Source organism: Erithacus rubecula (assembly GCF_903797595.1).
Source record: "Erithacus rubecula genome assembly, chromosome: 1".
Classification (NCBI taxonomy): Eukaryota; Metazoa; Chordata; class Aves; order Passeriformes; family Muscicapidae; genus Erithacus; species Erithacus rubecula.
The window spans coordinates 79,045,302-79,188,547 of NC_136658.1; the positions used below are offsets into that span (position 1 = coordinate 79,045,302).

General features: G+C 38.2%; 7 protein-coding genes across 14 annotated transcripts in view; 4 read left to right on the forward strand and 3 right to left on the reverse strand.

Moving 5' to 3' along the window:
- The window catches only part of ASMTL (acetylserotonin O-methyltransferase like), a 23,850-nt gene extending 13,773 nt beyond the window's left edge, over positions 1-10,077 (forward strand). The window contains exons 9-13 of one of the 2 annotated variants that reach the window (XM_079332820.1): positions 1,652-1,836; positions 3,524-3,653; positions 4,604-4,747; positions 5,244-5,366; positions 9,447-10,077. In XM_079332820.1, coding sequence (XP_079188946.1) covers positions 1,652-1,836; positions 3,524-3,653; positions 4,604-4,747; positions 5,244-5,366; positions 9,447-9,661 — 797 coding nt within the window. In that variant the 3' untranslated portion in view covers positions 9,662-10,077. Of the gene's footprint in view, positions 1-1,651; positions 1,837-3,523; positions 3,654-4,603; positions 4,748-5,243; positions 5,367-6,350; positions 7,383-9,446 lie in introns of those variants that run through there. The other variant, XM_079332819.1, reaches the window with a different exon arrangement.
- Positions 10,078-13,047: 2,970 nt separating this feature from the next.
- On the forward strand, positions 13,048-16,703 carry SLC25A6 (solute carrier family 25 member 6). Its single transcript, XM_079301194.1, has 4 exons — positions 13,048-13,227; positions 14,361-14,847; positions 15,517-15,657; positions 16,059-16,703. The coding sequence occupies exons 1-4, from the start codon at positions 13,117-13,119 to the stop codon at positions 16,214-16,216; spliced, it is 897 nt and encodes a 298-aa protein (XP_079157320.1). The 5' UTR covers positions 13,048-13,116; the 3' UTR covers positions 16,217-16,703.
- A 143-nt stretch (positions 16,704-16,846) lies between these two features.
- LOC306799735 (granulocyte-macrophage colony-stimulating factor receptor subunit alpha-like) lies at positions 16,847-34,224 on the reverse strand. Of its 2 annotated transcripts, none has more exons than XM_079301174.1 (12): positions 33,980-34,224; positions 29,687-29,804; positions 29,380-29,513; positions 28,309-28,429; positions 26,960-27,089; positions 26,697-26,872; positions 25,715-25,854; positions 24,317-24,349; positions 23,279-23,408; positions 22,559-22,652; positions 21,833-21,914; positions 16,847-19,406 (listed from the first exon to the last, which is right to left on the reverse strand). In XM_079301174.1, exons 2-12 carry the CDS (start codon positions 29,772-29,774, stop codon positions 19,344-19,346), a joined length of 1,191 nt encoding a protein of 396 aa, XP_079157300.1. In that variant the 5' UTR covers positions 29,775-29,804; positions 33,980-34,224; the 3' UTR covers positions 16,847-19,343. The 2 variants fall into 2 exon arrangements, with proteins under 2 accessions (XP_079157300.1, XP_079157299.1); XM_079301173.1 differs by having other exon boundaries at positions 29,380-29,516; positions 33,980-34,221.
- A 1,894-nt stretch (positions 34,225-36,118) lies between these two features.
- On the reverse strand, positions 36,119-46,603 carry LOC306805863 (granulocyte-macrophage colony-stimulating factor receptor subunit alpha-like). Of its 3 annotated transcripts, XM_079314103.1 has the most exons (9): positions 45,868-46,603; positions 44,751-44,880; positions 44,488-44,663; positions 42,993-43,132; positions 39,908-39,946; positions 38,829-38,958; positions 38,171-38,261; positions 37,607-37,688; positions 36,119-37,279 (listed from the first exon to the last, which is right to left on the reverse strand). In XM_079314103.1, the coding sequence occupies exons 2-9, from the start codon at positions 44,876-44,878 to the stop codon at positions 37,205-37,207; spliced, it is 861 nt and encodes a 286-aa protein (XP_079170229.1). In that variant the 5' UTR covers positions 44,879-44,880; positions 45,868-46,603; the 3' UTR covers positions 36,119-37,204. The 3 variants fall into 3 exon arrangements, with proteins under 3 accessions (XP_079170229.1, XP_079170228.1, XP_079170230.1); XM_079314102.1 differs by lacking the exon at positions 45,868-46,603 and having other exon boundaries at positions 44,751-45,851; XM_079314104.1 differs by lacking the exons at positions 39,908-39,946; positions 45,868-46,603 and having other exon boundaries at positions 44,751-45,851.
- Positions 46,604-49,523: 2,920 nt separating this feature from the next.
- Positions 49,524-59,543, reverse strand: LOC306803011 (granulocyte-macrophage colony-stimulating factor receptor subunit alpha-like). Its single transcript, XM_079307843.1, has 9 exons — positions 59,435-59,543; positions 54,770-54,898; positions 54,505-54,677; positions 53,631-53,770; positions 52,951-52,989; positions 52,084-52,225; positions 51,469-51,559; positions 50,816-50,897; positions 49,524-49,931 (listed from the first exon to the last, which is right to left on the reverse strand). The coding sequence occupies exons 2-9, from the start codon at positions 54,895-54,897 to the stop codon at positions 49,854-49,856; spliced, it is 873 nt and encodes a 290-aa protein (XP_079163969.1). The 5' UTR covers position 54,898; positions 59,435-59,543; the 3' UTR covers positions 49,524-49,853.
- A 5,583-nt stretch (positions 59,544-65,126) lies between these two features.
- On the forward strand, positions 65,127-89,505 carry LOC306800848 (interleukin-5 receptor subunit alpha-like). 2 transcript variants are annotated; one of them, XM_079303255.1, is made up of 11 exons: positions 65,127-65,613; positions 75,084-75,283; positions 75,600-75,754; positions 75,889-76,036; positions 76,585-76,693; positions 76,777-76,964; positions 78,745-78,881; positions 80,348-80,492; positions 84,197-84,284; positions 85,395-85,482; positions 87,653-89,505. In XM_079303255.1, exons 2-11 carry the CDS (start codon positions 75,181-75,183, stop codon positions 87,773-87,775), a joined length of 1,284 nt encoding a protein of 427 aa, XP_079159381.1. In that variant the 5' UTR covers positions 65,127-65,613; positions 75,084-75,180; the 3' UTR covers positions 87,776-89,505. The 2 variants fall into 2 exon arrangements, with proteins under 2 accessions (XP_079159381.1, XP_079159380.1); XM_079303254.1 differs by lacking the exon at positions 65,127-65,613 and adding an exon at positions 73,404-73,521.
- Positions 89,506-113,454: 23,949 nt separating this feature from the next.
- Positions 113,455-129,219, forward strand: CRLF2 (cytokine receptor like factor 2). 3 transcript variants are annotated; one of them, XM_079317845.1, is made up of 9 exons: positions 113,455-113,570; positions 114,404-114,499; positions 120,097-120,208; positions 120,910-121,082; positions 122,617-122,756; positions 123,499-123,661; positions 125,635-125,749; positions 126,752-126,836; positions 128,047-129,219. In XM_079317845.1, exons 2-9 carry the CDS (start codon positions 114,424-114,426, stop codon positions 128,317-128,319), a joined length of 1,137 nt encoding a protein of 378 aa, XP_079173971.1. In that variant the 5' UTR covers positions 113,455-113,570; positions 114,404-114,423; the 3' UTR covers positions 128,320-129,219. The 3 variants fall into 3 exon arrangements, with proteins under 3 accessions (XP_079173971.1, XP_079173970.1, XP_079173969.1); XM_079317844.1 differs by having other exon boundaries at positions 113,493-113,570; positions 114,320-114,499; XM_079317843.1 differs by lacking the exon at positions 113,455-113,570 and having other exon boundaries at positions 114,047-114,499.
- The last annotated feature ends 14,027 nt before the right edge of the window (positions 129,220-143,246 follow it).

Consider the following 143,246-nt stretch of genomic DNA (forward strand, 5'->3'; position numbering starts at 1 on the left):
TTGATATTGTGGGTAAATTGGATTTGGGGCAGAGGGGGATGGATTATTATTCCTTTGCTTTCATTATTAGTAGCTGGAATAATTTCATGTGGGGGAAAGCTTTATGTAATGAACACATTCAAGTCTCCTGTATGGAAACTTTAGATTGTTTTTGCTCTCTGAACATAATACTGTCCAAATTTCTAAGAAAAGGTTGCATGGACCATCCCAGGAAACAGTGTAATGGCTGAGATGTGTCATCTGTACTTCAGTCACAACAACCCCATGCAGCATTACAGGCTGGGGGAAGAGTGGCTGGAAAGCCACCCAGTGGAAAAGGACCTGGTGGTGTTTAAGAGCAGCTGAACATGAGCCGTGTGTGCCCAGGTGGCCAGGAAGGCCAATGACATCCTGGCCTGTATCAGCAATAGTGTGGCCAGCAGGAGCAGGGCAGTGACTGTGCCCCCTGTGCTCAGCACTGGTGAGGCCACAGCTTGAATCCTGTGGTCAGTTTTGAGCCCCTCATGACAAGAAAGAGGTGCTGCAGCATGTCCAGAAAAGGGTAATGGAGCTGGTGAAGAGTCTGGAGCACAGGTCTGATGAGGAGTGGCTGAGGGAGCTGGGGGTGCTAAACCTGAAGGTCAGAAGAGACGTCATTGTTCTCTACAGCTATGTGTAAGGATGTTGTAGCCAGGTGGGAGATGGTCTCTCCTTACAAGTAACAAACAGCAGGATAAGAGGAAACAGCCAGGGGAGATGTAGTTTGAATATTAGGAAAAGTTTCTTCCCTGAACGGTTTGCCAAGCATTGGAACAGGCTGCCCAGGGAAATGGCTGAGTGTTCCTGGAGGTATTTAAAAGGTGTGTAGGTGTGGTACTTGGGAACCTGGTTAAGTGGTGGACTTACCAGTCCCAAGTTAAAGGCTGTACTTGATAACCTTAGAAGGCTTTTCCATTGAAGCGATTCTGTGTTTCTATCTAAAATGATTGTCAAATTCCATTTTCTGCTGCAGCAGTGCTGTCAGTCTTCAGCAGAAGATCAGGCTTTTTATAGGGGAGAGTTCTGCAATGTGTCTCCTCTTTGTGCTCCTAACTGGAGCAGTCCTTGAAGGTGTATGTAAATGGGGAAATCAGTATTAGGATTAACTTTCAGTCCACACTGTGTAATTGCAAGTTTCCATGTGCATCATTTATATAGTAAGATTTGAAAAGATTAGGTGTGAAGAAAAGAAAAAAAGTAGTCTTTTTAACTCTGGATATGACAAATAAAAAAGACCTAAAGACACAACGGAATGGAGAATGCTTATTCCCTGAATTCAAGCTACCATAATCTAAATAAAAATATACAGTCAAGAATGAGGAACTTCTAATAGTGTGCCTTGAATATTAGGTATCTAACTGAAGCAATCTGGTTTAAAATAATAATAATAATTCTAAAAATCAGTATGTATCTATATTTTCCAGCATCTAAATTCTTTTTTGACATTAAAGTACTTGCTCCTTTAAGAATGACAAGACTGGCAGAATTAATTATTTTTGTGCGAAATTTTTAGTAATAGATCATTAGATCAGGATTTACTAGTTATTTATGCAGGGAAACAAGCCTTCAGATTTTAAATAACAGCTGCAAAGTACTGAAACAAAGCAGGTTACAACTGTGTTCTTCCCATAAGGTTACAGTAATACAGACTCAGCAAATACCTACTTGACCTCAGATGGTAAATACTCACTTCATGGCTACATTATCCATTCTAATGATCACCTTTGGCCTCTCTTCACCAACTTGGAGTCTGCTGTCAAAGAAGGGAGCAGGCAGAATCATCGAGCCTTTGGAAAGAAAGCAGATGATCTATTTAAGGTAATATAAACTCTTATTAGTATCAAAATTAGCTTGAGGAGCCCAGAACTGATCTAGAGGCAGATGGAGACAGAGCTGTCTGAAGAAAGTTTGTCATTCTCAGAAATGGTAGAAACACAGTGCAACTCACCAGTCTCAGATTTCTGTTCCCTTCAACTTTAGGCTGTGAAGTAGTGAAGCAATCATAGAATTTGGTGGGAAATTCAAAATGTCAAAAATTGTCCAGAGGAAGTGTTGCTCATCCCACTGACACACTCTCAGAATAACCTCTGGGCCTGTTTAATTTACATTTGTGTATTTTTTATAACACAGGTAGTACCTTACTACACATGTACTCCTTCCATATTGGATGCCAGTCAGTTGATATTGATGTACATCCAGTTTAGGCTGTGCTGTGTAGTCAAAGCTGGTTTGTGTTCATGTAGTGGAGAAGGGATCTAATCTCCTTTATGAAGTTTTAGTTTTGTATAAGCTTCAGGCTGATACCTATTACTGATAAAATTGTAATCCTTCTGCCATCTGCTTCAATCTGTGGCATTCCTTTCCCAATGCTAGCCCAGGTGGATGAGATCAGACTGGAGAATCATTTAGGATTGTAACTAGCCTAACTTGTCAATTACCCATCTGGTGAAGCAGGTTGAGAGGCATAAATATTTGTGCCTGTGTAAGCAGAGAGCTGGTAGTGTGAGCAGGAGAATGTCTTTGACAGCACTGCTGGCTTAAATTGTACTTCAGACTACATCCTGAGGTCTTTAATTTGTATTCAACTTCAAGCTGGTGATGAAGGTTCTGAAGGAGATGTCTACATCCCTCATGGAACAAAATAAGGACTTCTGGAGACTTAAAAGCTCTACTAGCCTCATGTTAGCACTTAAGTAACTGGAGGACAGGAGATCCATTGGAAATCATTCAAAGGGTCTTTAAAGGGAATTAAGATATTTTGCTTTAGGATAGCTGTTACAGTAGATGCCTAAATTTATATACAAATTAAGTAGTTTAATGTATGTAAACTGGAGCTCATCCTTAAACATCTGGGTTATCAACTTTGCTTGGCTGGTGCTTGTGTCCAGTTTAGACCTGGGCTCCATATAGGTGCAGGATGGTATGTCTGAGCAGAGTCTATGGGCTGCCTATGGCACTGTGCACACAATAGCCTGGAGATATTTCCATTTCATGGTAGTAGCAAAACCAGCCATAACTGGTGAAATCTGTATAAAAGTAAAAGAGATTTGTGTGTATGTGTCCTTGAAAAGGTAAAGGCATGCGGTTCTGCTACTGAATGCTTGATTCTTCCCTAATCAAAAAAAGCAGAATCATCTTTAACATTTCTGATTTATGATATGATCCAATTATCTAGTTATTTTCTCATCATGGAAGAGTAAATGTTTGAGTGATATGAAAGCAATTTGTCAGGATATCAAGAAGGAGCACTAGAATTTTTCTTTCAGTCTCCTAAATATGTCCTTTCAAGATGTCTGTGTGATCAGAATTCTTGAGGGAATGCAAAATCTCCTTATCACTACAGCAGAGGATTTGGATGAGCAAATAGTCAGTGGCACTTTTAATGGACCTTTTCATTTTGGGAATTCTGATGTTTGAGAATTCTCACATTCACCTACTGCCTTGGTTGTACGTAGTTTAACTAATGAAAATAAACTTTAATTACACTACTTTCCCCCCTTTTTAGGACTATTATCACAACCAGGAGGTAAAGCAACGTTTTATGGCTGCTATGCACAGCATTGCTCACCTGACAGCAAGAGATGTGGCTACAGCGTTTGATCTTTCACGGTTTAAATCTGCTTGTGATTTAGGAGGTATTGCTTCTAATTGAACTTGTATACAAATTAAAGGGAAAAGCTTGATTTCAGTTCTGTGTTTTATTACTTAAAAGATAAGTATATTTTTTACTAGAACTGAGTAATATTATCTACTGTTATTTTTCTGATATTGCAAGGTCAGGATAAAAGAACAGTGCAGCTAATTGAAAGCAGAGTTAACTAAATGGTATATGAATAGTTTAAGATAAGTGAAGGTGTGTCTCAATCAGTGGCACAATTCAAGGCAAAAAAGAAGATCATTGCTCAGGTGATACAGCATTGGGCTGGGACTGCCATTTTCAGGAGCGTTGTTGCTCTCCTTAGGCACATCCAAGATTTTCAAAAGTGATGAAAGTAGTGAGCCATCACTACTGGGGTGTCAAACTTCAAACACTGCACTGCTAAAACAAAAGTTTTTATTAGTTTCTAATGGGTTTGTTTTGTGTATTATTGTAGTTATTAATATCTAAGATATCCACCAAAATGTTGAAGACCAATGATATACCTGAAGAAACACTGCTTTTTAGTGTTCCTTTTTTTTTTTTACTCTGTGCATGGAGCTGCACAGAGGAAGTGTTACTACAAAGGGAAAGATCCACTAAAGGAAGAATACTTTATTTAGTGCCTGGGGAGGTGGGCAGCATCTCATAACCCGGTAGTGATACAACCGTTGCAACTTGTGCAGAGACTCCAAAACTTCACAGTCTTTACTATTCTGGAGAGTATTTGTCAAATTTCATGTATCAGTGGTTTGTAATGCCTGCATTCCACAAGCTTTAAAGCCTTGCTCTGTATCAACCAGGAAGTCCTGTTGCCCACGTTAACTGTTGAGCTGTCTGGTTCTGACTGGATGTCTCTATTTTAATGTTATATACAGCCTTGTTTTTAAAAATGGCTGCAAATTCTGGGAGAAAATACCTGATTTGACTTCTTTAAACTTTTAATAGGTTGCACCGGAGCTCTGGCTCATGAATTAGTACAAGTATACCCAAATCTCAAGGTCACAGTATTTGACCTTCCAGAAGTTATTGCGAACACCTCTTCCTTTCAGCCTTCAGGACAACACGCTGCTACAGTGACATTTGTGTCAGGTAAATGTAGCACATGATCTTTTGTCTGATTTCTGTTATCCTTGTTCACAGAACATGCTCTTTTGCTACTGTTACAACCTCAAACATATCTCAATACCAGGCAATGTAGGTTCACCCATGCTAAATGGGGACATTGTATTTTTCAAGACTGTGGGGATAAAAGAATGGTTGGAGAATATGGCTATGAATTAGTAATTTTTTTAATACCACTGGAAGCAGAGGCTGCATGTGCTTGTCTGAGGTATTTCATTTCTAGACAGGATCAGTATGGTGACTACAAAGACCTTTGTCTCCTTCCTTCCTTTAGATTTGCTCTCTATTTTTTTGTTACTGAATTCTTGCCTATGATCTGCTCTTTAATTGCACTTTCCTTATCTGCAAATCAGGGCATACCTGTACCTGTTCATTCTTGTTGCTTTTGTACTCTGCTGAAGCGCCTTGGTCTTGCAGTACTCTGTGGTTTCTGTAGGAATGTACTAACTCTGTTTTCCAACAGGTGACTTCTTCAAGGATAATCTTCCAGAAGCAGATCTTTACATCCTTTCTCGTGTTCTTCATGACTGGCCTGATGAGAAGATACATGTGCTGTTAAGCAAGATATCGGCTGTTTGCAGACCAGGTATGTTTTTTTCATCTTGTGAGCCTAAATATGCATGTTAATGTACCTTTAATGAGCACTGACTTTTCCTGATATGCAAACTAAACCTTCCCTGACCCAGCTTCATGCTATTTCCTTGAGTCCTGCCACTGGTCACAAGACTGAAGAGCTCAGTACTTGCACCTCCACTACCCCGTGTAAGGATGCTTAAGACCACAATGAGGTCTTCCCTGAATCTCCTCCAGGCTGAACAAATGAAATGACTTCAGCTGCCCCTTATAAGGCTCTCCTTGAGACCCTTCACCAGCTTTGTGGCCCTCCTTTGGATGGTCTCTAATAGCCTAATATGTTTTTTTTAATATTGTGGTGCCCAAAACTGCACACGGTACTCATGGCAAGGCTGTACCAGCACAAAGTAGAATGAGACAATCACCTGTGTAGCAATTTACTATCCTGTACTTGATGCACCCCAGAACCTGGTTGTTCCTTTGGACTGCCAGGGCACACTGCTGACTCATATTCAGGCAGTATTAAAGATAAAGAAGACCAGAAGCCTGACCACTAAGTTCATTTGATTCTTTAATGCAGCTGTTGGTCTGAAGTTTGTTTCAAAGGAGAACATGTAAAATAAGACCTAGCCCATAAACTATAATCCTGATGATAAATTATGAAAGAATATTTTGGGTGACTGTCTTAATCTTATGCAAAGTTTGGGTTATGACAGATATTTACAGGAGTTGTCTGGTTCAAATGAAAAAAAGACTGAGTTCAAGAGCATAAGCAGGAAGTGATCTGAACTTCTAGAGGCAGTGCTCTGTCTCCCTGCTTTTTAAATAGTTTCTTCCACAAAGAGATCACTGAAAGTAAATTCCTTTCACTGATTTGCTCTGAAGACCAGTTGAAAAATCAGTCTGAGGGGACCTCTGTAGCTGGCTCTGAAAAAAACACTTAAGTTGAAGCTAAAAGTACTTACACAGAATCACTTTGGTTGTTTTGGAAATGCAGGAAGTGCCTTGCTAGTGGCAGAAACTGTGCTTGATGAACAGAAGATTCACCCTTCTGTAGCTGTGCTACAATCCCTCAGTATGACTGAAGGCAAGCAGAGAAGTGGCTCAGAATATAAACAGCTACTGGAGAAATATGGATTCACAGATGTACAAATTAAGATCACAGGGAACTTATTAGATGCTGTTCTGTGCTTCAAGAAGAGTCTGTCACTGTAGAGTTGCCAGAAGCAATCTGGGATGCTGAATTTTCACCCCTTGTGCAATATACCCATCATCAACCAGCTCGTATTGGCAGCTGAGAATCATTGTGGCCCTTTCTCTGAAGCATAGTTGTTACAGGCCTTGGATACAAGTTGGAGTGCAGCTTCTGCCAGAGTGAATTCTGTACATTTTAAAAAGTGTCTGGGACAGGCTGAAACTCCTGCATGTGAAATACTTTAATGTCCAGCTCTTCTGCAAGACTCTATTAAGCTTAGGCTTGGCATAGCTGTGTATAGCAGGTCAAGTTAAAACTGCAAGCTTATACTGAGCTGCATTAATACCTTTGTTTTCTTGGACCTTAAAATTAAAGACAAATCTCCCACTGCAGTGTATTCAGTGATTACTACTAATTTTTATCAGAAATTAAAAGTTAGTATTTTACCATCTGCCTGAATTTGGGGATGTTAGTCCTCTTTTTCACTGCTGTGTGGGACTTTACTGAAAGACATCCCATATATAGTCTTTTCAAGCACTTTTTCTACAAGCAGAAATGAAAACATAACAAACATTAAACTTGTTCCTACAACAGCTGTAACATCACAGAGGAAGGAACTTCAGCAGCCTCTGGCCTCCAGCCACAGGATGTACCTGCACAGGCTGCAGCTGAAAGCTGTTCATATTGTTTACTATCACTTCAGGGGTTTTCTGAATATGATTGAATGTTCATATATGCTTTTTGTCTCATTAATTGAGAGGAGTTTTAGGATTTATGTATAAAACCTTGTATGAACACTTTAAAATAAAACTTTCTTCATGCTTCAGTCCTTAATTGGAGAAGTGCATGCTGTATCCAGTCTCTTCAAGTAATTTGTCACTAATATTACCTCTCCTAATGTTTACTTCTTTCCCAATACTTCATTGATATTTATTTTTTTATTTTTAAAGTGTGGTGGAAGCCTCTCTGGAATTATACTTTCAAACAAGCTTTCTTTTCTGTCAGTTGTGAGTTTCTTGCATGTCACTTGTACAGCAATAGTCCCAATAAAACAGTGTGCAAGAGGCTGTACCAATACTGATTCACCAACCTCAGCAAATGAGAGAGGGTTAATGAGAAAAGTTGAGTTGCATCTGCCTGGATGTTACTTAATCAGGAGTTACTTTGCTCCTTGACCAATGGGTAAAAGGCCACAGTGACTCAACTCACTCAAGGAGACTCAAGGAGAAACAAGCTGCTTGCAGAGCATTTCAGGTGCACAAAAGCTAGGAAATGTCAGACTTTACCACACTGGGGTTTTTAATTCTTAGCAGGTTTCTATGCATTGTTCTATAAATGGAATTTTGACTGATCTATCTGTAAAAATATTTAAAATAAATAAGGTCAAATGAATAAATTTAAAATGTTTCTTTTCCACATTAACATGAAGCTTGCTCTTAACTTAAAAGTTTTGTATGTTGAGAGAGACTTGTTCTGGCAATCAAATGTGTCTCATCTCGTGGTTATTCATGAAGTTCATAATGCTGTTCTTTAAGCTGCTCTAAGATGTTTGAGTTAGAAACAATCATATCCTAAAACTGGCACACCTGTAACTGTCACAGACTTTAAAACTGTGCCCCTAAGTACTATGTCTCTGACTGTAAAATTTGAATAGAATGTGTTTGGCTATCACTCAGCCTTCATCTACTCTGTGATTAAGGCACAACACTAAGCATTAGCACTTTGGGCATGGTGTCTGTGGTTATGTGCCACAGCTTTGCACTCTCAGGATAATTAAATGTTGGAGCGGGCACTCCAAGGAGGTTGTGGAATGTCTGTCCTTGGAGGCTTTTGTGTGTGAAGCCAGCCCTGAAGAAGCTGAGCTGATTGCAGAGCTGCCCTGCTCTGAGTAGGAGGCTGGACTGGAGATCTGTTTCAGGCTCAGTGTTCTGCAATCCCTTGATGCAGCCCAGTCATCTGAGGAATTATAAACTCATTTTACTAATATACAAAATGAGGTTTTCCGTTTCTTTGAATATCTTTTGCTGACTGGTAGAAGGAATGGATTTAATAGTCTAACACTGAAAAGATTTTCTAAGCAATATGCATAACTGAGAAAAATTTTCCTGGCATGAAGAATGAGGGTGGTTAAATTTTAAAACTTTTTTATGATTATTGAATGTCTGAGCTGTACAAGTTGGAATGGCTCTGAAGAAATTGTCTTAAAAGTCAGAAAGATATGTATGTCATGCTGCACTTAATAATAAAATCACTATGAACTGCTGCTGTTTTGATCTGAGTTAGTAAGGCTAAAAGGCAAGTATGTATGACAATGCTTTTATCAGTAGCCTTCTCTTGGGTTCCCTTTCCCCTCACAGGCCTGAATATGGAGAAGACAACTCTGTAAATCAGATCATTTAAGTTCTGCTTCATCCTTAGGTCAGTCCCACCACAAAGAATTTGAGTCCTACAGAAATAACGTACAGAATGTATTGAACACAAACATTGACTTCTCTGCTTCTGTAATGCTTGCCATCCACTCTTCTCTCTGCTTGGCATCATTTCAATATGAATGTGAAGCAGCAGTATATCCCAAAAAGATACAACTCTATTCCTGTCTTACTGTTTCTATAGTGCTCATGCCAAGTCTACAGAAGTCATCCCCTTTTCCCCTGAAAACAGAGACATGACTTGACTTGTGAGTGTTTGATCACTCCATACTGGGAAAGGGAATTTCCTGGGCTTTGTGAGAGGAGTGGATTATTCATTTAATAGTGGATTGGTCACTTAATAGCAGAGAAAATCCATAAATTATAAAGGAAATCATCCAAGGTCTTGTAGTTTGCAACCCTCTATATGCAGAAATTTTCTTTTCTGATAATGGATTAGAACTGTTGCATGCATTTGTTTTTAAATTAGGCTGTGCCATTTTGCTGGCTGAAATGGTGTTGGATGATGAAAAGAAGAACAGGAGCACAGCTCTGTTGCAGTCCTTGAACATGCTTGTGCAGACAGAGGGAAAGGAGAGAAGTGGCTGTGAATATCAAGCCTTGCTGGAACAACATGGATTCACAAATGTCAAAATCAGAATAACGGGAAATTTGTTAGACGTCATTCTCTGTGTTAAGACATAGAAAAAATGTATTAGTCTGGATGTCTTATACTTGTGTTTGATGTTTTGCAATTCCCATCAATACCATAAACAAGAAATGTAACAAGAAATGTCAGTTTTGTGGTGTTGCTTTTAAAAAGGGGGAAAGATTGCATTTATTTTAGACTTCAGTAGAATGATGCCAGGAGATTCTGTGGCTGCACAACACATGTAGGACACAAATGGTGTCATCAGCCCAACAGCAGTATTCATGCTGCTGAGAAATCACTGTTTCTTTATACTTGGGAAAATTAGAATAGTAGAGTTTTTAGACCAGCACACATTGCTTTGCCTGTTCCAGGAGGTTAATGTTGGTATAATTCCAATGCTCCATCACCGTCCATTTTAATATAATTTTATGTTACACCCTGTACTGTAAATAAACACGCCCTAATCAAGTCTGGAAACTGCTACTGCAATGGTGTAAGACTGGAAACAAGAACTGGAGCAGCAGTTTCCTGAGAGAGTCAAGACAGACTGCTTTGAGAGAGGCATCCAAAAAAAGGCAGTTATATAAAAGCACAAGTTTTCTCTATGTCGCAGGTTTTGGCATTGGCTAAATCATCAGTGCAGCCACTATGGTTATTTACTCATTTCCTGCTGTGAGATAGGATTAGGAGGAAGGCAAAACAGGGCCAAACTTTAAAAGGTACAAAGAAAAACTTTATTACTAGAAACTATTAAAAAAAATATAAAGCCCAGAATAAAACTTTTAGAACACTTCTCCTCGCCCCATAACTTATTTTCTTTCCCGCTGACAAGGTACAGAAACAACTCAGTCAGTTTACCACCACAGATTGTAATTTGAGATTAAATGTAAGGGCACTGAGTTTGTTTCAAGAATATCATCCTACACCTTTTTAGCCCTACTTAATTTGTGAGCTCTTACAAAAGTGGGTAGCAGAATAGGAGATAAGAAGGAAAAAAAAGGTGCAAAAACAGAAGAAAAAGCATGGTGATAGAGCAAAGGATTTTCTCCAGTCATATGCAGGTGAGCTCCCAAGGTGAACAGAAGATGACAGCTACAGATGGAACAGTTTCCTGTTACAAGTTATGTGCCTTTTACTTTCATTTTTCACACTGACGATACTCAAGGGTCTTAGAATGTTAAAGTCCTCTTCAAATCAATAGGAAATTGTATGGTGAAAAAAAAATCTCAGTCTTGCAGACAAGGCATTGTGCTGAGAGTATTAACATTCAGTTATGAGCTTTTTTAAAAGGAAAAAATACCACACTAAGTACGGTATGAATGTTCCACCTGAATGAATGTACCACAGCATTTCATAAGTTATGTTCAAAATATGGTCTGGTAACCTCTATGTGTATAACCTCTGTGAGAATGAGTCACTTCAGTCTATCTGTATTATGATTTAGAAGAGTTTAGTTTTGATCTTCTGGTGTGCAAAAAGAAAAGTATAGTGACATATCTTATACTAGAGGAGAGACAAAGGCTGTGCCTGGCACATTTTCTTCTCACAACATGCCCTCTTGAGAGACATGCTCTCATTTTGAAATCGTACAAAGGACTTACATGTGTAAGCAGTGGTTTCTGGCACCTCAGCTACTGTAACTTTGTGGTTCACCAGTCATCTGTTTTAAAAAAAAAGGTTTGGACTTATTTACTTTGGTTGGAAACATATACTAGAAGTGAAAACGGGTGATGTGAACTAATGCCATGCAGCTAGAACAATTTCAATACTTTTAGAAACAACATGTATGATTTCAGACAGAAGTTTGACAGGTTCAAAATATCAATTTCAGTATAGTTAAGATAAGCAGTTACTGATGGAAACAAGGCCTGTCTTGGTAGGGCCAGAGTGCTTGCTCTGACAGCCTGCAGAGGAGGTTTTTCAGCATCTAACTTCGAGTGCCCTTACAAGAAGCTGGAACCACCCCATCCTATTGTCCCTCTATTGTCCCACAGGAAACTGCAGCTAAATCCTTTGGTATTCCATTGTCTTGGATCAGTTCAGTGACATACAGAAAAGCCCCATGATGTGACCCTTGGCACTGGCAGTGCTAAGGTGGAGGTGGGAACTGAACTTGGGAACAAGCATATGCCATGGCTCAGCATTACCCAGAGGGTGATGGGCATGGAGCAAAACCGACTGGTGCCTGGACAGTGCCTGAAATCTGTTCCCTTCCACCTGAGAGCTGCTGGGGACCCCATGCAGAAAGCTGTGTCTCCCTCCCAGACTGGCTTCCAGCAGTTGCTACAGAAGAAGCCTCCCAGTTCAATTGTTTGTGCTGCTCATTGCTGCCTGTGCCCACAGATCCACAGATCCAAAGCCAGTGCTCCACCAGCTCACACTCAGCTTCATAGAATCAGAGTCACAGAATCAGTCACGTAGGAAAAGAAATCTCAGAGCATCAAGTACAACCTCTGACCCAAGACCCCACCAGCAGATCATGGCACCAAGTGCCACATCCACTCTTAGACACACCAAGGGATGCTGACTCCACCTGGACACTCCATCCCAATGTCTCACCACCCCTCCTAATGTTCAAGCTAACCCTCCCCTGGCACAGACTGTGTCTCTGGTCCTGTTGCTGGTTGCCTGGGAGAAGTGGCTGACCCTGACCTGGCTGCAGCCTCCTTCCAGGTGGTTCTAGAGGGAGATAAGGTTACCCTGAGCCTCCTTTTTTCCAGGCTGAACGACCCCAGCTCCCTCAGCCTCTTAGGATTTGTGCTCCAGACCCTTCACCAGCTTCATTCCACTTATCTGGATCCACTCCAACACCTCAGTGTCCTTCCTGGATTAAAGGGCCCAGAATGGGCACAGTACTCGAGGAGTGGCCTCACCAGTGCAGGATTACTGTCCTGGTCCCGATCCAAAGCCGGGATGGCACTGGCTTTCCTGGCCGCCTGGGCACAGCCTGGCTCATTTCCGATGCTGTCCCTTTATACCCGGGGCAGTTTTCCAGCCCGCCTGCCACCAGCCCGTAGCGCTGCATGGGGTTGTTGTGACCCAAGTGGATTTGGCATTTGTTCATGCTGAACCTAACAGCTAGCGCCCATCGATCCAGGTCCCTCTGCGGAGCCTGCGTGCCGGGCGGTGCGGGCGCTACAGGCAGCGGCAGCAAGCGATCGTGGGCAGCGCTTGGAAAAGCGACTGTGGTGAAGACAATTGTGCGAGCAGCGGGCTGCCCCGCAGGCTGGCGGCAGGGGCCGGGCAGGGGCGGCGGCGGGGCGGTGGCGGGCCCGGCCGGGCTGCCCCGGGTGACGCGGCGCTGCGACACTGGCGCCGCAGCGGGGCGGACTGCGAGGGGCGGGGCCCTTTCGCCACAAGCCCCGCCCCCAGAGCGGGCCGGCCAATGGGGCGGCTGAGGGCGTGGCCGGCGCGGCCCGGCATTAAGCCCATGCGCGGGGGCGCTCCCGCCCTTTCGGCTTGAGCGGCAGCAGCGTTTCCCTCCCGGCGGCTCCGGCGCGGCGCGAACATGGCGGACCAGGCCATCTCCTTCCTCAAGGACTTTCTGGCGGGCGGCGTCGCCGCCGCCATCAGCAAGACCGCGGTGGCCCCCATCGAGCGGGTCAAGCTCTTGCTTCAGGTCAGCAGCGCGGGCGAGAGCGGGCAGCGCGGGCGGCGCCCGTCTCTGCCCCAGCGGCGCCGGGCGAGGACAGAGGGACGGGCGGGGGCCGCGGGCAGCGCGGGACAAAGGGCGCGAGCGAGCCGGCGGCGGCGGGCGGGAAGGTCACGTGGGCGGCGGCGGGGAAGCGAAGCCGGTTCCGCCGAGCGGGGCGGGGAGCGGAGAGAAGGCCGGGCCGGGCCGAGAGGGGCGGCCGCCGCTGGTGTCACTTCCTGCCGCCGCCGCTCCCGGCGCCGAGGGCACGGCGGGGAGGGGAGGGCGCCGCTCTCCGCCGCCATCTTGGCGGCCTTCACGTGACGCGCGCGCGGGCCGCGATTGGGCGGCGGGCGGGGCGGGGTCGGGGCGCCGGCGGCGCGCGGGGCCCGGCGTGACCCGGCGCGCCCCAAGGTGACTCGAGTGACCTTCGCGGGGCTCCGCGCCCGGCCCGGGCTGGCGGCTCCTCCTCGCACCCTGCCCCTGCCCCTCGGCTGCAGCTCTGTCGGCCCAACGCGGCTCTCAGGAGAGTCCCGTCCGTCAGTAAAGGCTCTCGCCTCTTTGTAGGCCCGATGTATTTGTCGTGGTGTATGTCTTACGCTTGAGCTTGTACCTCACAGAATCAGTTAGCTTGGTAAAGACCTCAGAGAGATCATAAAGCCCAGCCTAATGTCACCATTTAAACTGGTCTGTGGTGCTAAGTGCCACGTCCACTCTTGGACGCATCCAGGGACAGCTGCTTCACTGCCTCCCTGGGCAGTTGATTACAACCTCTAATCACTTTTTGCCTGAAGAATTTCCTCCCCTAGTTAGCCCTAAACCTTCTTTGGCACAGCTTGAGGCTGTGTTCTCTTGTGCTGTTGCTAGTTGCCTGGGAGAAGAGGCTGGCCGCTGCCTTGCTACATTTTCCCTTCAGGTATTTGTAGAGGAATTGCTCACAGCTGCCTGTTCTTGTTTTGGCAAGTCTCGATTTCCAAGAAAGCTTGGAAACAATTTTAAGGCTTTTTTTTAATAATACCAACAGTGACCATAGGGGATTAACAGTTTATAGTAGATGTAGGTTTAAGCTCAGCTGCAGCATAAACCTGGCAAGTGATCAATACTTGTATTTTTGTTTGCAGGTGCAACATGCGAGCAAACAGATTGCTGCTGACAAGCAGTACAAGGGTATCATCGATTGTGTAGTGCGTATTCCAAAGGAACAAGGAGTGCTGTCCTTCTGGAGAGGAAATTTGGCAAATGTCATCAGATACTTCCCAACTCAAGCTCTTAATTTTGCCTTCAAGGATAAGTATAAGCAGGTGTTTTTGGGAGGTGTAGACAAGCACACTCAGTTCTGGAGGTATTTTGCTGGTAACCTGGCATCTGGTGGTGCAGCTGGAGCCACTTCCCTCTGCTTTGTCTACCCCTTGGATTTTGCAAGAACCCGTTTGGCTGCTGATGTTGGAAAAGCTGGCGCAGACAGAGAATTCTCTGGTCTTGGGGACTGTCTAGTCAAAATCACCAAGTCTGATGGTGTGCGTGGCTTGTACCAGGGATTCAATGTCTCTGTCCAAGGCATCATCATCTATAGAGCTGCCTACTTTGGGATCTATGATACAGCAAAAGGTAATATTTCAGAGGGGACCTGAAAAACCTGTGTTTAGAACTGCACTGTTTGATTTTGAATAGGTGAAGTGCCACATTTGTGGCACTGCTGTATACAAGGGAAAACTTGTGCACGAGTTGATGGCAGCAGCCTGTTTGCAAGTACTGATTTTGTACTTCGGACAGTTGCTCCTAAGGCCAGGGGAGTATGTTGGTGACCAGACATAATTAGAATAATTTCTTTTTTGTTCAGTCCACACTTTGTCCAGTCCAAGTGTGTTTAGCAGAATGGGATTAAGCAGTGCTTTTGCAAAGTAATTTTTAAGCTTGATGTTTGGGCGAATGAGCCATTGATGCTAGTTTGTGGTGTAATGTTATCCACATGTACAGTGACTTAGTTTAATTACATTTTTTTAGTAAAAGTGTAGTGAATAGTTAGGTCTTCTAATGCCAGTCTAAAAAGAATGCTTGTGCTCAAGTGGTAATGTATTTTGATTACTGAGAAGAAAGTCTTCTAGATACGGCTTCCATATATTTAAAGTTTGTGAAGTGTTTTGCTGCAATTTTATTTAGAGTAAGGTCTACAATGTTTCATATGAATTCACCTAGTAAAATAGCTGTCATGCAGTCAGTGAGCCAGAGGAGGATTTGAAAGGTAAAAAGCTAATTGCCTTTTTTGTTTCATTGCAGGCATGCTCCCAGATCCCAGGAATACTCACATTGTTATCAGCTGGATGATTGCCCAGACAGTGACTGCTGTGGCTGGCGTGGTTTCCTATCCTTTTGATACGGTGCGGCGTAGAATGATGATGCAGTCAGGACGCAAAGGAGGTAGGCTGTAAATCCACGGAGCTGTTAATGCTGTTAGAACAGCATTAGCAAGATGGAGTTCTTCTTTAATAATAGCCATCCTCACAGTTACTTTCTGTTGTTTCATAAATCTGATTTATTGCATTGTACTCAAATGAGGAAATGCAATAAGGCTTAACTTCAAATTGTCAGGATTTATGTTAAGGGCTTTTCATTATGGGACATGAAATTTAAAAAAAAAAAATGTTTGCATTATCAGATTTAAAAGGTATTAGAAGACAGAATACTTCTAGTAAGTATTGTGTTACAGTCTTAAATTGTAGTTTGAGACATCACAAAGCAGTTAAGTGAAACAGGGCAGTTTTTAAAATTATCTGAGATAAAATAGAAATTAAAAATAACTCTTTGCTCTTTCCCTGCAGCTGATATCATGTACTCTGGAACAATTGACTGCTGGCGGAAGATTGCAAGGGATGAAGGAGGAAAGGCCTTCTTCAAGGGTGCATGGTCCAATGTTCTCAGAGGCATGGGGGGTGCTTTCGTGCTTGTGCTGTATGATGAATTCAAGAAAGTAATTTAAACAGCCTAAATAGAATTGGAAATCAAGTTGAGCAGATCATGTAGAATAACTACCATTATGGACCATTGACCTTCAAGAAATTCCTGTGAGTCTTATTTATCGGAGCCAGATGATACTTCTAGATGGGGCTAGAAACTGACATAGAGGACTGATCCACTTCTCTCTAACATGCATGAAGACACTGAATCTGGCAATTCAGTGTGGCAATTTTTCTTTACAGCAGTAAGGAATGAGTGGTGTTGGTTCTGGGTCCAAAGTTGTTAGGTCCAATATAGGCAGAAAAACATCATTTGCCTATGGATCAGTCTCCAGTTTCAAGTCCTATCTTCTAGGACCATAAAATTGTATTTGAAAGCATTTGCTAACAAATCATGTTCTTTTCCACTTGTACTGAAGCACTATGTACCATTTTGCACAGCTGAACATCTAGCAATTTTGTTCTTAAATTGGGGCATTCTGCTGTAAAACAATAAACATACTTACTCGGTCTGTGTTGAAATTATTACATAAATCTTTGGGAAAGCCTCTTGTATTTGGAAACTTGTTTCAGATAATGGGTCCTCTGATACCCTTACACTGCATTCTGTAACAAAATAAGCTTTTTTTAAAAAATTAATTAAATGTGAGATCTTTAGGAGGAGGGGTGGGGAAGCATGGATTATACTAATAGAAACCACTCCCATTCTTTGTGCCTGATAGTGTATGATAGGCTGCTGCAAGTGGCTTTTTGCATGATTCTTAGAAATTGATTTAATGCTTCTGTGATTTAAAATGGGTGGGGGAAAGAACTGTTCAATTGTAGTGCTAGGAAAACCCAAAGTACCAAGAACTGTCAAAAAGTAATATTCTTGCCCTTGGTAAAACAGCCTAAAAAATTTTTTTTTTTTTTGTTAAATTGATATGGAAAGCATCATGGCATCCATGCAAAAACCCAAGAACCCAGTAAATGCCTTCAACTTCTGAGTGACCTATGTATTGTGTTGTTGCTGCTGGTTGGGAACGTTGATTGTGCCATTCAGGTTACTGTTTGGCCTCAGCTGTAGCAGAGGTCAGGAGCTCTGTGGAAGGTTGAATCTAATCTGAAATGAGTTGCAGCCTAATAGGTGAAGTTGAAGGGGTGTGGGGGAAGGGATGTGTGTGCTTCTGTGTAGCTGTAAAATAATAGATCAAAGTAGGTCAGCCTTCAGTATTAACTGGTTGATGTTTAGGGTCAATCTGGTCAGAAGACCAGACTGAGTAATTTCTCTTAACTGCTCTTTGAGATAATGTAATACCTATGTGCCGTTCTTCATATGTATATAATCTTTTGTACTCTGTAATCTGCAAAGACATGGTAGAAGGGCCAGTAGAGGAAAACAAGGTGTTAATCTTCATGTTTTAAGAACTCCCTAGATCTTGAGAAAGGAAAAGTGTGTCATTGTGTGACTCAGTGAAGGCTGACTGAGCTGTCTTGAGTTCTTCTGTGCCTTTTGAGATTGCTGTTCAAGATGAAGTATTTAAATTACCTGCTTGGCTTTAGCTGGTAATTACCTTCCTCTGGAGTGTACTTTACCTTCTTCCTTTCACTGTTGCACAAGCACTGCTTTCAACATCTGTATGTGAATGTAAGGACATTACACAGCTACTTTGTACACAGGCTAATGGCAACTTAGTATACCTACTGCGAGTGGTTCTTACATCCTGTGTGGAAGTGGCAGCTCCTGATGGTGTAGGCAGATCATTTGGTGTAGACCCTGCCAATCAATTTGCTGGGGAGCAGGGAAAGACATTTTGTCTATGTAAACACATTAATCAGGTTTTTTTGTATCAGTGCCTTGCAAGGGTAGAGATGATGGGATACCTCCCTGTGAGTATATGGCTCAAGCTTTGGGAAAGAAACCAAACATGATAGTTAATTCAGCAGCCCCTGACAGGGACAGGATTTACACACCCAATCTCCCCTTCAGGACAAGGTTTAACCAAAAGAAATAGGAAAAGAAACAAATGCAAGTGTAGGTGTTTAAGTGGAACTGCAATTTCCCTATGCTGTACCTTCATTATGAACTAATTTGTGATGTTCAGGTTTTTATTTTTTTTTTTAAATATACAGCTTCCCTTAGTTATGCAGCAGTGATTTCCAATGTGATGCAGTTTAGGGATGTAAGAGGCAAACAATAAATGAGACTTTTAAAAAACCCTATTTGTTCTGTCTTATTGAAGCACTCTGAAATTCATTCATTTTGAAAAGTATGGACAGGAAAACATCTGCGTTTGTAAAAGAAAATATTGGCATCTAAAGCTTATATTATTTTTAAAAGGCATTGGAAATAACATTTGCACCCTTTGAAGGGAGGAACTAAATTACATTTGTAAGGAAATTTTCCATTTAAGATCTAGCTCTTAAATGTTAGATTTAATTTTGTTTCTCACAACTATTAGATTTTTTTGAAGGTTTTAGGTGGTATTTGTGTGCATTAAGTACATAACACTGCACAGGATCACAGTGTTGCAGAGGTCTATTTACAGTAGCAGTACTGAGCTCATGAAATGGTTGATTGACAGACCATATTAGTAGTTATAATTTACAATTCTGATTTTATTTTCCATTTTTGTCTTGCATAAGGTTAATTGCCTATATTGGGATAGTTTGGTGTTACTGATTGGAAGATCAAAGATCCAATTTAAACACATTCTCAATAGCTGGTTTGTGGGCATATAGAAATTACAATAACGTAACTGGGCCTATAAAAATTACAGTAAAATTACAGTGGCATTATACAAGAACCCTGACAGCCTACAGGAAATTATTATAATGAAAGGAAAGAAGTTCCATATTTATGACAAGAAGTTACAGCTTTATTCTGGATAAGAGGGCTTGTCTGCCATTGTGAAGAACCTCTTAGCAAGGTTTAAGCACTTCAAATTAGGTGCTTGCAGAAAAGCTTAGTTGCCAGGCATTGTGGGTTTGAACAAAGGGAAAAGAACAAATTTTATTGATTTTTCTCTTTTTTTTCATCTGCTCCATTCTAAGTGGGTTTTAAGAGGACAATTTTATAGGTGATTGTATTTTCTTACAGGCTGATTTAAAGTACTTGTCAGCAGGATCCATAATTTTCTTTTTGGAAATTTTTCTTTTTGGAAAGCTGGGTCATTCTTCAATTGTAGTTATTTCCTCAGCATGACGTTTTGTTGGTAGATTTACATATTCTGTCTAAAGAGAAAGAAAATTCTGTGCCATGCAGTAAGCTGCAAGTTGCTGTTGGTATTAGTTTCAGCAGTACCAGAGGCGTCCCATCTTGGTTCTTTAATACTTAATAAATGATTACAAGGCAAGAGAAAACAATTTAAAGGACAGTAAAGGAATGTTTCAATATGTTTGATCAGTACTAGCTGCCAGCAGGAGGAAGAACAGATGCTGATTTAGACACTGGACAACCTAATCTAAGAAAATAGAAAGAATTTAGTCAGTATTGCCTAAATTTTTCATATATAAGCATTAGATTAAAAAAAAAATAAAAGGATAGTACTGGTGAAGTGGGATAAAAAAGCAAGCTTTCTGTCATACTGAGGGGACTTTTTTTTCTCTAGGAAAGCTGAAGCATGGGTAAAGCACTGCAGGGCTTTGTGGTCATGGTGTTTTGGGCTGCTTTACTGTTCTCCAAGAAAAACACAGAGAGTGTGTCTTGCAAGTTGTTGGGATATATTTAACTCCAGGCAAGAGTGATAAAACTCAGTATTGGTGAGAAGAGCATATGGGGGGAGAATGAAAGTCATTGATCTGTAGTAAGATAAGCAAAATAAAATGGAATAGAGGAGTGCAAGTTGTCTGATGCACTAAATTATTTGGTTGGTAGGATCTTAAATAAAATGGGGAGTTCTTTAACATGGGTGTTTTAAGAATGCAGTGCAGAAAGTTAATTTTTTAAATCATGAGCTTTTCCAGCAATCTAGGGAAAGTGTTGTGAAATAGGAGAAAAGGATGAGAAAATGTGAAAGGTTGCTGAGTAAATAGAGGCAAAATGAGGTGATGTAAGCTTTAAAAAGGTGTGATTACCAAAGGATATTGCAGGTTTCAAAACAGCTAACAAATCCATTAGCTCTAAATGTCAGGGAGATTGTTTGGTCTTCAGTGGAGGAGAGCTTTTGGAAATGTACTTTTTGTACTTTGTTATTGTTTTAATAACTTTGAAGGATTACAACATTGAATCAGTGTCAAAAGTACTGAGTTTGGAGAGAAGAGGTAAAATAAAATTAGGTTTCAAGAGTAGATCAAACATGTCAGAATCATGAGAATTATCTTCACAGTGCTGGTTGGCAAGTGTGAGGTAACAACATGAGGGCTTCACTTAACCCTGGAAGCTGCTGCTGCATTGCTCCCTGCATGGAATTGTCTGTGCCACAGCGTACAGACCTCACCCAAAAAAGCCTCTGGGTTGCAGTGGAGTGGTTACGCTGTGTTTGGTACTACACACAAAAATTTGGAAGCCACTCAAGTTTAGGAAAAGCAAGCAATCAGCGTGCAGTTTTCCAAAAACTGCTTGTTGTTTTCCTAGAAATTATTATTTAATGTGATGGACTGTGGACTGCTGCTGCTCTGCAGCCCAGTAGGTAGTGACATACCAGGTGTTTATGACTTAAGGTGTATGAGGAAACCTAAGTCACATCCTACCTGCTCTCTATGAAAGCCAAAGGGGCTAGGACCAAAGATAAATTAATCAGGGCAACAAGCTCTGATAAATAATTTTGGTATCTAATTGCCAAAAGTAGAGAGTTTTAGTAGTCACAGATTTGGGAATTCTTTGTAAACGATCAAAGGAAAATTTATGTGTCACTTTTGTAATCCTCATTGATATTGCCCTACCCTCTCACTATGGAGCCAGCATACAAACCACTGGTCAAATGGATGGATTTGAGGAGCATGAATGGTTTGAGGCCTGGTGGTCATGGTGTGGGCAGAAAGACAGAAGAGTTGCTTGCTGTTGACAGTGTGCAGGTGTGTGAGATAGTGTAAACAGGAAAGGAATAAGAGTAATGGATTTTAAAAAATAATGGATTCTAAGTACATTAAACCAAGCTATTAAAAAGGCTTTTCTAAAGGAACTCTAAATAAACACACAGAATAGGCTGCACAGGGATGCTACAGTATATTTATACAATTTGCACAAACACTGAAATTGCTAACCCTGTGTTGAAGAAGGGGAAGGTTAGTTTAACTTAAGTCTTTCCAACCCTATTGATTTGCACTGAGTATGCCAGGATTTTTACATGGCTGTAGGTCAGGCTTATGAAATATATGTTCACATTATATTATGACCATTGATGTTTGAAAATGCTAATGGAAAATGCATCCTCAGGTTATTTTTAAAGTATGAACAGCAACCTTACAAAAAAAGCTGGTATACAGAAAAATTATGGGTGAAAAAGTGAAAACTCTGGTCTTAAAATATGTCTGCAAATACCTCCAGGACAATCTTTTGTTTTAGTGTTGGCATAGAGCATTTCAGGTTTCAAAGCAGCATAGCTTGCATGACAAAATCTGTTTCAGACCAAATATTAACTCTTACTTTTATAAGTCTAGTCTTTGGCCTGTTGTGATTTGTATTTAACCGATTTGACTGAATTGAGAAGAAGTCATACCTGGATATCTTCATCAGTTAATGCCTTGAATTTATCTCTTGGTTGTGGTATGGGAGGAAATAGCTTCTTGAAACTGCAGCACCTTTAGAAAAGGTAGAAAGGGTAGAAAAGGGGAATGTGGAGAAATTGAAAATCCTGCTAATATAACTTAAACATTTTGTCTTGTAACTTAAGGACATTTTTTTACTTTCAAGATTGAATATCTGTTGCTCTACAAATTAAATGAGAAATAAAATATTTTCAGTGAAATAACTGATGGGTAACTATTATTACATTTACACTTAGCATTTGGGTTATTAGAATTTATTCTGTGATTAGAATCACAGTAAATATGTTATTAATAAATTACTTTGAGTAAATCATGTGACATAATTTTCACCTCTGAGTGAGAAATTTTATCAAATAACAATACATTAATCTGGATTCCCTCTTGTCTGTACTGTATACAGCCAATGGCTTCAAAGCAACCTGGATGTTAAATGCTTAAAAGTAAGAAGAAATTTTTTGTAGGGTATGGTAGAATCAATCACTTAATAACTTCAACACTTTTCCACTTAGTGATTTTGCATGCCAAAGGGACATCCACACCAATCCTGGTGGTAATTCTTCATGACACTAATAATCAGATTATTTAAATTTGCAGGTAGGAAAGTAGGAGGCTGAAGGAATGTGTTTCATATAGATAATACGCTGTCAGTAGTGTCTACTGTAAAGAGGTTGATTTACCTTTTGAAAAGACAATACAGGAGAATTGTAATCGAGATTGTTCCAAGTGCAATCAGAAATAAAATCACAAAAATAAAATAGTCTTTCCCTTCACCTGAAACAGCCAAGAGAAATATTTTAGCATGGTAGAAAGTTACCTTTGTGCCTATATGATAAAATGAATGTGAATTCACTACATTTTTTTGAATATCCTAAAGGACTTCAACTCAACTTCATTATAGAATTTTACTCAAAAATGCAAATGGTCTTGATACATTTTAAACCTTTTCAAATATTTAAAATTTAAAAAATTAAAATTCAGAGAATTTTTTTTAAAAATCCGGGAAAAGAAGAATAAGCTGTTGCAGAACAATTAATATAGCAAAATTAGTGGGAAATGTGAAAAGAAAGATGCAGAAGGAAGGGGATGATACTCATGGTAAAAACTTAAGAGAACTGAGAGGCAGCCTCATCACAGCAGACCAAAGACAAGAGTGAGTCTGTCTCAGTCTGTTTCTGTAGTCCTGGCATCTGAGTAACTGCTGCCTTCACAATCCCAGCTAATCAAAGGCTCTGTTGCCAGAGTATTGGAGCTACTCCTCCACACCAATAAAATCCAGTTCCTCCCATGTAATTGGGTAAAAATTAAGAATTATTCATTTCTGTGACCGTGAGGAAGAAAGGCAAGCAGACAAGGTAATGCTAACAAAAAAAAAAAAAAAATAAAAGTCATGGTCTTACCAAACTCAATGGGTTCACTCCATTCCCCCCAGTTTGAGCTCAAAAGACAATTGTTTCCACGTGCTCTGATTTTCAGAGTGTATCTTTTTTTCTCATTGTAATCTTGGAATTCATATCTTTCATTACTTACCTAAAAGGAAAATGATCAGACTCTACCTTTCACATCATAGGCAAATATTAAAGTTTGTGAGTAAACTTCCTAGTACTGTTTCTATAAAAAAAAAATATTTGTATGATTTTTTTTTTAGATATGTACTATCTTGCCAGCAAAACTCTCTGGTTTTTGAAGGTTCTTTTTTTTTTTTTTTTTAAAGTTTATTTTGTCTTTGACTTCTTTTATTATGCTTTATGGACACTTTTTTTGTGTGTATGCGTGTCCATGTTTGTGGACAAGGAAGAAAAATCTGAAGAATTCTGAAGAAAAATCTAAAGAAATCTGAAAGAAACAAAGCAGAAATTTGATAATTACCCTGTAAGCTCTCCTTACAACCTACATGGGGATTAAACAGGCATGGATGGTGTCTGTCATTGCTAAAAAGGTTTAACATTCTTGAGATAATGCAATAACAGATATATAATGTACATTATACAAAGTCTGGAATCTGTCAAACCCTTCCAAGGCTTAGAAGACTGCTAATTGTTAGAGGGAAGACTGACAGTATTTATTAAATTCCCCAAGTTTTGAAGATTTTTGAACTTCCTTTACCTAGCTGTCCTGAGCTATCAGTAGTATTATTCCAATGAGAAACAATGTTTCAGATTTTTAGGAAGCAAAACGTCACATCTGTCACGAACAAAATCTATTTGTGCAGTAGAGGGAATGTATGAAGTTTTGTGAAACGCATGGAGAACTTTGCATACCCCATCCAAAAGGGATGTATTAAGTTTATGCTTAAAGATATCACAGCAACATATTTTTCTGAGTTCTTACTGTTACACTGCTACAAAACCTGTAGTTCTAGAAGTGCATTTTCTGCAATGATATTTATATGCTTAACTAGGCAAAAGCACAAATTTGTATGTGACAAGAATACTCACATGAAGAAGCTTTTTCTCTTCTTTGGGCTTATCCTGCAAAACAAAGATAAATCTTCATTTTTATTATTTTCTTATCAATCAAATATTTCTCTATTTTGTTCTCACTTTCTTGGTTTTGAACATAGTAAGTTATTTTAAACTGAAAAATCAGACAGATATTATTCTCCAGTAGTCTCAGAATAACAGCATTTTATTCAGTTTTGTCTTATTTAGCAGTAGATGTGAGAAGCTGTATTTGCCACTAAGGGTATTGCATTATATATATGAGTTCTCATCCATATCCAAATTACACAAGCAATCACATCATCCTACAAACATGGCAGATCTGGAAGCTGTGATTTCACAATAGTTTCATAACCTGGGGCAGAAAATTGATAGCAAATTTGCCCTCCTTCCAGTCAGTCTCTGTTAGACTTATCCATGCCCAGGGGCTTTCTGTGAAGAGCTACTTACACATCCTATGCAACAAAATTTAATTAACTGAAGTCAAACATTGACTTGGATCAAAGAACGCGAAAATTTTGAAGGAAAGAATAGGTTTGAAAATGAGTGAATAAATTCAACAGAGACTTTTAGCAATGATCTCAGAGAGCACTGAAAAGCTGGAGCCCTGGAAACATCTATCGTGTGTAATATCAGGATAGCCAGCATTGTGGAAAAGTCAGAAAGGTGCACGGGAAGGAATGTCTTGTTACAGAAAACACACCCACAGTGTGTCTTGCACTGAAAAGCAGACTGGCATTTCCCCATCACTCATTGTCAGCTGAGTGCTTTCAGCTTAGGACATGATGGAAGTTGTCAGCCTGTGCTGGGAATGAGCAGGGTGTAAATTTTGAGTTGCTTAAACTCTAGATATGTAGTGCTGCTTTAGCTGCCTTACCTCTGTTGGCCCTCCTGGAAGGCGTGGGTTCTATCTGCCATCTCCATGTCAGTGCTTCTGGTACCTGCAGCACCTCAAGGGCTGTGAGGCACCTACTGCTGCACAGCAGGGAGCTCTAATGTGCACTGACCCTTAGATATTTGTGCTCCTGGGCAGACACCTACAATAAGGTGTCAGTCTAGGAGATTCATTTCCTACCCGAATGTAGAAATCTGCACTGAACCCCACCAATTCTGAATGTGGCACAGGAAACAAGAGTTAACATGTATTGTTTTCAAATAAATGTTTTGACAATATTGCTGTGTTGTGATCTATATGTAAAACTTTGTCAGTATTTCACACAAAATCTTACTGTCAAATTATACCAACCAGCTGGAAAGCTGCATGTACTGCAATTACTTCTTGTACCAATAGGTTATGAGAGAAAAATTAACAAATAAAGAAGTCAGAAATTTACCCATTATAGATATGCATAGCACAAGTACAGTACCAAAGGCAAACCAAGAAACTGTTTTTACCTTATTTTGTATGCTAATTTCATACCGAAAACACCCTGGGTCTTCCTGTTGACTTGTAAGGGGTGGATGCCACGTAATTATGCAATCTGCTGAACCTCTGGGACAATCAGCAGTGACATTTAATGGAGCAGTGAGTATTTCTGGGAAAAATTGAATAATTAATATAGACATTCAGTAAACAGCTGCAACTCATGCCTTCACAGCAAAATGCATGTGAAGGTGAAGCAGCTAATGTGCAACTGTGTGCTGCTGGTGCTAACTGAGCTTATCTGGCAAAGAGCAGTAAAATCCCTTACCAAAATTTGAGACTATATCACTCAGGTTTTGGACATCTGAAGTCAAAGAAGTTTGTGTAAAGAAAAGGTAGGAAAGGTTTTGTGTAATTCAGTAGTGCAATTAGCAGGATGCCATTTTCTTCTACATCTGTTTTCCACACATTGACAATGCAAGTTTCCACAGGAAAAAGGAAAGAAGGTTTTAGATGTGTGGTGCTTTCATGATGCTTTCAAGGCATGTGAACTGCAGTGCCTATAATATAGGCAGTGTGACCTGATTTCTCTTGGAGCTTGATCTCCTAGCTCACAGAAGTACCCACATATTTTACTTGCACAGTCCTAATGTGGAAGCTGAGCCCTCACTCTGGTTTTAGGACATGTAGCTCTCATGGCTCTCAGAGAGATTAAAGTATGGTAAAATAAGCCCTTAAGAAAGGTGGCATTGAAAACCTAACCATTGTGTTTCATTAATTGAGATCAATGACTATGTCCACACCTCTTCTCTCAGCAGTTTTTCAGGCTCCTCTGCCTTTGTTGGGTTTAGGCAAGTTTTGGAGCTATATTCTATCAGCTGTTGGAAGCAGTCTGCCCTGCAGTGAAGGGTCCTACAACAGCTACAGACTTTGTTTTAATCTGCTTTTCAGAGAAAAATTCCCCACTTCCTGATTTTATAAAACAGTAATAAAATAAAATGTTCAATTGCTTACCAATTTTATACAGGTCAATGTACTCATCATAGAACTGGATCAGGGAGTCTTTGCTAGACCCATTCACCAGGAAGTAAGCTTCTTCACTCCCTATGCTCACATTTTGGAAGATACATCCCGTATTTCTGAAATTTTCATCTTTAATGTAAAGCTCACATTCCATCTCTTCTTCATCTCTGTATACAGCAAAGTATTTTAGTTAAACATGGGCACTGTGATGTGCTGAATGAGAATTCAGAATTCTCTGGACCAAACAGACTTACCTTGACTCCCGCCAGTAGAGAAAATACTGTGTGTCTGCTGGAGCATCCCTTCCTGCCTGCCACGTGCAGTTCATGAGGAAGATGTTATAAATCACACAGGAAAAGTTTTCAATGGCTGACCCATTCATGCCTGCAAACACAGGAATATCCATGATGAGGAAAAATCATGTGATTCCTCCAAGCTGGAGGATGATGGCACACACTTGGGTATGTTAGATTCCAGCTAGTTATTGCTTGGGTTAGGAATGACAACTGAGAAAAAACTCTACTCTCACTCCACTTTAACTGCCTCTGAACTGTTAAACCTGTCAGCAAGTGGAGCATTCCACATGAGGATGGCACATTGCCTTTTAATACCATCCATGCTGCTACAGACAGAAGTATTGGTCCTTTTGCAATTAACACCCAGCAATCCACTCCTGACATGTTTACACAGAGGATTAAAAAAACTGAGACTTTTAAAATTAAGGTTGGACTTTTTCCTGCTGTTCAGTCAAGCAGGCTCCTCCTTAGATCTTTCCACATTCATGTGGGTGACAGTGACTTGTTCTTTTGCATTTCTGGAGCACATTGAAACAAGAACCTCGTTTCTTTTGAAGGTCCCTCACGGCTGGGCTGTGCAGGCATGCTCTGCTCTCTTCTCTTTCAACCACTGACTCCAGTCCTCTCCAGTGCCCAAGAAAGAGGGCAACCTTATGGAAGAGCAAGGGAATCCTCTGGGGAAGCTGCACACTTGAAAGGTAGGGCCAGCTGAGGGGGGAACACCAAAGTTTCGTGTATCCTGGTTTGTATTTGAGTGTCACCATAGTGTTTCTGCTGTCAAGTGTACAAGAAAAGAAGAGCAGTGAGCATTTTCTCTGCCCAGACATGAGAAAGCTGCTCATCCATCACCTCTGCCATGTCTGAAATACACAGTTACACACAGCTGCTGCAGCGCTGGTGGATGGAGAATTTTAATGGAGAATCTGAACTGAGGAGGAGGCAGAAAATGGGTCAAAACAAACTCACCAACAGCCTGGCAGAAAAGCTTTCAAATAAATAAGTGCTAACATCTTAATCTGTAACATCCAAAAGAGTTATTGAATCCACCCTTAATCCACTGTAGTTTATTGTCATTTTGGAGCCTTAGTATAAAAGAGAACAATGCAATTATGGACACAGTTGTAGCAATACATTTCTTGCTGAGCGATGGACACATTTATTACAGAACAAATAATATTAACAGATCCGAAAATAAAGTTTTTTAATAGAAAATATAGCAGTTATTACTGTGTAATTGTTTTCTAAGGCAATGTTTAACTTCGAAAGATTGCAAATGGATAAAACCTTAGCCTGGCGATATACATTACCTCCAGGGAGAAAGCTGCATTGTTTTGAGATGTTTGTGTTTGGCACTTCAATGTTGAAGAATACTCCTTTGTGCAGAGGCTTTTGTAGCTCCTCTCGAAAGCTGCATAGTGGAGTATATGCCTGAAAAGAGAACATGCTGATATTTTACTGCTCTGCTTTTCCTCTTCTGATGTTAGATGAGTCTGGCTATGGAAGTGCAACTCAGGAATACAATTCCATGTATATGTATGTTTTTGGCTCAAGGGCTATCTCTCTCCTTTAGCACTCAAGGGTGATATAGAATGGAACTGAGGGGTGAAAAACATAACTGCACAAAAAGCTTTGCAGCTCAGGAGTTGGATACTACACTAGTGTGCAACTATTTTAGGAGACTAATAGTATCTCAGTGGCATAACAGAAGATGACTGTTACAATGGGGAGCCACAAAGCAATTTAAACAAAGGATTAAGCAAATAAAAGTCCTCATCTGACCTATCCAGGGGTTAAAAAGCATCTATGGTGTTATATATATAATCTTTAATAAAGATGTGATGTATTTCCTATTTTGCTAGGCTGAATAAGCCATCTCTATCTCTATTGAGCTTCCTATTTTTCTCTTTGGATAATGTGGGTTTGTAACATAACCTGTGCTACAGGCATGATCCACTTTACTAGGAAACAAGTGAAGATCTTCAGATAACCATAATCCATGGCAGTGTTTCTGGGATTTTTTTTTTTTTTTTTTGGGGGGGGTCCTCCTGCTCTGTCTCTTTAAAGTCTCTAGAAATATCACTAAATCTCACTTAATCTCACAGCCCCTTTTTGCAGCAGCTACATCCCTACTCGTGATTCAACATAGCTGCAGTTCAGGCTATCACTTTCTTTCTACTTTGGTGTCAGAATTTCAACTCTTTAGTTTGCATTGGGTGCTTATCTCACAGTAAATGTGCCCTGGCATTGCTGATGGCTTTCCACAGCCCCCAAGAGATCAGGAAAACATGTCAGATGTTATCTGCGACATTCATTTTTTTTCAAAGTAAGTGAAATTGATAAAATTTACAATTATTTGTCCCAATGAAGAGCAGATTTACCTCTATGGGTATACGTTCCATGTCGCTGTCCACAATGGTACATTTGTACTCAGAGAAATTCCTGCTGCTCTCCCAGGACAGCTCCATTTGTCTCCAGTCCACACTCACATTTGTAATTGGTGATTCCTGTGCACCTGCTGAAAGGATTGCAGCATAAATTCAGTAAGGATATGCTATTGCTTTTGTTGAATGCAGAGGGTAGTGTCTGTCAGGCTTAAACAGCAATTTCCAGCTTCATTGCAAGTATCTCTGATAAATGAAGAATTCAACCTTGTTTCTCAGATTATATCTGCAAAAAGATACTTACACTCCATACACTGGAAATCAGCATGCAAGGGATGAAATAGCATCAAATACCACCAAATCATACAAATGAGTCCAAGAGTATCAAACATATTTCCTTCTCTGGAAAGAGATAGTGGAACCTTCAGAAAGAAAAAGGAAAAGATAAGGAAAAAAAAAAAGGAAAGGAAAATCATGTTGACATGTATTTTTGTTTTGCAAAACTTAAATTTTTAAAAATATTCTTTAGAAAAGCCAAGCAGAGGGTGTGTTTCAGGATGTCTGGCAGGCACCTCTTCTTTGAAAGAAATGAATAACCATGATACTGCCTATAGCAAAGTGGTTTGAGATAATGAGGCTGCAGACTCTCATGATGATAAATACACTCAGAGACCATGGTTTACAATTACATTTTCCCACGTATACCATCATATACAGCCTGTGAACATCACAGTGCTGTGCTTTCTATCAGCAGCTAGAATGGTGTTGGTCACACACCACTGTTTTGGCTGTTGCTGAGCAGAGCTGGCACAGCACTGGGGCTGTCTCTCCCACCCCATCCCACCAACCCTGCAGAGGCTTAGGAGCATGGCCAGGACAGCTGACCACCACTGATGGGGACATCCCACATCATATGGTGTCATGTTCAGCAATAAAACCCAGGGGAAGGAAGGATTGGGGTGGGGAGAGGCATTTCTTGTCCAGACATTTGACTTCCAAAGCAACTGCTATGTGTACTGCAGCCCCCTGTCCCAGGGAGTGGCTGGATATTTTCTGCTGAGGGGAAGTAGAAAATAAGGAAGAGGGGGAGTGAGGTAGAAGCTTGGTGGGCAGCTGGTGGCCAGTCATAGTCAGGGCACCACAGTATTTTTTCCTGTTTGCTAACACAACTGGGTCTCCACTTTTCAAACTACATAACTCCCACTGTTAGAGGTTTCCATACATACAGAACAGTCTACTTCAAAGTTTTGCTTGCTTCAGTGTCAGAAGCCAAGGACACTGGCAGATCACTGTAGGCAATTTAAATTACTAGGGAAGTGTGAGTACCTGCAAAGGGCAGGTTCAGTCATGTGGTATGGAGGACTGAGCAAAACTAGTCAAACACTGGCATCAGCCCTTGTCAAATATTTCTCATCTTATGTAAAATTGTCTTTTTCTCCAAGGAGGTTAAAACTCTTTGGAAAAAAATGTCTCTATTCCCTGCTTTTTTTTTTTTTTTTTTTTTTTTTTTCTATATGAAGAAGCAACTCTGATTAAATTTTTGTTTGCTTTAGCATTGCCTTGTTAGCATGTAGCACTAAGCAAAAATCTGAAACTGAATTAAATTCTCACAAACTCCGGAAAAAGAGAAACGTGCTAATATTTTATTGCTAGTCAACCCTTCTAAATTAATTTTATGGTCACTTCAGAACGCTGATTTCAAACTGACTCCACTTGTGGTGAAAGCAAAAACCCACCCTGATGTTCCAAGCAAATCATTCTGTAGTTTGATAATTTCATAAGGCATGTCACATTTCCTGGAAACTGGCTTGATGTGACATACCTATTATGATCCCCAGGATTCCAGCTGGGCCAGGACACCGTGCTGGGGTTGCAATAGAGACAGACTCTTCACTTAACCTGCTTATCTCTCACAGCATCCATATTTGTAAATCATCATTCTACAGTAAGGATGTGGCCAAGGCTGCTGGGAAGTGATACAGAAGAATCTGAAGTACAAACAGTATGGAGAACTGGCTCTGTGAGATATGAAATGCTCTGTGAGATATTGGTCTCAATAGTTATTTCCACTTTCCCATGCTCTCAGGGAACTCCCCAGTAATGCACATGAGAACCTTGAGACCTGTTGTCCTTCTAGTCAGACTCTTAATCATATTTTTACCCATTTTGGCCCTTCTGCTCATTCACTCAATATTTTCCCCTTCCTTTCCTCATCTTATGTTCCTTTTCTAGGCATTTGTTTTCCTATTCTTTGGCAATTGTCTGCTCACCTTTATTTTAATTTCATTTTTCTTGAGATCTCTCTCTCTCTGTTCTGGTTGCTCCCGTGCTTTAAAAATCTCCCTCAGGTTTCCTACATGTGACTGCAGCCCCATAATGCAAGTACCCTTCATGGCTTCTCATGGAAATGCTCATCTGGGACAATGCCACAGGAATCATCCTCAGCCCTGTGTGCTTAGAGAAGTGTTTGCTGGCATCATTGTCTCCCCCCTCTGGGCATTTCATTGGGCATGCAGTGGGAATAGCAGGGCCTGTAAGCATTCACCTTCCTCATAAGAAATGACCATTCCAGCTGAACCCCAACACATAGCCATGCCCTCTGTTTTTCTTTCCCTGCAGGCAGGATGAGTGATAGAGGAGCTGTGATGAGCCCTAAGACATTTAGCTGAGCAATCCAAACCTTCTGCACATGGCCAAACCAGTGGATCCAGCATCGTATTTTTAGGAATTTTCTGCCTCCAGGACCTCCACCCTCTCCCAGACTGGTTTTCTGCAGACAGGTGTGGCAAAGCTCTCTCTGTTCTGAAGACACCTGGGTATTGAAGGTGCCAGAAGGAACATTTATGTCAAAATGATTGTGAGTATCATTTGAAGGATCAGAACAGAAGAACCATACATATTCTGCTGTAAGCAGTATTTCCTCATATTTCACCAAAATAGGAGGTAAAATGCAATCTATTAGGATGAAAGTGCCCAAACTGGATTATTTTTTTCTGCCTTGCTCTTTCCTCTATCTCCCCAGACCAGCCTCAGAAGTGTTCCTCTACCTGCTACATATGACAGAGCCCCAGGGGCACTCAAGCACCTGATTTCCACATCCCTCAACTCTTATTTTACTCCCTAGATTGGTCCAGGACAGTTCATAAGCCAATTTTATCCACCTTATCAATATGTCAGAAGTAAAATACAGTCAGGTAGTCTGTAGTGGTTTCTACAGAAAGCATGCACTAAATACTGACTTAAGCATTACCAATTCTTATCCTCTATTGTCCTTGCTCTTAGGCTGTGAGTGCAGAATGGTACCAGAAAATGTCACCTGAGACCAGTGACTTATTTGCTTCAGGGTCTCTGGAAAAATTACTCCTGCCTATGACACACTTTCAGAAATAAAATTTTGTATTTTACTCATAGGGTAATGTGAGGATAAACTGATACATTAGCTAAGCCTTCCTGGAAGCACTAAAATAGAAAGAGGAACTTTACAATGCATACCAAGCAATGAAATGTTACTATCAAATTGCTGCCTAAATACAATTATTTCAGTTTTTAGATCAGTATTCTGACTCCTGTAGAGGATACAAAACTGGGAGGAGTGGGTGGTATGTGACCATTTTGCTTCAGAGGGAGCTGGGGAAGCTGGAGAAATGAGATTACAGGAATCTTTTGGAATTCAGCACAGGAAGGTGCTGAGTCCTGTGCTTGGGGACTGGCACCTGTCCTGGCTGAGGCTGAGATCCACCTGGAAAGCAATTCTGCAGAGACAGCACAGGCTGACCACGAGCCAACACTGAGCCCTTGCAGAACAGATCAAAGGCATGAGGCAGGAGTGCTGCCAGTGGGTCAAGGGAGGTGTTCCTGAGTGCTGGGTCTTGTTCTGGGATCCCCAGAAAAAGAAAGATGTGGAGCTAGTGGAGGGAGTCCAGCAAAGATGATTAAGGGCTCTGACATATGAGAAGAGGCTGAGAAATCTGGGATTGCTGATCCCACAGAGATGAGGGCTCAGTGGGATGTTATCCTGGTGTGCAAATACCCAACTGTGGGGAATGAGAAAGAGCCAGTGGTGACAGTGACTGGACAAGAAGCAAAGGGCAAAAACTGAAATAATGTAAATTTAATTTAAACACAAGAACACACCTTTTACTGTGAGGTAGTCAACTACTTGAACAAGTTTTCCAGGAAAGCTTTGAAGTCTTCAGTGTTGACTGGACAAAGCCCTGAGAAACCTGCTGTAGCTGACCCTGATCTAAGCAAGGCTTGGGATAGGAAAATTTCCAGAAGTGCCTTCCAGCCTCAACCATCCCATGATTTTTGAAAAATAGATGTCAGATTAAAAATGTCAAAATAGTGCAATAGACATCATAGATATTTCATAATCTTCCTTGGATCTTGCAGAAATCTTTAGAAATTTTGCATATACACATTACTACTTTTAATCAAATAGGCAAAAGAATCCTCAAAACTTTCTCAGGAATTCCTTAAATTCAAAGGACACTAATCCATATTTTGTACATATGCAAGTATGACTGTATCTAACTTAATTCCTGGCAAATATTTGCATCCTGCAAAAAAAATCAACACACAACATAGAGAGACATACCTCCTCTTGAAAAACTCTCCTCTTTTATCTTGTTTGATTTTGGATCACAGCAACAAGGACTCTTTAACGTGCACTTGTAGTCATATGCAGAAATCTGTATGTGTTTTTCTCTGCCAGTTAGCTTTGTTTTACTGCAGGACAGCATTAAGCAACAAGTGCTGCAAGTTAGGAAGCTGCTCAGTTTATCATTTCCCTTGTTGCTTTTGAGCTTCCTTAAGTTTCCTGATTGGCAGATGTTAACAACTTCTCGTGAAGAGATCATGCAACTAACTCTTCCTGTTGTGTCAGATGAGCTAAGCATTAATAGTCACAATATGCAAACACACTACGCAAAAATACATGAATACTCAGCAGAATCAGAGTATATCAACATACTCATAGAATCACCACTCTATAAATGAAAAGATTTTCCTAAATAATATGTTCTGGAGATAACAGTACTGCTGTGTGACTGGTCCTGCACAAGCCCAGGTTCTCCTGTGAGGAAGATCAGTCCTTAGCAGATATATACAAACCGCCAAAAAATTCTGTCTTGTGTATTTGCAGGCAAAGAAATGCTAAGGAAAATACCAGACCCAAATTTTTGAACTTTCTCACTGCCCAACTATAGGTTGTTTTGGTTTGGTTCATCTTAGGCTACAATATCATGTTAGCTGAAAAAAGTGTCTGACTGCAGAAATTAAAAGAAAATGTCCAAAGCATTTCCTGAATAACATAATGTCACATTTGCAAAAATCTTTGCAGTCATGTAAATTTGAGAGGCATAATCCATTTTGTTTGCTTCAACTTCCACCAACTTCAGATGTGGCTCTGACTCTTAGTCACTTTCCCATTTGCTTTACATGACATCTGACATGCAGTTATGTAATCTGCATGTAATGGATTTATTTTTTCTTTTTTTCCTGCCGTTCTTGGATGTTTTCAGCAAGCAAGATTTCAGTTAACCCCTACCTTCCACTCCCAACACAGGCACAGTAGCAGGAAGGTGAATGTGTATGTGCTCAGATCCACCAACTGCTACTTCACAGACTTTAAATTTTAAATGTCTTTGCTTTTCAGTCTACTCTGCTCAGTCTTGTCCAACTTTACCCAGTGATTCTTACTAGAGGGACATGTTAATAGTAATCCTTTTCAAATCATTGGGTGAAAAAACTAGGTAAGTGAAATGAGTAACAGCTTAGTCACAGCACATGTGAGGAAGGGCTCAGCTGCAGAATTTTGTCACTAGAACCACATAGTGGCATTGGCTCAGTCCTTGTCAGTATTTTCAGTACCTTGAGAACAGTGATTTCAAATCTTCTACTCACTAAAGGACTTAATTTTCTTATTCTGTGTAGCCTAAAAGAAACACATCCAATACATGTGTAATCACAGTTCAGTGTGATCTGAAATTGTCTATCCATCAAATAATGCTCTACTTGGGCACCACCACCCACCTCAGTGACCACTGCCACCTTGGATAACTTTTCTGAAGCATCATCTTTCCATGTCACACATATTTGTGATGCAAAGTGTGTGTCAGTGTGCCTGACTGATTTTGATGAGAGGATTTGCCTGCTGTTGTGCTGGCATGACTGGTGAGGTTCTAGGTGATGTGAAGGTGGAAATTACAGTATCACCTGACCAGCATCTTCAGGCTGCCCAAACACTGGCTGAATTAGTTTTAACTGATCCATTTGTAAGTATGAGGAGTGGCTCACCATCCCTGGAAGTGTCCAAGAAATGACTGGATGTGGCACTGAATTGCATGGCTTAGTTGAAGAGATAGTAGTGTTAGGTCAAAGATTGGACTCAATGATTCTTGAGGTATTTTTCAACCTTAATCGTTCTGTGATTCAATGATTTTGAACTGTAACCTGGAGTAATTTATCAGGTTTCTGTCTGTAATACCTTTCCCGTGTCTGTTAAGTATGTTATTCCCTTTGCTGGGAGAAAGCAGGAAACAAATGAGGAGCTTGCTTAGGTTCTATTTAACAAGACCCCAATGCCATCTCTTGAGTGTCTTGATACTGTTTTTATTATCCTTCACTCTTCCCTTCCTCACACTGAGCCACTGAATGGTTGCTCACAGCTCATGGCTAGGTTTTGGTGGACTGTAGCCAAACTATGCCTCACTCTGGTGTTTTTGCCCCAGAGGAGAGTTACTGCACAAGGTTCTATAAACCAGTGCAGTCTGTTACAACCCCATCACTCTTTTAGCAAGTTGTGAGCATTTCCACTCTGACCACTGCTGCATACTGGGAAAAACACAAAAATGGTTTGCAAGTGTGTCCAGCATGAATTCAGCCTCTTTTAGATATTTGCTGTGTTCTGACCTGCTGCAAAAAGCTTCCCAGGTGAGTCTTTGACCAAAAGGTAATCATTAACTGTGTCGAAGGCAGTGGGTGTGCCAAGAGCTGTTTGTGTTCAGCTGTGGTATAAGCTGGGGAAAGTACAGCTCTGGAAGGCTCCCCAGCACTGGAACCTGTCCAGGAACAACTGTTCCCAGCATTAGTTTGGCCAGGATTTACAAGTAATGTCCTGAACAGTTCCTGGACATAGTCCAGAGGTTAGCTCAGGCCAGGGCTAATTTCTAAAGGTAGTTTGCATGTGTCCACCTTATTTAGGAGTTTAAGAAAGTATGTCTGAACTCTTATGTGTAAATTGGCCCCTGTACAAGAAAATAGTCCCAGGAATGTTTAGTCTAATAACTAAACATCTATCAAATATCAACACTCAAATGCCTAGTGTGAAAATTTGGGCAAATCTCATTTTTCTATCTCACTGCCCATGTGTACTTGAAGAGCTCCAGAAAAACTTCTAGTATGAATTGGCCCATTTTTGACAGTAGAACAATGGAATTCAGCCATCAGAATTTTTAAAATTACACTCATCTCAATAAATTAATTATTAATCTTTTTAATATGAAACAGGAAACCAATTATTTTTCCTTAAGATTGAAACATAACTAAAAATTATTGAATAAAATATTTCATTTCATATTTACAAAAGAGAAGATATCCAGTAAGGAGAGCTTATCCAAACAGTTAAAATTAGCCAAAGCTAAAAGCAAATACAATGGCATTCAAAAAGATTGCATGTGAGGTATCATTCTCTCTTGGCTGCATCACTGTTTTTGCAAGAAAAGAAAAGAAATTGAAGAAAGCCTATTATATTATTCAAGGCTTTCCACAGGGATACACAGTTGTCTATGAAATGCACTTTCAGACTCCTGCATTTCCTTGGTTATCTCCCCATGTCAGCAACTAATACTATCTCTTCATTTTCAGACGTTATTGACTGAATTTTGCTCTCCATCAGCTGAAAGGAAAATAAAAACTTCCATCAGTTTTATACAAAATGTTAGGTTAGCCTCTATTTATGCACAATTCTGAGAGTATTTTGCCTGGTTTTGCTGCGTGTGACCACCTGTGTACCCTGAGACTGGAATGGGAGAAACCCCATGGTTCTGGAAGAGCACTGCATTTAATTTCCCTTAAAGAACTCGCTGATTATTGTTTTTTTCTTCAGAATATGGCAAAGAGAAGAATGATCCTTGGTAGTAAGTTCCTTATTATTTAAAAATTTAGCCAGTAGAGTTCTGTGTGTATTTCACACATTTAATATAAAAATAAAAAAAGAATATACCTCTGGATTTGTATCAGCCTGTGTAAGAAAAGCAGGTTTTGGTCCTGGAATCTGTGGAAATGCTGCCTTCCAACAGGCAGTCCTGGAAACCAAAATGTATTGAATACAAAATTAAAATTGAATAACCTAATGTGAAAAACACCCTTGCACCTTTGAAACAGCTCTCATCTTCCTTTTCAGTCTTATACCTAAGACCCAACACAGAATGAACATATGTCAGGAAAACATAAATAATTCGGATGGTAATAGATTCACTTTTGATTAAAGATTTACTAGCAGTAAATTTCCTTCTTTAATACAAAAAGAAAATTGTCCTGCTATGTCACTACAAACAGTGAAAAATGGGGGTAAAAATGTTAACAAGTTAAGAGCTGTATCTTCTCTGAATTACTGTATATTTCTATGCAAAGTGTATCATATAGCAGAATATACTCTTTCTTTCTAATTATTTTTCACTTATATGGTTTATTTTATCTGTCCTACAGAGACATCTTCACCTTATTTGTTTAAAAACCTTAGGTGCTACACACACACAGAAAAAATAAGTGTATAAATTGAGTTTACCTTTTGGAGAAAAAGATTGTGATGGTTGCTAATAAGGGTGTTGCAACCCCAAGTAAAATCCATACAGAAGAAGATATAATTTCCTCATTTCCTGATAAGGAAAAATTCACAAATTAGTAGTAATAGTAGTAGTAGTAGTCATATGAGCAATAGGTCATAGAATTACAGGACATAGAATAGTTTGGGTTGGAAGTGCCCTTTAGAGATCATCTAATTGCAGCCACTCTGGCACAGGCAGGGATGCCTTCCACTAGCAGATTGCTGAGAGCCCCAGCCTGGCTTTGAAGACTTTCAGGGATGGGCCATCCACAACCTCTCTGGGCCACCTGTGCCAGTGCCTCATCACCTCATCAGAATGAATTCTGTTTTTTATCACTTTAGCAGAAATGTCTGATGGGAAGAATTAACATTGATCCTATTTGTTCACTCTCTGCAGTGAGCCCACTACAGCTGCAAAGGTGTAATTTTTCATGTTTCTTCCAGTGTTAGAATGTTAAGAAGTCAATTAAATTTCTGCCTACTCTTCCCTTTAGTGTGGTGTGAAGCAAAATATTTGCTAATCCTTTGTACATGTGTGTGTCTGTAGGTGTGTGACAATGTGTGAGGTGGACAGGACATCACTGGGGAAGAGTAGCCCAGGACACGGATTTGTTCTTACCAAACTCAACAGGTGCACTCCACTCCCCCCAGGCTGGGTTCACGAAGCAGGCACTGCCAGCTGCTCTCATTCTCAAGATATACTTCTTTCTTGTGTTGGATCTTAGATATACATTACTATTTCCCCCTTCCTAAAACATAAAAAAGCCAAAAACACCAAAAAAACCACCCTAAAAAACTGTGTGGCTTTTCTTTGTTCCATGGCTGTGTTGAAAATATGCATGTACAATCAGTGAAACTTTCAAGAGGCTATGAAAGCATTGCTTATAGAAGACTTGAAAGAGAAAAAGAAATCATTATTATTATTTATATAATATACACGCAAATACGTATCTCAAAAATAACCTGACACACATTCAACTTTTTACATTTAGAAGCATTTCATCTTTTTCATAAAAGCATAACCTGTGATATGGTTTGACTTACTGATAATTTCCCTAAGCACATAGAGAGATAGAAAAACCATCTCGTTTTAGTACTGTTAGAACTGAGTGAGTTGAGGAATAAGGTGTCTGTGCACCTGCCTCAGTCTCTGCATTATGAATTTTCAGAAAAAGCATAATTTTTTTGCCAAACCTGCAAAATAAGTAGATGACTGCAGTACTTAGTGCTACCATAATTTACTCTTGCTCTTGGAGACTTTTGCACAGAGGTGGGATGTGCAAGATGCACTGATCAAAAGGAGGTGTAGCATATCTGGATGACAACCTCCATCCCAAAAGGGCTGTTGTGGTCTTTGTTTTCATAAACAAAATTGAATTCCTAGGAGATAGCTTATCTTTTCCCTGCTTTCAAAGTCTGTTCCAAATATTTTAAAAGGAGAGTGGACAATATAATGAAAAATGGGAGACTTTTCAAAATACTTACAGAAAAACAATAAAGTTCTGCCCCTGAAAGTATAATAAATTAAATATGCCACGATGATTTAGCAGCTTGATGCATTCATGAAATCCATAAATAAGGTTCCCATAAAGCATAGGACACTGAGCACATACTGATTTAAAGTTATTTACATACTATATACTTTTCACAGTTGACAATGAAATGAACATGTATTGCTGATTAATAGAACAGACTTACTTGTATAGAAGTATATATGGGTTTTTCTTTAAGATTATCCTGTAAATTGAAAGAAAAAATTAAAGCAACTAATTTTATCATTGCTTGTTTTATGTTTCAATAATATTTAATTTTTATCTATTTAAAATTTTTCTGCATTCTCTTTCTCAGGTACCTCATGGTTTGTTTGGAAGACCTAGTGATTTGTCTAACATTTAGTATCTAATATCTAATTCATCTACAATGCCAAGTTTATATAATTATTAATTCTGCTATGGGAAGATATTTGTTTTCCTTGTCATCACAGCTGAGATACAATTTTATTTCAGATTGAAACAACACAAGGCAAACGACATCTAAATGAAAACTATAAGTTTATTCTTACACACACCAGGAAATTTTAAAAAAATAAAAATAAAAAAAATATATATATAAAGCTGTGAAATAAACTTTTTAATTCACATCTAATGCTTTAATATTACAATAAGTGTCACTATGTAATTGCAAATGTTATGTAAATATTATTTTGTTTTCTTTTAGATGAAAATATTTAGGACTGGCATGGATTCACAGATTAGATAGATAGATAAATAGATAGAATAATTTTTTCTCATCTTATTTGATTAGCCATAATAACTACCACATAATATACTGACCACACACAACTAAGGACTGCAGACTATATAATCTCTTTATACAATTACAATAATTTTTGTAATTATTTTGCAGTACATAATTTTAGACTTATCCACACTTATATTTTCAAACAATTGCAAGCATGCTCATGTAGCATCTGAATATGAAGCTGTTCAGCCTGGAGAAGAAAGGTTCTGGAGAGAGCTTACAGCACCTTCCAAGACCTAAAGGGTCCTACAGGAAGGCTGGAGAGGGATTATTCACAAGGGTATGTATTGATAGCCCATGAGGAATGACCTTAAGATGAAGAAGGGAAGGTTTAGATTAGACATTAGGAAGAAATTCTTTACTGTGCTGGTGGTGAGGCACCACAACTGGTGGAGTCTTGTCCAGTTCTGACAACTGGACTGAACACACAGCCACATATTTTTTGAGCACTTCAAGTGATTCCATCACTTTCCTGAACAGCTTGCTCAAATGCCTGACCACCCTAATATTCCATTTAGACCACCCCTAGTGCAACTTGAGGCCATCTCCTCTTGTCCTGTGGTTTGGCTCTTGGGACAAGAGACTGACTCCCATCTGGCTACAATCCCTTTTCAGGTGGATGTAGAGAGCATTAAGGTATTCCCTGAGTCTTTTTTTGCAGGCTAGGCAGCCCCAGCTCCATCAGACATTCCCCATAAAACTTGTGCTTCAGACCCTTCACCAGCTTAGCTGCTCTTCTCTGGGCACACCTGAAGTCTGGTGCAGAAAATCAGGCAAGTGTTCCAGGTGAGCATGGCAGGACATGAAGATTGAGTCTGAACTCAGAGGCTAAAGGGAATTATACAAAAGGTAGAAGAAGGGATGTGGGAGGAATACAAAGATATCATCTGCACATAGAGGAATGGAGGCAGGAAAGACAGAGCTTAGCTGGAGTCAAGACTAGTGAGGGAGGTGAATACAAGAGAGTTTTTTATAAGTTCATTGACAATAAGAGAGGCTATGGAAAAAGCAGGCCTGTTGCTGAATTGGGTGAACAAAAGACATAAGGGAGGTAGAGGTATTTGGTGTCTTTTTAGCTCAGTTTGCCCTGCTAAGTTTTGCCTTCGGTTCTCTCAGATATCCTGATCTATAAAGCCTTAACAAAAAACATCACTGAAGAAGAAATTTTTTTCAGACATGAAAAAGTGATTGAAATTATGTTGCTCACGGTGTTATCCTCATTTTTTTTTTCTTTTTTTCCTCCCAATGCAAGAGACTTCACTTGTGAAAAGTAAAGTTTAAAGGCTGACTGCAACACTTTTGTTGTCATAGTGTATTGGTAAAAAACCCTCAATTTTGGACCTGTCAGTGATAAAGCAATAAATTTGGCAGAAGAAATTTTTATGGGTAAATCTTCCAAAGATATGATTATAGTTGCATCTTCTAAGTGTCAAAGGAGCCTATACTGCTCAATTGATGGAATAATTGCTATACCTTGACATAATTACCTTGGTGAAAAATGCTTATGATGATGAAAAAAAGTCAAAAAATTCAGAGAAGATGTGAATTGAGTATTCTTTATAAAATAGCATTACATATATTGAAAGTTTTTTAAAAGTATGTATTACTTTACTGCGACAGACTTTTATTTCTATGTCAGATAGTTTTCAATAATGTTACAGCAGCCAAGGGATTCAGAGAATTCAGAAGAAATTCCAAATACCTAAGGAGTGCCTCTCAGCCACTAAGTAGGTGGCCAAATCTGGTTGTAGTTCAGAAAGATTTTTCCTTTGTAGTCTCTGTCTGCCACCCTGTGGCCTTTTAATGCAATTCTGCTGCAGTGTTTTATATCTGCTCTTGCCAAAAGACTTGTGAAATCAAGGTCACCCCACCACTAACCTGTCCTTGGTCACACTGCCTTTCTGCTTCCTCTCACATATATTTTCCTTTTATTTATCATTATAAATCTTCAACTTTTGGACCAACAGGTGTGATGCTTGTATCTGGGTAAGCTATTTGCATTTCATACATGTAAAAAATTTCATTCACTTCTATTAACTCAAAATTGTTAAGTGAATGCACATTTCTCTTTTCACTCTTTAAAGCCCAGCTCTGCCCTTCCACAGAGATCCAGATTCCACTGGAAATACTTCAATTCAGGGGCAACTCCAACAAGTTTTAGTGAAAGAAGTGCCTTTTCTAAGTGCTGTAACAGACAAAGCTGTGGTGTGTTTGAAACTTGATTAACCATGCTTCTCCTCCAGGACTGTCCCAGACATCCACTGAATCCCCAGCAGTGTCTTACTCAAAGAGGCAGGGATTAGAAAATAAAATTGGGGCAGTATGGAATAGCAGGATTTGGTATGGATCTGAAAAGTGCAGTCCCAAAGGAATAAAGTGCTATGTGTGGGGAAGGCTGCATCATAGAAAAGAGACTTATTTTCTTTTCACTCATGTGTAAATGTAAATATATTAATTAAAGCATAAGTGAGGACTTTCTTACCTTATACTTTATATTAATTTCATATTTAAAACACTTGTCTTTGTTAGAATGATTTATTTGGGGTCGTTGCCATTGAATCATGCAAGCATTTTTAATTTCATCACAGTTGACTGTAATATTTGATGGAGGCATGAGCTTTTCTGAAATGATATAACCAAGAGTTCAAATAATTAAAATCACCTGATCTCTTTTTGATTTGATGAAAGAGGGTGAAATTGCAAGTAGAACCTCTGTGAAAAAAGATACTAGTTTGTGCCTATTTTTGTCAGGACCTATTAAAAATAGTTGAAAGACTAAGTTTTAAAAATCATGTACACAGGATCATAGATTAAAAAAAAGGGGCTAAGAGGGAACAAGATATAGCAGCATACAAAGAAACAATCCCCTCCATTTACTTTTCTAGAGGAATAAGGTAGAATACTGCCTTCTTTTTAAGAGAATGTTTATTACTGCAGATGAACAAGCTGCTGCTATCCCTAAAGTAAGAAATTCAAAGATCTTTTTTTTTTCTCTAAGCCCCCTCGTGATGTTTCTGTGACATGAAGGTGGTGCCTTCAACGTCAACTATGCACTTTATTCCCTCCTTGCAAAAGAAATACACATTTAAGGAAGACACTCCATTTTTAATAGTCTAGACAACTTCTTCATGTCTTGCCCCTCACTTCACTGATGTAGGCAAAAGTATGAGGGCCTTTATTTTTATCATTGCCAATGACTTAATAATTGGAACAGCAAAAGACAGTCACTCATGGCAGAAAGGGTGACAAAAGGCTGCTCAAGTTTAATATTAACTAGAATGCTACTTTACATCAGTATTTAGGGACAGCCTGGCCTGTTTGTGATGGGCTATTTGGTCAAAGAACAATCTTGTATCTGCCATGAGTGACATTACTGCTTAATATCTTCTTATAGAATGAAACCTTTTTTGTTCAATCTTTTGGCACAACACCAGGACCAGTGTGACATTTCCAGTGAGACTTTGCTGCAGTAACAGTGACTGCACAGGATGCTTTCAAGCACAGCACCACAGGTGTAAGGTATTTTATATATGTCTCAATTAATTTACTCCAGGGTATGGCGTCCTTTGTGTCATCCCCACTGGCAATGAAAAGCAGAAATCAGTACTCAGATAAACTTCTAGTAAGTCTCTCCTCTATTGAGTGGTATTTGGCCATCACTGAAAGAGCAGCAGGGGAAAGTACAGTTTTTTAAAGTCTTATGGACCTTGCTTGAGAAAAACCTAAAACTCATGAGGGTAGATTGCTAAAGAATCTCAAACAGAACACAGGTATGGAGCTTCCCTGTTTAATTCCCTTCCTTGTCTTTTGCTTGGGGAATAGATTTTCTTGAGGAAGATTCAGTCTCTTGCTCTCAACTCTAGGTGAGACAGGGTACATGGCTCCTTCTCAGGATAAATGCCCTACTATTTTCATACAATAATAAAATTATTTTCATTCAATAATTAAAATAAAGCTGAAATAAATTATTTACTTACCAATTTTATACAGGTCAATGTACTCATCATAGAACTGGATCAGGGAGTCTTTGCTAGACCCATTCACCAGGAAGTAAGCTTTTTCACTCCCTATGCTCACGTTTTGGAAGATACATCCCGTATTTCTGAAATTTTCATCTTTAATGTAAAGCTCACATTCCTTCTGATTATCCTCTCTGCATACAGCAAAGTATTTTAGTTAAACATGGGCACTGTGATGTGCTGAATGAGAATTCAGAATTCTCTGGACCAAACAAACTTACCTTGACTCCTGCCAGTAGAGAAAATACTGTGTGTCTGCTGGAGCATCCCTTCCTGCCTGCCACGTGCAGTTCATGAGGAAGATGTTATAAATCACACAGGAGAAGTTTTCAATGGCTGACCCATTCATGCCTGCAAACACAGGAATATCCATGATGAGGAAAAATCATGTGATTCCTCCAAGCTGGAGGATGATGGCACACACTTGGGTATGTTAGATTCCAGCTAGTTATTGCTTGGGTTTAGGAATGACTTTTTTTTTTTTTTTTTTTTTTTTTTTGCTAACACTGAAAGTTATTTGCCCTGATTGAATGGAAGATTTTTTATGGATAAATCCTCCAAAGATGCAATTATAGCTGCAGCAAAACAATTTATGTGACAAAAAAGCTGGTGCTATCAGGAACACTGCATAAACTTTATAGACATTCATTGAATGACTGCTATTTTAAGGTCTAAAGATTGTTTTTCTATCTGCTGTATAGAAAGTTAAGGATGAACAGATGTCAGGCAAGTGGGTAAATAGCTCCAAGTAAAAAATATCAAAATAGGTCAGAGTAATATCCATCAACTGAAGTTACCTAATGCTGAATGTAGTAAGTTTGCTGAAGGTGTTAGCTCGTGTGTTTTCAAGGATGTAGATTAGATACAAGGAAGAAAACCTTCACTGTGAGGGCAGTGAGGCAATGGAACAGGTTACCCAGAGAAGCTTGGATGCACCATCCTTGGAAGTATTTGAGGCTGGGTTTGTTGGGGCATTGAGCAAACAGGTGTACCTGAGCATGTCCCTGGAGGGGCTGGAACTGAGTGTTCTTCAAGGCCCTCTCCAACTCAAATAATTCTGTGGATATGATTCTATGATTGAGGAACAGTGTTTCACTTCTAAAATTCAGTATCAAACACAGTAAAAAATCAAAATTGTGTCTAGGATCTTTCTTAGCATGCAGAAGGTACTTTATTTGTAAAAAAAAAAAGCTTCATTCAACTTAGTTCCATATATTCCTCTGACAGCTTTTCAGATTTTGTCTGGGACATCCAGACACCACTCTACTCTTGAACTTCCTAAAAATTCAGTAAATACTTCAGTAAACAAAACAGTTGGAAATAAAAAGATGGACCTACCTTTTATTTCAAAATGTCTTTACTTCTTTTATCATTCTATTATGGTCTTCAGGTTCAGAGAAGGTGGAAAGACTGCATCTTAAAAGACTGTATAACTATAAATAGGGCTGTCTCCCTTGGTGCTTGTGTTTTGGGGAACCATCTTAGCATCGGAAGTGTTGTGAAATAAATGTTCATCACTTCCCCCCTGATTCATAGCAAATTCTGTAATTGCCCAACTTAGGATTTCTTATAATATGAACAAGAAGTTAGCTTGCTAAATTTCCCCTTTTGTTGCACCAGAGTATGCTGGTGTTTGGGAATCCAGAAAGTGTATAAAAATATTCATTTTTACAAGTATTTCTCTCTAGCTCTAAAAAATAATGAGAAGTAGAAAGCACCTTTCCTTACAAGCCATCTTTGGGGGATGGAAGGTGGGGGTTCTCCATGTGCTGAAAGGCTTTGTTTCACAGAAGACAATGTAACTTGTTTAATATGGAGATTTAAAATCCATGTAAAGTAATTTCATTTCTTCACATTGAAATGAAGCATCATTAGAAAATATGACATTTTTCAAGCACCAAGATATGCCAACATTTTCCTCTTAAAACCTTGCAGGTCCTTTCTGCTTGAAGTTAAAAATTTGTAGGAAAACTTGCATTCTTCTCCTCAACTCATGTAGTATAAACTGACAGGTGTAGTGAACTCATCATATTGGAAACTTTTTGACTGCAAAATTATTTTCTATCCCCCATCCCCCCCCCACCCCCCCCCAAAAAAAAAAGAAAGAAAGGAAAAATAACTTACCTCACTTCTGTTCACATGCAGTACTAAAAACATAGAGTAAGGGATGGAAAAAGAGCCAATATATTATGTGGCACTCCATGGTTGTGTTCATGCATTTAATCACATATTTTAATAACTTGTTGTTAACTGAGGAAATGGACATACCACTTTGAGCATCCAGAACTTTAAAAACTGCAGTCATCTATGAAATCAAGAACCATGAGAGAACCAAGAGAGCATTGTCTGACATTTTGTGGTTTCAGAGGTAAAGATCCAAGGCTATGTTGGCTCTATAAGGACCAATTCAAGGACATTCACTCTCTTCATATGCTAGTAGAGAATAAAAATGTGACAGTTTTTCTGAAGCATATCTATGAGACAAAGGGTGGGAATGACAACTTACATGTATAGGTGGATATTCTGCCAAAAAACAGATTGAGTCAAATAAGCAGGTCATTTTGGTAAGAATCACTATGACCATAGTGTGACCTCTACCACATTGTAAATGTCAACAGACAAAGCAAATGAAAGCTTGGACATCAGGTCTGAGCCCATGATAGTTATTCAGAGGTAAAAGCAGTCCATTTTTAGAAGTCTCTCTTGTACTTTCAGATTAAATAAATTCAATACATAACCATGTATGTATTTTTTTGAACACTGACTGTCACTGTGAGACCTCACTGTTTATTGTGTCCTCATTTCTAAAAGGAAGCACTCAATTTTGTGGTGGTAACACACTGCATTTCATGGAGAAGGGTAGTGACAAGTACCCAAGGAATAAAATCAGAGCCATAAGAAATGTCAGGGAGAGTCAAATGGGACTTGGAAAATGAGGGAGGTCAGAATTTTCATGCCTGCTTTTCCATGCTCCAACTCTGAAGATCTCTTGAGAAGGCAGCAGATAAGCAGTGTGTTTTGTGTGTTCTCTCAGGCTTTCTATCTCTGAAACACAGTGAGGAAGAGTGGAATTCGAGGTTTTGGGATTTGGCTACTTTGTTTTTGAATTACTGCAGCAGAACAATCCAAACAGCCCAGAAGGACACTGCTGTTTTTTGCAGAAAAGGGAACTTTTCTATCCGGGGGATTTCTTTTCTTGTCTATATTTAGAGCAATTCCTTACCTAAGGCTTTCAAAAGTGAAAACTAATTAAACATATTTCAAAAATTCCCAAGAAACAAGGGTGCTACTGAAGGTGCTACCAAAGTCTGTCATCTTTCAGAGACCAGTGGCCTTGCTATGACCAGGAGCTGGAATTAAAATAAGAGAAAAAGGAAGAGAAAGATAAAATATAATAAAAGAGAGAAGAGAAACCCAGGCAGAGACACTAGGGCTGTTTACAGACTTTTGGCTCTACTGGGAGTGAAATCATTGCAGAAATAGTATCAAACACAACATTTCTTAAAAATCACAGAAACAATTTATTGCTCCAACAAAACCCGAGTGTTCACAAGAACTGTATGGTGTTTTGCTGCACTAGTGTGTTGCAGCTTTTGCAGGTGTCACAAAAATACAGAGTAGACAAGTCCTCTTAATTTTATTCCTTGTAGCAAGAACTTTATAATTTTGAGCACAGAACAGAGGAATAGCCATAGGAAACCAGAATAAAGGATTTGGATGCTGTGAGCATCCAAGGCACTTAGTTAAAAGATTCTAAAGCCTTTCTCACTTATTTTTGGGATCTTTTCCCAGGGATGGGAAAGTGATACCTTAGTCCCACACCTACTGCCACCTCCACTGTTTCATGGATATGATTTATGGTTTTCTCATTAGTTGCTGGTAGTGAAAAAGTTTTCTTAATGACTTTTCTATCTCAGCAGTTTTCACAGAGAAAGCAGTGGGGATGTGAGGGGTGCACCAATGGCCATGATCAACTCTATGTGAAGCAGGATGGAGAGGATCCAGTAGACTGGATGTGTTTAATTGTTCTTAGATTACAGTGAGTGTTGGCTTTAGTTTTCCCATTTAATGCAGGTGCTTTTAGTTTTTGGAAATTATAACTTAAGTAGAAAGATCCTTCTCTGGATCTGTTTAAAAATTGCTTTAAAAATACTTTTTTACATTTAGAAACACAGAACCATAGAAAAATTCTGTTCCAAAGATGGTCTTTTGATAGTACCCTGGTCTAGGGGAATTTTTTTTTAACAGACCAAAAGTCCTCAGCCCATCTCTGAAATATCTCCTGAAGGGCTGTCACCATCTTTGCAGCCCTTCTTTGGACCCTCTCTAATGCCTTTATATCTTTAATATGTTGTGGCACCCCAAACTGCCCCCAGCACTGGAGGTGAGGCTGCCCCAGCTCAGAGCAGAGCAGGACAATCCCCTCCCTTGCCTGGCTGTGATGCTGTCCCTGATGTCCCCAGGACACATTTGGCCCTCCTGGCTGACAGGATAGGACTGATTAATATTCAATTTCACACAAATAGAAGGTCAAAATACATGATTAGCCCCCAGACTGAGGATTTTCTCTCATACCTCCTTATTCATTAGAGGATTCAGGCTTACACTTCTGTTTCATCCAGGTGTTGTAAAAACACAGCACTGGCCTGTGCCATCTGCCATTAGTAAGGGACAGAGTTCTGCTGGAGAGTTCAGATGTTCCATTTCCAACATTTCCCCCTCAATACTTATACACATGTACACCTGCAATCATATATTAAGTAATTTTTTCATCTAACACAGACTGGAAGAGATGAAAAATGAGAGGTAACAAATAGACTTATGGGAAAAATGTATCCTGAGCTCTTTAATAGCATTCACTTTGCATGAGCAAGTGATCTTTCTTAAGATCTTGATCTTGATCTTGATCTTGGCTGTTATTCATACAGCAGGCTTTGACACAGATGCCAAATTTTATTCTTGATCACAATCTCAGTATGGATGGAGATACCAATGGAGATCCTGAATCGACCCTTTAAGTTTGGTTGCTCTTACTTTTTCTTTTGCATGGTGTTGAAAAACAGTATAATAACTTCCAAAGCAATACTGAATTTTTTTTTCTGAAATACTGCAATATTCATTGTAATAAAAAGCAGAAATTGTCCAAACTTAACTGTTCATAGAAAATAAAACCAAATACAAAGAAGCTTTTATAGATAAGTTTTTGGGCAATTGTCTCTACAGTCAATGTTCTTCTCACTGCTTCCAGGAGTGAGAGAATATGAAAAACCTGTTAATTTTTGCCGACAAGATATGTATGCTTGTAAAAAATCAAGTTGCTCATTTCACTTGCATTCCATCACTTCTTCAATATCTATTATTTCTTCAGTTCCTTGTTTTTTTAATAGATTCATATATTCTGTCTATTAAAGGAAGAATATTAGATTTTGTTAGTATTTCATGCATGAGATTAGTCACAAGGTCCTGATTTACAAATCCCCTGTCATTCAGATTTGTTATTTGTGGTATAAAACCTGCAGCAGGGTTCTGTCAATTAGAAGACCAAAGTAGACATGTCTAGATCTTCCTTCCATATGGCTCCCAAAGACAAACGAAGACTTTTAAACTAAAAAGCTGGGAAAAATCATATTTTAAAACATGGAAAAGTTAACATGATGAAGGAAGAGAAAATAAATAGATTTATAAAGACTTGCCAGTAATTCAGTGTGTCCCTGTAGACAAATTTTGTCTTTTAGACCTGCCTGCAGCCAACCTAAAGACTTTGCAAATGGCAGCAAACTGCAACACGCTCTCTGGAAGGGCAGTTCCTGCTGCGTTTGTCTGTTTGCTCCTTCTCACAAGTCATTCCAGCATTCCACACAGTCAGCGCCTCTCAACATTCTGCTCTACTTTCTTGCTTACCATACACTAGAAACTTTTACCTGCTTTAGCATCATTGCCAAATACTAGCATGGCAAAACTCCTGAAGATTTCTTCGTCCCTTCTCTCCCTGACTGATTCTGCATTATTATTGTGCTGAGAAAGTTATGCTCAGCATTATTTTAGTGACACCATATGGCTTATAGGGAGAGCAGGGTGAAACTGTATTTATTCCAATGCTTGCAATTATTTCATATTGGAAAAGATAAAACAGACAAGTTATTTGCATATGAACTTTCTCTGACCATATCCCAAGAACAAGAAAAAGAAAGACAATTGATTTTTTCTTGTGTGCATCTTTCTGACAGTTAGGTCACACCCTTGAGACTAAATTTTTAAATTCCAGGCAAATGGAAAGAAAGCATACCTGGAAATCCACTGGAGAGGGCTCACGGAATGGGTCCCTTGGCTGTGGTACTGTAGCAGATGTGTTTTTCAAATAAGCCCTTCTACAGTGACAAAAAGGTTTGGTGAATAAAAGTCTTACTTTGCAAACACACAAACACAAACTACATAATAATGCTCCTGAGGTAACATCTTATTTCTCTAAGACATAAGTAGTATTCTTCTAATTCAAAAGTGGGTAAAAATTACATAGGCTGAATACAATGTTGTAATTTTGTCATTCTGAATCTGGATGGCAATAATTTATTTTATGACCTACTAAGGCCTCATAGGATGCTGGTTTTTTAAGTATATGAAAAGGAAATGTTGTCAAAATGTGGGAAAACTTTCATATGCCACCAATTTACTTTGCAGGGTCTGATGGCAGGAAAGAGGTACAGATATAAGGCCTTTTGTCAGTACTGGAAATCATTGTGCTATATTAATCAAGTGGACAAGAAAATTAAGAATCAGAAGTATAGAGCACACTTGAAGAACATTCAGCTCCTAGTGTAGCTCAGTGTCAATTTTCTCCCTCCCTTGTCTCCTTTAAAAAGAAGCCATAAATTTTCTGCTGGGGGACGAAGGGTTATTTCAACTACAGAATAAATATTTTGCACAAGAAATAAGGCTTACACTGTCATGCAGAGGAAAAGTGTGAGACCTGCTGTCAGCCCCGGTATCAGATACAGCATATATGATGAAGTGGATGTGACCTGTTGTGTTCCTGAAAATCAAGCAATCATCAAAGTGCTGGTTAGCATCACAGGACATGAAAGATTGCACAGCTATGTGCCATCTGCTTGGTGTCAGAATGTCAAACACATGTGAAGGAATGATTTCTTTAGCTCAGCACCACACTCCCTGTAGCATGAGAAGGAATAGGATGGCTGAGAGCACGTGGGCTGTCCACAGGAGTTTCAGACCTGAGGAACTGAGTCCTACAGAGTATTTAAATATCCAAGGTGACAGAGAGCAACAGCAGGAAAAGCAGTTTATAAAGTCAGGAGCAAAGATGGAAGAAGTAAAACAGCTGGCAACAGACTGAAAAAGGTCAGCTTCCTTCACTACCCCCGTGCAAGAACTGTCTCCCAAGAATGACTGGGGAACTCCCCAGTATTAAGAGACATGGCAATTCTTCAGCTGTCTTTGTCCTAGCAAACTCATGTGAAATTATCAATATGTTAAGCAAGAAGTAACAAATGAGGCAGACAGATAATAACTGAGCAAGGAATGGATTTTTATTCTTACCAAACTCCACAGGTGTACTCCACTCTCCCCAGTTTCGGCTTACTAAACAAAAGCCTGCATCTGCTGCTCTGATTTTGACGCTGTACCTTTTTCCTGAGCTGAAGCTTTCATACAGGTAGGAGTTCTTTTCAATGATTGCTTTCTAAATGCAAAATAAGAGTGACAATAAGCATGATAATTTTTTTTGTATTATTTTTATATAATTATGATTACATTTTCTATTTTGCATTTATATAATCCTTCTGTGGACAGATGAGTGAAATAATGAGTAGAAAAATATCCCTTAGTAAGTTAGATTGTTCATCTTGGTTCCTCTTGTTTGAAATTTTTATTATGGGTTATATGAAGATGAAATTTGCCATATGCTTTCCTGTCTCTTTAGATTCTGCTAAGCAATGGGACTTTAGGAAAAAAAATATTTAAAGATCTGGCACCTTGTTACAGTGGATATTTTCAAAAGTGAAATAGAGTTTGATAGCCAGATTATAGAGAAGTAAAAAGTTGATTTTTTTTTTATATTGGCCTAATCTTTGAGGCAACATTTTCTTGCCTCTTACATCTCAATGCTTTCCATAGGGTATTACAAAAGAAAAATTTCTCCACATTTTTGTGTTACAGAGAATCATGATCCATATTTTTACATATATATGAATCTGCTAGGAAGTAAAAAACTCCACATATGCAGGTGTTTTTGTGCCAGGTTTTATAAACAACAGTTTAAAACTTCAGATTTAGAAAATTTATCAATAATGAGCATGTGTAGTACATTGAAACAGGCAATGTGAAACCAAACCAATTTGGTTGGAAGATGCTCTGATACAGAAGAAATTTCAATATAGCATAAATGTTAGATTAAAACAGACTTACTGTTTCAGAGGCGATTTTGGTGTTTTTCTCAGCATCAGCCTAGTAACAAGAGAAAAGCTTAATTTTTAGGATTATTCTTTTTGTTGCTATGTAGTAAAGGGTCTTCTCTCATGAATGTTTGATTTTCAGAAAGAAAAAAGTGCATGTAATATTTTAAATGCCTTATTTTAAAGACGATGACATTTAAACTGTTCTTCCACTAAGTGGTTTTTCCTCTTCACTGGTGCTCTGAAATATTGTACTACTTAAATCTGATTGCAGGATTGAGTATCAAAGCACTAAACAACAACAACAACAAAAAAAAACAACAAAAAAGAAAAGGCTAAGATTGACAAAATGTTTACATTTTAATTGTTAAAAGAAAGTATCTGAAATTTATAAATAAACTTGGACAATGTCTTTTCCATTGGTTTTTTTTGTCTGCGTATCTTTACATTCTTAAATATTTAATTTAGCTAAGTTATGTCTCCTTTTAATTTTTTAAATTTTTTTACTGTTGGAACAACAAGATCACAAATATTCTGACAAATATTTAGAACTTTATATTTGAAGGATGTGATATCACTTTCCATATTCATCCAAGCTTTCAAAAGGAGGGGATGAGAACAGTGTACGGGTTGTACATGTGTTACATGTGGAAATAGAGACAAAATGCTATCAAATGTCATAATAATTCTTACCTTGTTTTCTATGACAATTTCATATTTGAAACAATTCATTATTTTCACATGACTTGTGCGAGGTGGTTGCCACCAAATGCTGCATCTATGAGAAGCTTCTGTACAATTCACTGTGACATTGAGTGGAGGGGTGAGTTTTTCTACAATAATATAATCAGAAACACTATTGATCAGTAATAGCTCTCTCATTTAAAAATATAGGTAGATCTTCAAGCAACTGATCTAAAAAGATGCAATGCAACTTTAGCTGCAACTTTAGCAGAATTTCTATATTGTCCCCATTTTCTCAAGCAAGACCATCTGATTTAACATTTCAATTGAGGAGCATTGAGCACCAGCTGCAACAATAAGGAAAACTAAAAACACAAACTATTTATTACATTTTACTGAATTCAGCATATGATTTATGAAGGCTTGGTTTTATTTCGTGGCTTTAAGGATTTTTTTATTATTGTATTCAAATTAAACAGAATTTTTTTAACATTCTCCCATTAAAAAAAAAAAGGATTTTTTTGCTCACAGCATTAAGGTAACTGGTTCTTTTCATTATGTGGATGGACAGCATGATGAGATAGGAAGACCAACATCTAGATAATCCCACTCAGCAATCCTTAGCTAGTTAACTCTAAAAGATTACACCTTTCTCTCAGAGAATAAGTATATGATTGAAATGTTCAAAATTTTCTGACTTATGATTCCAGATTGTTTCTGTATTCCTTAGTTTTTGTCCATTCTTATACTTTAGGGCTAAGAAAAAGGGAAAAATACATGTTATGGGGAGCAATATTTTTTAACTCTATGCTTTTTCCCAGGGATGGATTCTTCATTCTTTTATCATATAACTGAAAATCAAATTTAAAAACAAAATGCTTACCAATTTGGAATAGTATTATTTTCTTCTCATATGACTGAATGCTTTTTTCGCTGCTGGACCCATTTACCAGGAAATAAGCACTATTTTCTATTGCCACGTTTTGGAATTGACATCCTGTGTGCCTTCCACAGTTATCTTTGATGTAATTTTGGCATTCTGTGACATCTTCTTTCCTTGACATGAAATATTGCATCAATAAAAAATTGGCAATGTCACACCTCCAACCACAAATCAAAATTCCCAATATTCAAGCAGACCTACTTACTTTGGGGGCCTCCAGTACAGGAAATATTGTGTGTCTTCTGTAGCATTCCTGCCCACATGCCAGGTGCAGTTCATGAAGGAAACATTAAAAATGACACAGACAAAATTTTCAATGGCTGTCCCATTCATGCTGCAAACACAGAAAGAATATACCATGTCCACTGTGCAGAAAGAGTGAATGACTGCTCAAATAACACAGATCTTTGCAAACTCATTTAGCAAGTTTTTGGCTACTTGCTTGGCAAATCCGACTGCAAATTGTTTTGGTCTTGTAGTTTCATCCTTACTTGGAGATAGCAATGATTTTGTGTTGAGCCATGAGGATTATCCATCATTGTTCCAGAAGCCATAGAAGTGATGGGGATTTAACTGAGTCTTTAATCAACTCAAGCACAGGGATTTAGTGGAAGTTAATAATAGAGACAGTTGCTGTGGTGCCCTTTGTTTAGATTCCCTGTTTAGCTGAGCCCCAGTCCACAGTGGAATGTAAATTCTACAGCCACGAGCAAGGTGGCAAAGTTCTCTCTGCTGTGCTTGTCTTAAGTGCTCTCACCCTTTATTATAAAGCACTAATAATTTAAATAAGATATTCATCACTTTCTTCTGTGTGACAGCTGGCTAACCCTGAAGCTGCTTCCTGAAGCTAATCCCTGCAGAAGTGCTGCAATTTTGAAGAAACAATTATATATTTTTCAATTAGGAATCAAAACTGGCTGTTGATCTCTTCCAGTACTTTGGATTCAAGGACAAGGGGAATCTTGTTAGCACTGAACCTTATAGAAACAGGCCTGAATATTTGTATAATTAGTGTAAAATAAAGACAAAGCTGAAACAGAAGTTTATAGCTTGCTTAAGTTAACTCATAACCTGTACTGACAATCTGAATTAATTCCTTCTGTGTTTCTCCCCTATGAAAAGGTGAGAACTCCAACAGGAAATGATGAACATTCAGTACCTCAACAGCTACCACTGTGAATTGAAGGACTGAGCCACAGCTTGCCAAGACTAATTCAACCACTATTCACTGAGTTTAAGCAGCACACACACAACTTTTCATGTACCTCTCTAGTTAGCCCTAAAACTCCAAGATCAAATCAAGATCATCTGATTCTTGCATCTTTGGAAATAAAGAGAAATTTTTAAAGAGATGAGAAAGTTGTCAAAGTACACCTGGATTTCTGGAAATCTTTCTCCCTTCCAAGAGGAAGGTTGAAACTTTTTCAAGAGCTTGGTTCAGCAGCATTTCCTTCAATGGCAGTGTTGGCCTAAGCACTGTCTCTGTTTTCCCATCCTTCATTGATCCTGCCTGATTCCATCCTGGCTGTGCTAATGTCACTTCTTGTGGGGCCCTGTAGTGAGTAGCTTTAAACAAGTGATCATCATTACAAATAATGCTCCTCTCAGCAGCTTTTTTCCTTTTGGTTGTTTTTTTTTTTCATCCTCTGTCAGAATAGTGGAACAAGCTCATCTGAGATGACAGTGTGGGCTAGCAACTGTAGCTGTAATAAATACTGACCCATACTAAGTCACTAGAAGTACCAAAGCTCTCAGCACAGAGTTGTTTGCATCCAATTTTTCTGTAAGTTTACATATATAACAAACTAGAGAGTTCAGTGATTACAGTACTGTGATGAGGTGATGGAGAGCTTGGATCAGTTCTCTGGTCTGCCACTGGCTCACTTAATGACCCAGGACCAACCAAGTCTGTGCACTTCACTTCCTCATTTACAAAACAAATAGAGAAATTGTCTTCCCACAGAGAAATTGCTGGGTAAATGTGGCAGTCTGAAGTAGGATCTCAGGTGCTATGCAAGGGTCTTAGAGAGATGGGCTTCCTCAAGCCTACAGCAATGCTGTAATATAAAGAAAAAAGGGTTATTCTGATTTAAAATCAGTTCACAGCCTGATTCCTGTGTGGGCCAACAAGCTGTCAAAGTGTTCAACAACAAAGGAAATGTTCAGGCATATGCTGCGAATACCTATGAGTCTCTCTATAACTGTTTCTGACTGGATTTGTTTTCCAAAAATTAGGGCATTTATTTTTCATTTTTTATGTATTCATATTTTTGTGGTTATGCCAAAGAAAATCTAGCAAAATATACAAACACCACTACACTTTCTGTAAGGTTTATTTTTGAGCCTAGTCTATTAATCCAACACTGTCAGCATTACCTTTTTATTTTTAGCAACACCTGAAATAGAGCTAAATACTCATGAGACTTTTATCTCACATTATTTCAAAGAGACAGGGATATTTTTGTTCCTCCAGTTTATGCTGAGGACCAGCTGAATTTTTCTAATGTCTTTTTTTGCTTAACCACTCCTACTTGAAATGCCCCATATTTGTCACTTACATATGTTTATTTCCTTAAAAATAGGTAGGACCATATCCTTATTAGTCTGTTCTGCAAGCTGTGATGCCAAAACCAGTTTAGTTCCTCTGTATTGCACTTATTCTTCTGAACTGCCTTCTGTAGTGTTTGATGATAGTAAAATACATATACAAGTATGTTAATAACCTCTGAAGCATCCTTTGCTTCAGACACAAATAACCTATTTTCACATATTTTACTATCTTAGATATATTTGAAATGCTTGACATTCTTTTCATGAAAGAGGCAATTATGATTGCACAAAACTGCATAACAATCCACTGTTTCAAGTACATAGAGTATTTATACTTATTTATTTATTTGTTTATGTCTATTTTTTCAGCTTAGAATATGTCCATCTCTGGGGGAAAACGTCAGAAACAATGTAGGCACCTTACCTTCAGAAAAATATCAGAGACAAGAAAATTTGACTTTCAAATTATTCGTGGTTACCAACATTACTAGCAGGGAAGGACAGGATCTCACCTTTGGGTGTTGAGCCCAATATAATTTTTACTTTTATTCAGCAATTCTTCAATTTAAAAAGTTCATAAACAGTTGACTCTTAGACATAATTAACTTTATAAAAGATGTTAAATAACTTACTTGATATTGGAAATTAAAAAATATTTAAAACCCCAAACAATTAAATTACTTTAACCTCTCAGCTTGACTTTGAAGATGCTGTTGGGTGTGAGGTGGAGTTTGTCTTACCTTAACTTACTGAAAAGCTGCACAGATGCTTATAGGGGACTCAGTAATTCTATGCTATCTTAACAGCCTTGAAAAAAGCCCACCTTGCTTTAGACCAGTTTGTTCAATCTAGTCTAGGACAAGATGAATGAAGGCTTCACCATATTTATTTTTTTCCATTGACCAAAAATATAGCCCAGAGGAATCTCTCTAATTCTGAGCTATCCACCTTTGCCAGCAAAATACAAGAGGATTCATTCCTTTCCTTTCTTATATCACCTGGAATCCACATGTAATTACTAAACAAAAATACTGCCACTATTATATACTCAACAGAAAATTTGTTTTTGAAAATGTCTTTTTCTCCTAATTTTTATACTGGTGTAAGTATCATGGGCTGCTTCTCTTCAGAAAAACTGTGGCAGTAGAACAGTGCTATTTTCCCCAGAGATGCTTCAAACTTCCTTCCACATCTTAAATAAGTCCTGTGCAGATTATTGATGAAAATCTTTAGGAAAATAGAGTATTTCTATGTGAAGTTCTTTCCTTCCTGTACTGTAGTTTATGGAGTTTCTATGAAAATTGGCTACTTTAGACTGTGCTACAGCATAAGTTATTTCTCAGAGAAGCCTGGACCCTAAAACCCTTCCACAGGGGATAGTCATGTTAGGAATTCAAGCTGAAATGCTACTGCAGTGTCTCATCTCCTCTAGGGTGATTGGAGAGGTGATTAGAGGAGAATAAAAACTCTCCATAATCTGGCTAATTATGAGTAACACATAACAATCTATTTTATCATATTTTGATCCCACAATTATTTTTATAGCCAAAGAAAAGGAAGGCTTGTAACTGAAAAAAAAACCCCAAAACTTACTAGTTTTTAATATGACTATTTTTTTGTTAAGGGGAAGTCTGTGTTGGCTATCGCACATTAAACTAGACCTCTGAGTTCATTTCCCAGCTTTGTCTCTGAAAGATTTTGGAAGACATTTCTGTCAGTTGGAAAATATGAAATGAAATTACTGCTTCCATGTAGAATGTGCTGTGGGGGTAAAATCATACCTGCATTCCTGCAGCATTTTCAGGGAAATCTTCTAAAGTATTAAAATCATGAAAGAGAGAGGACACTGACATGTTTTCATTCTACTGGTGCCTAAACTCAGTACTTCTAAAAGAGTTCACTCCATTTAGTGATTTTACTCTATGGATGCAAAGACCTAAAATCCAAACATTTCCAATTTGACTGTGTTTTCAAAAGAAAGTGACACAGCTCCCCAATTCTGTAATTCAGGTTTGACTTAACAAACAAAATACTGTTATGTGGAGGAGGCCAGCAATACTGGAAACTCTGCAAATTTTAAAATACAATTATACAAATATTTTCAGACTGTAGAAAAAAATATCTCATCAAAATATTGACTAAGATATTCATCAGAGGAAAGCAGGCATTTGCTATCAGGCAGTGTGTATCACAGTTATTTTAACATTAAAACTAGCAGAAATGACAGAACTCAATATTTTTTAACCTAGCTTCTTTGGAGTAAAATAAAAGAGAAACAGAAAAGAAAATAGAAAGCAAAAACAAACAAAATTTAACCTACCTTCTCCTTGAAAATCTGTTTCCCTGTGGTGCTCACAGCAATGGAGAACAAAAAGGACAGAAACTGTGACTTTGCCTTGGTATATTCTTGCATGCTTTGACTATGTGATTTCATTGCCTCATTTCCCTTCCCCTTACTTCCTTTAAACATGAGGAGAAGCAGGGTCACTCCTGGTCTTGGCAGACAAGTAGGTCAGAGCACAGGGTCACCCTCTTCATTGCCTGATTCACACAATTTTTCAGTCATTTCTGTTACACATTTTTCACACAGAGGTTTGTACAGGGCATCACCTGACAGGCAGGTGAACATGGTGTTCCTTCTGGCTCAGAATGGTCAGGTACCATTGCTTCAGGTCACTGTTTTCTGCTTATTGCTCAGGGATGTGCCCTGTTCAGCAATACCAGCTCAGAGCTGCCCCCAGCTTTGCACTAGCCAGCCTCATTCCCTGTAGGTGGGTAACAAACCATGTAAATTGTCTCAACAGCCTTCCTGCTTTGTCTACACATTTTTCTGGGTTGGGTAAATTCAATGCACAGATCAGGAAAAGTTTCTGTATGTGTGAAATGTTCCTGAGTCTTCCAAATCAACTTGTCTGTGGTGGTCTCCTGGAACTGAGAAGCACAGAACCTGCCTCTTCATGTACCCCATAGTAGAGTCTGAATAGAGAGCCCTCAGTCTTCTTCATCTTTAAATAATTTAAACAGGAAAACTAAGTCATTTTAATATTCAAATCTGATTATTTATAGTGTTCAATGAGTGTACTACTCTGGTGTTATATGCCACTGGATGAGTGGTAAGTCATATAAAATCTGTCCCCCTTCTGTTTGTCTGCACCTTGTACATCTTCATTCCCGTCAGTCTTTGTTCTTGTTGCTTTTCTGGACAGAGGAATAGGTAGGGGATGGTTCTTGAGATATTTCCTCTTTCTAGGTCTCAATTCCTCAATTTTATTAGTACAGCAATAAACAGCAGGGCACTATAATGTACCCTGCTATGACATTTCATTTCAGGACCTGCAGAAATAGAGACTTTTGATTGCTGCTCTGTAGAGGAATTGAAAGAGGTCTGCTGGAGGAGAGAGATAATGCTGACACTTTTGTAACTATTCAGTGTCTGTAATTCTTGAAACTAGACCCTGTTCTGTTCTCAGAAAAGAGTTGTTCTTGGAACCCTGAGTCTCAGCACTAGAGAAGTTGGGTGATGGTGTAACTGCTACAGTGAATTAGGTTACTGGAAACAAAGCTGGAATAGAAGTCTTGATTAATTTTCAACCAATTTTTCTTAATGAAAAATTTTCATATGGATTGGAAAAATCGGAATATTTTATTTTTATTTAGAGTAAACAATACTCTCTCTGTTTCAGCATAGACAATTTAATTAGGTGTATGGCATGTAAGATGTCATGATTATACCCAAGAACACCTCTGCAGTGGATTTGTGGTACTACACAAGCATCCCAGTCTTGTCAATCAGAGTCTCATAATCAGTGTTTGCCCTAGACATGGATGTTTTCACCAAGCCAGACCACCTGATGATGAAGTTCTCCTTAGGAGCTATGCAGACTGAAGGATGATTTGATTTGCTTAATGAAAGGGAGAGAAGTTGCATGCCAGAGTAGTCTAAAGGCATCTTTTCAAGACCAGCACATTTTACCACAGATTTTTTGGGTCAATCTGTATTCTTCTTAAAACCAGAATAATTTTATAACTTTTATATGAATAGCTTTGTAGCCTTTTATATACATAAGAATTCTACAATTTATATTTAGTTCTCTTCATAGCTAATGCCAAGAGTGAACATTGCAGTTAAAGTAATCAAGAGGCTAATAATCAAAAGACAATATTTCATACATTTATGATTTTCTTGCTCTGGTTTAATCTTTTTAAACCAGTGGCCTTTTATGTGAGGTGTCAAGAAACAGGAAGGAAAGTGTAAGCAGAAGTTCACTATATATGAATTTTTCTGTAAGAGGGCAGAGCTCCAAACACAGCATGTCTCAATATAGGGCTGTCCAGTAGGTGCACTTGAGGACAGTTGTGTTCTGGATATTGCAATACCTGGAAGCTGAAATACAGCTCAGGTCCTCACTGTGTGGCAATGACTCATCCAGACATTTATTTCAGTTTACAAGTATTAATTTTCCTCCTTATTTCCTTTACTATCATGATTTTGCTTGTTTGTACCTGATCCTAGGCTACCCTCATGTGGCCACTTTGAGAATCTTCACAAGTTACAGAAATAAAGGCTGATTACTCACTGGGCCTGGAAAGCAGCAAGGCATTGCCTGCACACAAGATGAAGGTCAGTTGGAGATTTCTGAGGGCAGAATTTTACTTCTTGATGGCACTCAGTCATCCCTTATTTAGACATTCTGTTCTTTGCTTTGTGTCTTTTTTTATTCTGCTTTCATTCTCCCCCCTTGTAAGTACTGAAAAAAACACAACTCCAGAAGGAAAATTTTTCAGTTAGTAGCAGTCTTGGGTCCCTCCATGCATTAAACCCTAAAACACATTTCCACCCACACATTTCAAACTCAGTTTTGAATCATCCCCATGTAAATCCCTTCTGCAAGTCCTCTGATATGGTTCCCCCTCAGCAGCCCTGCCTCTAGGTGGAGAGATGCCAGTTTGACAGAGGGATGGTTAGATGGCTGGATGGGCTCATCCAAAGACTTAGAGCCAGTGCCTCAATGCCCAAGTGGGAATCAGTAACAAGTGGTGTCTCACAAAGGTCCATGCATGGCTGAGCACTAATTTTCCTCCTCAGCAGTGCCATGGCCAGTGGGATCAAGCACACCCTTCAGTGAGTTTGTGGGTCACTCCAGGCTGAGTGGTGCAGTTGTTGCATTAGAGGGAGATGGTGTCATCCAGAGGGAGATTTGAGACTTGACAGCCTTGAGGAATGGGCTCATGTAAACTTCATGGAATTAACAAGGTCCTGCTCCCAGTCTGGGGCAATCCCCAATCTCTGTGAACAGGTTGCTCAGAGAAGCTGTGGATGCTCCTTCATTGGAAGTGTTCAAGATCAGGCTGGGGGCTGAGTTGGACCAGACAATGAATATTCCTGCTAATCCTCTAAAAATTCCTTGTAATTCCCTCTAAACCTTTCTTTGATTTTTGTATTCTATAAAATCTGATTGCAGTAAACACTCTCCAAATCTCATGCATCTGAGATGTTATTTCAGATTGTGACTCAGATATGGAAACATCATATTTGCACCTGTCTGCTGGGTAGGAACAGAGATCTCCAGGTCACACAAGCTATACAGTGAATGAAAACTTGGCACCAAATAAAGGTGCTATACTAGAATCATTTTTATTCATGCAATTATAGAAATAATAACTTAAAAGAAACTACAGTTAGTACACTCATTGGAGAACCAAACTGGTTTATTTTTCAGAGCACTTTATTAGGCAATGATTCACAGTGGAGTTGTAGTCTAGTTTGAAACCTAAATCCAGTCTCCAGTCCAACCAAAGTGGGTATTTATTGTGGTGTTAACATTTCACCTTAGTCTTTTTGTCAATGCATAACAAATTGTTTAAAAAGTGGAAAATTGGAAATAGTTTTGATAAGGACAGTAGGGCAGAACAGCAGTTTCCTCACTTGATAAGGACTGCAGAACAGAACATCATCTTACTCTTATCAAGGGCAGTAGAACAGAACAACAACCTTGAAGAAATAGATAAATAGTAAAACTTAGGCAGACAGAAATCAGGCAACATGCAAGCAGGATGCCAGCTCAGCTCTGCAGGGCTGACAAAGCAGAAGTTATGCAGAGCAATGTTACTGTGCTTACTCAAATACATGAACTGAGGAACAGCCACCTGAAAAGGACACTGGGGATTGAAGACACAGCCCAAATAACCATGTTAGGGCTTCCAATGAGGGGTGTGATTATGTAAAATAAAATCAAGGAGGTGGGGATATCTAATGAATAAATAATCAGTGTGTATGATACAGTCTCTGTTCACCTGATGCTCAGCATACTTGATTAGAGCAAATATCCTTGGGATGACCAGCATGCTGCAATAAAGAATGCCTGCCTTCTAATACTCAAAGCTGTGCTAGAAGGTTTCCATCCAGCCCATTTCGGGATCAGATTAGGTAAAGGTTTTTAGCTACAGATATTATTAGTTCTTGGTCCTAGATTTTATTTTAATAATTTATTTTATTTTAATATTTAGTAGTTTTTTTTCCCAGAATTAAAGCTCCATACAGTGGATATAAAACAAAGATGGGATTAATTTCTGAAGTGTGGATTAAAACTGCATATTGTATTCACCTATTCTGTGCTAATTTTAAGCTCTGTGAACAGAAATGGATTCATTCTGGATGAAAATGAACCAGGTGAGGAGGACACTGTTTTATCAGAGTGTATTTATTTTCACTGAAAATAATGATAGCTGAATTTGATCTGTGTAGATAAAAATATCTTGACAGAAAAGACTGAAAATTCTTTATTAAAAATTCCTTTACCTTTCAAGTTTCAGTGACAATTACCTGATTATTCCTAGAAAGGTGATATGCATCATTCTGAAAATGTGGTTCTATAGCACATAAGTACTTGCATTTCTTTCCCACCCAGTACTGTACACTCTCTCTCACAGAGAATTGTGTTAAAGTCACTTCCTGTCTAGGCTACTCTGAGTTTTGTGTGAGAAAATATTAAGGAAGTAAATCAATTATGTGCTTCCTCTGCCTTTCTGTATTTCGTAGAAGGCTCGGGCTTATCATGTTCTAACAGTGAAGTTTTGTATTTGACCTATTTTATTCTTATATGTACCACATTCATTGGCTCAAAGTTTGTGAGATCCAAGCAAATTCTGCTTTTCTTTTTTTCCCAAGCCTTTTAAACAGCTATTTGCCCAGTATTTTTCAAGTTGTAAGTTTTCCTATGAGATATTTAGAAAAGATACAGTGCTTTCAAAACCCTAAATATTCAATAGCTCTTAGTTTGCTTTCCATCCATATTGAGGGCTGTCACTCTATTTAGGAAACTCTGTTTTTTAGCTATAAAGGGAGCAGATAAGGTCCCAAGTCTGACTGCAGTCCATCTTCTCCACATTGATATTCCTTTTCAGGTTTAGCAGCCTTCTTTATTGACCTGCTGACCACAGTTTTTCCTGATTTGTTTAATCTTTTTGTTCAAAGGACATGTCTAAAACTCAGCCATGTAATCATAGGTCTGATCTAATAGGAGATGATCAATGTTAGTGTTTCACCCAGCAGAAGGGATGGCTTTGAGAGAAAAAACTTGCTGTTTATCAAGTTCTCCTGAAGGCATTGGTAAATCTACGTGAGATAAAGCAATGGCTTTAAATGGAAAGGTGGTAGATTTAGATTGGATATATTTGAAGAAATTCTTTCCTGAGAGGGAGGTCATCCACAGAGGTTGGACTCACCACTCCTGGAAGTGTTCAAGGCCAGTTCAGTTGGAGCTTGGAGCAGCCTGGTCTAGAGGAAGGTGTCCCAGCCCATGGCAGGGAGGCTGGAACGAGATGATCTTTGAGGTCTCTTCCAACCCAAACCATCCCATGATTCTATGGTTCCTCAGAAATAAAACCTAGTTAAACTAAAGAACAACGATTTAAAAGGAAGATAAACATTTAGCCACACACACTTGTCAGATAAAAGCAAAGTGGAAGTGGCTAAATTAGCGTGACTCAGCCTAATGCAGGGAACAGTTTGAAAGAGTGATGTCAACCCCGATTCAGCTGGGCAAATGTGCCAACTCTCACACCAATAAAGCTGCTGGTACTACTGGCATGATTAAGGGCACTGGTAAGGGTTGGGGAAAGAAAATAAGGTCTGTGACTGGAAGGGCAGAGGTCTGACTGACTCACCAGTTAGCTGCTCTGACTGCACACGGGGAGGTGAGTAAGATATCTGTAGGAAAAGGGAAGTAACACTGGACAGAATGCGGGGAAGGATTTGAAAATGTTAGGGCAAGCTTGATCCATAGTGGAAGCCAGAGTTTTGAGAAATCACGCCAGAATGAAGAGTATGTCTCATTGGGACTCCCCAGAAGACTAAATGGGGAATTATATAAGCTTCACAGTTGAAATAGGATCATAGAGAGCTGTATTCTCCCACCTTCTCCCTTAGAAAAGCATGTGTCCTTCTTGGGACACTGAAAACCATGGGTGGATTGAAACTGCTGTGAATCTCTGCCAAAGGTAAGTCCTAACAGCACTCCTTTTAAATATTACAGGAAATTCACTCCCTTCTCTCAAGTTTCCAGAGGCAGGAACCCTCTCTCCCTCCTCTGAGGAGCCTTCCTCTGTCTGACAGATTTAAACCCATTTTCTTCTGTACCTTCCTTGTTTATTATCAATCCTCAAGCAAAAAATTATATTTTAGTCAGAAAAAATCAAGTATCCTTCAACGGGATACTAAAAATTACCTGCACTCTGCACTCTCAAATTATTTTCAAGCAAAGTTGCAAATTTCAGATGGCTCTTAATACAAATATTTCTAAAATTTAGAATAAAACATTTATTAACTATCTAATATGTCAGTATTTTATAAAAACATTTCCTGGCAATTTTTTTTTTTTTTTTTTACTGATGACAAATAACAGTGTCTATAGATAGGTAATTATTTTGGATGAGAATATAGTTGTTTCAAAGCTCATTGCTGTAACAACACCAGAAAGTGAGGGTAAACCAGGTTCTTGTTAATATATCTCTTTGGGGCAGGTTATAGCAAAATGATACTGACTGATAGTTGTTTATAAATAAATATATATAGGTAGGGTTTATTTTAGAATAATTTGGTTGCAATGGAAAGCAGGTATGTACATATTTTGGTTATTATCCATAGTAATACAAAAGCATAAAAATAACACTTAAGAAAAAAGAAAGAAAGGATGAGAATAGAAAGATACCACCACCTGTGGATCCCAAAACAAGACTTGATTGTTGCAATTTCAATATCCTTGATGCCCACTTGTCAAAGTGATGGTCACAGTATTGATCCATTGGGGTGGGGGGAAGCCCAAAACCACAAAGCTCAATGGATTAATATAAGCTCAGGCACCATGGGAATGCTGAGATGCCACCCATGGGTCAGGGACTCTTACACTGTCTGATGGAAGACTGGATCATGGGGCATTAAGGGGTCTTTGATGGTTTGTGACACCTTCTAAGACATTTCAACTGCCTTTCTCTTCCCTGTAGTTGAGCCAATTATAGCCCATCAGAAGGGATGAATATCTTCAGGCCACATCTGAATGCCCCAGTATGTCCCTGGAAGGGAATTTTCATTTGTGTAAAATAGACATTTATCATTTCTACACATGTCATGGTAGCAGCACAATCCCACCTCACACCATCTGCTTCTTACAGGCCTCTTCCCTTACCTGGCTCAAACCCAGCTTGTAGCCTCTGGTGCTGGTTGTGCACCCTCTCTGCCCCTGGAGATTACTTTGAGCATGGTCAGTAAAGCACCTGAAGCTTTTGCAAATGGCCATTTGTTTGAGCCATTAACCATTTCAGCACTCCAGTGTCTCACAGCTGCCCTTCAGTGGGCTTGCTTCCCCAGTACATTGGCCCTGAGCAGAGGCTGAGACACCACAAGACCTCAGTGGAAGAATTTGTATTAATGAGCTCCAGGTTAGTAATGAGTTTGAACAAGCACAATTATCAATATCGACCAAAAATTAAGACTGATGAGCAGAGTGCCTAGAAATGTATCTTTCTCTAATACAGAATTAATTTCTGAATATGTCTCTGGGTGAAGTGACCAAGAGCAATTATTTTCTTAGATGGTTCAGTTGTGAAGAAGCTGACATGTTTCAAAACTGAGAGCAAAAGCTGTTCCACAAACAAGTGGTTTATTTACTTTCACTTGGCAGATGGATGGACATTTTCTCTCTGCTTGTCTCTGATGAATTTTGTATCACCAGACTGTTTGGCTGAGAGTCAGTTTTCTTTCAACTCAGTGTTAAATTCTGCTCTTCACTATTGTGCTCTTGGCAGATAGAGTTTGGTAGGGAGGAGTGTTACAAGGGTAAGAAATTTTTTTTCCCAGAATGATGGCTATAGCAGGTGGATAGACTTTTTTTCTTCTCCATGTTTGGTTCCATAATGAACACTGACATGCTTGTCTTCACTGAGAATGTTATCTGCACATATATGTTGTCATATTTGGTTAGGCAATAAGCACCCTATACAAGCACTAGAAGGCTCCTTATTTAATATCAGAATTCTAGAGAGGAAACAGATTTTTAATGACTACTTGTAAATCAATAGATGCTTTGCCAGTGCCAGTCCTAGTTCTTGATGTTGGCATTATGAAAATTAGGACTTAGAGTTTAAAACTATTTCAGGAAGTGTTTTTGAGTACCTGAAATGTTTCAGCATACTAAGAAGGGAGGAAATAGAATTAATCATGCTGAAGGACATTCTAATATTAATTGTATAGAAGCAGCATGGAGATAATTAAACAATGCTCCATGAAAGGAGTAGAATGGAGTACATTTTCCTTGTTTAGAGTCTCCTGTTTTTTAAAACCTGCTTGGTTTTAAAGGTTTTATCCTAACAGGGGGAGCTGACATTAACTATTCTGCTGTCAGCACTTGAATATCTGTTCAGGAATAGTTGCACAAATTAATAATCAGATTATGATATATATGCTCTGAAGTGCCTAGGAATTTTCTTGTATTAGGTATATTTCACCAGTTCCCTTGAAATAATACAGAAGGATCTTTTCCTACGAATATTCAACATGCATAGCTATTGTTTTAAAGATAAATCATTGTTTCAAGCCTTATTATTTTAGGCTGCTTGTTGTCACAACTATTGTGATGCATCAGTAGTCTGACCATCACCTCAGAGGAAATGAGACATCAGCTTCTGACCAGTTAGGAGGTTTTTTAGCATACTTCATTAAATTTAAAATGAATAAAACAAGAATAGTAGCAATTAGCTGTTTCAGATATATCTGGTGAGATTTGGAAAGCTTGTATAACCTCTCTGTGTCTCAGTTCCTCACTCAGGAAAGATTAGGGTTCTGTTTTTATGTATTCATGCCCTCCTCCATCTTTCCCATTACAGGCAGTGCATATCCTGAGGCAGGTGTTAAATGGGTCTGATTTAGTCTAGTGGTTCTGTAATCACAACACTAACAGCACTATGGTTATAATTGAAATCTTCCACTGATTCCCCTTGATTAGCTAAGGCCAAACACAGCATTGCAGTCCTTTATAGGACTCTTTCTCATCCCTGATGCAAAGTCACCATACCCTGCAGTGTAGGTGTATAGTGTACCCCAAACCTGCACATTGATATCTCATAAATCTCTGCCTGTAGGATTTGAGAGAAACTGGAGCAGAGGCATTGCATCTAAGGTTGGTTTTCACTGTCAACAGCTGGCTATTTGTTGCAGATGATAATTTTCACAAAGCAAAGAGATGTCTCCTCCAGGAAAGGACTTTCTCAAGCCTTGCATTGGTGTATGTACACAAACAGTTTGAAAAGTATTACAAAATGATCCATGACAAAAGAAATGTTACATTTTGAGACTGCAGATGCAGAGTAGAAGGCTGCATGGACAACTGCCATCCTTATTATATGAAACAGAAACATGAGATCAGATTTAAAACAGAACTAAGAGACCCAGATGGTGGAAATTTAGTCACTGCAGTAGAAAGCTGTGATTTCAAAATTCCCTTCTGTTAACAAGCACATATCACTTTCAGGACACTCCCCTTACCTTTCTACTGTCCTTTTTGCCTGCCTCACCACTCCTTTCCAGTGAACAGCCCAAATCTCTGAAACTTGGTTTTCACTTCAATACAAAGCAAAAAATTAGTTTCCCCCTCTTCCTTTCTTGGTAAACAGAGGTAGAATTCAAGATATCAAGAATCCCAAATGTCCCCAGCTGTGTTGACACAACAAGCCAGACTGCAGGGGCTGTGAGAAGGAAAAAACCTTCTGCTTTAGTCACCTGCATGGGACTTCACTGACCTGACACAGGGCTCAGAGGACTGAGGCAGAAAAGGCTGTCAAGTACTAAACACTGCTCAGAGCATAGTTTTTGATCAGCCCAAATCCACTCTTGGTTCCAATGCATCACTCTGATGGGTTGAAACTATTAAGAAACTCAGGGTGAGAGTCTATTGAGGATGGGGAAAAAGTGTTGAATTCCTACCATTCCTGCTTTCCTGAATAAATTAACAGCATATGAAAATTTTAAAAAATAAAATTAAAATCTTTAATTATTTAAAATTTTAAGAGAACTCCAGAAAATGTGTGTAAAGAAATTAACTTCTTTTCTCTGAAGTCAGTAGTGGCAATGAGTTACGGTGCAAGAGAAGAGGAAGAATATACTGCAATTATTGAGGTGCTACCATTAATTCAAAGTACAAACCACACCTTAACCAGACAAAACTCACACGTTTTTCTAATAAACAAAAGAAGACACAAGGGGAAATGAAGTTTTCTACATTTTAAAAATTGAATACTGGTCTTGGGGTCAGGTTTGCCACTATTACCATTGGATTTCAGATTCCAAGTCATACTCTTTTCACTTAAATAAAACATACTTCTAAATATAGTCAAAGTTCTTCAGAAGCATTTACCTTCCTTTATCTTAGTTCATCATTAGAAAAATGTGGGTTGTGTACATCCCCACCATAAGATCATGTCTGATTAACACCAGAACAAGGAAGCAATTGGATTCAAGCACTTGAGGTAAAGGTTTGTTGGTTTAACCTTATCTTGAAAACCCAAAAAGACAGAAAAAACAACAAAAAAAAAAAAAACCCAAAAAACCCCCAAAAAACAAACAAACAAAAAAGACCCAAAAAAACCAACACATGACCCTAAATATATTCTTTTCTAATTTAACATCAAGATTAGCTCATTGAACCTATGCATCAGGAAAATCTAGGTATAAGTCAGAGTAATCACTGTCAAAAATATTTTATTGAAAGAAAGGGGGACACAAAAGACAAAGCAGCAGTTTTTAAGACTTTACTATTAACAAGCTGAAACATTCCATTGATCTTCTCTATAACATTTCTGTAGTTGGATTTGTTTGTTTTTTTGTTAATTTGTTTGAAACATGTAATTTAAAACACATACTGAAAGAATAAAACTGTTTTCATACATAACTGTAACAGCCTCTGCCTGGGATGAGAGTGAAGAACTTTGGGTTTCTAGCACTTCACTGAATAAGCATCAAAGATGTTTTATGGGATTCTTTCTTTTTCAACATTTCTCTGCTGTGTGTCCAGTAACTAGAGATGGGGAAAAGCACAAAAGAGCCAGTTTATATGTCCTGGAAAGAATCTCACCAGCTAGCAAATGATAAAAATCAAATTACTTGATCTCTTCAAGAGCCCTTTACAGAAGTGATTGTAAAATATTTTTTCCAAATTTGGCAATTTTTGAAAAGGTAATAAATAATGCAGTCTTGACACCTTAAGTTTATTTTTGCACCAAAACCAGGGGTTATATCCTTAGTGAATAAAGTTTTTAATGTGAAAAATGAGGCATATCCATTCCAAGCCCAAATTAAAAAAAAAAAAAACAAAAAAACTTTTATCCATTATTTCCCCTGTAAATCCAGCTTAACATGGAAAGTTGGATTGCGAAATATCCGTGTGTATGAATAAATTGGTTGATTTCAAATCCACTTATGAACAAGTCAGTCAATTCTCCTCAGAATGATACTCATATGTTGTCAGTGTGTCTTGCAATTGCATTTTTGATAATTGCAAATTAACTTTATAAAGCAAACCAGTTAAAAGGGCAGTTTCAGAGAGTGGGCTGGGCAAACCTTCAGATATGAAAAGTTAGACAGTCCTACCTGTTCAAGATGCAAGATTTATTTGCTCTTTTTCCTTATTAGTTCTGTGACTTTTCTTTTTTTTTAATTTGGTGCACACTGAAAGATGCATATTAGCCACTAAAAACCAGCAGAACAATGGCAAGTAGGGCAGGATCTTTCTGGGACTTTAATTCCATAGGTCACACCTGAAGTGTGTGACTTAATTTCTTCTTTAATCTGACTTCTTGTTAAAATATAAAACCTTATTAAAATACATAAAAGGTTTTGAAACCTTTCTCTGCCACATGCAAAAAGGAAATAACAGTAAGAGCCCTGAGCTGGTCATGCAGCCATGCCTCCCCAGAGGTCAGGGACCTTGGGCAGGGCTCCAGGGAGAGTTGGGGTGCTCAGAGGATGCTCCAGCCCCTTGGTGGGGAGTGGCCCTGGCAATGGGCTTGTCTGAGAGAGTGTCTTGTGAAAAGGGAAGTCTCTAGAATCAATTTCTCACTGTGGTCCTACATCAAGACACTCTCCAGTGCTGATCTGTCCTGCTTCTCAGCCCAAACCATGCACAGGTACCCAGGGTTTAACAAGCACTATAATTAAGGTAAGTTTTGAAAAAAGAATATAAATGGTACTCGTCTTTTGACTCTTCAGCTACCAAGAGATTTAAAATTTTTTAGATCTCTATTGTTTATTTCATCATTATTGATCAATTTCTACACTGTCCAGTATCAAATAGGGCGTGGGGTGGGGGATGTTGAAAAGTGTGACTGACAGCCTTAAATGCAGTCTAAGTTTTAGGTAGTCTTGATCAGACAAACGATCCCAGTGATTGCCTTCATCTAAGACCGTGAATTAGAACAATGAATAAAAGATTTAATTGTTTAATGGTTGAATTTTCTTTCCAAATTAGGCACAATATAATTGTCAAGACCACTTGAAATTGTCTTTTTTGACAATGTTACTATTTTTTTTCTAAGAAAATGTATGCATATAAGAATTATTTATTTAAAAACTAACTTTTGCACCTAGAAAATATAATAATCAGCCCCAGAAACTTTTCAAAAATAGCTTTATTCAAACACATGTATAGTGTGGATTTAAAATAAACCAGTTTATTTTCCTGCCACTTGAGCTAACGGCTCTTAATTTTTATGAAACTTGTTTTAGCTATTTTCATTTTTCTTTCTTTGTCTACTTCCCAAATTCAGCAGGTGGGCTTTGTACAAACAACCTCTACAGCTGTAGTGGTAGATAGGCTGGCAGCTCCTGTCAGTTCTCTTCCCTTTCTCTTACTCCAACAACCTACTCCTGGAAACCACATTGCTGGGCACCAACCAACAGGTATTAGCTGTAGTTGAAGCTCAGAAATAAAAGAAAGGGGATAAATAAAATAAAAATAATTGGCAAAATATGTATAGTATTTTCAATTGGGTTTTTTTTGTTTTTTTTTAAACCCCTTTTGACTGGTGACTGCTTGGAAAGAATTTGGGTTTTTTGGGGGATTTTTTTTTTTGCATTATGGTTATTTTTTAGGTGGTTTAGATTGTTGAGATAATTTCTATCCCACTAGATTAACTGGACTCCCTGCAGGTATATTTGGCTGGTATGCATTTTTTCAGAGACAAAAGAGCCAGAGCCATATTAGAAAAAAATTGTCAGGCAATGAATTTTAATTTGCACATCAATGACTGAATTTCAGCACCATATGCTAACTCAAACCTCTTTGTAGCACAGGATGAGGAACACAAAATCCTGCCTGAGAATCAATGTTTTGTCTTTCCACTCATCTATGCTGGCATAAATGAAAATATATGTTCTTTGACATGTTGTGAATCGGAAACTTTTTATGTATGGACAGGTTTTGTTCCCTCCTGGTCACTTTGGATGTAATTATGCTGTACTGCTTTCACTTTACTGTTTTTTGTGGACTAATTAATTGTATACAAACCTAAGAAATACCCTGTGGGGTCAGCCTGCAGCAGTGAGAACAGGAGGTGTTACTCAGAAATAATCCACAACCCTGGTCACCTCCTGCAGCCCATTCCTGAGTATTCCCCAGCACCTACAGCTGCTGGATCAGGGATGTGAGCTAGTGCATCACCCCTAACCCCTTTTGTTATCTTTCCTCGTAGCTGCTTTCCCTGCATTAGCCTGCTCCCGTCCGCAGCCTGCTCCTGTCCCCATCGCAGCGCCGGTGCCAGAAGCTGCAGAGGTGCCTCAGCCCTCTGCAAAAGGTGCTCCTAGGAGCAGCTCACCTCGGGGAACAGCACTGCTCTCACCTGAGATGTCTTTCTTTGACTCAGGTTGGTTGGTTTTTTTCTAAGTTTGTTCAGGCTTACTCCAAAATTTTCCTTGTCTGCCCCGGTGCGTCCTCTCTTTGGATGCATTTATATTGCCGCACAAATTGTGTCCCTTTTTGTTTCTAACACCAAAAGCTGTTGCTACTCTAAGATTTATTTTGTTCCTTTTCCTGTTCTACATCCCCTTTTGACTTGTGTTTTTTAAAAAAATCATGTTAATATTAGCCATAAGTATTTTAACTGCCTTAGTGTTTTCCAGCCTCATTTTTCCCTTTCAGCTAATTTAAATAAAGTACTTACATGTTCCAAGGACTGTTTTTAAATGCTCCATTCCACGGAGAGGGATAAGCCACTACATGCAACCAAATTTCCTTGTTTTTAATTTATATTTTCCCTGACTTTTTCCTCTTGCTACACACCATACTGTTATAACAGCACAGTTAATGGCACAGCTCAACCCTTCCCTCTCCATAAAATTAGAATTGGCTTCTTACCTGGGCCCACCAAGTAGGAGAATTTATTCCTTTTTTGGCTGGCCAGGTGCATAGTGTGACTTGAATACTAGAGCTGCTGCTGGTGCTACAGCTGAGATCACTCCAGAATGACCCAGATGGGGAAACCTCTGCCTTACAGCTTTTTATTTTATTGATTTTTTTCACAGCACCTCCTAAACAAGGGCAACATTTCTTGAGTGGTCTCCTTTTCACGGCATGGTGATAAAATAGTATTATAAATCAATCTATATATGGATGTAATTTTAAGTGTGTGTGTATTAATTTTGGCCAGGAAACCTCATTGCAGATTTTTTTGTACATTCACACATTTTCCTCTACGTGACCAGTACCACCTATTAGCCAACGTATTGTGAACCTTTTGATATGGCTCCAGGTCCTGATCTCTGGAAACAAATTTGAAAGAGAAAATAAATGAGAGTCAAGAAAAAATCAGTTAGTGAGTGAAAATCTCAGGAGGTGTATGAACACAGAGGGTATCAAATGTTGTTTTACATTAAAGCAATCTCTGAGTGAGACCCTTCAGAGAAATAGCAATGCTGTCTTGCTGAAACCAACTTTGACCAATCTGAATCTGTTTGCTCACTATATTCCAAATTTAGCAAACACCTGAAATTCTCTTGCTGATACTTATTCAAATGGCAGGATTCATCTCTTCTTATGGTTCATATCCTCCTAAACCAGGTAACACAAACACAGTCTAGAAATATCAGTTCTCTATGGTCACAAGAGGCCAAATGACACATGCAAGTAGAGCTACTGGAATAAAATCTGGCCCTGGGTATGTCAGGGGGCCCTACCCAAACTGCATGCAGTGCCAGCAGTGTCATATCTGTGGTGCTGGATTGCAGTCAAAGCTGTGCTGTCACTCAAAACCAGTGCTCTGTGGCACACATTCTCTCTGGCCCTGGCACCCTGTTAAAGAGTGGGAACACCCTGGGAACAGCAGGCACCAGTCAACAAGACCTGTCAAACATATGTCATTTCATATTTACTTTTTGTACTTTTGACACCTTTTAATCATCTAGGTGACTCTTTCCTGATATTTTACAGATGCAAAATGAAAACCTCATGTTCTAACTACTTTTTCAACCAAACTTGGAACTAAGGAGCCTCAGTTTCCTCAGACCTGTGGCCCAAAACTTTTGCTATGGCACGTGTTACAGTCATTCCTGTGCTGCTGATATCAAGCTTTTTCCAGCATAAGACACTGTTTTCCACAATCCTGGCAAGTGGGCAAGAAGACATAAAAGGTAAGTAACAGTTCATCCTATGCTAACCATCCCAGATGGAACAATCTAATTGTCAAAGCATTTTCTATGGCCCATTAAGAGACTTGCAGTAGGAGAGGTGTCCAAGACAGGCAAAAGTGAATCAATTAATTCTGAGAGCTGCAAAGAGCAGCATGATTCTCACTGCTGAAAGCTTCAGCAAAGCTCAGAAATTCCTACTCCATGCAAAAAGAGAGGTCCTGGTAGAGCTGCTGGGCATGCAAGCCTTGCTGAGGGACAATTCCTTTGTGTACACTGTGGAGGATCCTCTCTCCATGAAATGTCATTTTAATTGCAGATGCACTTAGGCTACATAATGTTCTGTGGATCACCAAGGATGATTCAAGAGTTATTTTGTCCTGGAACAATAACCTGACAAAAGAAGAAACCAAGAAATACTCTGTGAAATATATTTTGGTTTACAAGTTCTTCAATACCACTAAGGAAAGGAAAGTAAGTTCTCCAAAGGTTGCACATAGTGTAAAATTAAATAATATATTGTATCGTTCAGGAGATGAATTTGCATAATTTCCTTTTCAATACTTAGAACTGTCTACCTTCATGGAATTTCTTCTTCCTCCTCTTAGGAAAGACTTCAGGAGAAGGAAAAGATAATACATCTTCAATTACACTCCGGTTTTAATGCCAAAGTTAAGACACAACTTTTTGCAAAAGAAACAGAAGACATAATTAAGGAGAGTGACTGGACAGAATTTACTTACAAGGCACCTCCAGGTCAGCTATTTCCTACTTATTGTTAGGAAATCCAAGCACTTATGATAATTTCCTGTCTTGGACAATTTCTGAAATCTCATTATTATCTTCTGCTACTTTTTTTTTTTTTTTGTACAGATATGTTAAGAATATGGTTCATAATACCTTGAAATATTGCAGAATAATTTCCTTTATTAGATGTGTTCATCTAATAAAACTGTAGCTCTGCTGAGCAAGATGTTAGCATGACCCAAACACTCTTCATTTTCCCTACCAACCCATGTCTCATGAAGATTGCCTTCTGTATCACATGATTTCAGCAATTCTTAAAAGACCAGAGATTTTTATTTAAAGTGGGAAAGTAAGGCTTTGGGGTTAGTGGCATATGTGCTTCCCAGTTTTTACTGTCTAAAATGAAAAAAGACCTATTTTTATCTCACATAACACATTTTCATGCTTCTAGAAATAAACCAATATAATGGGCTTGCAAAGAAGCCATCGTGTTGTTATTAGGAAATAAATGTAAAATAAACACTATTTTTTTTCTTTTTACCATTTCTTTGTTGCAGTCTACATTCAGAATCTTTCATGCATCATATATAACATTTCTTTTTTCAACTGCACTTGGCACATCAAAGCAGAAGCTCCTGAAGATATTCAGATCTTTACCTCATATAGGTAAGGATGTTTAGCAAAATAAGTATGAAACCATGATTTTAGACCTAAGACTTTGATCTAAAAAACAAATTTCCTTCTCACAGACATGCAGGAAAAGTTTCTACATGCCAGGAATATATAAAAAATACAAGAAAGAAAAACATTGGATGCCATTGGAAAGAAATACATTTCCAACCAGGAAGGAAAATAAATTTAAATATAACTGTGAGAAATTTGAGAAATAGTTCAAGAGGACTGTCTTATTACAAAGCTTTCACACCTCAGGCAATAGGTAAGTATTGTCTATTACTGTATATTATGAAAAGTTTATTTATTGGTTATTATTTATTGGTTACTTCATTGTTGGGAAAGCAAAAAAGGAAATAGGTGTGACAATGTCATAATATTAATTCTAACTATTTAGGTATTCATCTCATTGTGAATGTTACACAAAGATTAAATAAAATGGATTAGGGCTGAAGGTTTTTTAATTTTTTTGTCTGATTTAATAATATTGTTTATCTAAAACTTTAATTAAAAGAAAAGATAGGCTAATGTGAGGAAACAATATTTAAAAGCATTATATCTTGTTTCTCCATTTTTTTCTTTTCTATCCTTTTTTTTTATAGTGCTGAGCAAGTGTGATTAAGAAAAAAGAGCATAAATAGTCACAAGTCTAATTTATAACCTGAATTTAATGTTCTCAAGCATTAGTAGAATTTTTATTTGTTTTTTTTTTAAGTTAAAAATATCTTGGCAGTTATTTTTAATTATCAACAGTTTTGAATGATCATATAAAATTACTTCTCCTAACTTCTCTGGGAAGTTTGAATAAATCTCATGGGTAAGAAATTCACCTGAATTTTAGCAAAGATTGCAGATTCAAATGCCTTTTAAGTCATTAACATGTTGATCATCTTCCAAACCTGTAACCTGGGAATCAGTCATAGCTCAAGGGATAGCTAAAATATAATTCAAAACTCTAAAAATTTATTCTGAGTTAGATCTCATTTGACATTTTCTAAGACATTAGAATTGTTTGCTTTACCTAAAGCTTTGTACTGCAATCAGAGCCAGCTATAATCCAAGATATGACAAAAGGATGAAAAGAAATTGCAACCTCTTTTTGACATCCTTACAGGAGGGAGAACGGTCTGGCTGCAGTATTTCATGGACTAAACAAAAATAAACCAAAACAACAACAACAAAAAAACCAACAAACCAACAAAAACCAAACTAAAAAAAAACCCCAAAAAACAAAGCACAACAAAAAACAGCCGAAACCTTACTCTTACTCTTCTTATATGAATCCAAGGCTGAAATCCTGGGACCCAAACATCCCTTGCTTCCTATCCTGTACTCCCTCCATAGCAAGTGCTTGCTTTCTCCTTTACAGGAGTCAGAAAAAGAGATATTTCTTAAGCATCTGCAGAAATCTTCATGTACTGAATCAGACAAATTCTCTGGGCAACAGCTTGTTCTGAGAAATTGTGGATGCCCCATCCCTGGAAGTGTTCAAGGACAGGTTTGATGGAGATTTGAGCAACCTGGTCTAGAGGGAGGTGGCCCTGCCCATGGCAGAGGATTTGGAACTAGATGGTCCTTAAGGTCCCTTCCAACCCAAACCCTTCTAAGATTCTGTGAAGACTTTCTAAGTGCCCCTTCTGTAACCCCTCTGTGAGAGATGAAATTCCATTTTTTAAAGTAATAATACCAGGCCTGTGGGTAGATAAAGCACATGTACCCTACATGACATGGAGCCAGCAGCAGACTCAAGATCTCCACACCAACACAGATTCCAGAGAGGGCTTTTTTCCCCTGCCCACTCCTTCTGCTTTGCTAGAAAGGTATCTGAAAAATCCCAATTATGTCACTTTATTTTGAGATATTTTCTGAACAGCAACTTCAAAGAAAATGTGTCACTCACTAGATGTCTCATTTGGGTGTGGCAAGCTCCCAAACACTCAGCTGTGTATTTTAAGGACTAATGTACTTTTATTTGTTTAACATGAGTTTAAATGTGAGAAAGAGCATGAGCTACAGAAGGTCTCTCTGTGCCCTTTATTTTTCAGAGAAGCTGAACCCTCCAATCAACGTGTCAGTTTCCCTTGAAAACAGAAGTATTACAATTCACTGGAAACCTCCACCTACTATTGGTTCAGCAAAGAAAAAATGTTTTCTGTACCAAGTGAAAATAACGGATCACAAGGTAATCAGTTTCCCTGGTAGTACACTTAGTCTGCATAACAGACTATAAAACTTCCATAAAAACAAGAAATCCCTCAAACATAACAGAATTTAATCTCAAACAAACTTTAAAGAAATCCCATTGTCTTTAATGAATAATCCTACTTTTCTTTCTGGTAAAAATGAAGTATCAGTACATTTTATGAAGTCTTTCAGAGTTAGGCTTGCACTGAAATGAATTGGAAGTTTTTGTCTCCTATATTAAATTTGAATTGCACATTAGTATCACATAGACCATATAAATTTTTTTGTTATAGAAAAAGAAGAATTGTCTGAAAGCTAGGAAAGGCTGTCAGGTATCACAAGATTAGAATTTGAAATGTTGGTTAAGTCTGAAATCAACAAGGCAAAACTCAGTAATAAGGAAAATCCTATGATTAGGAAATACAGCTAAAATATGTCAACACAAAATAAGGAATTGAAATATAGGAGTCAACGCAGAAGAAAAAAGTCTGTGGATTACATTGAACCACAGGCTGAGTCAATAATTCTGTGTTCTTAGTCAAAGGTCAAATGTTATTTAAGTATATATGATAAGTATGTCACATGTAAGATTCAGGCTGTGACTAATTTGCCATCTAGATGCTGAGTTTCACCTGAAATTTCATGTTGTGCTTTGGTCACCACAAAATATTAATAGACACCAGAACTGGAAAGTCTCAAAGGGAAGAGAAATTGTGCACAGGGTCACATCCACATCATGTCAGTCACTATGAGAACAGACAGTGCTTTCCTAACACCAAGGAAGCAAAGATTCTATGTATGAGATTCATACTTTCTATTCTTTGTAGCCTTCTAACATCACTTTCAATTTCTACAAGCAAGAGTTTTCTCTCTTCTGTTATTACATCTTAAATTTTTAGCATTGTTTATTTACAGAAGTTTTCTCCAGTATTTAAAAGTGGTAGATGATTTAGAGATCTCTCTGCTTTAAACTCCATCACTCCATGTTTGGGCTTGATTTTTTGAAGTGATGTGCTTTTTTTCATAGGCACAGTTAGAGGTGTTTCAGGGTAGTCACAAAAATAGTGGATATCCCTCACCTTGAAAAATGCAAGATTTGATTTTACCTGAGAAGAAAGTGTAACACACTACCCACACCAAAATCTTGAAACTCGCAGTTCATAGTTACTGTGTTTGTCCTATATGTGATGTGAGAAAAAATGAAAGGGGAATCAGTGTTTTCAAATTCTTAATGTCCTGCCATAAAGGACATTTCATCTTACCAGCTTCAGTCTCTCTTCATATGAATTTCTGAGTTTTCATACACATCAGATGAGTCAGATTTTATCTGGACATAAAAACTTGTTTGAAAATCTCCTCCTCCTAGTTAGAAATGTAAATAGAAATAATTGACACCCCTAGTTTATATATGTTTGAATTGCAATGTAAATATCTTAAAATAATCCCCTAAACCTCTCTTGATAGATTGTAAATGTCACTGCAGAGGACTATATGTATCCATTTCATAAGTCAGCAAAGAAACGCACAGCACAAGTGAGAGTAAAGAAAGAGGTTTGCATAGCAAACAAGATCTGGAGTGAATGGAGTGAACCAGTATTTATTCAAGATGGTAAGTTATGTACTTACAACTGTTATCATGGGTTTTGTTATTACCATTCAATACATTTACATCATTATTGCCTCTCCTCTCTTCCAGGCTGTTATTGGGTCCTAACTGTACCTAGGGGTCCATGGCACACACCAGGCTCACACAGCTCTGCTGCAGGGAAGGAGAGTCCTTAGTCTGAGTTCAACTTCCCTGGTCTTTACAGAGCTGCTGTCCTGAGTTAAGCTACACCTGTCCCTTGACAGCCTTTAGGAAATAATAATGGTCAGCAGCTGACAAGGTCCTAACACCACCATCCCCTCCACCCTGCTGCCCTGCCCTGCAAAGAACAGCCCACAACAACTCTAAAAATACTTTCAACTGGAGGTAGTAAGCCAAGAAATCCACAAAAGTCATAACATTAATTAAAACACATAGTCTTTAAGGACTAAGTCCAAAATGCCCCTCATTACACTGGTGGAATAATTTTTTATCTGAGGTAGGAAATGGTTTAGCTCTCATTTAATTATATGTGCTCTAGCCCCTGCAGCTCACATGAGCACAAAGTAAACAAGAGCCTTGCAATTCTTTTCTTTCAACCTCTATGGAGAAAACACCTATGATTGGTGTGCTTACAAGGAAAACTTGTGCTTTCCATGATGAGAACAGAACAATGCCTCCAAGTGCAGAAGCTTCCTGATGTCACATTAGGCAGAGGGGAAGTACTGCAGTGGTGTGATGTTATGTTTACAGAGAAAAGCTTGTGTCTGTGTGTCAACATAAAAAAAAAAAAAAAAAAAAAAAAAAAGTACAGTACAACAGACTGCATTTTGGAATATGTCTTTTTCAACTTTGAGCTCCAAATATATATTTATCTGAGGACAGGAAGTGCCAGGGGAGACAGTCTTATTTTTGAAATGGATTGAATGTAAATTCAGTTATAGAGTTTACTGGATACTGGCTGCCTACTCTATCAGATTCCTCATTGTATCCCACTGCTCTACTGAAACCTTTTTTGCCCTAAATTCATTCACTTAACTTCAAAAGCATTCCACTTGTGAAATACCTGGAGAGAGAGAAACCTAATTGCCCTTCATATTCATTGTGGTGAAGGAGATAATTTTTCAGGCCATAAGAGTCTTGAATTCCTCTTTCAAGATTCCCTTTTCTTCTCACTAAAGACAGAGTGTCTAGGACCACTGCAGGGTCTAGGAGGGGTCTGCCTGGTTTTCCTGCCTGGCACAGGCCAGACACATCTGAAGTGTAATAGGGGAAATCAGAAGAGGTCCTCTGGGTGCAGGCAGGTAGATTTCCCTGCCAGCCTTTCTCCAGAAGAAGGAAATGGGTTTGAGCAATCACCATTCTGGTTCCAGCCTGCCAAACCCCGCTCTCAGCATCTGCCATCTCCTTTGGCTGTTTTCAACATTGCTGCTTTCCCAGCTTCCTCTACAGCTGTTGCTGAGGTCCAGTAATCACAGCATGTTTCCTCCACTTCAGAAAAGTTTATGATGGACAAGACCACCATGGCACATAAGCTGTAATAGCTGCATGTGTTCAGTGCAGCATGATGGTTTGCCCTGGAGCATACTGCACATGTGGTGCAGCAATTCCCCTTCTCCCTACTCAGGAAGGATCAGTGGTTGCTATAAAATGGTCCTATGGAGGTATTCCATTGGAGGGTCAGGTGCTCAGCCAAATCTCTTTACATACCTACTTTGTTGCCGAGACAAATTTTTCTATCCATTTTACTCTGTGTCCTGTGGAAATTATTCTATCTGCTTCTAACTGGGGGCATGTGTAAATGGACATTATGCAAGTAACCTGAAAAGAAAAACATCCATAAAATATTTTTGTTTTGAAATGTGTAGAATTTTCTGGTTTTACAGGATCTCTTTCAACTGAAAGTCTTGAAGAAGCATGTCATGACCTGCTTTCTGCTTGCTTTCCATTACATTATACTTTTTCATCTAGGAAATGTGCTGCACTTCTTTAAGAATGCATTTTAAAAAGGCATTTTAGCCTTCATTTAAAAAAAGCTGAAACATCAAAATGAAATAACATAATTCAAAACATAACTAAAATATTTGTTCTGAAATGTTCCTTTGACATGAAAAGAATTTGCTAATTTTCTCATGAGGAAAACATTAATTCTCCTTTGGAATTAGCATATGGCCTTGAAAAAAAGCCTCACAATTTAACCTGAACTGAGCTATTTACTATAGAAACTTTCTGCTAAAAAAAGAAATGTTTAATCAGCTTTATTCATATGTAGAAACTTGAAATAATTGGTCTAATTTTTAGAGCTGATGAGCATTCATAGATCACTTTGAAGTTTGTAGTAATTCAGAAGTGTTCTGCATTTTTGCAAACCAAGCCACTTGATTTTGGTTTCAAAGTTCTGTTATTTCTGTCAAACTTAAAGCATTTGCATCTGAAAAAAACCCCACCATGACATGGTCTACACAAAAGATTATATGTGCTTCTTTTCTTGCTGCTCTCCAAAATGCAAGAAGTAAGAAAGCAGGAGAAGCAAACCTCTCTGTGGTTCAGCTGATGATAAGAACAGGGCTTCCTCTTCTCCTGGGTGTGTGCATGATAGAGATTTAGCAGAACGATGCAGAGCAATTACCACAAACTAAAAAAAATTCTACTACACAGTCCAGAGGTTGTTCAGAGTAAGTTTTCTAAGCCCTCATCTCAGAAAGCAAGAACAAAATAAATTCCTTTTCATTATAAGTGAATAGTTTTGTACTTTAAAGAGGGTAAGGCGTGTTCTTGTAAGTTCTGCCCAGAAATTTCTGAGTTTTTCTTGGTTGCATATGAAATTTGTGTAAATAAATGGGTTAGAACTCTGAACTTTTGTTCCATTCTTTGATACTTTGATTTTTAATCAAGATTGATCCTAAAACCACTGTTTAACTGGCCTCAGACTATAAACATTTTAAGAGCTGTCCTTGCCTGTTTTTCTTCAAAGTACTTAGTTAAAACCAATCCAAACTAGTTGTGGTTCTAAAGCTAGATATTAAACAAAATATAAAATTTCCCAGTCAACCAAATATGTTGCTGGTTTGGGTATTTTGGAGAAAGAAATGCAATGTAGAGAGCAGTAGTATTGTTGGACAGTATAAATATGTATTTATGCCATTTCTTTAGGACTGTGTCAAGCAGGGTTAAAAAGGTAAGTGTAATAGAAACCAAATGCTGCTCCTTGAATCAAAGAGAATATTTTGTTTGACAGAATGCTTTTATTTTCATTTTGCCTGAAATCAGTTTCAGCTGTGAAGTGGTGAGGAGGCAGGAGCAGGGGACTCGTGGTGTGTGGAGATGGGAGGTGGCAGCAGTGGGAACTCGGGAGCTGGAGCAGCAGCACAAGGACCAAGAGCAGATGGACAGAGGGCTTGATCCCAGGGGAATCAAGGCTGTGTGGAAATACCCAGTGGCAGGACAAGCCATGCCCAGGGTATGAGAGCAGAATTCCAGGAAAAGGAGGGAATGGAAAGAAGCAAGAGGAACTGCTGGACAAAGACAGCAGCAAGACTGAGGGCTAAAAGGAGGAAGAGGAGGAAGGAACAGTGCTGAAGTCAGAAGCCCTTTCCCCCTAAAAACCTTCCAGTAAATAGAGCAATATTTATGAGTCCATATGCAATTCATCCATTTAACAACTACTCTGGCCTCTCCCATATACTCTCTGGTAAAACTAACATTCCCTTTTTTTTTTTTTTTTTAAGAAAAAAAAGTGGATATCCTGCTGCTAAGCCTGGCATTGTTTTGTCCTCTGGTTTTCCTTGGAGGTTTGCTGATATATGCATGTAGAAGGTAGTGTACATTTCTGGATGTCTGCATAAATTTGTGGTGGAAGAGGGGTCAGGATGACAGTAAATCATACAACAGATAAAAGTCAAACACAGATTTTGTCAGATAACATATGTTTACAAGAAGTAGTTAATTGTGCATTTCCAGCTATTGTTCTAACAAAGCAGTGTTTGATGTTATGACCTAGTCTAAGACACTGAGACTTATAATTCTTTTCTCACAGCTCCTGCTGCAGTCTCCTGCAGATCCTGTCTTATGTCTTTCTGCCACTATAAATGACATTTTAATCTTACTCTGACAGCTGCCTCTCTATCTTCAGTGTGACTTTGCCCCATGTTTTCACAGGTTCTGCATTGAAGGCCACCTACATTAATCAGGCCAGAGATGAATGGCATGTCATGCTGTCCAATTTAATTTCATAATCCATGGGTGTTATTAAAGCAGTCTTTCACTCTAAGCTGGAGAGTTTACAAGGAATAAAAAGAAAAGGGATGTCAGGTTGATGGAATGAACTTCTTTTGCTATACTATTAATACCATTAGTAGAGCAAAGAAGTAGTAGTGGCCCTACACCCACTAACACTTAACTCTCTCTATGCCATTACTTTTCTACCTGGCTTTCCTATAGACAGCTGCCTATGGTAGCAAAGGCTTTCATGGACTGAGAAATAAACTTGTCCAGGATAGGATGATAGCTCAAGATATCTTAATATTTGGAATGTGCAGTATGTACATGTAGCCTCTATTATGAGCAAACATTATTTGATTAATGACTAATCATTATTCCTGATTTGTATAATGGAAGTTATCAATTTTTAATTATGAAAAGAGCACATAGGAATAAATTTTATTAGCATGTCACAAGTTGTCACTTTGCTTGGAAATTATATTTATGTAGAAATCATAGGGGTTTTATATCCATCTGGTACTCCTGCAGGTTAGAAACCAGTCAAGCTAAAGAAGAGCTTGGGAAAATATTGAGAAAAAAAAGAAAAAAAAAGTTTAACTGGCTTTAGAAACAGTATCTGCCTGTCTTGGAACATACATTACAAAGCATGAATGTCTGATGTGTCCCTGCAGACAAGAATAGCGTGCCTGTATCACTGTCTTGCAGGTATAGATGGCTGGAAATCATAACCACGCCTGTTCCACGTCCTTCAGATAACATCAAAACGTGGTTGGCAGAGGAGACTCACCACCAGGTGAGTGGCTGGCTTTTTTCTCTCACCACATTGACATGCATGATGCTACTTGCAATTGGAACGGTACAGCTTTGCATCTGGAGCAGCATGTAATTAAAAAAAAAAAAAAAAAAAAAAAAGGGAGAAAGGTATGTGCAACATTTGTAGTGAAGCCAGAAGAGAACAGAAAACTTGTGGAGGTTACAGGACAATTATGGCAGTAGACAGGATGGAGAAAACCCTCAGGGGACTGAAATGTTTGGTGTACTCCAAGGTGTTCCAGTGCACCCATGCTCAGGGGGCCAACACTTTAAGGATGATCACTCTGAATCCCTGAAGAACAGTCAGTTATGGGATGCTATACCTGTAAGCACGTAGGCCAGGTATCAGGGGAATTTTTTGTGGCCATCTACAAGTCATTAGCTGTGTGGTAGTAAATGTGCAGATTCTTACAGCAGGAAGGAGGAGGCTGCACAGTGCATGCAGTATAACCTACCCCAGCTGTGCCCCTGCTTCAGGACAGAACTGTGTGCAAAGGTGCTTACTTTGAGAGAGCTGATGTACTGTAAGTTCAGATGCTAGCTTATCCCATGCCAGATTACAAGTCTTCAGTCAACTTGGCAAAACAAAGACTAAATATTGACATATTTAAAATATTTATTTAAATATTTATTTAAATTTTTTTGTGACTGTCATTAATGGAGCCCCTTGGCTTGCACATTCAGTGTTTCTTATTTCTGTCACGGTGTGAGTTGCAGGAAAAAATGTGCTAGTCAGGCAGAAGTTTAGATCTGTGTAACTCCAGAGAAGCTACACAGTGAATTGTGTACTAGAAGGCACAGTGAGATTGCTTCTTACTTGAGTGTAACACATGAGTAGAAGGCACAAGTGTGCCTAAATTATGGGGGGTTTTTGGTGGAAAACACCATTGAAATAGAAAACTGTAATGGGGATTTTCTTTGCTCTGTGTGCTCAAAATATTTGTTCAGAGCCTCTGCAGGATTTCTGTTAATTTTACTCTATCCTGCCATATTATTGTACTTACACTGCAATATCAAAATATCTTTTAGTAGAGCATTCAGCAAGTTAACCAGCAATTCCCAGTGTGTTCCCTTATGCTGTTTCCTTTCCCAAGAGAAAGATGTATGCCTTCTAACATTGTGTTTTGGTCATTTTTTAATAATATATCTACATGATTGCAAACTCTGACAGAAACCACAGATCATCTCAATCCAGGATTCATAATTTGTGTTGTAAGGCAAGAGGAATAGGTTGCTTAATTTTATCTTCTCTAAACAAATTTATGGGGAAAATTATGTGCCTATATAATTAAATGACAGATTAAAAGACTGAAGTGTTTAGAACTTGCACCTGGAGTTCATTCCACAAACCATGGGCTGGCTCCCAGAGCAGAGTCCTCTTCTTCACTACACTCATCTTCTCAGAAAAGCTCAAGAGCTCCAGAACTAGCCTGAAGCCAAGTCTCTTATTCTCAAGATTCAGAATAATTACTATGACACTTCTGGTCAATATAATTTGATGCTAAAAGTGCCATATTGACCCTGAGCTCAGCTGGTTAAAGTGTATCTTTATTACCTCTTCTGTGCAAAACCCAGTTTTATCAGTAATTGTGAGAAAATTAGCTGATATTACCCATTTTTGTTATGAATATGAGCTGGCCGAATACAGAATCATCATCATCAGTTTTGTATTCTGCATCTCTTTCACTTTAGAACTGTTTAAGTTGCTATGTAGGGGTCTTTGTATTCAATATATAATCACCACAAAAACTATATTTAATATTACTGACAGAGAAATAAGTGATTTCTGTCCCCAAACTATTACAAACACTGAATAAACCTTTGACAGAAGACCAGCATAGCTGGGTAGTTACTTTGTACAGGACAGCAACAAATTATTGAGATGACACTGTGATCTTTTGATTCAAATGATGTCATCCTGGAGAGTGCCAAGCAATAAAATCAAGGCTCAGAACAACTAAGCAAATTTGTCTGTGAGCAACTTGTACATTGAGAGAATAATTCATAAAATCTTTGTATGTTGTAACAGAGTAATTAATCTGTACAAATCCCAGATATATGCCAAATAAATTGAATACTTGCAAAAATATACAGAGCTTTTGATACCAATGAATGCAGATTTTGTTCATAATGTAATTTTTATCCCATAGCAACATATGTCAATGCAAATGGAGATGCAGTCAGAAGTTACTCTGGGAACAACAGAAGAGAACAGAGATGAGAACATTCAACTGCAGAAATGCTTGAAGGAATTCATGTTAGAAGACCTATAGAGTTTATATGCCTTTTTTATCTGCATGCAAGTGTACCTTGTACCTTTCCATGAGGTAGAAAATATTCTAGCAGATCAAAGAATAGCTGATGTGGGAATTTGTCTGAGCCAAATAACTTGAAGCACTTTGTGCTCTTACAACATGCAACTCTTAAAATTAGCTTTGGATTGCAAACACAAAGCAGTATCTTGCAGTTTGTCTCAAAAAAAACCCGATCTTCAGCCCAGGAAAGTTAGAGCATCTCAGAAAATATGAGCTAATATTGACATCCACTTGGATTAAAATGAAATTGGAGTTACTGTTTCATAATGCTACAATGGCTTCCAAGTATTGTGTGATAGATCAAGTCCTTTTGAAGACTGGCTGTTCATACAAATCTTACACTAGTTATTCAACATTTGATTTAAGTGGTCATGAGAAATTGTGGAAGCAGTAAATGTTTTTTGGAAACAGCAAGAGAATCTCACAAGTGTTCTCTAAAACTCAAAAAAACCCCAAATCCCTTTCTGAGTCACTGGATTGTGTCAGCACACATAAACTAGAAAGAGGAGATATGTGTGAAGATATCTTGTGGATTTTGCAGTTGGTAAAATAAATAAAACAAGAAAACATTAGATGAGGTAAAGAAAACAAAGTTTTCTGCTGCACTGATTGTTTAAAGAATTTTAACTCAGAGAAGTTAAAGTTCAGAACTGACCAATTTTGCTATTTATTTTCCCCTGTCCTTTTAAAGAATCTTGCCTGCTGATTCCATGAGGTGATGAGCTATGCTAGTCCATAGCACACAATCAGGGAAGATTATTCTAATTCTTAGTTGGGATAGTGTTTATTTAACTAGAAGAGAATGAATTGATTTTGCAAGGAAAGCATTTCTTTTTTGAAGGTGGGAGATACAAATCAGTGATTGACATAGTTTTCTGGAAGGTTTGGAAGTTACCTATAATTTACTTGCTTTCATTACTGGCAATGTTTTTCTGTGTCAGAATAATATTGATTGGAAGAAATAACAATTAAAAAGTTGTTTTTGCTTTTGAAACATAAAGTTTCTAAGATACACTTTGGTGCTGAGTCTTGATTCACCTAAATGTGGTTTTGTTTTGGCAAAAGATCCACAATGGAGAGGATTGCACTATTTGTCCTTTATTGTTAGGAATGGCTGGTGACAGCCCAATCTAGAAATGTCTGAACAACAAAATGACTTTTTTTGCTGTAAGATCAGGTTAATGACCTCAAAAGGACAATCAGCTTTTAGCATTTCCTCCTGCACTGTACTTTCCACAGAAGGGAAGGGTGGCCTTACCTTTGAACATCAGTGCTCTCTCCTCCATGTCTGTCAGTCTGGTGCCCACACAACCACCAGACAGAAGGTAAATTGTAGAAATCAGGGACTGAGTCAAGTTCCAGTAAGACAACTCCTGTAATATCTCCTCTGTCTTAAGTGCTGGAGGGAAAACCCTCAGTCAATGTAATAACTTTTCTTTTGGATGACCACACACCATTTCTATGGGTAGCCAATACAATTTATCCCATCATCCAATATTCAGTAAGGTTCTCACAAGAAGAAGGGAAAAGCTCCTACTTTCTGATAAAAATTATTAGAGGAGGCATCTAGAAAGCATCATGAACTCATAGATTCCTTTCTTGGTGAGGATAAAGAATGGATAAAATGAAAAAAATCACAATATAAGTGAGGTAAGAAGGGTAGAGGAGAACTACACTGGCCACTCACATCTGGAACACAGACTTCATAGAGTGAAATCAGGCCACAGTAAATATTACATTGTTTCTTAAAATATATATTTTTATACATATATTTTATATAGTTTTTGGATTGCAGTGCTTGAAGCCCTAAAGCAGTGCCAGGATTTAAAATAAGACAGAGAACATAAGACAGATTAAAGGAATGCTATTGTTTTATCTGAAAATAGAAGAATTAAATAGAATTCTTTCAGATTAAAATTGCTTTTCTTACAAGAGGCCTTGGTTAATATACAGAGCTGGCCTTCATGAACATGACAGCCTCCAGAGACACATCACATGAAACATAATGATAATATTGTATATATACAATATTGTACAATATTGTTGTATTGAAAATTAATCCTAAAGTGCAAATTTGATAAAACAAAATACAATATCTGAAACCTTCCAAGAAATATTCGACCTATGTATTCACAGAATGGTATAGCTTTTCCTTAAAATAAAATATCATTTTAAACCTATCCAACACTTCTTGTCCAATAGTGAATTAATCTGCAATACATACATAAAGAAAGGTAATGACCTGTGAGCATGGGAATGACACCAATTTGTTGGAGCAGGCCCAGAGGAGAGTCACCAAAATGACCAAGAAGCTGAAGAACCTCTCCTACAAAGACAAGCTGAGAGGGTTTGAGTTGTTCAGCCAGGAAAAGAAATTATTTCAGGGACTCCTTATATCACCTTTCACTACCTAGAGGGAGCTGACCAGAGAGCTGAGGAGGGACTTTTTACAAGAGCATGTAGTGGTAGGACAAGGGGGGATGGAGGTAGATTTAGATTAGCCATTAGGAAGAAATTCTTGACTGTGAGCATGCTGGGGCAGTGGAACAGGTTGCCCAGGGGGGGTTGTGGATGCCTCATCCCAATTGGTGTTCAAGTCCAGGTGGGATGGGGCTTTGAGCAACCTGCTCTCCTGGGATGTGTTCTTGTCCATGGTGGGGAGCTTGGAAGTCGAAGGTCTTTAAGGGTCCCTTCCAATCCAAATGATTCTATGATTCTCTGAAAATCCTGCTCAGCTTGGCTTGCTTTCTCCTGTCAATGAACCTCCTTCCTTTACCTAACTGTGAATGACACTCCTGTGTGTAAGATTTCCCCTTCTGGTACTGAAGTGGGACCTGATGAGACACTGGGCACTGCATAGTCTGCTCTTCATCTCCCCTCATGCATGCACAGACCCAAAATCCCTTTGCTGAGGTCACAAAACCCAGTGATATGTTGTGGCTGTCTGGTTTTATGCTTTCAACTCCAGTTCCCACTTCAGTCAAGCACATTCAGCACAGAGGAACTCAGGGCTAGTAGCATTATTTAGTGTTTGTGTTTCTTCCTGAACATCAGTGACTATCTTGGTATCAGACACACCTTACTGAAGCTGCTGAAGGAGAATTAGCCCCTTCTCTTTGCTTTTGAAGGAGAATAGTTTCAAGAGGATGATGGGAGCCAGCAAAGCAACCTTCAGCCTTGGGACTCAGCACAAAGGCTGCTCCGGTTGCCCAATGCTGTACAAACAACCTACTTCCAGTCAGAAATGTTCCTCAAGTTTTCAAATTGGTTTAATTTGGAGCAAGTCTGTTGCTTTAACTGCACTGAGAGAATTAAAGAAATACACCTCCTACTCTAACTTGAAGACCTGGCCTTTATTAAGGACAAGATTCACTAGAAGATTCTAATTTTTACTTCCTCAAGTTTAGATATCTAATCAAATAGAACTGGCCACAGCCCTGGGATATTGAGAGAAGATCTCCAGTAATGCCAGTCTAGAACAGGTGTCCAAGACAGGATGACCACCTCTTATTAGACACTAGATGCTCAGGGTACATGCCCACATTTTCTTGAGCTAGTTATTTTGCCTTTCTCTGCCCTAGTGAAAGGAGCTATTTTGGCCAAAGACTAGCTTGGCAGTTACAGCCTCTGCATTTGGGACTCTTCCCAGAACATTTAAAGATGTCATAGTTCATATCTTATAATGTTTCAGACCAACATTATTAAGCCAGCAATAGCAGTTTTGATGAAAAACACCCTCGTTCAAGAGCAAGGGCACAGAAACTTGGGCCACAGTGTTTAGGCTGAAGCCTGGATTCATAGTTTTATTCTCATCACTATCAAGTAGAGAAGCTGAAGGATGCAATACTTAAATATATCAAACACATGAAGAGTACAGGAATGTGCAGGTGTATGTATGTGGATACACACACATGGCCAAGGAAATGCTGTTTGTATGGAAAATGGCCAATATTCCTTAGGGCTAAGTGTATGGTGCATGTGGTGTTCTCAGCATACTACCCTGTATTTGTCCATTGCAAATGTGCAAGTTATCTGCTGGCATTTGATTAGCCAGTGCCAGCTGACTGGTACAACTTGGTCTACTTATACTGAAAGGAACCAGGTGGCTCCTACAAAGCAACTCAAAAGATAAAGGTGACATTGGGAGATAAAAATGCTTTGGTGACTGATGCAGCACGGGGTTGTGCTTAGAGTTACATTACTGCATCTCACTAGAATATATACAAATTTATACCTATTTTTGGTAATCTCAGAAAAAAATCCAGGTCACAGTTGAATGCCAATTGCATATCAAGCCTGTCACCATGCTCTGGTTCTCCTGCAACTTGGCAGGTGATCAAATCCCTACCCATTGGATAAATAGTTAGAGAATAAATATGGTTTTGGTATTTAGCTCAGAAATACACTTGGAGCAACACAGAACCAGCAAAGCAATCGATATCTTTGAGTGGAAACTACCATAGCTTTACTCAACTTTCCTCTTAATATTCTCTAATTTTGTAAAAGTTTAAAAGAAACCACAATCATATGTATCTAGCCCCAGTGAAATCAAAGCATGTAATTATTTAAAAATGCAAAGTGTAATAGATAGGCAAAACAAGACATTGACAAAGAAGGAAGAATAGATGAAAGTGGGATGGAAGAATGAAAAGAATTAGTATTCCAGCCCTTACAGCACTATTATTATGTTCTCATTAACTCACAAAATTAGTTTGGATTCAGCAAACTGTCCTTTTGCATTCATATAGATGAAAAGTAATTGCATTTAAAAGCTTATTTTGGCTTCTGGCTGCCATTTGGTTTTTTAACCAATGACAAAAATGAGAAATAAGGTGATTATGTAAATATTCTAGACCACAATAGCTAACAAATATTCATTTCATCCTTGATTTTGTGCAAAAGGCTACTCTGCCGGGAAACCTTTCTCCAGTTTTTAAACTACTTGTAGGATGCTGAAAACAGACATGAACTCAAAAGGAAACTTGACAAAACCATGAAAAACTATCTATCAAAGACTTGTTGCATACAAATGTCAACTCTTCTAACTCATGTGGCTACTTGTTCAAAAATTTCAAGACACAGGGAGAATACTGCTGTTCTCTGGTTGCTGTATCCCCAGGCACTACTCGAGAGAAAATGGACCTGGCCAAGGTCAGACACATCTCTGGAGCAGCTGGAGGAATGGCTGAGGCACTGAGGATTGGCTGTTTCTGTTTCCAGACCGAGGCAATAATGAGCTCACTGCTAATGTTGAAACCAAGTGAACAACCTCTGTCTTCAGGAGAGTTGCAAAACTTGCTGCTCAGCTAACACCTAAACCCAAAAACCAGCAGAACTGTGTGGCTTCATAAAGTCTCTCAGTTCATCTTCACTGATGAACTTCATCTTCCAGGCAAACTTTATTTACCCATACTGTCAGTGATACTATGGCAAGAGTCTTTATCCACTTGCATAATTTCAGTAGCATCTTGATTCACAAGGTGTTTTTATAGAAAAAGAAAATGTTTTATTTAAAACACACAGGATGGAAAAGCTTTACTCCTGATCTCTTTTGGACATTTAATAAAGGAAATAGTGATGTATATGTCATGGCCTGTTTGAACATCTGGCAACAATAGAAAAAGATGGACACAAACAAAATTGTGCCCACTTTCTGCAGGCTGGGGAGAATTTACAGTAACATATACTCATTATATTGTTAATATAGTCAGCTTTTATTCATTGTCCTGCCCTGCTTTACTGAAGAATCTGGAAAGTATGAGGTCTTCAGGGTTATATAGAAATTGTAAATTATTTATATCATTAATCTTTCAATTTATTTTTTGTGGAAACCAATAAAAAATAAAATCACAGAATATCTGTCTCATACATAACACATATTTTGGGTTCCTTGACATTAAAGATAGTGTCTGTTATAGGAAAGGGCTGTGCTTGGTGAGAAGGCAAGTGCTGGTAATTTGAAACCAGGAGGCTTCAAGATAACTTGCTTGGGGATTTTTTCTTGTTCATCTCCTGCCCTATTTCTATTCCAGGGACTTTTAATAAAAGTGTTGATGAAACCACTTCCCTGCAGTGGAAAGTAGGGCATTGCTGGGCTTTGTGGGAGCACAGAGCTGCCAGGGCCACTCCACCAGTGCATGATCGGGTGCTTCCCTCCCAGCTCTGGAGCAATGGCTTGGATGTACCAGCACAGGGAGACTTGGGGTAGGGGCAGCACAGTTCAGATGATTAAATTAGTGGAAACATGATGATTATCAGACCATGGTGATTATTGACTTAGCCAGACAGTATGTCATGTGGTCTCTTTAAATGCTGCTTTTATGGAACATCTTGGCCCTTGACTTGGGGGAATGCTGATGAGGTGGCACTTTGAAACAAAAGGGAGCTCTTCTTGCTAGAAATAACACTTTTTTGTTGTTTTTTTTTTTTTTTTTTGTGTGTGTGTGTGTGTGTACCTTTTTTTTCTTTTCTTTTTTAAGTGTGACTGGATTTTAGACACTAGGTGTCAGTCAGTCACCTCTCAAAGGCATGCTCTCAAGCACTAGCACATTTGCTTTTGGCAGCAAAGACTTGTAAAGAGATGATGTGCAACAATTTACTGATTAAATAATAATTACAATCATGTCAAAGTCAGGTGAGCCAATTATTCCATAGGACTGTTTAGCAGCCAGACAGATCCCAGAGCCTGGAAATGTCAAGAAAACCCTTTTGTAGGAAGAGCCTTGTAAACACTGTGGTGAGTATTCACACTATCATGATAAACATCTGTTGTCTAATACTACAGGTGACCAATAAATTTATCCTTTTTTTCACCCATTACACTTCAGCTTCTGTACTATTTTCAAAAAATGTATGTTTCAAAAGAAAACACACCCATCCTGACCTGTGGAGTTTGCTCCCCACAGGCATCATTGCCATGTACAAACTTATGCCTGCAGCAAAGCTGTTGTGACAGAGAAGGCTGATTAAGAAAAATGCTTATGTGGACAATAGTTTGAGTATTGCTCTTTCTGCCAATTCTCCAAACATGACATTTTCACAGTGTCAAGCTCCAGCAAGAGCCACTGGACTTAACAGATCAGGCTTCTAGGGCACCTCCACACTGAGGATATCCAGTTTTGTGCATCTGGATTTTAGTATTCAGGTACCCCAAATGATGCTGATAACAGAGCTGGCTGTCTCAGTCAAATAATGATATATAGGAGGAGCTGTTTGCTTAAGCAGTGCCCTGCTTATACTGCCTCAGGACTCAAACTCCTGTGTCCTCACTCAGCTCCCAGCAGGGACACCTAGGATACCTCTGCTGTGTGACTTGGGCACTTTGGTTTGCATCATGGACCTGTCCCAAATGCTCACAGCTCCACTAGATGTCAGGACACAAATATCCTCTGAGTCATTTAAACAGTTTCTGTATTTTGACTTTGTAGGTACTGAGGTTTTTTTAGTAAATCTTTTCAGCTACAATTTGATTCAGTAATCTCAATAGTCCTCCACAAATCTATTACCTATTCTTGAAACACATTGAGACTTTCTTTCCTGGAATCATATATGTGAGTAATTTCAAGTACTGAACTATTAAGACAATGCTACTCTGTAGCTTGAATGGAAACTTACTCTAGACTGCATTAAGAAATGCATTTTGCAATTATGATCTTTATTCTTTTACACATATATTTAAAATTTCTGTGTCTCTGCTGGGAGGCTCTGAGGAGAAATGTCCTTTATGATATGCTGAAGGATATCACACAAATACAAATACACAATTTTTTTACCCATCCTGTGATATCCCAGGTTACTGGGCTTATACTGCTCTTGACTGTCTGATCCTGGAGTACTAAAAGTTGGATTAGTGCAGCTCTCTCCATGTGTCAGTCCACAGATTCAAGGACCACTGAGACCATTACATTAGAGAAGGCAGGTAACAGCTTCCAGGCTACAAGAACAGAGCTGGATTTTTCAGTGCTCTGTATTTTGTGAGATAATGTATCCATGTGCCGGGCTCCCCCATGAGAGCAGTTTCCTTTCAAGGCACCCTTCACTCATTCTGGCTGAGCATAGGTCAGTGCAGAAGGTGAGGGGACTGGAGAACCAGCCCCTTTGATGTCTAGATCATCATTGTGTTTGAGTATTTTTTATTTTGTTTGTTTGATCTCACGTCAGGGCTCTAGTAATATTTTTCCTGGTGATAGAAAGAAACAGCAATGAATGAGTTCCTCATCTGTGTCCCTCTCTTCTGTGATCACTTTCTTGTTCCCTTTACTTCAGAGTATTTTTGCAGTTGCACATCATCATGATGGCCATGGCAGCTCCTCAAATGAGCAAAAAATATACATATTTGTAAGACAACTTTCTACCAAGTTAGCTGCCCTGGAGTGGAGTAACAAGCTAACACCTATACCCAGATTCATTCCACTTAAGTAAGGTGCATCTGTCAGAAAACCTGAGCATCCCCAAATCCCATGGAGAAAGACAGACACCACCAAAGGATGACTCATTCCACATGAGGATGGCTGTTTTCTACTTTTCTCCCTGGATTTGCAAGACCTCCCTCCTGCTCCTACTCTTGCTGCAAGAGGTCTAGTTCAGCACATAAACTTCATTGAAAATAAATAAGGGAAAAGCACTAGTTATAAGATCAAACAGCACAAATAGAAAACATAAGTAAAGTGTGGAAAACACAGAGATGGAGGAAACATTATAGTGATGAAGAAGAAAATGGCTCTCAGGTGCCCTCTGTTTTCAGACCTGTCTTCTTACCCTACATTCCCACTAATTTTCAAATTCTGTTATTTTTATAATTCTTTTGTGCACTTGCAAGACTGATAACCATCACCAAAAATGTCCTTCTGAGTGTTTGAAAAGGTAATTTATTACTCTGTCTGAAGACAGTCCAGAAAAGTGGATGAATTTTGAACTCATTTTCTGCTTGAGGCCAAAGACTGACCTAGTGTTACAAGTGCTGTCTTTGCTTCACTTGGAAACACAGCATGTGCTACTAAGCTGATTTGATCTATGAGATGCAGTGATAAACAAAAATTATATCCTTCCAAATTATCATGTGGTTCTTTTGTTCCAAAATGGCTGTCCAAAGTTCAATTTGGTGTTTTACTGCTGAAGCAGAGCAAAAGAACTCTACCATAGCAAAAGAACTCCACAAAAACAAAACAATTCTGCATTCTTTGACTATGGGGACCCTTTAATGGCTATAAAGGTTGAATGAATTGGCCTGATGGAGCTGTCCCTATCCCTTGATGACTACTTCTTTAATGTTTGCAAACACTGAATATTCATCAGTCTTTTACTTCCAGTCAAACTATAGCTGAATCTGGTGAGTAGGATTAAGAAAAAAGAGGTGACTAAGAGACATAGGTCTGTATACACACACAGCAGGATCAATCCAGATTCATTTACCTAGTAAATCAGGCTCCAAGTTCTTGAAGACAGACTACAATTCTGAAAAATAAAATTATCAAAATATGATCTGATGTGTAAATAGGTTGGTTATATTTATTTAACTCAATTAAATCAGTCTCAGGCATACTAAGTAATTTTCAGCTAATGGGCTGATTGGTACGTTTCATACTTCATAGGTTTGAAGACTAAATTTTATTTTTGTAATCAGTAAAGAATAAAATGATTCACTGATTCTTTTTTCTCCATATAAGGTCTTTCCTTAAGTGACACTGACTGAAAGAGCTCTCTGAAAAACAAAATCAATTGTTTTGCAAGGCATCTAAAATCAGGAAATTGTCAAGGAAACCAAATGAGATAAACACTGAGCTGCTTGGAAATAACATGGGTTTGTTAAACATCTGCTTTAAAAAGCATGCAACCCATTACTGTGGTTGCACACATCCTAAAGATGTATTCAGCTCTGCCATTAAAATATAATTTGTGCATTTGTGCTGAATGCAAATCAAACAATTATGAAATCTTTATGAGGGCACACCAACCTTGCTCTCCAAGAAATTGATAGCAAGGTTCTCACTGAGTGCATGGAATTTCTTTATTCCTTCGAAACACTGAGAAGTACATATAGTTCTTGCAGAAACTCTGGCTGTTCAGCACAGCCAAGCAGAAACTGATATCAGAGTCCAGTCTCATCCACAGAAGGAGGGAGAGCCATCTGAGCATGACATCAGAGTGAAGATACATTTTCCTTGGCTTAAAAAGCCGATATAATTGTGCAAGCAGGAACTATTTCAAAATAAATCTGAAGCTCTTGAAGAAAATGATATTTACATATTGCAGAATTACATAGTAGAAAGAGTTAAAGTATATTAGTTTTGGTTGTCTGGCTGGGGTTGTTTGTCTGGGTTTTTGTTTCTGTTTTATTGCTTTTTTAAATTCTTTTTTCCAAATCCAGATGATCATGATATAAAGCAGCAATTTGATTTCTTGACTCATAACACAAATATCCTGTCAAGACAAATGGATGGTCTGCTTTTTTCTGATGTAGTTGTGTGGGTATGCTTTATTTTCTAATTTTGAAGAATTTTTGGAATTATTGAGGTAAAAGAGAGCAAACCAGAATATATTAAAATAACATTGTAAAACTTCAGGTTGTAACAGTGGCTCAAAAACTGCCTGCAGGTTTGTTTATCCAACCTAGAAGCATATAATACATCTAGAAAGTGAAAGGTAACAGTGGTACAAGGTGTGAAGCAGCTCACACCTCAGGAAGAACTATATGGCATAGGATCCTTTGGCCTGGAACAGAATAAGTGGAAGGATGGTTATACTGGTTATAAACTAAACAACTGGCTATAAACTAAGAAAATCAGACACTTCTCTTCCAACAGCAAGCATTGTTAATAATTAAAAACCATTTCCAAGGAGTGCTGTGAATGTTGATGAACACGGGTTCAAAAGGTGACTCAAAAATCTCACACAGTAAGCATTAATTCATCAAGAACTGTCAAACACACTTCTGTAACCCAACAAGCCACTGAGCTACTGTCCTGGTTTTGGCTGGGATAGATTTATTTTTCTTCTTAGCCAACCAGAGAGGAGGAGGCTGCATGCTACACTTCTTACACCTTTCCTTTGGCCTGTCCAGGTATTCCAGCTGGAGGATCAGTTGGTTTGGCAGTGCCAGGTGTTCTCCTCACCTGTACTGAGAGCTCAGCTTTGACATGGAGTTTTCCAGACTGCATATGGAGGGGCTGAGGATCTGTCCTCTGCCTGGGGAGAAGTGGGATTTTGGGAGACTAAGCCATGCTCTCTCTGGGAGGGAATAGAGAAATTTGGAACAGAGATCCTACTTGGTTTTGCTTGTACACACATCTCAAGGGGAAGAAAATATACAGTCTTTGAAGTGTAGATAAGCTTATCACCTTTGATAGGAGTATGAGTAGGTGTGGCCTATTACCTTCTTCCTGGAATCTGTTCACTGAAAGGCTGCAGAAAGTTCCTAAAAATGGTGATCATTGAAATATAACCTTGCACAGTAACAATTTCATACAGAACAGCCATGCATAATTTTGGGCAGGGACACATGACCTTCTGTGACCCTTATAATGGCCACACAGGCAGGTCTATCACTGCTGAGTAGTGGGTGCAGGCACATCACTGGCTGCAGCAGCTTCCATCTCTGCATGTGAATTCAGAAGTGTGTCACCCAGAATCAGTGGGCACATTTCATCTTTCCATTCTCTCCTCTACCTTCTTTCTTTCCCCTTGTAAAGGAAAGTGCTGCCTGGGCACAAATGCGGAACAGACAGAATCCATTTTGTTCAAAACAAGACTCTAAACTTGCTCAATGTGTTCTGCTTTCTCTGTTTTGCTGATTGATAAAGGAGATAGTAAAATTGGAGATAAGAGAAAAAAGACTTCTGTCTTTATCTATGTTTTTTTCCCTGTAAGTAGTTTGCATGACATGTCTCTAAAGTTTGCTTCTCTTTGTTAATGTGACATTGATTTCAGCAGAATTTATTAGTTTCACTTCTTACTATCCAGTTTATAATCCCTAATAATTTGAATGTATTCATCCCGAATTTTTGGTTGTATTTCACCACAACTAGTTTTTATGACTACTCACATCACTGAAGCACATTCTACAGAAAGGGATGGGACTGGGCAAAGGGTTGGTCAAACAGTATTTCCTTGCAGTTATCAATGGATTCATTAAATTCACTGTAGCTGATTTGGTTTCAGAAAAGAAAATCATAAAATACAACTAACTGATTCTGAAACATCAGGAGAAACTGCTTTGCTTCCTTTCATGCACATAGGAAACTCTGTCAGACCCAAGTCAAAGGGGAACATTTTCAGGAAAAGTAGATACAAATTTTGGGCTTGATTTTCCATACCAGTACCACATTTTAGACAGAATTAATAGTAAGCATAATCTTGAAAAGATGTTCTTTAACAAAAGCAGAATCCTTCCTTCCAGCTCCAAAAAATATTATCTTTCCATGAGCCCTCCCAGCCTCTACTTGCCCTTTCCAGATTTCCTTCTAAAAAATACTAAGGGAATAAAAGATCCTAAATACATGTTCTTCCTCTTTAGATCTAATTTGATAAAGACTGCTACCCTCCATTCTCCATATGCCTGCTGGTCATGGCCATCAGAAAGTTAATATTGTTACCAGAAATGAGCTCAACTAACTCAAAACATGTGCTTGTCTGTACAAGAGCATTTTAGAAAATTTTGCTTATATTTTCCCATCCTCAACTTTTCTATGACTTGTTTGTTTGAAAACAACATTTGAAATTCAATTATATTTGCTACAATTCTGAGAAGGGGCCCTGCTTTCTTTTTAAAACAACTCACAGAGAAAATAAAATGGGAGCTGTTGAGAAAAAAATCCAAGCTGCTACTAGTGCAAGAGACTGCAGAGACTGGCTTTCTTCTTCCTTCTTTAAGCAGATCTACCTATTTAAAAATATTGTTTTGTACTCATTTCCAGTTAGTTTTGTACTGAAGTTTCTTGTCAGCAGTCACTAGACACTGAAGCTGGAACAGAGAATAACAAAGCAAGAAAATTTCCAGACTGAAGAGTCCCCTTTCAGCCCCAAAAATGTGGCTTTTGTGAAAAAATGGACAAAGACTTTATGCAGATACAGTGGCCTAAGAGATAGCTTGCTTTGAGTATTTTTCTATCTTTGCTCTTCAAGATTCAGGCAATCTTCAGTGCAGTCAGTCATTAAAAGGCACGAGAACATTTTGTTGTTATTATTAGTTCAGATAACAAAAGATGAACACCATGGACCTCATTCCTGGATGCAAAATTATCTTCCCTGAAGGCAGAGGATTGACAGATCTCCAGAGAGATGGATGGCATCTCCACCCTCTTTACTGTAGGATCACCTATAGAGAAGATAAATTGTTCACTTGACTCATGCCTCAACACCTCAGTAGCTCTTCCCTCCAGAACTGCTTTAAATCTTCAGTACTTCTTGGAGCACAAATAACCAAAGTGCAACTGAACAAGCAACTTCTGAAATTTGGGATTCTAATACAATTTTTCATAACTATATGCAAATTGGGACCTGAGGGAGTAGAAACATGTTTAGCTAGTTGATGATGGGTACCATCTGTTCAGTGCAAGGGAGTGTCATTAAATGTCCACTTGTCACCCTGCCTTCTTTGCCACTGCAAAGTCTCCCACAGTTGCAGAGCCCAAACTCTCCCCAGGCCATTAAATCCCATTCTGCTGTATTGGGCAATGGTAGGCAGGATGGAAAACTCTCACAAAGTGTCCAGCACCATCTGTTGAGTATTGAGACAGAATCATTTTTTTAGGGGGACCCCAAACTTTGGATGAATATGATATGGGACTTCATAGAAAGTCTTGGTCGGTAGATGTGAGGACTTTCCTCTACAATAGAAATTCAACTCTAATCAACACAAGAAAGAAAACAAGGAAACAAAATCTTATTAAATAAACACACACATTAAAAAAATTGTAATTAGACTCATAGTCATAAAATAAAAGTATTGAATTCCAGTATAGACTTAAAAAAATTACATAGAATTATTATGTAATCCACTCTTCATAACAATGCAAGAAAAAAATATGCATATAAAAAGTTCTGGTGTTGAATTTTCTTCACAGTTTTAATCTTCTGAAAAAGTTGCATTTTGATACCATGGGCTGAAAGAAATGGCAACAGTTCATTTTACAGTTGGTTGAGATTTCTTCATTTGAAATACAAACCAGAAGTAAGATGGAACGCACAAAGTTAACTTTCCTTTCCAATCTTATGTTCATAAACTTTTACATATATGGGTTCACTCGAGAACAGATGAAAGAAGTTGTAAAACATCACAAAACTTACATGAATCAACAACTCTGCATCAGCCAAGAGCATGTAAAACAGAAGTATAAAATTTTTGAAATTTAATGACTGGTATGTGTTTCACTAAAAATTTCAGCTGTTGCTGGTCTATTACACTGCACTGTTGTACTTTCTAGAAATATTGAACTAATTAAAATATATGACATAGATAAAAGCAACACTGATCATAGCTCTTCAACAATGGAGACATACATGTTATTCTTGCATATTTTTATGAAGGCAGCACTGCTGGGTAAATGTAAATGCCTGAACTTTGCCAGCCAGTCTGGAAAAGCTGCCAAAAGACAAACCCAAACACTACATGCTGTATATACACATTTACCAGAGTGGCACTTTACAAGTGTTCAGAAAGTTTACCTGAAATCAGATCTTTCTGATTTGAAGCATTTCTGTCTTTTTTGAAAACCACAACAATGCAATTTCAGAATTTTTTTACAAGAAAACTAAGAAAATGGCAGTTACCCATAAAGAAGACTTCTGTCATATTCCCATTTTTAACAGCAAGATTTATATGCTAAAAAGCTTTTTGAAATATATGTAGGAATATGTAGTGACAAAAAGTTTGACAGGAAAGGCAAACAAACAGACCTGGAAAAAAATCACTTTCTTTTACAAAAGAAGCTTTTACACACTGAAACTTTTCACAAACTTGAAGTGGAAACAGGAATACTGAGGCTTCACAGAGGCTGCAAACAATTGTTTTGGGTTTAAGGCAAGTATGTTCATCAGCAGGATGTGTAGTGAACAGCAGGAGGAAGTGATAAGGTCTTAAATCTTGCCACACAGAGAGGCAACTGATTTTAAATATGAACTTGAATGAATAAAATAGACTGACTCTTGGAGAAACTCAAACCAGATGAATAGCATTTCCTGAACCAATTGTAAGGCAGGGTGACTTCTTTGCATACAAATGAAATTAGGATTTAGGTTGATCAGAGCCATGCTTTCCTTAGAGGACAGGGAAAGGAAGATGAGGAGAAGGAAGAAGGGATGATAGGGAGTTTTAGGATTTTGCTTTGGTCTGCTTTGTTTTGTTTAAAAGAGAGAACTAGATTGTTTCCACATATTTGCAAGCCCACCAGTATTAAAAATATAATTATGCAACATGAATCCCTGGTGCTGAAATGATGGAGTTTATGTCAACACCAGGAGCCAAAAGAAGGACATCTTAGGTGATAGACACACTGCAGGTTTCTGCTGAGCTTTCTGTGGGGGTTAAAGGGTTGATTCCAAATCCATACAGTTTGTTAGATATTCCAGGGACTTGGCTTTTGCCAAGTTTTGGTTTTACAAACATAAAAAAATAGAAACTCCCAATAGCTGGAATAATTCAGCTATAATCTGGACCTTCAGGCAATTTCCCAAATATTTGGCTTATCCTCATGACTGGCACACATAGTCTTACACATGCAAACAGGTTAATTGAAAAGAACTATATATTCTCAACAGGGAAAAAACAGATTTGTGAAATAGGGTCTGGAAGAGATACTTTGCCAGTTCTGTGGCCTTCATTTGAGAGTTCTTTAAAGAGTACTAAATTATTGGTTTTATCACTTGGAATAGATATAAAGGTTTATAAAATATCTTGCTTGTAATTTGAAAAGAATGTGAAACACCCACTGGAAAAAAAAAAACTATCTAGAAATAGGTTATAAAGTATAGGTTTTCCTGAATTTTCTCTTTATATTGATATCTTTGTATTATAATAATCAACACCTAATTAGTATTGAGACTACACAAGAAAAACCAAACCATCACCAGGAACATTTAAATACAAACTTTTGCTTTTCAAGTTGAAAAATGCATATTATAGCTTCATTTGCAACAAATGCTATAAAAGAATTGAGTTTTTAGATATGTGTGACATTTTGAAATACAGAAATCACCAGAGAATTTTTCTGGATCAGCCAATGGCCAAAGCATTTGGAAAGACTCTGAATGATCCAGGAGCTATCAGCACCCTGTGAGACATGTAGGGTTTTCTGACAGCACATCTCAGACCAGGCATAAAAAGGCAATTAAAGGATACCAAGCATCCAAAGAAAAAAAAGCATCAGGTGTTGCTTTGGCTAAAAATTTGGTTGTAGTGTGTTGGCTCTTCACACCCTCCTCTACTGGGCAGTATGTGGGACTGTGTAATCTGCCAGTGGTGCAACCATAGTTCAGCAGAAAATTAAAAGCTCTTCACAGGCAACTCTGTTGCATGAAAATTTGAGGAGCAACAAGGTAATCAGAATGACCATTCATATGCTTAGCTAGGCATTGTGTCTAATTTTACTGAGCTTATTTACTTTCTAAATCACTTTGGGGCATAGGTTGGTATAAATGGAAGAAATTCATATAATGGAACTAAAATTTTATGCCTAGGAAAAATGCCAAGATTCATAACCATTCCCCCAGCTAAATTCTACTTTGCCTGATTTTCTGAATTAAGTGGTGGTAATTTTGTGCCTAATATGCATTCCTAGTTAACATGCTTGTCTCTATAAATTCTGTAATTGCTTATTTAAACAAGGCAACAGGCATATTACACATAATTGGCGTGCACAATTACCTCATTTGCATCAGCAGTCACTGTAATTTCATGTCACACCGATTATGCATGAAATCATGAGTATATTTTGGAAGACATTTGAAACCCAAATGCAAAACAGAGGCACAACATAAGTTTCTAAATCAATTATTCTTTTCTTTCACCTTTAAAAATGTTTTCCTTCCATGATGCTATTCTGCATTCTTGTGCATTTACTTCTGTTTGTCTATTTATTTTTGCTTTCATTAGCTCACTGTCCTGTAATCAGGTCTGTAGAAGATTGTTAATTATTCCCATGAATAATTCTTGCAGTCCTCCTGTGTCAGCTAAATGGTGCATGTGTACTTCCATCTGTGTTCAAAGAAGCCTAGAATTTTCAATAAGAAAAGGCTGCAGTGTTTTCATCCAGGCATGGCTACCTTCTGCAGAGGAGTTTGCTCTAAACACAGTTGATACTTTTGAGGACTATGTATTCCAACTGCTGGCATTCTTATATCTATTTATTTTAATAAAAACCGTTTAAATTTCTTATTGCCATTATAATTTAATTTTTTCATTTAATGAAATCAGAACTTTGGAGAAATTAACATTTTAACTTTTGAAATCCTTACAGGTGGTGATTTAAATGCTTTAAAATTTAATCTGCATAAGTTCAAATAATGTTTTATGTATGATTTTGTTTGCTAAATTAATATAGACAATAAAATTTTAAGACAAGATGGAACTTTTTATTGATGGAATGATTTAAAGGAAGCTGTGCTTCATTTCATTCTGAAATAAAATACTGGACAAAAACAGAGCACTAGAGTAATTTAACAAGGTGAAATACAAATAACTGTGGCTTTTCTGGTGTTGCTAAAATGGGAGAGCTGGAGCTGATCCTGCTTTTTCAATGAGTGTGCCTGGCTGTATCACACTTTTCAGCTCAGCTCTGCATGCAATCAAATGCCAATTTTAAAAATTTATCTGGTTTTCAACTTTTCACTACTCAGGCACTCAAAGCCATCTTATTTCCCTGTATTCCCTAGAGCATCCACACTTGAGATCCATGAAGTTGCTACTCATTAGTCCAACATCTTAGGCAGTCACAGCAGAGTATTAACTTAGGCAGATGCTGTGTTCTCTTGAGGAGTTTGTGGAGGACTTTATCCCCACGCAGTTCATCCCCACTCTCACAAACAAAAATGTGTGTTTACATGGCTGTGTCCTCCCGTGGGAGAGGCTGAGTTTGAAGGCAGAGTGCAGAGCTGGAGCTGTGGCCCTGGCAGAGCTGCTCCTGACCCCACTGGCTGGGTCCTCAGGAACAGGGGACAGAGCCCGTGTCACTGGCCAGCACTGCCTCCCTGACACAGTCAGGATTCCTTCAGCTAGTGCCTCACATCTGGACAAATCCAAGAGAAAAAAACAGGCTTGGGTTAGTCTGTGATGTTTATGATATAAAGTCCATCATCTGAAGGCACCTGAGCAGATAGTGACTCCACCTGCTATGAGGGTACTTGCTGTGAAAGTGTGCATAATGTACAAATGTAAACCAACACATTTGGCTGTGTTCAACACTCCCACATCACAAGTGGGAGTGAGCCAGAAAGGCAGAATAGCTGCCTATTAGACTTTCAGACAGCAGAGAGTATTAATTATGCAATATTCTGAGGGTGCACTGAAATCACCTTTGAAATTTGATTTTATTGTATAGAGAAATATTAACTATAAGTGTCTGATTCATCCCAGGGTAAAATAATAAAATACATGAGTATGTTCATATGTCTGCATAACAATAGTCTGTCATGTAATATGGTTACACACGTATTCATGCATCTATTTATATAGAAGCTACACATACAGATGTGTGTGTGAATGCATACACAGACACACATAATCAAGAACACAAAAACACTAGGAAAGAACTCATTCTCAGAACTGAGTTCAGGAAAGAACTCAGTAAGATCTAAGGATGACCAGCCCCTGAGCTGAAAGACAGAAGCAGGGTGCAGAATGAAGCCCCTGTAATCCAGCAGGAAATGGTTGGTAGGAATACAGCCCAAAGCCAGGTGACACAGTTGGCTTGTCTTCCCTCTTCTGTTGTCTGCAAGACACAAATAAATTTATTATGTGTGTTTGTAAATGAAAAACTGGCTTGACCTCAATACAATATGGAAATACAGTTGTGTTGTTCAAGATGCCTTAAAAGATCCTATTTTTAACAGGTAGGGGAAAATATCTTGAGTACATTATTAAAAGTGGTCATTTCATGTTACTTTTGTGAACTTTAGAAAACCTCACTTTTGAAATTTTAGTTAATTTATATCAAACCTGGCAAATTTTCAGTAGTTCTCATTTATTAAAGCCTGATTGAGACCCATCAGAGTCCAAACCTGCTTACATTAACTTGCCAGGGGCTGGAGGCTTTCCCAGCTATTGCTCTTCTTTGGAGGATGTGATTTCCCTTGATCCCCCCAGCAGTGGCAGCTCTCACACCAGCCTGCTGCTATAGAAGAAGCTCTGCTCCTTCCTGGACAGCCTCAAGCAGCACTTCAGAGAGCTGGGCACTTGCTGGGGTGCCTCAAATGCTAGTTTGAGAATCACAGCAGGCTGTCGTGAAAAGCACTTGCTGTCAGATCAAAACCACCCTGCATAAAACACAGGTTAAGTTAAAGTGGAAATATGCCTATTCTGGAGGGCACATTCAAAACAGCTGATGCTAAAATAATTGGGTGAAGAAGCGAAGAAAATAAACAATATGATCTTCCTAGAGCTAGAACAAATCTTGGAGGCCTTGTTTCTCTTTTCAGATGATTACTGGAGGTGTGTCCTTGGTCTGCAAGGTCAGGGATCTCTGTTCCATGCTTGCTGCTCAGTGCAAATAACAATTTTCAGAGCAAACCTGTTCTAGATAAACTTTCACAGGTAATCTGTAGCTCTTCTTAGGGTCCTCCAAAGTTTTAGTGCCATTAGAAAGCCCTTCCCACACCTCATACTCTGGCAAAACCCATCAGTCTTCAACACCCTGGAAAATTAAAGATTGTTTTAAGGCATCTGTAACAAATGCTTGTGGCACAGTGCATTGCACTGTTAGAACAAACTGATCTGTTTATATTTCCTTGATTCAATCAGGAGTACAAATCCACCACTGTGACTGAGGTGTTTTTTTTTTTTTCTTTTTCCTCAGAGCAACATCAGCATCAGGAGATTTTGTTCTCTGTATATTTCTCCTTCACATCTCCCTGCTCTCATATTATGATTCCTGCACTGCTCTGTGACTGGTCTAAAATATTTGCTGATTTTAATCTTAATTAAATTAATTCAATATTTGATTTCAAGACAACACTGTTCAAAATATCTTTGATTTTATCATATTTTGTGCAAGAATTAAATTCAAGAAAATGTAAATACATTTAAACAGTGATTGCAGTCTGGAATATTGAGTTTTCAGGAGTAGAAAGTTCATGAGAGATTTAATCTATTATGAAAATTAGAATGAACTGTTCAGTGTATCACAGGTTCATGGCTCAAGTACCAGGTGTGCAGATCTTTCTGTGATTGAATTAAGGCATGTAAGAGGTGAAGAGTGATGATTCTCAGTCAAAGTCCATGTGGGGTAAGAATTGTAATGATATGAGAAAGCAAATAAAAATTCTCAGTAAGAAAATACCAATGGAGAAAAGGTGCAGTTCAAAAATTAAAATCCTATGTTTCCAAAATTCCTTATTCAGCAATTTCAAAATAACAACATTTTTAGAATGCTCTAATTTTTGGGCAGCTTTTTCTTACCTAAAAAAAATATAGAAGTCAATGAAACAAACATTCTGAGGAATGAAATGAGTGTAGTACCTGTGTCTTTCAAAACAAATACATGAGACAAGGATTAAAATGCTTTTCACAGATAAGAATCTGCAGTCATGTCAGTACATCCTGAGATTATTGACTACTCTAGTAGTTTCATGCTGTTACATTAGGAAAAAAAAAAAAAAAAAAAAAAAAAGAAGTAAAATGTTTTCTTCCAGATGCCAAAGTGCTTGCTGTTAAGCTGAGCACAGACAGCATTTAGCCTGTTTCAACACACCTTCCACCTGTCAAGCTTCTGAAACACCACCATATCATCAATGGGTGAAATCTGGTGCTGTTTGGCTTTTTCAAGGCAATGCCAGTGCATGTTGAAATTAACACCTTGCTGAAAGGCTATGAGCACAGGCTTGCTGCTGCTGTAACTTGACTGTAGTCATACAAGAGTCTGCGGGAACAGCCTGTCACTTGTCCTTTTCCAAAGAATATCCCAAAAAGTTGTAAACAACAAAATAGATCTACTTTGATAATCTGACTCACAACACTAAATTCAGCACACAACAGCAGAAAAATCCAACTGCTGCATTTAGTCATAATATGTGAAAGTAACTGGATTCATAAGAAACTAGAAGTAGTGTGGAAAAAAGTCATTCTTCATGTCCTTATCTCACTTTCAGTATCTCCTGTACAACTGCATGTGCAGATGCTCCTCCGGAAGAGCTCTCAAGCTGAATCCTTATCTCCTCCCCATCACTGTCTGCAGCAGGCAGGGGAGGAGGGGGAGGAGAGCCAGCTGGAAACCCCAGGGTGTATTTCTGGAGTTTCTGACCATGTGGGACTCAGCAACATGTGCGGGAGCCTTCAACATCTTCAGAGGACATAAGCATGAAATCAGTGCCTGCCTGGTGTCCCACCTTCTTTGTGCCCTAGGGATGGTATATGTGTTGCAGGCAGAACATTTTTGGTTTCCACCTGCTTTCCTTGCAGTCTTATTCCTCACATGCCACCCTATTCTTTACAAACACAGAAGCAAATCAAGACCAAATCTTATTCTTTTCCTCCTTTCTTACATCTTAGCTTTCACTGGAGTTAAGTTTCACAGGTTTGTTACATGAGAACAGAATGCCACTGTGGACCCCAGGAGCTGAACAGGTGACAGTGATAGTCATGAATCTCTGCAATAGATAGGGCACTGTGGGACAGAAAAATTGATTTTCAGAAACAATGCTATTTCTCTCATTATTAGAAAACAGGCCAGTTTTAGTGCAGTCCCAGTTGGTAACTTACCTATGGGAGGGGCTATGATCCAGTTTTGAAATAGTTGTTTAACCATCAAATCTCCATACATGCTGTGATTACTCACTTTACCTTGCGTGTTTTGTTGGAGATATTCCAAAGGAGTTCAAACTCAGAAGATTAAATAATGCTCAGACATATTCCTGATGTAGTCTTCTGCCCACTGCACTCAGCAAGGGAGGACTCATGGAGAAATGAGATACACAGAATGAAACAGCTTTATGGTGGGAGAAGGAAATATTGCTGGTTTTATACCAATTCATTACTTAATCCTTCTTTTTAGCAATGGAAACAAAAGTAACCGGTTTGAAGTTTCCTCTTGTCTCTTGCTTTACTTTTTATTTAGTTGTGGGAAAGGTACCTAGATAGAAGGATGTACTTTCTTCCTGAAATGAATATTTAGGTTTTCTCTTCTATGTAATCCACCATAGTTTCCCACCTATTACAGCTTACATATTCTTTAATAAATCAGACCTTTTCCCCCTATATATGTTCACTATCAGTTCCTGTTGCATCCCTCTCAGCTTCTCTACTATTTTAGGGAACAGGAATAAATCCCCTCACCTGCAATGCAATTGTTCCAGGATGGCAGGAGCCCAGTCTTTTATCAGGAAAGACCAAGGGCAGATGTGTTGGATGTTTTGAAAAGAAATGTGCCAAAAGACTGGAAATCTCAAAAATAGGTCAAAATACTTCATCATGGCAGATGGAAACAGCAGACTTTTTCAAAGGAGAGTAACTGAAACTCACAGAAATTGTATTTAGCCTCTAACCTTTCCTAGCATTACAGGACTGTAATACTTCAATTATGTAATTACATAGTCTTATTTGTTTTTAATGTATATTAAGGTATATTAAATCATGAGATCTCTAATCTTACATAGTCTTAGGGATTATGCAATCGAAAGGTCTTCATAAATTTACTTGTACACAACTCCTCTGTCTTCTACAGATTGCTTTATAGACTGTATAGTGAAATTTACTTTGGCTATTTTGACCTTTAATTGAATGATCCAACATGTGATTTTGTCATAAACAGATGGGAAAAGAGATGTTAGAAAGAGAAGTGCAAATGACTTTGAGATGTGCAAATGATTTCCATTTGATGCAAATCCCAAAATTGAGGATGCATCCTGAATTTACAACTTCATTATTTTTTTCCATAGAAAACTAAAGCATAATTTGAAGAAAAAATATGTATTACTTCTTACAAATGTTTTTAAGGATACACACAGCAAGGATAAAATTTAACAAAGGAATGTAGTAAAAAATGGAACATGCACCATTAACTAGCAAAATGAAAGACTTTCTAAATGAAACAGGCAATCCCATCCAAGAAATAATTGTTGTATACTACCCATTTTTTCTATTATATTTCAACTATATAATTTCAACTATTCAATTATTAGTTTTGTACATATCCTTGCTTGATTCTGGTTTTTGAAAAGATGTTTAATTTCAGCCAACAGATTTATTTTCTTTTTTCATTTTTTTTTTAAAGTTCAGAGTTGACATTGGAAATATTTCTTTACTGAGAGGGAAGTCACACACTGAACAGACTTTTCCTACAAAGAGGTGGTCAATGCCCCAAGCCTGTCAGTGTTTAAGAGGCATTTGGACAATGCCCTTAATATCAGGCTTTAATTTCTGGTGAGCCTTAGAGTGGTCAGGTAGTTAAACTAGATACTAGATGGTCATTCCAACAAGGTAGGTCCCTTCCAACTAAAATATTCTCTTTTCTCCTCTTCTCTTCTCTTCTCTTCTCTTCTCTTCTCTTCTCTTCTCTTCTCTTCTCTTCTCTTCTCTTCTCTTCTCTTCTCTTCTCTTCTCTTCTCTTCTCTTCTCTTCTCTTCTCTTCTTTCTGTATTTTAAAGACCCTTTTTTTAGTTGCTGATGGAACATTCATGTTGGTACTGTTTTTTGGGGGGTTTTTAGCTTTTTTTTTTTTTTTTTTTTTTTTTTTTTTAATGATCAAGCATTCTTATTCTTTTAGGTAAGGAATTGAAATTTATACGGGAGCAGTTAAAGTCAGTACCAGACATTAATAAAGAGAAGAACCTCCATTGTGTGGACAAAGGGATTCATTCAGCAGTAAGTCTGTGTCTTCCTTAGTCCTCTTTTTACTGTTTATACACTTGTGGATCCTTTCTTTTTGCCTTTCATATTCTTTAACAGATTCAGCTGCATGCTGGCCTTGGCTTCTCTAACCCTGTCCCTGAAAGACCAAACAGATTCCACCTGTTGTGTGTGGAATCTGTTTCATGTCTGATTTTAGATAGGAGCTCCTTGCTCATCCATGTAGTCTGCCTGCCATCTTCACTGGATTTTCTTCCTTCACTTCTTTCCTGTCATTCATAAAAAAGACTAGGAAAGGCCAAGCCATGATGGTACAAGCAGAGACCACCAAGTGACACTTTCTGAAGTGATTGTATAAGAGTGTGAATTTTAAAAATTCCAGAGACACTTGTAGATTGCTCCCCTAGGCTTTCCCTGTGGGTAGAAGATGTGCCCAAAGTACACAGTAGAGATCTTCACACATGCACTTTGCAGCATATTAAAGCAGGGAATCAGGTTGTCCTGTCACTGTTGACTAATCTGATTAGTCATGGAGTGATGGGACTCACTATTTTATATAAATGATTCACTGTTCCCTTTATCCCACTCACTCAAAGCACACTGAAATAATATTCAGTTAATGCTAAAATTAAAAAGGGTCATTTCTGCAAAAAGACGTATCTTGCTATTTTTCAGGGCTTTATGTGGAGGCTGTGAGCAAGGCCATGAATAAGTAAGTAACAATAAATGAAAATTACAGACTATTGGTTGTTTTGGCTCTAAGTGAAGGAAGAACTAAACTGGGACAATTTGCTTTGCTGAACTTGGTGACCCAAGACCCATTTAACACCACCAATGAAATTATAGAAAGGGGAATACAAAGAGAGGAAGGAAACTGATGAAAGTTAGCAAGAGTGCTGGAAGTTGCAGCTGTCAAGTGCAGCCACCCAAGAGCTGCTGCTGTGGCTAGAGGAGCTGGCAGAGGGCCAAGATCTGTTTGTGTGGTTTGATCCCAAGTGAACAATGAAGTCAAAAGGGCTTCTTTTGATTTGATTGCATTACTTGCATTGTTCTCATCCTCTATACAAACCACCACAGTGTCTCACTCAGAATTTTCCCTTCTGCAGTCAGCATCAGACTGGCTGCTACTTTTCAGTTCACCTCCATCATTTGCTGTCCCTATTCCTGCATGAAGCTGCAGGATGAATCTTGTTTCCTCAGGCCAAATAATCCAATCTCCAGTCACACACTGGACTGTGTGTGAGCCCTGCCCCTGACATTGTGACAATGCTCTGTCCTTGTCCTCTTGAGAGCGATGGCCCAGAGGACATGGACGAGTTAATCAAGCACACTCCTGCAGGCAGGCAGAAAAAGTCCTTCAGGAGAACAGATCCTGTGGTGTCACTCACATGAAAAAATCAAATCAGGTCATCAGAGCTGGCTTCCAGTAAACAGAGCCTAAGGCAGGTGGTTGGGGCAGGTTCTGCCTCTATGGGAGCGAGGTGGGAGGTGCCAAAGCCCTATATCCCTCTATCAAACCTGATACTTCTCTCAGCAGCAGCAAAAATAGGTCAGCAGTGCTCAATAGCTTAATACAGGCCGGTTTTTTAGCTAGATGACATTTTTATTCCCCAGGACCTCAGCCCTAGATTTAGGTTCCAAAGTAGTTAAACAGAGAGATTTTGTTTGACTCATTTTTGTTTGACCTCAGTATATGGAAAAGAAGACAAGACTGGTGGGAAGGATAATCACTTGTGGTACCAACATACATGGTATAAGGACAAGGTGAGTGAAAATGAGGTGTTGTTACTTGAGAATTAGGCATTATTTTAGGTGTAGTGTCTCAAAATCAAAATAATTATAATCCAGAAGGTATTTTAGATGTCTTTCCATTGTTTGTTTTCTTCCTCTATCCCTTTCCTTCAAGCAATGAACTATCTTAGGAGCTTTGAAGTCCAGTGTATTTTACCTGTGGGAAAAGCAGAAAGGGACAAATTTGGCTTCATCACACTAACATGTTCTCTAAGGACAGATAAGACTTATCTTTTGGAAGAAAAATGTGGTTTTAACCCAAATGGGGACATGTGGGAGTTGCCATGTCCTGAGGATCCAGTGGATTTTGGACCTTTGCCTTTGTTTATCTCACTGATTTTGCAATGCTGACTGTGGAAACCATGAGTGATACTAGCTTTCCATTAACTATCACCTACAACCTAGTTTAGTATTTGACTTTTGTGTTGCTTGTTGCTTTAGTTCCAGGAATTAATGGCTCCCTGGAGGAACTTGATCAAAGCAGGGACCAGACAGTTAACAGAGTACTGTATGTCAGACAGTGGTGCTGGGGGTTCCAAGAATTACTGAGGTTTGAATGGGTCTTCCTGGGACACCCAAACTTTGATGATGTGACTATGCTGAAAAAGGTCTCATTGGACAAACAGTGCTGTTGAGGATTATTTTTTTTTCATTGTATGAAGAAGGTCCTGCACTTCTGATTTGTTTGTAGCTATAGATAAGCCATTTTTTATTTCCTGTAGTCATTTCCTCCACTTCCCTCCAGCATCTGGTATAAAGTGATCAAGTAGTAAATCCAGAGATTATGGTTAATCATCTCTTCACAGTCTGTTGTGTCATTTCAACCATGAGACTCATCTTTCAAGCATATTTGATGATCTTCACACTGGGCAACCTTGTGGCTTCTCAGTTACAATCTTCTGGTAAGTTCAAATTCCCATATATTTATTTAGAAGTTGATATATCTGCTATCAATATTTCTCTCTATATTTTACTTCATGTGTTACAATATTCAGTGGTTTTTTTTTGATTAGACGATTGAACCGAACAAAAATTAATATCCAGCATAAATGAAAGTGGTCTCCTAAAAAACAAAAGATAACAGATTTCTATGGAAGTTTTCTAACAGAGTAGATTGCAGCCAAAAAAGACTAGACTTCACTGAACAAAGAAGGATAAAACATTCAAGCTAAGACTTCTGCACTTACTACTCTGAAAGAATGAACACTATGGGAAAAGATCAGCAATACTTTACTCCAGAAAAGCATCAAGATAAAAAAAAAATACTATTACACAGCAAAATTATATATATTTGTCTGGTATATGTCTGCTATAGCTTGTCAAAGATAAATGGATTATTACAGAAATCAACCATAAAGCTCGACATCTACATCAAAAATCTATCTTGGCTCTAGTTAATTTTCCCCAATTTCCCTGACATTCATTTTATAAGGAAAAAGAAATTCTCTAAAGTTATGATCTCATTCTATCAACCTGTAAGTCAGCTCTCTGTTCTGCCATACATATGGCAAATACAATTTTTGACAATGCTGCGCCACCTGGTTCCCCAGGGTTAATTATCCCTGTGGATCACTGGTTGTCCTGTGAGGGAAGGTGACTTCCCTGCCCTGAGATGGTACTCACCTGTAGCCATGCAGTGCTGATGGCATGCCTTTGTGGAACAAAATTAGAGTTGTGATGCTTATTTTATGCAGTGTTGTGATGCCTGGCAATGGTTAGGGATCTGCTGATAAAAACCCCAAAGCACACCATTTGGTAGATTCTAAGAATAATGCTGTAAGAATTATACCTCATCTCAAAATGTCCATAAAAAACTTTCACTTGCTGTCTCTTTTTCTTTTTTCTCTTCTTGAAAAGATGTTTTCTAATCATTCTCTGCCCCATTAATTTAATTCAGCAGTCTTGTGCACAAATGGCACTTTCGCCTACGTTTGTTCCTGTTAAAAAATGAAACTGTCCTTCATCGACCAGAAGTATTAAGGGTAACTAAAGACTACAGGTTCAGATCTGGGTCTTGTTCTCCAGCAGTTTCTGTACAGAGTGCTGCAGTATGTGGAAGTTCAACATGTGGTTAGTTATCAGGGTTCGTCTGTGTAAGGAAATCAAAAGCGGTTTTTCTTCTTTGTTAGGCATCAATGAGGTTGCATCTGTTCCAGTACATGCATGTTTCACTCTGTTATCTTTGCAGATTAATATTCTGCCTCTCCCTTTCTTAAGTTTGTTCCATGACATTTAGCCTTTTAACATGTTCCCTTTCAGAAGTATTTTTTTTCTCAGTAATAAACTGAAAAATAGAAAGGAGGTGGAATGTACTTGCTCATATTCTTTCTCATGGTTGTATCTGCATAATTTTTTGCTCAAGGAAATTTCTTTGTTTTTCCCCATACTCAACACAGCACAGTGACATTTTCCATGCTTCTCTGTCCTGAGAAGAATTAGGTTCCCAGCAGGGTCTGTGAGGTTCAAGCCTTGTGCAGAACCTGACCTATCTGGTTTCACAGAGGGTGTAGGTTTGGATAATTCTCTCTAAAGCTCTTTCTCCAGGGCACTGGGATGTGTCCTGCAGCACTGCAGCATCCTGCATACCTAGGTAGATCTGCAGGTCATCCTCAGACAGAAAGTTGTGCCACCTCTTCTAGCCCTGGAACTGCCTATTCATAACATTTTTGACCTTTTCATCTATCCATTATTATAATAGAAAGAATAATTATGAATATGTTGCTTTGGTGTATTGTATGGCTCCAAGATCATAGTTAGAAGAAAGTTTTAAATATTTGCAACTACTGTGGGAGAACTGACATATCAGCTGAAAATTATGTATGATGTTACAGCTGAGCTCAGAAGAAATCCATCATAAATAAAGGGAGAGAAATGGTCTCCTCTATTCTCTTTCTCTTTCTATTAACAGAAGATACAAATGATTCTGCCTGCAAAAGTATAGGTGTATACTTGCTTAAAATTAAACACCTTTTCAGTTAATGGCAAGGGAAACATAAAAAAGAAAAAACATATTTCAAATAAACCATATATATCCTCAGAGGATTTGATGTCAATTTAATCTAAACTTTAAGAAACTCACTTAGGTTATGCATGCCTTCATGATTCAAATTATTCAAAATATACATATTATAATTTTAAAAGATATATGCCAATACCCTACTGTACATTAACAAAAACTACAACTCATACTACATTCAAAAAGTCTTCACAACTCATGAAATTAGGAAGCACAGAAAAAAAATTCTCTGACTAGAATTCTGAAAACAGTCTTTAATGATAAAAGATTAGTATGATTCCATCCTACATACCTACTTAATTATGTTGAAACTGATTTCTTATGAAATTCTTTAAAATTGGAGCACAGGAAAGAATATGTATATATCACAAAATGGTTAATTAATTTCTATTCAACTGCAATCAGCTTTCAATAAATAATTTAATTATTGTCTTCCATTTTAGTGCACAAATAGCAGCACTTGTTGGAGTTTATAATTTTAGTTAAAGTCCCAGCAGTTAAATTCATAATATGTTGGGATTTTTTTTACAGAAAAAGGTTCTGATTAGATATATTTATTGATGTTGTTGATACAATCTGACCAAATCCTGCTGAAGTCAACAACTCAGACTTGGGCCCATGAATAAATCACTGCAGGACTGGAATCAAACTGATACTCTGTTCACCACCAAACCCAAGATTTAGTCTTCGCCTCTGAATTGCAGCCTATAATAAGTACTGCAGAGTTGTAATACATTTGAAAAAATAAAGAATAATGAATATTATTTAAGGTTCAGAATTAATTTGGGTCTTTTTTTCCCTTCCAACAGGCTAGTCAGGACAAACACTTGGTTGTCAGCTAGTGTCCACTAACTTTGTATTGGAAATGTGATGTGATTCCTCTGGTTTCCTTACTAGCATCCATCTCTAGAGCCAGTCATTCCTCAACTAACCCATTGAGAGTCTGAAAAGATCAAATTCCCTACTGAAAGAACACTGTGGGATTCAGGGCTGTAATCTGGTGTCCTTTTCACACTGGTATTGAGGGAAAATGTGGCACCCTGGTAAAAGATTTCAAGAATTGACCTGCACAGAGATGGAAGGGTGACTTACAGCTTTACCAAATCTTTGTTTCTCTGCTGGCAGGTCGTGGGATATATAGTCACAGGTTCAAGGAGATTCCCAAGCATAGATCACCTATTTGAGAGGCAAAATCAGTCTGAATTTTGTCACTACATTTATTGTCAGATGTTTAAAAAATTTTGGATAAACAGTTTCTGTGTGCTCTCTCACAATTAATGAGCCAGTGCTATCCCTCTTAATCTAATGATTTTCCCAGAAATATAATTTGCAAAAAAAGAAAAAAAGTTATTTATACTCCCAGTAAGATAAAATCAATTCAGAAAGAATAAGCATTATAATATTGTTCTAGCATTCTGAACTTGGAGGGATAAAACTCACAGCATTGCAATTTTTTTTCCTTTTGGAGATATTTAAAACAAACTTTTCCTCTCCTTGCCTCTGTTACGGTGTTGTGTGTTTATGTTATAAACTCCTTCCTTCTTTTTTTCTGTATCTGTACAGCCCTTGTGACCAAATTGCCTGAACACCTCAAATCAACTGTGATGGAAAGAGACTTTCTATAGGGGGCATGTAGTGACAGGACAAGGGCAGTGGCTTTGAAATGAAAGAGAATAGATTTGGATTAGGTATTAGGAAAGCATTCTTCCCTGTGAAGGTATTGAGGCACTGGAACAGGTTGCACAGAAAAACTGTGGATGCCCCATCCCTGGAATTGTTCAAGGCCAAGCTGGATGGAGCTCTGAGCAGCCTGGTCTAGTGGAAGATTCAAAAACATGCCCTACAAAGAACATTTTGCTTTCTGTCATTGTGCCCAACTATTGTACACATAGAAACAGCATCAGAAATTAATTTTCAACTTAATTACCCTTGAAAATATGTAATTAAGAAAGTAAGTATTCTCCTTGTTCTTATTTTCATAATTGAAGCATGATCATTAGCAGTTCTTTCTCAAAGTGAAAATACAGGCAATCAGACTAACTATCCAAAAGTAGAATGTATATATTTTGTAGCTTCTAAAGGGAATGGAAAGGATTCCTGATATAGTCATTAAAAATTATCACAGGACAGTACAATATTCTCCATTTCAACAATTATATATATTTTTTATGATGTCAATTTTATTTAAGGGTTGAGAACATGTAATTATAAACTTAAGACATATTAAACTACTTTTATAGAAAATCTAAGTCCAAGAAGTAAAGGATTTCAGTTACACTGTATACTGGACAGCACAACCATGCTAATGTAGTCCATAAAATTTAAAATGTATTAGTGCAATCACAGACCAAGAATCCGCTGTTAGGCACTTTGCCTGCAAACTTCTTAGTGGCTTTGGTAATAGACAAGATAATCTCTTAGACCTGCAGAAGGAAATTACAAAGAGCTTGAAATCTTATAAAAAATGAAGGTACTTTGCTGCAACAGAGGTAGAATTAGCTGGATAAACTCCAACTTACTACACCTTTTAAGGTTTTTCACTTCTGGCTTTGCCTCAGCATGTAAACAAGATATTCTGTTTGAGAAAACAGTACAAAACAAGTTTGCAGGCATTAGGTAAGAGATGGAGGAGGCAGTTTCAAATCCTTTTCTTGAATAAGAGCAGAATCTTTTTTTCCACAGCTCCATGAGTCACACAGCAGAAAACCTGAAGGTATAGTATGTTCTGGACTTTTGTCATAACAGTCTTGAATGGTTTTTACAAAACTATATGTTAGTAGTACTAAATACACCTCCATGAAAATATTCTAACTCTAATTAGATATAAAGCACCTAGACAAAGATACAGCCATGAAAATAGGCAAAATGCTTACTTGAATCCATTTGCCACATTCTTAGTGTTGATTACAGAGCATAAGGTAGCAACCATGAGAGTAGTTATTCTTGATTCCCATGAAATAATCAGAATGACTGGATATTATGAAAAAATCATAAGAAATATTCCAAAATTCTAAACCCCTTCAAAAGTCCAGAGAAGCATAAAATGTACACAGTAATCAAAGCTAAAATCCTCTATTCTTCTTCTAGACTGGAATATTCCACCAAAGATTTTTTGTGGTAGACACTTCACAGCTGGAGAGAGAAGCCTGAAAATTTTACCTTCAAGTGGTTTCTTGATGATATATTTTCTTCCTCTTTATTCATTCAAGTAAACACAATTTCACATCTTATAGAATGCAAAATAAATAATTTTTGATGTAGTCTCTCATGTCCCTGTGCATACCTTCATTTCATGATTTTGAAATTCTAATTTCAACCTCTCTTATTTTAATCCATTTCCTTGCATTTTGGATGTTCTTATGTCTTCTTATTTTATGATTATCTGAGTCTATTGCCTACATATTTTAGAAATGCTGATTGATACTCATGTCAAGGGATGCTTTTCATGCCTGAAATCATATTCTCCATAAATGTCCTGAGCAGGTGGGAAAGTTGCTATCAACACCACAATAATCAACTTCAATAAGGAGAAGATGCAGATCACATGGGCAACAAGAGAGATTTTCCCCAATGAGAATGTGTCATTTTTTTACACGTGAGTATTGTCAGTACCTATTCCTCTCTTGTTAAAGGATTTTCTCAGGGGAAATGAAATATCCATTTGAGTCTCCTGTGAACTAGAAATATTTTCAACAATTTTTGATATCGAGTATGAAACCTGTTTATATTCACAACATACAGAAGTGCAAAAATCAATAAACTTGGTGAGTAATCAGTCACAACAGACATGATAAGGAAGATTTGTCCCTCTTCCATCATTGTGATAAATGCCAATACTAATTACACTATTGAAAGTGTTTTTTCCACATGAGTTTATATATTTTCCTTATTAACTGACATCATTAATGGTTAACAGAGGTGTAATATTTTGGTTAAAGACAGTCATAGTTCTTATCTTTTTTTTTTCTGGGTTGTATGTGTGGAAGAACTTCTTACAGTATAGTCTTGAAAACAGGATCATGAGAGCATCTCTTTGAGGAAGTCATTTTCTTATTAGAAAACAGCATGAATGAAACTTGATTATATCAAACTACCTCAAGACCCAGGGCTGGAAATTCAGTGAAGTTTGGGTGAAGAATTGCCTCACACCACTATGAAATTTTTCACTCTGAGAACAGCCATGCTCAGATTTTCCTCAGTGTAGCATTTGAAAAAAAACAAAAAAGAAAGAGCAGTTAAAAAAATAATTTGTGTTAATTGTTAAGTTTTACATTTATAAATTTATTTCATTTACAGATTTGATGAAGGCAAGCACAAAGTTTGGAAGCCATGTACCACCTATTTATTGGATCAAGATTATAATTCTGGATGTCTTTTTAAGACAGAAGGACCTACCCTTGCCATTTCTATCAGGAGCAGCAACGGAAGTGAAGAGCTTTTTTTAAAAATATTCAAAACTGATTTTTACAGTAAGTAAGAAAAAACCACAACTACTTTGGCAGATTTTCCAGTTCTCTAAGTTTGAGGAAAAATCAGTAATATGGCATACAAAGTGTTATTAGTTTGCACATCAAATCAAAACCACAGTTATTTCTTGCTGATTTTTGTTCCTTGCTGTCACCAGTAGTTACACAGGCTTGTGTGCAGCTGCAGTTAAATACCATAGGGTAGTCAGACTTGTCCCAAAATACCATTTCAAAACCCAAATGAAAATACTAAATATATATATAGGTGGTCTTTGTCTAGTGCAGGCCTGCTGATCAAGAAAATGAATAATAGTGAATAAAATAGTGAATAAAAATGAATAATAGTGCTGACTGTGTGATCTTTCAGCCTTCATTCTTTTGCCATTTTCATGCAATGCGAGGCAGCAAACTGCTTCTTGTCAAAGATGCTGTCACAAAATCATCATTGGATGGCAACAGAAATTAGCTGAGTGGCTATGAACTGGCAGAGTAAAAGGGACATCCTACTACTAGCAGAGGGATGATGTTCCTGTTTTATTAAATCTTTCCTGTCCCCAAATACATATTTAACATCTAGTGTGGGACTAGTTTATCAAAAACTTCTGAAATTTCACATACCTATGTCATTCAAAGTGGAGGGATTTTTTTCTAATAGAAGTCACACAGAAGATATACAGTGGAGAATTATCTGGAAAAAAAAAAATCTAAATTTATTAATATTTTTTACCAAAAGGTATTAAACACAAACTTATCAAGGCATCAAACTTTGAGAATATTTTTATATCTCATAATTTTACCAGTATCTGTTAGATTATGGAAAAATGCAGCCTGATCCTCAAATTTTTCAGTGTTAAATACCCACTGATAACACAATTAATTTCAAAAGGGTTAGGTAACAGGACAAACATCAAGGATAAGACAGCAGTCTACATTAGGAAGGCAGAGTTCTCATAATGCAGAAAGGCAACTAGAAAGATTGAGGAAGCAGATAGCATTCTTTTCACCCCTTTATTTCCCACTGCTGAAGACTTACCAGCTGTGTAGGTCAGACCACGGAGGTGTCTTCAGACCCTCTGAAAACAGTGAGGGGCAGATTTGGTTGTGCTTAGGTGGGAACCCAGGGCTTTTGCAGATGCCCCACCATATCCCACACAGCCTCCAGCAGCTGCAAAATTCTGTCTTGGAGGTTTTATTCAATTTATCACTTCATTTCCCATGAGGAAGCCTGTTCCTTGGTCTGGATTGCAGGGAGTGTGAGGAGATTGGAGTCCTTTCCTTGAGGAGCTACAACAGGTTCCTGACATGAGACAATTGCTGCCTTTGAATGTGGCACCTCCAATGGTGCACAGTGTAAGGGTCACAAGCTCCATTTTGATATTTAATAGGGAGGTCACCTGCAAAAGCAAAACCTCCAAGAAGAAAGTCCACCTTTTCTCTTACTACTCAGTGAAATATTGAGTTCAGGAAGGAAAAAAATATTTTAACTGTAAAGTGTTTTGTAGGACGCTATAGCAAAATTTGTTTCTCTTCTTCTCAGTAAAGCCCAGTCCACCTGAAAATGTGACCTTCTTCTGGGAAGAGGACACTGTTACTGTAAGCTGTAATAAACCAAAGAGAAATGCACTGTGCTTGACACTTGAGCTTCAATACAAAAGCAAGTTTGACAAAGAGTGGCAAGTGAGTTGTATGTCACATTTTTAATTAACATTAAAAGCAGTGGGACATCACATTTTTAATCAACACTAGAAGGAGTTGGAAGTAGCATATTCATAGAATATAAAACACAGCTGTTTCCAAATTTTCTCCCTTCCTATATTTTCAAATATAGCTTCTAGCAGAAAACATTTAGATTTTTAGAACCCTGGGTTTCTGCCATGCCAGAAATAATTTACAAGTTAAAGGCAGTTCCCACCCTAAGTGCTGAGGAAAATCTTAGGAAAAGATTTATATTCTGAATAGAGGAGTTTGGAAAGATAGAAGCAGAAAAGAGATTAGGGAAAAGAAGAAAGAAAAAAAAAAACTAATTATATAATATAAAAAAATAAATTACACAGAATTTTTATTTATTCTAAAATTAGCTGTTAAGTATTTCCAATTATTATTTCACTAACTTAAACCCTTCTGTTCTCAAATGTATGGACTGAAGTGTCTTTGTGTATTGTAAATATGCAACTCTAACATAGTGCATCATGCAATGTTTGTTAGAGCCTTCAACTCAATACCTTGCAAAAAAGAATGGATGTGGATAGTCAAAAGTCAATCAAGAAACAGAATTCCTCAAAACTCAGAGAAGTTAACATTGAGTTCTGAGGTTTTGCACTGGCCTATCCCATGTCCTAGTTGTGACCATGACTGAGTGCAGCATTTTGAAGCACCATCTTGAAAACAGCAATTAACGATGATAATCCTTCCTTCTCAGTCCAGAACCTCTAAGTGCTGCAGTGTTGGAGAGCAAGGCTTTGATCCAAGGAAGTGCTACTCTTTCCGGGTCAGACTGTGGAGGCTCTCACGATACTGCAACGTACAGAATTACAGCAGTGACTGGGAAGCTGAAACATTTTGGATGAATGGCACGTTATTAGGTAACAGCCAATATATATATATATTGTCTAAGTGCAAAAGAAGAAGGGGGGACTGCAAAAGAAGATGAGGACATCCAGCAAATGAATGTTGCACTATTGTTCTCCATCTTGTGTTATCAAAGAAAATTCACTTGAATGTTTAATTGTGCCTGTTTAATTTAACTCTGCCCACTGTTCCTGATAGCCCCTGAAGCTATCAATTTATGTCATAATCAGTCAAGAGTGTTGTTATTTGTGTTACAATAGCATCAAGGCTCCCTCAGTGACAGTGATGTAATGTATGAGGACTATGTGTGTGTGTGTGTTGAAGGAGGGTGTCCATATATGATATTTGGACATCAAATATGAACTCTAAGAAAATCCCTGATGTTCAATTTTTGAAGGCAGTTTGTTTTGCAAGTACATCCAGTTGAACTACAGGACGACAGGTCACAGAACTCTGATGCTCAAGGGTGCTGCATTGATCAAAGCAAGGAGGATGGGGGAAAAGAGGCTGAAGGGAAGCAAAGCCAGAATCCAAGCTTTGCTACCAGACAGTTGCATTTAACTGAGTGTGACTGACATTAATTAGATTGTCAATGTAAACAGTATTCCTACTACTTATCTAAACCAAACCCCAGATTTGCTGTAGGGAAAAAAACTGTGCACAATACCAACACATTTTTATTACCTAAGCACATAATGCCACCCACTAGGCTTTGTCAGAATTACAAAGCCCTCAGTTGTCCAGTGTAACAAGATCTGAGTTCTCTAAATTGCAATAGGCTATTAGCTCACTTGAAGACAATCTATGTACAGGAAGCTGGGATGAAATCCTGGATCACAGGTAGCCTGTGCACCCATGGCCACAGATAAGACTCTTCAGATAAGACTTAGAGATAAAACTTTTTCACTATCCAAATTGTGAACCTGAAAGCATGTCCTCAGGTGTGGCTGGCAAATCAAGAAATAAGGAAAATGTCTTCCTCTGCACCCCTGATAGCAGAGAACCTTGTCTGAGCCATCTGACCAGAGGCTGCCAGCAGGTACCTGCAAGGAAGGACATCACAGGGGAGGCAGTCTAAGTGGTTAGACATTCTGGGTGCCCCTGGATCAGAAGTGACACTGACACAGCCCCTTCACTGGGGCAAACAGTTTTATTCAGGACTTTGATGAATTATTGACTCCAAATCTATAATCAGGTGAAGCCATGAAGCTTCAAGAAATTTCATGAGCTCTGAAGACCTTACTTAGTGGGAGGGTCATAATTTTACTTGTGGTTTCCTGGCATCTACATAGAGCAAGGGGGAACAGGCTGGAGAGTTGCTCCTGGATGAATAATTATCCAGGGTTTTGGCATTTTTGTGCAGACCAGAAGGCCAATAGTAGGAGCAGAGATTTGAGGCTACATTACAAAACTGTAGAACACTAAGAATGCTGAAAAATGCACAAATTCATTAGTTTTATATATTTGCATGTTAGATATTAGCCTGCCACTAGTTACTTTCTGGGTGTCAAGTCTTGTGATTTGCTGGCTCTTTGTTTGCTGGGATTATTTGTTTGTTTGTTTTTGTTGGGAGATAAGACATTTGGGCTACACGTAAACTTGCATTTGCAGCTTTAGTGGTTGTAAGTAGGTGTATGTACTTAGCACAAAGTTGCTTTATCACTGTAAATGCAATGTGATGGAGGTGAGTAGAAATACTTGATTCATTCATAATGTATATACACTGCCTATAACCCCCCCCTCTGTTTTCTCTACCAATTTAGATAAATAAAAGCACAATTTTACTTTGTTGTAAGGTTTGGGGAAGCAGAGATTTTCTTTGCAGTCTCAATTGAACGATTAAACTTTTCTTACTTGTCCTTAAAAACTTTTGTTGCTTTTTTTTTTTTCTTTTTAAAGAAAAGCCAACATTTTAGCATGATTAAGAACATGTACAGTTAAAGCAAAAAAATTTTTTTTTACATATTCTTTTTGTGTTTATTCTTAGATGCATGTGATGATGATGTAACTCCTCAGTCAAAAACAGTAATTGTTTTAAGTTGTTCACAGGCAGTACTCTTAATGATGCTTATACTCCTGATTCTTCTGTGCAAATGGCAGAGGTAAATATAATTTTATTGATTACTACTAAATAGCCATGTCATGAAAATACAGCTATCATTCTGGATGAAGCCTTTTAGTGATGAAAATTCTTATGAGATAAATGAAGTCATGGTGAAGATGTAGAAGTCAGTAGCTTAATCACAGTTTAAGGAATAATACATCCTGGCTTTCCAAACACCCAGGCCTTAAATTTGCAAAACTGGAACAATTCTGGTAAAAGGCAATATTTCAGGATAAAAACTCTTGTGTCTTGCACCTATTTTCTTCTCTTTTTTAGAAATCTAGTTAAATCCTGAGAAGCCAAGTTTTCTAGCTTCTTTTCTGAAAGGACATTACTTTGTGCAACTTTCATCAATCAATCTAAATGTCTGGAGTAGGATAAAGTAAGCTTGGGTGCACTTAACTTTAATAAGACTATATCAATATTTAAATTGGCAGTTGAATAATGGTTCATGTTTAGAATTTACAATTTTAAAAAATCCCAAACAACAAGCAAACCCACAAAGGCCTCCGATTTTTACTTTTTTTGGTGGAAAAAAAAAGCCAAAAATGACATATTTTCAGAAATGAAAGTATTTGTGACCCTAACTACCTTTTTTTCTCCTGCACTTCTATGGTTCACATTTAAGTTTGTGTTCACTAAGTCAGCCAATACAGCTGGTTGCTATATCATCCCCCTGTCTAGGGGAAAGTAATCAGAGAATTCAAGCTCTGACTACTGCATCAAGCAGAATGGCACATGCTGACTAGCTGGAAGGTTGTTTAAAGTCTGGATTTTGCTAGACTGGGGTTGAGTTGAAAATTCATCAAAAATTCTCTTAGCCCAATGGTGTTATCAGACTGTTATGACTACTTTTTGGCTTTAGAACACATTTAAAAGAAATTAAGAACAGAGTATTGTCATGTAAAAATATATTTGTGGGTACAGAACTGTGCTGAAGGAGATTTTTTTTCTGTGCTATAGCAAAACATTGATTTGCATTTTTCTTTCCTTTTTGCAGGGTTCAGACTTCAGTCCTGCCTGCTATACCAGACCCAAAATACTCATTTGCTGATCTCTTCAATGATCATAATGGAAACTTACAGGTAAAAATCACCTTCTTAGCAGGGCTGTAAACTCCACAACGTTGAGAAAAATTTGAAAGTAGCTACTGATTCTTGCTCTGCACAGATGCTACCACAAGGAGTCTCTGACCCAAGATAAAAGCCCCAAAACCCTTCCCCTTGTGCAGCATCACCAAGAGGATCCACGGAGCAAATGCCAGAGCTCATAAAACCAGTGCATTGCCTCTTTGGGACTGTGAAAAGACACTATAGAGACAGAGAAAGTGCTGGAGAAGAGTTTAAGGGTGTCAGGAGACACAATATGCCCTGAAATGTGGTGTTTGCATATTTTCCTGCACATGATGGGTCAAGGAGCTTGCTTCAACCTGATCTTGTCCTTTATGTTTGTGAAGTGCTGTGTGTGAGTGCTGGCACAGTGATGGCACTCACACCTTGGGAGGTGTCAGTCACAGTAGGAAACATCCTCTCTTAGCCAGAGAGGTGCATGTTCACAAAGCCTTTAGACACAGGATGGCTATCAAATGAACAGACTACAGGTCTTGCTTTCATTATCTTTATGTTTCTTATGAGTCCTTGACAACACGTATGTGGTCTAGTTTTCTGTATTATCTGTACTGGTGTTTACCTTAATTGCTAGTAAGGTTCCTCTAAAGGGGAAACAGGTTAAATATTTACATTTTCAAACCAAATGGAATATAAAAAATCCCTAGTAACTTTTCAGTGACAAGCTAAAAACTTTTTATACAACCAATAGTTTTAAACTCAAAGTGAAATAAAAACATACAAATTCAAATTGGTACTGAAGCATTGATACAGATATGTTATGTTGCCTAAATCTTCATCTAAATTTAGTCTTAATTTGGATTAAGTCAGGGCCTGGATCAAAGAAAGCATGAAACTATCAAAGAGGGAACACCAGATATTTTTCACATCCAAGGCTTCCTAAGGGCCTTAATTAAATACAAAAATGTATTTTATGTGGATTTAAGAATAAGTAGGAGTTTGTATGCAGTTCTGGAATCCTGTCTGCTTTCCTGCCATTCTGTCTTTCTTTATCCTGCTATTTTATCTTCTGCTTCTTTACATTGCTTCCTTTTCGTCTTCTCCATTGTGGCTTAGCCTGGAAAGATGACAATATAAAAGAAAAATTGTTAATTGGTATCTGTACAACCAAGTTGTTTTTTTGACAGATAAGTCATCTCTGTCAACATTAACATTTTAATTTTTCTAGGAATGGCTAGTCAAAAATGACCATGTGGTGTTGCAAACCAAACCAGAATTTGAGGAACCAGAGTCCATCACTGAGGCAGAAAGTCAGCAAGAAGATGGGAAGAACAGTGACAAACAAGGGCCTTTGGAAAAAATCTTCACTTTTCCAGGAGTACCTGAAAATAATGATGGCAAAGCAGCTGAGATTGCCTGCCTGATACCAGCAGCCAACACTGCGGCTCCTTTTGCTGGCTTCCATATTTTAATGAATGATGACATGTATGTGATGTTATAAAAGCTGCATAATGCAGAAGGTGTTAGGAAACTCCATAAAATTCCTGATGAGTTGGGGAGAGTGACTGAATAGAAAAGGTCATCATGATAAGATTCACATCAAGAAAGACACTGGGCTGTGTTTTTAAATCTGTACTTTCCCAGCAGTTAGGATCTCTTGGGCAGACTCTAGTGTTTGAAACAAACTCCTGATGATTTACAGAGTTAAGATTTGCTCTTCTAATTGGGGTTTATCCCTAAAGCTCATTTTCTTGCTGTGGACAGGAGAGCACAGGAACTTTTCCATAATATATGTCAGCAGGGCTGAGATTTAGTCCTTCTGTTTATGGAGTGTGTAGAGCAGGGCAAAAGAACCATTGTTCCCAAATGAAGAGAGAAAATAAAGAAATTTTGCTGTCTCAGGTAAAGAGATTTTTGTTGCGTAACTTTACATTTCATGGCACTCCTTAAAGGTTTTATAGAGAAGGAATAAGGCCCTCATCTAAGGAGAGGAGTGAGGATACACAGTGTTGAATCACATTTTAGCCTGCAGATTCTTCTGTGTAGGCAGCTTTCTCCAGAACAGCAGGGTTTCAAGTGTTTCCTCTGAAGGTCATGTCCTCTGTGTCTTGCACTCTTTGAATTGTCAGCACCTTACCTTTTTATTGTAGAAAACAGAAGTTCATTTTGAACAGTATTTAACTAAGTTTCATTTATTTCAAACTGGGGTTTAGTGCAACCAGCAGCTATAGACACAAATTAGGACTTATTCATATTGCATATACTAGTCTCTTGTTTTGGTCTAGAAAATGGGGGCTTTGGGGTTTTTTAGCAAGTTTAAAAAATAAGTTTAGAACAAAATTCTAAAGTTTTCTAAATATACCTTCTTTTAAAATATATTTAAAATCAAATTTAAAATGCAATATACTAAGAAATCAGACTTGAGAATAAAAATTGTGACTAATCTGAGTTTCTCCATATCACTTATGTTACATGTGATTTAAAAACAAATTTTGTAAAAAAATTTCTGTTAAAAGTGTCAATCATCCAAGCAGATATAGTGGGGTTATATGCTGAATTAGCTGTAGTTATTCACCTGCATATCAGTCAGTCATTAAATGGTTTTATCAGTTGACTAACCCTTGCCAATTACATGCTTTTATTATGCAAGCACTCTAAATTATTGTGCAAATTGGAAATTGCAGTATCAGAAAATTACAGTGATAAGTAAAATATATTAATTCAGTGCTTTAAAAACTTAAACTCCATGTCTTTACAGGAATAGTAAACAAAGTGTCAAAATCTTTGCCTAGGTGTTCCAGTTTGTTTTACAAGGGAAAATACAGACATTTTCTGGCCAGTAAGTGGGAAACTTAATTGGAAGGACAGTTCAGCCATGTTTCCCAAGCTTTTTCTTTTGACATTGCCACAGTTTTGACTGTTCACTAACAAGATTAACATGCTAGCAAAGGATTTTCCATAATCTTGAAAACAATTTTGTCTTGTGTGCAAATTTTGGGGGGGCCTTTTTGTACTCTTCACACTTCTGGAAATTTTTATGAAAGGTAACTATGCAAAGTTTCAATAGCACTGTAAGAATGCACTGAATTTTAAGCTAATTCAAGCTCCATAAAATTTAATGAGCAGAAACTATCTCAGCTCAGTTCTCTGCACATTATATAAATTGCATTACTGCTGAGCACCAAAGAAGTTATAGTGAATTGCAACACACAAGAACCTGCTCCACTAATAATTCTATGAATAGAGGGAAGTAAAGCACAGAATATATTGCTTGGTTGCTTCCTCTTCAATCTACATCATATGGTTGCCTGTAAAGCTAGCTACTTCAATTAAACCACTTTCTGTTGGGTAAATACTTGTCTGTTTGAATTCAAAATGTTTTAGTACATTTTCCTGAAATTTTAGAGTGGAAAAAAAAAAAAAAAAAAAAAAAGGAGAAAAATCATGTTAAATTGTTCTATTTAAGTAGCTGGCCTGAAATGTTATAATCATATAAGTTTTTAGTACAAACTATAACTTCTATTGTGTTTTATAGATAGAAATGAGTTTCTCATGCATCTATGCAACCACACATTGTATATAGCATATTCCAAATAAAACAATTAACACACCTACATACCTCAATATTTATTGACAAAATGTCCCCCAAGAAGAAAATAAATCATAGGGAATTATTTGTATTAGAAACAAAGCTCCCCTCTCCCACTCTTCATATCACCCCCCAAAAAAATCCAAAAACGTCCTGCAGTCCTTAGAAACTCTGCAAGCATATCTATAGAATGATAAAACACACAATTTAAAGAACAGGAAAGGTCTTGCCTCTCCTCTCCTCTCCTCTCCTCTCCTCTCCTCTCCTCTCCTCTCCTCTCCTCTCCTCTCCTCTCCTCTCCTCTCCTCTCCTCTCCTCTCCTCTCCTCTCCTCTCCTCTCCTCTCCTCTCCTCTCCTCTCCTCTCCCCTCCTCTCCTCTCCTCTCCTCTCCTCTCCTCTCCTCTCCTCTCCTCTCCTCTCCTCTCCTCTCCTCTCCTCTCCTCTCCTCTCCTCTCCCAATTTATGTGCTAGCTATAGCAGTACCAGGCCAATTTATACTGATAAATTTAATATCTTTATTGTTTGTTTTGTTTTTCATGTCTGATTTTCAGTGAGAGGAAGAATAGTAGGAAATAATGTTTTTGCTAAAACAAGTAACAGAACTTACCAAAACCAATTTTGTAATTTCTACATTCCTTGTTTGTCTTTTTTTTTTTAATTTATTTGAAAATATGCTTTGCTCAACTATCAAATGAATAATCTTGACCAGAAAATGGTTGCTCCTTTTGCAATAAACCTAGAATCTTGTTAGTGTGTTTTAAACAAAGCTTTCAAAACCATTCTTGCTGCTTTTTTTTTTCCTTGTAGCTTACATTTTTTTTATGTTTACTGAACTCAGCCATGCAAAACATAGTTTATTTTACTTTTTTGTCTGAAAACAATGCAAAGATGAAACTGGAGGGTAATGCTTATTAAATGCTTGAAAGACTGGACTATATAAAATACTTTTTTTTTTTTTGAAAGCCACACAGGCTTAAACTTGTCAAAATGCCAAGGGCAAGAAATCATCATTTTCTGTGGGGGAAAAAAGACATGACCCTAATTGATCTTTTGTCACTGAATATCTAAGTACAGATCTATCACTAATCTAGTGGCCAAAACAGCAGCACTGTGCAACAAGAGACGAAATACAAAAATAACTCTTCCTCTCCTGGAAATTTCTCCCTATATATGTATCTAGGCAGGCTTAAAATGTTGTCAGAAGACAGACTAAATAATATCTTCACATTTCTGAAGTGCTTTACATTATAACTGTATTGAATAAAAGAGAATAAACCACTGTCTCATGACTATTTTATTAGTTTTTCCTCCTCTCTGTTTTCTTTGTATCAGTATGCCCCAGTATCACCATTTTTGATAAATGCCTTCCTGTCCTATGTTGGCCTACAAAAGCCTTCTGTTAAAAGGCAGCACTTATCACTGTGTTCCTGGAAGATTCTTAAAGGTAAGAGCATATTCAGTTTCAGATTTTTGATAAGAAAGTTAGATGGGTTGATAAATTGTAGGCAATAGGTGTTGTAGAATCCACAGAGAGAAAGATCTCTGCATTAACTCTCTGCATTGCCTGGAAATTTTGTAAATAAGAGGAAGCAGCACTGCAGCCCAACCCCTTAAAGGAGAAGATATTCCTATAGCAGTTAAGAAGTGCCATCAGTGTATCTCTTAACTGAGGAGGAGGTTAAAATCATTAATAGTAAGATGGAGGGGGACATATATTACCTTGGTGCTATATGTGGCACATACAGCTCTGCTTTGTCTAGTGATTCTTTTAGTGTGATGAGGTTTAAGGAAAAAGCATCTGCATCTGCATCTCTGGGCTGTGGAGTCACATTTTCTTACCCCTCAGAGTCAGCCAGTTTGGAAAAGGGGTTTTTTTTGCCTGTGAAAGAGCTAGGCTTTCAAAGAAGGGTGGGGACAGCATAGATAAATGCACCATAGTTTTTAATGGGTATAGGAGGCCCTTCTTCCTAAAAAAGAGCAGTGGGTGCCTAACTTCTACACACCCTGTGAATTGTTTAAATGTTGAGCTATAAGGTTAAGCAGGGAGAGGGAGAGGGTGAGGGTGAGGGACAGGGAGAGGGAGAGCCGTAGCCCTGGTAAGATGAAGGGAAAATTTCAATTCTGCATGCACAAGGAGGCCTATTTAAAGCCGTGCTTGGTCAACAATAACAATAAATTATGCTTTGCACCAAAAATTCTTAAAGGATGGATTTTCAACTATTCTACTTTGATTTAAATGCATTCATGGATGCAGTGGGAAACCACAGCCACTTTCCAGGTTACACAGGTATTGCCCAGAATCTCTCCAATATCTAAGAGAAATACAGACCATCACAGTAGAACCAGGCATACTGGTCTTCTAGGCAAACAAACATATTTCCAATGCATTAAATTATCACAGTCCAGATGAAACTAATCAATACAGACAAAAGTTCACCTCTGCTTTACAGTCAATCTTGCCATGAGCAATGCTGTTACCATTAGAAAATGGATGTGTTTTGGGATTTCTCTCACTTTAGGTAGCTCAGCTTTAATTTCCATATGAAAGACTCCTCATCCAGAAGTTATGAAGTTGATTCAGGCTTACTGTGGGCCTACTAATACCTGCTCCACTTTTGAGGATGTTACCTTTGTGTATTGAGTTTGCCTGGGGTTTTTACATAATAAACAAGGAGAGAACGCCCTAAACACCCTAGAGTCAGATTTGTGTAGGAATCAATAGAAAAGCAGAATACAGCAAAGCCACTGGAAACAGATGTTTTTGTTTCCTATCATATTCTGCAGACGTTGTTTATAAAGAAACTAAAACTGTGTTGGGGAGATACTTGTGCAATTTCTTCCCCATTCATTCCAAAATATTTGAACTTCAGTACAAAGAAAGGCAGTAAACAAAGGGTCTAGCAGATGGCTGATACTGGAGTTATCACTCATGGTATCTCAGTTCGTGCAAATATCTCCTGTCTCTTGCATGCTATTTTGCAGAACTAGCAGGTGTTAGATCACAATCAACAGCACAAAGGATTTAAACACCCAGGTACTGGAGAAAATCTCCACATCAAAAAAGACTCAGGGGTTACTATGCCCCAGACTAAACCAGGTAGCACAAGTAGTGTGCTGCAGATTAAAAACAATAGGTAAAAGATGCAGACAGAAAAGAGTCTGTCTGCATTTCCTCTCATTTTTGATTACACAAGAACTATGAGGTTGTTCTGCATCTTGGGTTGAAATGAATTAAGCCAGAACTGTTTTCAACATTAGCACCCTGGCTGAGGTGCTCCTTCTGCTGCCAGGGCACTCAGTGGGAGGACTGTCCTCAGCAGTGAACTCAAGGGAATGAGGAAAAAGTGGGAGCATTTAACTGTCAGTGCATTGACAAAGCCTGGACAATTGAATTATGTAAAAGCCTTTTACTGCACCTTTGGTTTGATGTGAATAGGTGTTTAAAGAGACCATGCAAAATATTTTGCAACACACCCATAAATCTACTTCACTACTAATGGGCTCAGTTGTATGCCAAGGAGGAATTTGGAATCATTTTACCATATTCTGTTTGTCAGTTGGCAGAATCTGATATGTGTTGAATGCAGAAAGAAAATCCAGTTGATGTTTATTCCGTGGCAGGATATTTTGATGTGGTTCTTTGAAGCTGAGGAGCCAAACAAATTGAAAGACAGAGAACCTAAGTAACCTTTTGTTCCAGTGTTGATTATACAGAAACAGGGAAATTAATAGAAAAATTAAATTACTCCTTTAAGAAAAGGAAGAGCAATTCTACTAGAAGGACACTTTTGAAAGTCAGGACTAAAATGGCCTGATTATATAAGATTTTTTTTGTGATTTTGTACTTCATGTACATTAACTGAACCACAGAGCCAGAAAATGTATAACCAGTGCACTGTAGACATCCTCCATTAGCTGTTATAGTTCAAATTTTATTCCAAACATTGTTTGAGAATGCTGTGGTTTAACTCCAGACAGGAACTAGGGACCATGTAGCCATTTACTATCACCTACACCCCACACCCCTCTGGTGGACTGGGGAGGAGAAAGAAAAAAAAAAAAAAAGGGGGTAAAACCTGTAGTTTGAGGTAAATTAAAATTAGTAGTTGATTTAAAATATAATAATAATGATGATGATAATAGTAATAATAATAAATTTTTACAACAAAAACAGAGATAGGAATAAAACCCAAAAAAGACAAATGATGAACAGCAGGGTTGCTTAGCACCCATTGACCAGTGCCCAGACCAGCTCAGAACAGTGATAGGTCCCTATCAGCCAATTCCCCCAGTTAATACACTGAGCATGGCATTCCAGGGTATGGAATATCCCTTTGGCCAGCTCTGGTCAGCTGTCCTGGCTGTGCTTCTTCCCAGTTCCCCATGCATGTGCTCACTGGCAGAACATGGGAAACTTAAAAGTCATTGACTTAGGGTAAACAGGGTAAACATTAAGAGCAGCTAAAACCTTGGTGTATTTTCAATATCATTCTCATGATAAATCAGAAACACAGCACTGGACTAGCTGCTAGGGAGAAAATTAGCTCTATTGCAGAAGAAATTGCCTTCCCTGCAAAGCTGCTTTCCAGTGTTCGTCCCCAAGCCTATGCTGCTCCCCAGGTACAAGACTTTGCATTTATTTTTGCTGAGCTTCATGTTGCCATCACCCTGTTTCTCTAACCTTTTAAGATCACTGTCTAAAGGTACACATTTTATTTTGCACAGGTGATACTTCTGTGTCTTTGCCAAAGGCATGGTTCATCCACTCTTTGATCAGCACAGGTGTCAGAAGTAGCACTTTGGGGAGGGTGGTGGTTGATAACACCCATTGTTATAAAAACAGCAGAATAGATTATTGTCTATCACATTTAGTCAGGGAGTATTTAAGAGAAAACTGTTATAAAAGAAGCCATGTAAAGAATGCACGGAATTATAGACAACATCTACAGAGAAGAAAAAATGAACCGAAAAAGATGCTAAAAAGGTGAGAAAAGGATAGCACACGTTGTAGTAAACTTAGCTCTCAAACAGTAGAGAACAAATCTTTTTGATTTCTTGATGTGATTTTGCTCTTATGGCTTTAAAAGAAACATGAGCTGAAGATGAAATACAAATGCTCTGACATCATTCACACATTCTGTCAGCATTTACATTGGTGTTTGCAGCTCAGTCTTTGAAGACACAAAAGAAATTTTGCAAACAAAGTCAGCCTGAGGGGCAAAATGATTTAGCAAATCTAATAAAAATAAGTCCTCTAGGACACAGATAAGCTATTGGACCACACACCAGTAGAGAATGCATCTTACTAGGATCAGATGTGTTTCTGCTCTTGTAGTACTTTGACAATACAGTCAGATGCCTCTGGGTATTTTGGAAAAATACCATGATCACAATGTCCTATGCTATTCTGAATAGAAGTTCAGTTTAATCCTTCAGCATATTGACTTTGAAGTGCAAGAAGCCTTAAAGGTTCTTATAGGCTAGATAAGCATGCAGATCATACTGAGGAGGCTCATAAAGAGTGTTAGAGAGCTGAAGACAACTGGCTGGTCAGAAAAACTGACACAGCAAGTTACTGTGTTTGATGAAGATAAAGGGGTAATTTGATTTCTGTAGTTTTTTGCTTAAAAATCAATTCAATAACCAACATGTACATCTAATATTCTTAAAACAGAATCTTTTTTTCTCTGTAGTTATATAAAGAGAATATTCTGAAACAGTCAGTATTTCTTCCACCAAACCCTGTAAAATCACTCAAGACACTTTCATTCAGAGCAGGTGATTCTGCAGGGTGGAACAATCCCATCAAGTGCAATGAAGTCTTCAGGGATAAAAACTTTCATGCTGTTTATATTTACAGTTCAGTGGAACACATACACAAGAGTATTCTCTTTCAATTTCTGCCTGGAAAAATACTATATACAAGCTATATAATATGTGAAAGGCTGTCAATAGTCATCAGAATAATTTCTCTAGATAAATAATGAAAAAAATAAGGCCATAATAATCTTTCAGGTGTATACAAATAAGAAATAATGTGCTCTCCATTTTGTATAGCCTTACTTCTAACTTTCTAAAAAGAGAGAACTAAGTTTTCACTGTTATTCCATATACAATATAGATGAGTATAGCACACTCCAGGAGAATTTTTTTATTTCTTGCTCTCTAGTATTTATTTTCTTTTCCAAATTCCCAGTAAGGAGGTCGCGTTGAAATTATCAAAGTATCTGAAAATAGAATTATTAAAGAAATTTAATTAAATTTTAGTTTAATAAACTAAATTTCACTGCCTATTGTAAGTTTCTATTAAAGCCTGAGTGCAACCACAACAGTACCCCATTAGTCTAGCTGGAAGATTTTCTTCACTTTTTTTTATAAAGTATACACTGGTAATGGTTGAACAGGATAGCAAATGGTTTTGTTTGATTCAACATGATAATTCCGTTATTCTTGCTTCTCTTTAACACTGAAGTTTGGAGAGATTCAAATATCCCCTTCGACATGCATCAGTCTCACAGGACCCCATACCATGAGCACTGAGCTTTCCTGCTCATTTGAAAATGCCATCATCTGAACACAAGATAAAGAAATCTGACTGAGAAAACTACAGAAAGATTCATGGGGATTCTCTTGCTCTCACCAGTGAGTCCATACACAATCAAGGGTGAGAGAGAATAGTAGTGACAAAAGGTAACAATTATTACTTGAATTACACCCTATTGCTTCCTCCTGGAGAGATCTAGGGGTGGGCAAGTAGAGCAAGCCCAGCTTTTTTGCTGAGTTAAAATTAGGCTGCAGAGGGAGGGCAGGTGTCACAGCCTCCCTTCACCTTTTCAGGATTAGTGATGCCCCTGTCCAGCAGGCTTTGTTCCAGAGCCCTTTGCTCTGATGGAGGGCTGCTGGCTGGGTGGTGGTCACAGTCTCTGTGGTTCATACACCTCATACATCAGCTCTAGTACAGACATCACCTCAGAGCTACTCACCGTCCATTTGCTTCAGAGCCACTACAGAAAAACCACCACTTTCAGGGGATATTAATTTCATCCCCAAAAAAATATAAATAGTAGGTCAGGTGAATTATACCCCAAGTCCTTCTTCTCTCTGCTGATATAAATGTAGGCTCAGGACAATTAACCCAGACCTCAGTATTCCTTTTAACTGAGTTGGGATGAGCTCTTCCTGAGGTTTCTTTTAGTGTAGTATCCTTTTCCAGTGATGGCTGGGTGTTTCAGTGGATACATACCCCACAGAATCAACAATTAAATGACAAAGGAAATTTCTTCTTTTAAACCAGATGAGCAGTGCAGGTCAGATTGATCATTAAACTGCAAGTAGTTAAATGTGAGTATATGAATTCAGAGATTGGATTGAATTGCACACACATAGGTATTTAGCATAATCTAAGATACTCATAATGTTAGTCCTGTTCTTCAGCTGTCCCACCAGACCTCACCGTTTTTCAACAAAGAGGAAATATTCAGTCTAATATCTAATGAAAAATGTCAGTAACTGCCCATGAGCTGCAGTAAGATGAGTCTTTGTACAGCACTTTCACCTTGGTGTCCAGGAGCAATATTCTAGACAAATAGTGTGACATCCTTAGCACGCTCTCCAAAAGCAAATTGTCACAAAAGCATGACATCCATCTTGCTGAGTAGACCAAGTGCTGGTTGCCTCATAGCCAGACAAGAAGATTGCCAAGTGATATCCCCATGAAAAGCAACAGATATCTGTAGGGAGCAGTCCCCATCACCTGAGATATCCACCAGGCTGAATAACTTCTGGGGCTTCCAGTTTTCTTTCCACTGACTAGAGCGTTGCTAAAGCACCCAATCCTGCCTCAATCTCCCAAAGTTCAGCTATCACTGGTATTATCATTTGCTTTTTACACATGAGGCACTGAAACTTTACATACTCAGGTTATTTCTTGAAAATGGACCCTTCTAAACTAAGAGGTTATCAGAGGCTTCTAAGGAACATGTACAATGAATGTCTATAGCCATTGCACAAATGTTTCAAAAAAGACATTCCCGTACACTACAGCTATTTATTAAAGAGTGTTTGCCTACACTCATAGGCAAAATAGCAAAGAAAGCATATGGACATGTCACATTGCCCCAGGTCTGTCATCAGGTTTGTCCATTAGAAACAAAACTTCTTTCCAGCAGCCACATGAAAGAAGTTCCCAAGTAATCATTCACACATAGTGCATATTTTGCCTCCAACCCATCTTCAAAGCACACCCTGGTGGTCCATTCATAGGTATGAGATAGTCTTTTTCTTCCACCCCCACTTAAAAGTCAATCCTCCATCTCAACCAATAGTTTCCATGTGAATATGGGATTTGCCATGGGGATTATTAGCAGAAAAATAAAGCAAGCTTTGATTTTCCAATATGATAATATGAAACCACACGGACAATTGTCTCTATGAAATATTAAATGCAGATTATTTTGATCTCAAGAAATAAGATGCTAAAATAATTTAATAAAATTCTCTGAAAAAGGAAAATAAATAATAGTGAATGGAAACATACCAAATATTAATATTTTTAATATGGGTAGAGACATTGCATATTATTTTTACTTGTGTTCTTTTGAGATAGAACTGTTCTGATCTAAACTATTAAAAATATTTTTATTTGAATAGCTTTTATAACCATGCAGAAAATTTTAAAAGATTAATATTTTCTTTTATGAGTCTGTGCCCACATATGGCCATCTAAAACTAGGTCTATGATATCAGAACTGGAATATCATTCAAGTTTCTTAAAAGCATTGCTGGCCAAAACTAAGGTCATAAAGTCTATGAAATCTCATTTTTGTGACAGAGCTCACTCTCACAGAAGCATAGCATGGTTATAAGTGACATATTCATGTGTTGATTATATGGTATCACTTGCCCTATCATGTTGCTGTGACAAAGGAACCAACATAGTTTGTTATGATGAGGACATGGAGCATTTTGCCAAATGCAGTTTTAAACATGGGACTCAAGAATGTGCCATCAGTGGATAGGTCTTCACCAAGTAGTTACTTAAGCAAGTATCTGTCACTGATTTTATACCATGACTTGTGGTAACTTTGCAAAATACAATTGAAAATTGCTTTTTAGTTTCTCTTGGGAGTCTGGTAGTATTCAGAATGGGTTTATAGTGCACGAAGTTTACAACATATATGATGTCAGCTAAAACTCATATTGCTGCAGTTTGGAACTCAATAGATGTTTAAAGTTTGGCAAACTTCAACTACAGAGCTGAAAAATCCCATGCCATAGAGCTGCTGATGAAAGATTTTGCTTCTGCTATGCTTTTCAGTTTTAGGGTTTTAGTAAGAGAGATTATTTTCAGTGTAAATGGTGTAACCACTTCTGAGAATGATGCTGCATGGAAAAAAGAAAAAAAAATTGTGTCTTGGACCCATTCTGGTTTGAGAAAAATTTAGTATGAGTGCGTATAAGGACTGTGTACTATGCAAATTTGCCCAAATTTGGCCAATTATAAATTTGTGAAAAATCTCTGAAACCTCATATACACTTTGAAAAGCCTTGCCAGTCTCACAATTACATAGGATGCTGCTTGATCACAGAATCATAGAACTATGTAGTTGGAAAAGACCTCTAAAACCACCAAGTCCAGCACTAACCCAGCAGTACCAAGTCCTCCATTAAACCATGTTCCCAAGTACCACATCTGCACATTTTTTTAAGACTTTCAGGGATGGTGATCCCACCACATCCTTGGGGCTGCCCATTCCCATGTGTGACCACCCTTACACTGAAGAAATTTTTCTTAATACCCAATATAAACCTTTTCTGGTCCAACTTGAGGAAATTTCCTCTTGTTCTTGAAAAATAGAGAACATTTCTTGTGCTCCATATCCTTTAGCCAGCCATACAGAACATGTGCACAGCAAAAGGTCAGTGCTGCAGACTTCCTACTGCTCTCCAATATATCTACACCCCTTAACAAATCTGCCAGTGTAAAATCAACAGCTTTTGAATCTCAATATTTCTGCTGTGTTGTGAGGTTCCAAACTCACTGGTCAAATGTGCTCCTTCACCCCCCTCTAGTGGGAGGCCCACACAGCAAATGTTTTCTCCCTCTCCCACTTTCCACCATGCTTTGAAGAATGAAGGGCTGCTCTGCACACCCAACAACCCCTTCAATGGCACACATGCATACATATTCAGTTTATCACATTTTTTCACCACATTCTCCATGTTCAAATTAATTAGTTCTAAGCCACAAGGCTACATTGAAAGAATCTTTAAACTGCAAAATTCCCCAGCAGTCCAATATTACGAAGTGTTCACATAAAGTTAAGTTTAATTCATCACTATATGAATATGTGTTTTGCCTAAGGATTGAAATTAAAGATCATAAGACTCCCACTTCATTAAAACTATAGGATGAACGGAGCTTGGACATGAATCAGTTTTGTGTCATGACTGAAGATCACTTGGTGCTTTGGAGATGGGCACTGCATGAGGCAGATGAACAAAAGACATTGTGATAAAAGTCACTGACTGCTCACTTTAAAATAATATAAATTCTATATTCTCACATTTTGGACTTACAGTTTGTGATTTTGAAATATGTTTTTGTTTGAAGAATTGCTGAGCTTTTGCAGCAGCCACTAAGATAAATAGGAGCACTACCCTGAGCACACAAGCTGCTACACAGTCTGAGAAATCAGACCTCAGGCATCTCAAATTAACACCCCAAATTAGCTGGCACATTTCACAATTCCCTGTCTATAAAATGGGGAGGAAAATACCACAGGGACATTATGAAGATAAATTCATTAATTTCTGTTAATAAGCAGGATACTATTAAAAAAAAGCATCAGGGAAAAGCCCATTAGGATGAATAATTGTGTATTCAGTGCAAAGTTTGGATGGTGTTCAGAAAATGAGGCGTGGGGACATATATTAAGTGATGAGATGAAAAAGGAGTGTTGCATGGCTGATCATTCTGGGAACACAGTCTGCCTTTTGCACTGAGTAAAACAGGACCCCTGTGAGTGGACATGACTGTGCAATTAGTGACTGCATTAATACAGGCCACTGTAATTTTCTTCCTTCTGTTTGTGACTTTGCAAAATTACTATATGATGGGATGATAAACATATATTTAGAATATTAAATAAATTATTTGGCATGAGTGTTACTTCTTCTTGAGAGGAAACTAATATACTTTTATGTGCAAATAAATACTTGTGTGAATGTATGTTTGAATATGTATGTGTGTTTGTATACACAGTATATATAAAAAGCTTAATTTCATCTAGTAACTTATTGGTTAGTCATCAAGCTTTATAAAAATAATGCCATAGATGATGAAGACTGGCCTTTATTAGTATAATAGTAGCCACGTGCCTCTGGAAATTTGGGCAGCATGACTTCATCATAATATATTTAAGACTGTAAAGCCTGACAAGATCCAGTTTTAGCTAAAATGTGGAAAAGTTGCAATGTGGAATTATAGACATACTGATTTTCTAACATAAAATTGACATTTCTGTATTGAGCCTCCTGATTAAGCATGTCAGCACCAAATCAAATTGCCAAGAAATATGCAGGGGAAGACATTGTTTGCTTTTTAAGTCTGTTTCTCTTATTGCTTTATATTTGATAAAATAGGGATAAAATTTTCTACTTTATGTGAGGTTTTACCCTGTAAACAAGTCCATGTAGCAATTCTCAGATGAGTAGTTTATGCCCCTTGAATGATCTAAATTTCTAATGTGACATGATGTAAGTGATTTCTTTGTCTTTGACAGGAAGCTGAATAGTGATGGTCATTGGTGGTGGATCCTACGATTCAGCAGAAAGAAATGAGATAAAACTTTTGCTCTGTGGACAAAGCTGCATAATTAGTTGAACTGCTGCATTGAGTGTAACCAAGTCACAGGAACCGAATAAAACCAATGGCTGTGATGAAAGACGTGAGAAAAGAATCTAACTAAATAAAGGGTCTCTTCAGGAAAAATCAGGCCCCAGTGTTATCCATGTTTATTGGGCTCAGATTGGCATCTCCAATCTCAGTAACAATCGTTGTGAAGGAAGAAAGGCAGGAGGATGAAATTGGGTTCTGTTACTTTGGGCTGAAAGAATTGGGGTAGCAATCCTAATGGATTAGATTTCCAGGATGAGAACCTCAATTTGATGGGGGAAGAGCCAAGAGATGCTTGAGACCCTGCTGTACTTACACAGTGAGTTATGCTGCCTTGGAAAGACCAGCTTGGCATTTCTACACAGGAAAAATCAACCAGTGTTCCTAAAGCACTTTGACACGTTGAATCAGAACAGGGATGAGAAAATGGGACCCACACTGCATGTGTGAAGCAGAGGTGGCCTTTCAGCACTCCTGCTCTTGTGTGATGCCATGCTTGGAGTGCCAGACTCATTCCAAAAGGACCAGTGGAAGGGAGATGTGCCATCCAGGAGAGGTGTAGTGGTACCTACTGCAGAGGAAAAATGGGACTTTGAAGTTCTAATGGTCAACCAGAACTACACGTGTGATTGATGTGACATTTCCTGTCAGTCCCTCTAACTGTTCAGATTGGAGCTCTCTTTCAGGATTATCATTTTCCATTGAATTGATATCACCTGCAGCTTGGTCAGCTACTCTTTACATTCTAGGGTTGGTTTCTAGGTGCTCTGAACATTGTGTGGTTACTTGGAGATAATTTTTTATTTCCTACAAGATTTGTAGGAAATCATGTCTCATGATTTTATTCCAACTCTGAATATTGATAGTATTCAGAGCACTGTATTTGTAATTTAAATAATGCAGTAGAGGTGATTTTAATGACTTCTATATATTTATGAAGAGA

Coding starts and splice junctions, on each gene's coding strand:
- SLC25A6 (XM_079301194.1), top strand. CDS start 13,117: ATGGCGGACCAGGCCATCTCCTTCCTCAAGGACTTTCTGGCGGGCGGC. Junction 13,228..14,360: donor GGGTCAAGCTCTTGCTTCAG/GTCAGCAGCGCG, acceptor TTTTGTTTGCAG/GTGCAACATGCGAGCAAACA. Junction 15,658..16,058: donor GCAGTCAGGACGCAAAGGAG/GTAGGCTGTAAA, acceptor CTTTCCCTGCAG/CTGATATCATGTACTCTGGA.
- LOC306799735 (XM_079301173.1), bottom strand. CDS start 29,774: ATGTTTGATACTCTTGGACTCATTTGTATGATTTGGTGGTATTTGATG. Junction 26,873..26,959: donor CTCTACTGGCGGGAGTCAAG/GTAAGTCTGTTT, acceptor TGCTGTATACAG/AGATGAAGAAGAGATGGAAT. Junction 21,915..22,558: donor CTGTATTGTCTTTTCAAAAG/GTAAATCAACCT, acceptor CCTTTTCTAAAG/GTGCTGCAGTTTCAAGAAGC.
- LOC306805863 (XM_079314102.1), bottom strand. CDS start 44,902: ATGGATATTCCTGTGTTTGCAGGCATGAATGGGTCAGCCATTGAAAAC. Junction 44,664..44,750: donor CTCTACTGGCAGGAGTCAAG/GTAAGTTTGTTT, acceptor TGCTGTATGCAG/AGAGGATAATCAGAAGGAAT. Junction 39,947..42,992: donor AAATTAATATAAAGTATAAG/GTAAGAAAGTCC, acceptor TTCAATTTACAG/GATAATCTTAAAGAAAAACC.
- LOC306803011 (XM_079307843.1), bottom strand. CDS start 54,897: ATGAATGGGACAGCCATTGAAAATTTTGTCTGTGTCATTTTTAATGTT. Junction 53,771..54,504: donor AATAATACTATTCCAAATTG/GTAAGCATTTTG, acceptor ATATTATTGTAG/AAAAACTCACCCCTCCACTC. Junction 50,898..51,468: donor CTTTTCCTCTGCATGACAGT/GTAAGCCTTATT, acceptor TTGTCACTGTAG/AAGGGCTTATTTGAAAAACA.
- LOC306800848 (XM_079303255.1), top strand. CDS start 75,181: ATGGCACGTGTTACAGTCATTCCTGTGCTGCTGATATCAAGCTTTTTC. Junction 75,284..75,599: donor TGGGCAAGAAGACATAAAAG/GTAAGTAACAGT, acceptor TTTTAATTGCAG/ATGCACTTAGGCTACATAAT. Junction 76,037..76,584: donor TACTTACAAGGCACCTCCAG/GTCAGCTATTTC, acceptor TCTTTGTTGCAG/TCTACATTCAGAATCTTTCA.
- CRLF2 (XM_079317844.1), top strand. CDS start 114,382: ATGGTTAATCATCTCTTCACAGTCTGTTGTGTCATTTCAACCATGAGA. Junction 120,209..120,909: donor AATGTGTCATTTTTTTACAC/GTGAGTATTGTC, acceptor TTTCATTTACAG/ATTTGATGAAGGCAAGCACA. Junction 121,083..122,616: donor ATTCAAAACTGATTTTTACA/GTAAGTAAGAAA, acceptor TCTTCTTCTCAG/TAAAGCCCAGTCCACCTGAA.